Source organism: Neolamprologus brichardi, chromosome 16, assembly GCF_056152115.1.
Source record: "Neolamprologus brichardi isolate AB-2024 chromosome 16, ASM5615211v1, whole genome shotgun sequence".
Lineage (NCBI taxonomy): Eukaryota > Metazoa > Chordata > Actinopteri > Cichliformes > Cichlidae > Neolamprologus > Neolamprologus brichardi.
Window position 1 is genome coordinate 30,195,614 of NC_142119.1, and position 121,896 is coordinate 30,317,509.

At 40.3% G+C, this 121,896-nt stretch overlaps 12 protein-coding genes and 1 pseudogene across 14 annotated transcripts; 8 read left to right on the top strand and 5 right to left on the bottom strand.

The window, feature by feature from the left end:
* The first annotated feature begins 6,851 nt into the window (after positions 1-6,851).
* LOC148098297 (olfactory receptor 4B13-like) lies at positions 6,852-13,112 on the top strand. The gene is made up of 3 exons (XM_087852933.1): positions 6,852-7,796; positions 12,755-12,814; positions 13,026-13,112. The coding sequence occupies exons 1-3, from the start codon at positions 6,852-6,854 to the stop codon at positions 13,110-13,112; spliced, it is 1,092 nt and encodes a 363-aa protein (XP_087709059.1).
* Positions 13,113-14,212: 1,100 nt separating this feature from the next.
* On the top strand, positions 14,213-15,157 carry LOC148098298 (olfactory receptor 6C1-like). Its single transcript, XM_087853173.1, has one exon. The coding sequence runs from the start codon at positions 14,216-14,218 to the stop codon at positions 15,155-15,157; it is 942 nt and encodes a 313-aa protein (XP_087709299.1). The 5' UTR covers positions 14,213-14,215.
* A 1,561-nt stretch (positions 15,158-16,718) lies between these two features.
* LOC148098299 (olfactory receptor 5B21-like) lies at positions 16,719-17,654 on the top strand (annotated as a pseudogene).
* A 7,472-nt stretch (positions 17,655-25,126) lies between these two features.
* On the top strand, positions 25,127-31,039 carry LOC148098300 (olfactory receptor 4B13-like). Its single transcript, XM_087852934.1, has 3 exons — positions 25,127-26,071; positions 30,682-30,741; positions 30,953-31,039. The coding sequence occupies exons 1-3, from the start codon at positions 25,127-25,129 to the stop codon at positions 31,037-31,039; spliced, it is 1,092 nt and encodes a 363-aa protein (XP_087709060.1).
* A 1,084-nt stretch (positions 31,040-32,123) lies between these two features.
* LOC148098301 (olfactory receptor 4B13-like) lies at positions 32,124-33,068 on the top strand. The gene has a single exon (XM_087853188.1). The coding sequence runs from the start codon at positions 32,127-32,129 to the stop codon at positions 33,066-33,068; it is 942 nt and encodes a 313-aa protein (XP_087709314.1). The 5' UTR covers positions 32,124-32,126.
* Positions 33,069-35,369: 2,301 nt separating this feature from the next.
* On the top strand, positions 35,370-36,314 carry LOC148098302 (olfactory receptor 4B13-like). The gene has a single exon (XM_087830257.1). It carries the CDS (start codon positions 35,370-35,372, stop codon positions 36,312-36,314), a length of 945 nt encoding a protein of 314 aa, XP_087686383.1.
* An 8,806-nt stretch (positions 36,315-45,120) lies between these two features.
* LOC148098303 (olfactory receptor 4B13-like) lies at positions 45,121-48,485 on the top strand. The gene is made up of 2 exons (XM_087852935.1): positions 45,121-45,141; positions 47,532-48,485. The coding sequence occupies exons 1-2, from the start codon at positions 45,130-45,132 to the stop codon at positions 48,483-48,485; spliced, it is 966 nt and encodes a 321-aa protein (XP_087709061.1). The 5' UTR covers positions 45,121-45,129.
* Positions 48,486-57,994: 9,509 nt separating this feature from the next.
* Positions 57,995-58,930, top strand: LOC148098304 (olfactory receptor 4B13-like). Its single transcript, XM_087853153.1, has one exon. It carries the CDS (start codon positions 58,001-58,003, stop codon positions 58,928-58,930), a length of 930 nt encoding a protein of 309 aa, XP_087709279.1. The 5' UTR covers positions 57,995-58,000.
* A 1,668-nt stretch (positions 58,931-60,598) lies between these two features.
* Positions 60,599-65,313, bottom strand: LOC102793183 (GTPase IMAP family member 8-like). The gene is made up of 5 exons (XM_087853248.1): positions 65,181-65,313; positions 64,209-64,922; positions 61,581-62,921; positions 61,434-61,495; positions 60,599-60,790 (listed from the first exon to the last, which is right to left on the bottom strand). The coding sequence occupies exons 1-5, from the start codon at positions 65,218-65,220 to the stop codon at positions 60,599-60,601; spliced, it is 2,349 nt and encodes a 782-aa protein (XP_087709374.1). The 5' UTR covers positions 65,221-65,313.
* Positions 65,314-67,455: 2,142 nt separating this feature from the next.
* LOC102793480 (olfactory receptor 4B13-like) lies at positions 67,456-68,454 on the bottom strand. The gene has a single exon (XM_006799155.3). It carries the CDS (start codon positions 68,443-68,445, stop codon positions 67,456-67,458), a length of 990 nt encoding a protein of 329 aa, XP_006799218.3. The 5' UTR covers positions 68,446-68,454.
* An 11,861-nt stretch (positions 68,455-80,315) lies between these two features.
* Positions 80,316-107,114, bottom strand: agpat3 (1-acylglycerol-3-phosphate O-acyltransferase 3). Of its 3 annotated transcripts, none has more exons than XM_087829632.1 (10): positions 106,872-107,114; positions 88,581-88,638; positions 88,175-88,405; positions 87,350-87,519; positions 87,075-87,236; positions 85,472-85,625; positions 85,275-85,377; positions 84,152-84,227; positions 83,180-83,378; positions 80,316-82,886 (listed from the first exon to the last, which is right to left on the bottom strand). In XM_087829632.1, the coding sequence occupies exons 3-10, from the start codon at positions 88,350-88,352 to the stop codon at positions 82,795-82,797; spliced, it is 1,134 nt and encodes a 377-aa protein (XP_087685758.1). In that variant the 5' UTR covers positions 88,353-88,405; positions 88,581-88,638; positions 106,872-107,114; the 3' UTR covers positions 80,316-82,794. The 3 variants fall into 3 exon arrangements, with proteins under 3 accessions (XP_087685758.1, XP_087685759.1, XP_087685756.1); XM_087829633.1 differs by lacking the exon at positions 106,872-107,114 and adding an exon at positions 106,057-106,207; XM_087829630.1 differs by lacking the exon at positions 106,872-107,114 and adding an exon at positions 101,537-102,026.
* LOC148098305 (uncharacterized) lies at positions 97,859-99,413 on the bottom strand. The gene has a single exon (XM_087829975.1). The coding sequence runs from the start codon at positions 99,365-99,367 to the stop codon at positions 97,859-97,861; it is 1,509 nt and encodes a 502-aa protein (XP_087686101.1). The 5' UTR covers positions 99,368-99,413.
* A 2,225-nt stretch (positions 107,115-109,339) lies between the features above and the next one.
* On the bottom strand, positions 109,340-121,427 carry LOC102777194 (pyridoxal kinase-like). The gene is made up of 11 exons (XM_006799103.3): positions 121,179-121,427; positions 120,219-120,273; positions 113,566-113,670; positions 112,706-112,789; positions 112,594-112,628; positions 112,320-112,405; positions 112,121-112,166; positions 111,910-112,021; positions 111,651-111,787; positions 111,506-111,572; positions 109,340-111,260 (listed from the first exon to the last, which is right to left on the bottom strand). Exons 1-11 carry the CDS (start codon positions 121,257-121,259, stop codon positions 111,133-111,135), a joined length of 936 nt encoding a protein of 311 aa, XP_006799166.1. The 5' UTR covers positions 121,260-121,427; the 3' UTR covers positions 109,340-111,132.
* Positions 121,428-121,896: the final 469 nt, after the last annotated feature.

Here is a 121,896-nt window from a genome sequence, read left to right on the forward strand (position 1 = left end):
CATATTTACAGTTTTAGTAAGATGTAATAACTTTGATATGGACTCCTCCACCCCTCCTTTGTTTCTAGGTGTAATGCAATTAGAATAAAAGCAACAGTTCATTGAAAGATGTCTATATAGAAATATATAACACATAATTTGCACGCTGCTTAGTAACTAATGATGTGTACTGTATACGCTGTTGGCTTATATGTGTGATTTATCCTGAAATGACTGAAAATATTTTCTACTGCCATATAATTAAAGAGAAACAATTCTGATGTGTGGATTTTATTGTATTATTGTAGTAAGAGAAATTAAAATTTCAACACAAAGGGCACTATTGTGAGATATTACACAAAAATATTATTTTAGATTTTAGTTGATAAAATAATAAAAATTACAATTATGATGAAAAAAATCAAGAAGTCAAGTTCTTGCAATGGCCACTGATTCAAAAAGTATGTAAATCCTAAGAGATTGGTGCAAAAAAAAAATTGAGAAAAATTGAAAAATTGAGTTTCTATGGATAGTATAACATATCATAACATCTCTATTGGGAGTGAACTGTTTGACAACTTGTCTTTCTGGATACTGCAACTACTGCTACTACTAATATTAACAATAATAACTTTTCAGAACAAAGACTTACAAAGTGCGTAACATTCCCAATAAAAGCCGCATATAAAAAGGGACACACTTTCTAGCATACAGACATATCTTCAAAATAGGCCAAGATTAAAAACCAGATCCAATTTGCCAATTTTTATGTGTGGAACTTCTAACATGTTGCACCAAATTAATTGATTTTGCAATGCTAAGTTGTATCCATGCAATAGAGACATCAATATTTAGATTAAAATCTCCTACCAAAATGATCCTGTCAAATTTTACAAACAGAAAAAAGCAGGTTAGAGAATTCATTCAAAAAGAAGTTGCAGGATTTAAGAAAATGATATAGGAGTAAATTGAACACTGTTTAGGATACTCATGCATCTTAAAATGTGGCCTGAGGATCTTGAGACATTGGATAATTTATAATTGGGTGGACAAGTTCAGCAAGGGGTTCCTCTGGTTTGAGACAGGTGTTTGTGATACAGAAATTGTCCAATTTTTTCTGACATAATTATAAACAATAAATGATTTATTAAGAAAGAACTACTGTTAAATAAAGGTAATATGGCCACAGTGCTTAGATTATTGAGCTTAGGTGTACAAATGTGACCAATGTAAGATTTTTTCTGTCTTATAATCACTGGAATTGGTAACGATGAGGTAGTGGTAGTACAGTAGCTAGTGAAACTGTGAGGAAACAGTTGAAGTGGAGCGTGGGTAACATGATTTTTCAGGCATCATGCTGTAGAAGACTAGTTATAGGTACAGCCACTTGGACTAACAGGTGCTGTGACCCAGCAGCTGGAGGTGGTCAGCATCTGCGAGGCCTGACCACTGTTACCTGGTATCACTGACTGGGTGCCTGAACTGTTTGTGTGCTGCTGGTAACTTTTGGAACACTTTTATTTAAATATGTGTCAAATAATATGGCTTGAGGTGAGGTACAGACCTTCCAAGTCCTTCAGTATGCCTATATTAATAGTTTATTATTTAGCACAAATCAGCAAGTATCTGTGCAATGTACCCATACAGTTTATGATTGCAGCTGGCTAACAAAGCTACCTAGCCATTATCCATTTATTTCTGCCACTTATCCAGGACCTCTTTCTCAGGAGACTTAAGTTGTAATTCTCACAGGCAGAATTGCAGAATAGAAGATTGGAAAAATGTTTCCTGGTATGATGAGTCTCAGGATCAGAAGTTGGTGAAAACAACATGAAAGGCAAGCTCCATCCTTGAAAGAGTAGTTGTCAAACAGCTAACAGATCATCTGCAGAGGAATGGTTTATTTGAAGAGTTTCAGTCAGGTTTCAGAGCTCATCACAGCACAGAAACAGCTTTAGTGAAGGTTACAAATGATCTTCTTATGGCCTCTGACAGTGGACTCATCTCTGTGCTTGTCCTTCTTGACCTTAGTGCAGCATTCGATACTGTTGACCATAATATCCTCTTAGAGCGATTAGAACATGCTGTAGGTATTACAGGTACTGCACTGCAGTGGTTTGTATCATATCTATCTAATAGACTCCAATTTGTGCATGTAAATGGAGAGTCCTCTTCACACACTGAGGTTAATTATGGAGTTCCATAGGGTTCAGTGCTAGGACCAATTCTGTTTACATTATACATGCTTCCCTTAGGCAGCATCATTAGAAGACATAGCATACATTTTCACTGCTATGCAGATGACACCCAGCTCTATCTGTCCATGAAGCCAGATAACACACACCAATTAGTTAAACTGTAGGAATGTCTTAAAGACATAAAGACCTGGATGGCCACTAACTTTCTGCTTCTTAATTCAGATAAAACTGAGGTCATTGTACTCGGCGCTGAAAAGCTTAGAAATATGGTATCTAACCAGATTCTTACTCTGGATGGCATTACCTTGGCCTCCAGTAACACTGTGATGAACCTTGGAGTCATTTTTGACCAGGATATGTCCTTCAACGCACATATTAAACAAATATGTAAGACTGCGTTCTTCCATTTGCGCAACATCTCTAAAATTAGAAATATCCTGTCTCAGAGTGACGCTGAAAAACTAGTTCATGCATTTATTACTTCCAGGCTGGACTACTGCAATTCATTATTATCAGGATGTCCAAAAAACTCACTGAAAAGCCTTCAGCTAATCCAAAATGCTGCAGCAAGAGTACTGACAGGGACTAGAAAGAGAGAGCATATTTCTCCTGTTTTGGCTTCCCTTCATTGGCTTCCTGTTAAATCCAGAATTGAATTCAAAATCCTGCTCCTCACATACAAGGTCTTAAATAATCAGGCCCCATCTTATCTTAATGACCTTGTAGTACCATATCACCCTATTAGAGCACTTCGCTCCCGCTCTGCAGGCCTACTTGTTGTTCCTAGAGTATTTAAAAGTAGAATGGGAGGGAGAGCCTTCAGTTTTCAGGCCCCTCTTCTGTGGAACCAGCTTCCAGTTTGGATTCGGGAGAAAGACACTATCTCTACTTTTAAGATTAGGCTTAAAACTTTCCTTTTTGCTAAAGCATATAGTTAGGGCTGGACCAGGTGACCCTGAATCCTCCCTTAGTTATGCTGCAATAGATGTAGGCTGCCGGGGGATTCCCATGATGCATTGAGTTTTTCCTTTCCAGTCACCTTTCTCGCTCACTATGTATTAACAGACCTCTCTGTATTGAATCATATCTGTTATTAACCTCTGTCTCTCTTCCACAGCATGTCTTTTATCCTGTCTTCCTTCTCTCACCCCAACCGGTCGCAGCAGATGGCCGCCCCTCCCTGAGCCTGGTTCTGCCGGCGGTTTCTTCCTGTTAAAAGGGAGTTTTTCCTTCCCACTGTCGCCAAAGTGCTTGCTCATAGGGGGTCATATGATTGTTGGGTTTTTCTCTGTATCTATGAAGCGCCTTGAGGCGACTTTTGTTGTGATTTGGCGCTATATAAATAAAATTGAATTGAATTGAATTGAATTGCTTTGTATTAGCTTAGAGACTAGCGCCATTACACCACGATTACTCTAAGGGATTGTGTCCTACTCCCTACCTTTAAAGGGACTCCACTCTTCTATGTAGCGTCATATAAAATTAATTATTAATAACACTCTGTGGTTCTGTCATAAGGCTTGATGAAGTGGGCAGGATGGAGGATCTAAAATTCAGACTCTCAGACAAAAACTAAATTCAAAAAGCAGCTTCATTGCTGGAGGACCGCACCACGGAGTTTATCATCCCAAGAAACACAAGCTTCGAGTGGTCTTTGACTGTGGAGCATCGTACAAAGGCACCACCTTAAATGATCAGTTGTTACAAGGACCAAATCTTACCAGTACCCTTCTTGGGGTAATTATCCGATTTAGACAAGAAGTGGCCATCATGGCAGATGTGGAAGCAATGTTCCACCAAGTAAAGGTGCCTGATGAAGATTCTGACCTTCTTCGGTTCCTGTGGTGGACATCTGGTGACATTACTCAGAAAATGGTGGAGTACAAGATGGTGGTTCACATTTTCGGTGCAACTTCGGCACCAAGCTGCGCCGCTTTGCTCTGCGCAAATGTGCTAAGGACAACCGAGATCCAGCCGACAGTCAAGCGGTCGACACAGTGCTGCACAACTTCTATGTGGACGACTGTTTGAAGGCTGTGAGCTCAGAAGAGGAAGCCATACAGTTATACCACACTCTTAGAGCTGTATGTCAGAGGGGTGGATTCAGGCTCACAAAATGGATAAGCAATAGCAGAACAGTTATGTCTGCTATTCCAGAAGAAGAAAGGGCATCAGAGGTTAAAGATCTCGATCTGGATCAGGACACACTTCCCATTGAGAGAGCGCTGGGAGTCCATTGGTGTATTCAATCTGACAGCTTCAGGTTCAAGATTGTAATGCCGGACAAGGCACCCACTCGGAGGAACCTCCTGTCCACTGTGAGTTCTGTCTACAATCCACTGGGTATCTTGTCACCAGTCACGCTTCAAGCGAAGAAGATTCTGCAAGAGCTTTGCAGGAGAAAGATTGGCTGGGATGTTATCATACCTGCTGACCTAGCTCACCAGTGGCTCAAGTGGAAGACCCAGCTCCACCAGCTAGAGAACATAAGCGTTCCAAGATGTTTTAAACCTGTGGGCTTTGCTGTAAGCAAGACTCAAGTTGTGTGGTATAAAGATTCAGAGAGTCTTATGTCTAAACTGGTTAATAATTAAACTTGCTTGTCCTGATGTTGACACCTTTAGAAAAAACATCAGTGCAAATGTAACACTTATTGTTTATCTGTGTCATTGGCTTTTTATAATTTGGATTTACATATATCTTATTAAAACGTGTGCGAGGTCCAGAGAGGACAGGTTAAAGTTTATGCAGACCTGTGTGCCCCACCTGATCTCTTTGATGACTTTCCTGTTTTTTCTTGATCCAGTGTACATGATATCTGACTCTACACGTTTACCTCAAAGCCTCCAAAATTTCATCACTATTGAATTTCTCATCATCTCTCCAGTTATGAATCCTCTCATATATGGATTTAAACTCACCAAAATACGAAACAGGATATTGGGTTTATTTTACTTTAAAAGAACTTCAAAATTAAGAGTTTCTTGTTCACCAAATAAAAATAGAGCAAAATAAAATTTCAAAAATGTACATTATTCTCTTGTACATGACAGCAAATGAAGGCCTCATAACAATAACTATAAATGCACCAAGACAACCAAATCTCAGTAAAAAGCATTATTGTTTACTTAAATTTGACCAGACTATCAAAGATCTAAAGACAACTAACACATATTGGCATTGCATTTCCACTTCTGGTTTTAGGTTTAATCCAGGTCATCTTATTGTTTGAACTTAAGGTGTCATAATGCCATATCTCTAACACGTTCCATTAAGATGTAAATTGGTAAATTTATTGTCATTTACGGTAAATAGGTTTATGTTTCTCAAGTAACAGACTCATATTTATATCCTTTTTTAAAGCATAAAATGTTTGAGTCTCATGAGTGACGTGTTTACTGTGGCTCAAAGTTTAGCCAGTTTTTCGGGTGCCTCTGTAGTCTTGCTCATTGTACACTTATATCACAAAGCTAATTCAGAAAATATAACTGACATGATGTCTATATTTAACAGAATATCAGTTTCACAGTTTGCAAATTAATTTAAAGACAGGGGGAGAAAGAAGTGATTGCTTAGTAGGTTATAGATTCATGCTGCTTTAAAACTACCTTCTTTCCACAGAGCTGCTGTTAAAAAATAAAGGCCTGACAGTACTATATACACAGCAAGTGTGTTTTTGTTTATGAGTTGGCACCACAGATTGTACAAGGTTCAGGGATGTTAGCACAGAATTCTGGGCCCTATGTATAAACAGTCTCTATATATGTGACACAATGTGATGTGTGGAAGGAAGACAGGACTCAAACACAGGACTCGCAGGCTGGTGAAGGATGTGGATGATGTTTGTTGTGAAGCCAGGATGAACAGAACATGAGAAGATGGACTGATACCAATTGAATAAATGAATGAATGAGTGAGGGAGTGAGTGAATAAATAAATTAATGGTTGGCTGGCTGACTGAATGGACTGAACTGAAAACACACATGAGGAATGGACAGAATGACAAGACTGGAAACTGAGGGCTTAAATACACAGTGTGGAGTTGTGATATGATGTGATAACATTAGGTTGCTGCATTATAATGTGAATGTATAATATTGTTGTCAGGCCTCTGTGTAACTGTAGGAGAAAAATAGTTTGATAGAAACAGCATTAGAATAGAATAGAATAATCCTTTAATTGTCCCACAAGGGGAAATTTGGTTGTAACAGCAGCCAGAAAGACACATATAGAAACAAACAGGACACAGAACAGAAACATACACTCATCCCTGTTGGACAACATCTCCCACCCCATGCAGGAGACTGTGACAGCACTGAGCAGCTCCTTCAGTGGCAGGCTGTGGCACACACGGTGTGGGACGGAGAGATTTTGCAGGTCTTTCCTCCCCACTGCTGTCAGACTCCACAACAAAGACTCTAACTGATCAAACACACATATCCACACACATTGAGTGCAATACTCTTTTTCTGACAAAGTTGTATTTTTACTCGGTTGTATAAAGCATTTGCATTCTATTTCTATCCTATTGTATATTTTATTCTATTTATTGTACTGTATATAGTATTTTATTTTATTCTGCAATTAATGGGAGGTGAAGAGGGACAGCAGACATTAGTCAGGTACAGACGCAGCAGCTCAGTGCTCTGTTATGTTGTTATTTTAAAAAGGTAGATGTGCCCTCTGATCATGGATAATCAGTCTAATGAAAGAAGTTTTATTCTGTCAGGATTTAATGAGACAATGAATTTCACAGTACCCCTCTTCTTAGTTACTTTACTGTATTACTGTCTGATTTTGTTCTTCAATATTTCTCTTGTGCTGCTCATTGTCTTGGATAAAAGCCTGCATGAACCTATGTACATTTTACTGAGCAGCTTCTGCATTAATGCAATTTATGGGACCACAGGTTTCTACCCAAAATTCCTTTCAGATTTACTGTCGTCTTCTCACAGAATCTCCTATGAATGGTGCCTTTTACAAGCTTTTATCATGTATTCATTTGTGTGCTGTAATTTGTCTATTTTAGCTGTCATGGCCTTTGACAGGTATCTGGCTATATGTCGACCTCTGCACTACCACGTTTTCATGACTAAGAGGAGGCTTTCACAGTTGGTGTGTTTCTCCTGGCTGACACCTTTCTGTGTTTTTGCCATCAATGTCGTGCTTACAGCAAGACTCAAGTTATGTGGTATAAACATACAGAGAGTGTTATGTCTAAACTGGTTAATTGTTAAACTTGCTTGTCCTGAAGCTGACACTTTTTCAAATAACATCAGTGCATATGTGATACTTGGCGTTTATGTGTCTCATTGGCTTTTCATAATTTGGACTTACATATATCTTATTAAAACATGTGTGAGGTCCAGCGATAGCAGAGTAAAGTTTACGCAGACCTGTGTGCCCCATCTGACTTCTGTGATCACAAATTTGACTGTAATGACTTTTGATTCGATGTACTTGCGCTTTGGCTCAAGAGATTTACCCCAAAGCCTCCAAAACTTCATCACTCTTGAATTTGTCATCATCCGTCCAGTTATGAATCCTCTCATGTATGGATTTAAACTCACCAAAATACGAAACAGAATCTTGAGTTTAAGGGAAATGATTTCCATTAAGGTTAGATTTCCTTATTTAAAATAATTCAAAAATATTCAAAACAGATGCAGCAATATAAATACAACTCTTTCTGAAGGCACTGGATTCAGAAACATTTAGTCATGTTTGCCTTGTCTAAGGCAAACATATATTTGGACTAGACTAATTTTACTAAGAACGCACTGATGCATATGCTTATTGAGACTGATCTCTATATGATTTTAAGTGTTTATAGTTTAACATATGTAATGAATTTATGCAAACTAATGAAAGGTAACACATTATAACACAACCTGCCACAAAGGTGAAAGTACCCTGTATTTAAGTGCAATTTGAGGACATCAAGTCAGGCTTTTGCTAGAAACAATGAAACAAGTACACTGTAAGTAGCCTGTACTTTTCTGGGGTGCGGGTCTTGTTATGGAGTGACTAAGGTGCAGTACCCTGTACTTACTTGCATTTTGCAGGCAACAAGTCAGGTTTTTGCAATAAACAATAAAACAGGTGCACTGTAAAGATTGTGTTGAGAAGGTGGAAGAGTGACGTGTGAGCAGCAGTATGACTTCAGTATGGCTTCATGACAAGAAAGAGCACTTTAGATGCGATGTATAGTATGCATATGTATAGCATGTATAGAATAGATGTGTGTGAAGGAGCAGGAGATAGATATGACTGTGAAGATGCAAGGAGTAGCGGTAGTGATGGTTTCATTCTTTTTGAGGGAAGTCTTACATTTTAAGCGTTTTAATTGTTCAAAATGATTAAAATTATTACATTTTTAAAAGGAAACTATATTTACAATTAATAGTTCCTTGATGATCTGGTTTGACCTCTGATTTATCTTTGTACCAAACAGTTTGGAAATAGTATAATACAGCAGGTGAGATGAATGGATCATATCAGATTTTTATCCTTGTAGAAGCTTTATTTAGCTTATTAATTGTTTCTAAGGTATTTCATGGATTTTCGCCCTTTCGTACCTTTCTGATATTTTTAATTTGTACAATTCTTCAAGATCACTGAGGTCTGCAGACCACATGCTCCTACATTTCCTGAGGTCCAGATTAAGGCACAGAGGAGATCGGGCCTTTGCTGTGGCTGCCCCTAAACTGTGGAACAAAATGCCCTTTCACATCAGGATCACCCCTGATTGAGCAAATGTGACATTGTGGCGGACCACCAGGTGGCTCCACTCACACCCAAGTTGAAGGGAAGTGAGGGGTGGAGATTTTGGCGCTAACTTTATGTGATGTTCTGAGAGTCTGTTAATAAAGTTGGAGTGACTGAGACACTGAGACCTCTCCTGTCCTTATTACATACCTCCACATTGGATCACGTCGGGGTCACCAATGTGGAGGTATGTAATAAGGACAGGAGAGGTCTCAGTGTCTCAGTCACTCCAACTTTATTAACAGACTCTCAGAACATCACATAAAGTTAGCGCCAAAATCTCCACCCCTCACTTCCCTTCAACTTGGGTGTGAGTGGAGCCACCTAGTGGTCCGCCACAACATACATTTGCTCAATCCAGCACGAATGTTAAATGAAAACAACATCATGTTTTTGACTAAGAATTTCATTTTAAAAAGCATTCTGCATGATTTTTTAAGTACTGTTGTAAAATTCATCTATATACTATTCAGAAATCATCACAAATTGACATTTCATTTCTTTGCCTTGCTGTGTCTTGATGTTCAAGGTATATTAGCTGATATATGTGCAAGTTGATTAAACAGGTTTATTTCAAAGTGTTTTAGGTTTAAAATAAAAAAAAATTCTATGAAATATTCTTTTGTAAATGGCTGGTTAGTGCAGGCATCATTGTGTGTCTCAGTTTATGACAAAGATCAGTTAACAATGTTTTTTTTTTTTCAATAAACACGTTACATGTATAAATATAAGGATCAGTGTTATTAGGTTGTATTTTTTTAGTAGTATTTATTTAATTATATAGGGTTTTTTTATTTTGGAAAAATAGTAATAGTAATTGAACTGTTAACTACTTTTATTTGGCTTTTTTTTTGTTTTTACATTTATATGTAAAGGTCTCTCTGTACATTAATTAATGACACCATAATTCTGTACTTTTTGAAATCTGATCATATATCCCCATTGCTTGACATACTGTAATATTTACTATAAAAATTAAAGTTTTGTTAAGCATATCAAGCATAAAATTGTGCTGTTGTTGTTTTTTGAAGTTTTTCAATCCCATAGCATAAAATTAAAAAACCCAACAAAAAACAATGCAATAATAGTATTTTAACAGTAACTCCCTTCTCTTCTACTCCTTCCTCGCCTTATCCTTCCAACTAACCCTCAGCTCTCTCATATCTTCTTTCTAATAGCAGATCCTCTAAATTTAAAGTAAAATATATTCCTATAACACTTTTAAAACAATAGCTGTTGACTAAAGTGCTGTCATGTAATAATAATCAAATGACAAAAAAAAAACCACAGGACAAAATGACATAATTTAAGAAAGGAAAAATAAAAAGAGAAAACATGAATAAGAAATACCACAAAAAAAAGTAATCAAATCTGATTTAAAAGACAAAAAATAAAAGTGGGTTTTCAAATGGGTTTTAAAAATGTCTAATGTTGGGGTGATCCTGATGTGAAAGGGCATTTTGTTCCACAGTTTAGGAGCAGCCACAGCAAAGGCCCGATCTCCTCTGTGCCTTAATCTGGACCTCAGGAAATGTAGGAGCATGTGGTCTGCAGACCTCAGTGATCTTGAAGAATTGTACAAATTAAAAATATCAGAAAGGTACGAAAGGGCGAAAATCCATGAAATACCTTAGAAACAATTAATAAGCTAAAAAAAGCTTCTACAAGGATAAAGATCTGATATGATCCATTCATCTCACCTGCTGTATTATACTATTTCCAAATTGTTTGGTACAAAGATAAATCAGAGGTCAAACCAGATCATCAAGGAACTATTAATTGTAAATATAGTTTCATTTTAAAAGTGTAATAATTTTAATCATTTTGAACAATTAAAACGCTTAAAATGTAAGACTTCCCTCAAAAAGAATGAAACCATCACTACCGCTACTCCTTGCATCTTCACAGTCATATCTATCTCCTGCTCCTTCACACACGTATTCTATACATGCTATACATATGCATACTATACATCGCATCTAAAGTGCTCTTTCTTGTCATGAAGCCATACTGAAGTCATACTGCTGCTCACACGTCACTCTTCCACCTTCCCAACACAATCTTTACAGTGCACCTGTTTTATTGTTTATTGCAAAAACCTGACTTGTTGCCTGCAAAATGCAAGTAAGTACAGGGTACTGCACCTTAGTCACTCCATAACAATTTTTTTGGGTTTGTGGTGGCAGATTTCTTTTCTCGTGTATTAATCACATATTTAATCATATCACATTAGTTACAGTAATATCACTTTCTCACTTTATTATAGTAAGAGCACTCCTGTCACCAGGTGCATGTGGAATGTTAGCACAATGAGGCCATTGTAATGGGGGACGTTAAATATATAGAGGGACTCTATATCTAGAGTATCAGGGATGTAAATCCTTAGGTGACGGCCAAGTAGAACACTTGGCCATCCTTGGGAAGGACTCTTCTGTCCTTGGGTTTATTGTTTTTAGCACTTTGTACCGAAGCAAAGGCTGCAGAGGGGACCCCTGGCTGCAATGCCACTCTGTCTGTCTCTCTCATCATGGTCACCTAAATGCACAGTAATGGCAGGTTTTGTAATATGCACTGTTAGTTGATTATTTACCTGCCGCATTAACGGGAGAGGACGTGCAAACGTTACCGCTGCTGCTGGGTTGAGATTCACGAGTCCAGCGCGGAATTGAAAACACGACATTTATTTAAGGTCATCGCGTGTTTTGTGAACAAATGCTTTTGCATATTCGTTGTGTTTCCTCCCTTAAATGAAATATCTACTTTGCAAGTATTGCTAGTTTCCCTGTTGTCATCCGTTCTCGTAAAGTATAACCAAACTTTTGAGCGTTTGAGCCACTTAGGCGCGGTGTTTCCTGCCAGGTAAATGAGGCTCCGCAACGTGGTGACGTCATTCGGGGCGACTGGAATCAATAAGGGAATCGTTTGTTAAAATGGCAAACAATTCCAAGGAATTGAAACAGTGGGAACCGGTTCTCAACAAAAACAGGGTTTCGATACCCATCCCTAGATGTAAGCATCAGTTATTAATTAAAGCCAGAAGCAGTGACTGCAGCACTGCGTGGCAGGTTCTAATCCCTATAGCATGTTGTTTCACCAGTTTTCAAAGCAAAACTTTTCCTGTGATGTTTCTGGCTGATTTTAGGGTTTTGTTTTAGTACCAGGCTGATTCTGCCAGTTGGGTTTGGGTTGTTTTCTTTTTCTAAGAGAAAGACTGTTTTGTTTTGTTTTTTACACTCAGACATGTCTGGAACTGGGCCTAATATGTTTTGTTTTTTTTGTAACAGTGCACTTAAGAATAATCCTGCCAGGTATTATCCCTCTGGTGGTGATATTTTGTGTGCTGATGATTTAAAAGTAGGCTTAGGAATAAAAGCGCTATAAAATACTTTAATTGAGAGCAAATATAAGGTGGGCTTCTCTAGATTACAATGGGCTTCTGAGGAAATTCACCTAAAGGGGTGCTGACCATATTAGATGGTAAGACCTGTGTTTAAAAGGATTGTAACGATTCAATCCATTTCAAAAGCAAAAAGAATTGATTTTATTTTTGGAATGACGTAATATTGCTGTCAGTGGATACTTAAATTAGTGCGCGGTTTTCCACTATCAGCAATGATTGGTAAAAATTAAGTCAACTAAGAGTGACCTAGACAACTGTAGGATGCAGCTGAACAGCTGAGGCAGTGGGGAGGTGTAAACTGGACTATGAAGTGGCCGGGGCACTGTAATGAGAGGAGAGCACAGTCAACGGGATAGCAGATAATCAGTGATCCTCCACAGTTAAACTGAGTTGCCTTACTTGGTTTTAGGTGGAGGGGACAGGTGGGGCGGAAGGCCCGGATGCAGTCGAGGTGTGGGGAGGCAGGCAAGTGAGTGGCGGGCCAGATGGCAACGTCGTACCAGCAGCAGGTGGCCCAGGTCCAGGAAAGCGGGGATGAGTGCAAGAAAAACAAGTAAGTCTTCACACGGGTTCTGGACAAAGAAATCACACACCACTTGACTAACATGGGATAGCAGATACTCAGGCGATGAACGGTTGAGTGCGCAGGTCTTATATGCTGCCGGAATAATTGCCCACAGGTGGTCAGCCAGGGAGGAGCAACCGATCTCCGCCTAAAGGAGGAGGAGCCGCTGTTGGAGACCTGCAGGTACCCACCCAGACCATGACAATAACAGGTGCAGTGGCCAGAGTATTGCTGGAAAAAAATCATCCCAAGGGTGGAATCTCCAGACTGAGATTGAGACTGGGTGCTGATCAGAAGTCTTCAGAGACCCAGCGAGAAGTAGGAAATATTCATGGCATAGCAGACAGCCCAAGCAGTGGTTGAGGTCAAAGGTCGTGCGGTTTGGAGCCCTACTAGTCATCATGAGAAGATTCAGGAACCACAGCAATAATCATAAAGCTGTGTTGGAACGAGAGAGTGAGAGGTGAAAAGAGCGCCCTCCTCCAACAAGGGCGTGCCAAGCTCCAACTAAGCGAATGCAGAGCGAGTCTCTGTGCCACCCAAGAGGGATCAGCGAATGAATACAGATGACAACTGATTAATCAGTCAGGCAGTTACATATGTTAAACTATAAACACTTAGAGATCATAGAGACATCAGTCTCAATAAGCATATGCATCAGTGCGTTCTTCTGGTTTTTACACATTAAAATAAAAAAAGAGTGAAACTAAGCACATATCCTGCACATTTTTTTTAAGGTTACTGTTGAAAATTTCAGGGAGTAAGTCATTTTTTCTGCTTCTTTTAGGGTTAAACATTATACAGAGGCCAGGTTGTTAGTGTGAAATACATTCTCATTTACAAAATATTTAAATATTCTTATCTTTTACCATCTAAAAAGTAAAAGAAGACTCATTATAACACAACTATATTTTGTATTTTTGAAGGAAGGGAAAAGTATGTTGCTTATCAAACATATAATAACCTTAGTCACTGTGCTGATGTTTTACACTCAAAACAAGGGTCTTAATAGACAATCTATTCAAGCTCTATAGAGAGCAGTTACATAAGACACAAATAACTTTATTCTTAAAAGTAAATGTAATTTTTTTTTTAATTATTCAGCTCAACAAGTGAAAGCACCACTTACATCATGCTGACCACGTAATTGTGGCTGACACAAAGAGTATATAAACCTCTGGTGACATACTTTGTCAGTTAGACAGTACACAGACAGACTTCATTTCACCCTGACTTTAACTTGTAAAAATGTCATTAGCTCTCAGTTTGGAATGACACCTAGTAAGGTAAACTACAAATGTTATTATGGATAATGTTTCAGTAATTACTGTTTTTACTCTCTCAGGTTTACGTGATATTGCAAACTACAGGTTCACTCTCTTTGTTCTCACTTTACTGTGTTACTGTGTGATTTGGCTGGTAAATTTGACGATAATTGTCACAGTGATTGTGGATAAAAAACTTCATGAACCCATGTACATCTTCCTCTGCAATCTGTGTGTCAATGGACTCTATGGGACTGCTGCATTTTATCCCAAGTTTCTCTACGATCTTCTGTCCACCACTCATGTTATTTCTTATGCAGGATGCTTTTTGCAGGGTTTTGTATTGCACTCTTCAGTTGCTGCTGACTTCTCTCTCCTAGCTCTCATGGCCTATGACAGATACGTGGCTATATGCCGACCTCTTGTGTACCACTCTCTGATGACTAAACAAAGAGTTTGTATCTTTGTATTTTTTGCTTGGCTTACTCCCTTTTACCTTCTCTTCTTGAGCACGATAACAACAGTAGTGTTGAGGTTATGTGGCTCACACATACCAAGAATCTACTGTGTAAACTGGTTAATTAATAATCTAGCTTGCTCTGCTTCTGTAGCAAGAATTGTTATTCCTGCTTTTAATTACACCTTTTATATCGGCCATGCCGTTTTTATCTTCTGGTCTTATGTACATTTGATCAAAACATGTCAGTCATCCAAAGAAAACTGGAACAAATTCATGCAGACATGTGTACCACATTTATTCTCTTTAACCGTTGTTCTTCTGTCTTTTCTGTTTGATATGTTATACATGCGATTTGGCTCAAAGGAAATACCACAAAGTTTTGAGAATTTCATGGCAATGGAAATTCTCCTCATCCCACCAATTATTAATCCCCTCATGTATGGATTTAAATTGACACAAATAAGAAACAGAGTTTTGAATTTTATGCGTGGTAAAAGTTCAGCTTTGAGATTAAAGTCATGAGTGTTTCTGCAAAGAGGGGCAAAGAAATCTGTTGATATATGTACATATGTGATTTAAGCGAAATGTGATCTGTAGTGTAAATCAGTGGTCCCCAACCTTTTTTGCGCCACGGACCGGTTTATGCCCGACAATATTTTCACGGACCGGCCTTTAAGGTGTTGCGGATAAATACAACAAAATAAAACTAGTACCGGTACCAAAATAAAGAGGATTTATTCATAACACACGTGAAAAGACCCAGGGAATCCGAGTTAACGATAAAAACGATAACAAAATAACGCTGAAAACCGATAGAAACCCTGAAAACCATACGTTTCACACCTGAGCCTCAACTCTCGCGGCCCGGTACCAAACAACTCACGGACCGGTACCGGTCCGAGGCCCAGGGGGTTGGGGACCGCTGGTGTAAATGAATAGATACTATGATAGATACATATTTCCAGACTGTTTTCATTAATTGAAGTATAAGTAGAATTTCCTTTTGGTTTGTACATGTTGAAATTTAAAAAAGAAAACAACACACATTGAAATTAAACACATTTCTTGTACATTATTAGTTTCTGTCTTGTATGGCCAAAAAAGGTTTCACGTAGATACATCTTTTTCTGATGTTTAGCTTCTTTTTCTGGTTGACTACAATGTTTTTACTCACCTAGCTTTGTTACACTTAACTATAGTATCCTTGCGTCTAAAAATTTATTCTCAGGTAATTATCAAAATGCTACTAAAGCTCTGCCAGAGGTGGGAGTTGAAAAACTCTCTGACCTAGGCCTCTGCACACCTTTACTCTGAAAACAGTCTTTTGGGTTTTCTTTACATCCTAAATTAAGTGGCTGTCATCACACCAGGCTAAAAAAACACTGTTTATCAAAAAAGTAAATGTTATGTCCTCTTCCTTGTGAAGCAAATTGTAAAAAGGAGTAACCTGACCTGTGCCTAGGACAGGTCATCTTAAGGAGCACTGGTACTTAATCAATTAAAATTAATAATACTGTTTCAGCTGATAGCAATGAGTTCTGTTTGTACAAATGATACCATTTATTTGAAATGTCTCCACTCAATTTCATTTGCTTTTGAATAAAATTAAACAAATAAATGAAAAAATAAAAGCTGGATAGTCCCAAACGCAGAGCAAAAAAAATAAAAAAATAGCCAAGCATAAGTTGTGGGTCTTCAATGCAATTTAAAAACAAAAAAGTCATGCTATTTATAACATCAGCTGTACCCTATCGTTGCAAACTGTAATGGATCTTGCCTTCTGTTTACATTTTCCTTTAAGACACCCAAAACACATTTATTATTATTTATTTCTGTAAATTAAAAAGGTACTTTTATTATAGTCACTTACCAGAATATTGTTGATTTTCAGGGGATTTTTTTTAAATACATCAAGAGAGGTTGAATTCCCAGGTGTGTTTTGTTGTTAAACAAAAGGCAATAATTAAGAGGACGTGTAGAGCATTGACAGCAGACAATGATAGAGATGCAGATGCAGTAGCTCTGTCTTCTGTACACTCACATATACTCAAACACACATATTTAAATAATAAGGCATTTGAGTTCTCTGATCATGGATAATGTGTCTAATGTAGAAAGTTTCATTCTATTAGGATTTAATGACACAATGAATTTCAGAGTACCCCTCTTCATACTGCATACTTTACTGCATTATTGTGTGATTCTGTTTTTCAATATCTCTCTTGTGCTGCTTATTTTCTTGGATGAAAACCTCCATGAACCTATGTACATTTTTCTTAGTAGCTTTTGCATTAATGCACTTTATGGGTCCACAGGTTTCTACCCAAAATTCCTTTCAGACTTACTGTCATCTTTTCATCACATATGAAGGATGCATGCTACAAGCTTTTATCATGTACTCATTTGCCTCCTGTGATTTGTCCATTTTAGCTGTTATGACCTTTGACAGATATCTGGCTATATGTCGCCCTCTGCACTACCACTCTTTCATGACTAAGAGGAGGCTCTCTCAGCTGGTGTGTTTCTCCTGGCTAGCACCTTTCTGCATTTTCTCCATCAATATCCTGATAACATCAAGATTCAGTTATGTGGTATAAAGATTCAGAGAGTCTTATGTCTAAACTACTTAATTGTTAAACTTGCTTGTCCTGAAGTCAACACCTTTTAAAAAAATACTGGTCTATATGCAACACTTATTGTTTATATATTTCATGGCTTTTTCATAATTTGGACTTACACGCATCTTATTAAAACATGCATGAGGTCCAGTGAAGACAGGGTAAAGTTTATGCAGACATGTGTTCCCCATCTGACCTCTTTGATCATATTTCTCTTTGTAATGGTTTTTCAGTCGATATATGGGCGATTTGACTCCACAGATTCATCTCAAATCTTCCAAAATTTGATTGCTATTGAGTTTCTCACTATCCTTCCAGTTATGAATCCTCTCATATATGGATTCAAACTCACCAAAATACGAAACAGAATCCTGACCTCAGTTTATCTTAACAGAAAATAACAACACACCCATCCAATATACATTCTGCAAAAAAGAGCAATAAGGATAATAAATAAAGCTACTTCAAGAGAATCATCAAATCCACTTTTTATCAAATTAAATATTCTCAAATTTAAAGATTTGGTTGACCTCTGAAATGCGCAAACAATGTACAAAGCAGCGAATAAATCTTTGCCCCACAACATTCAGAACTTGTTCCAAATAAGACCAAATACTCATGACCTGAGAGAAATCCTTATGTTCAGTAAACATAAACAAACAGCAGTAAAATATCAGAGCATTACAGTCAGAGTTAGTGTGTGGAACACCTGTACAGATGAAATCAAGACAAGTACATCAATACAAAAATTCACACGATTATTCAAAAATAATAAATTGCATGAATATAGGAAATCTTCCTCTCAGTGACTGAGTTGTCTCATTGTGTCCTCATTTTTTTATAGATCAAGGCCTTAATACCCCAAGCTTAAGTGTTCATTAAGGTGTTTGTCAATAATAATAATAATAATAATGGATTGCATTTATATAGCGCTTTTCACATAGATATAAAATAAGCTCAGAGATTAAGCGGGTGTTATAGACAGGGTGATTAGTTTATGTAAAAATGTAGTTTGTTGTTGTTCTGGTTTACATGCTGAAAATGGTTTTATTTGTGTATGTTCAATGTGTTAGACTTGTACATAGTTAACCATATATGATCAAATAATGTTGAATCCTGGATATGGACTTGTAAGCAATGAAATTTGAAATAAGGGTGTAGGAACAAGAAAAGTGTAAACTTCATCCTACTCCTTTTCGAGCACACGCATTCTGTAGACATAGATATATATACATGAAAACTTGATGATTTTGAAGTTTGTTTTAGTTTTAGTTTTTTTCTGTTGTTATTAAATTATATCTATCTATCTATCTATCTACAGAAAATAACTAACATGAAATTTAGAGCTTCTTCAAAAATGAAAATGTAGGTTTTGCTTATTGTAAAGAATATATAGTGAGAGATATGAACATAGCTGAAAAGAGCACGCCTTACTGTGTGTTCTCTTCAGTTTTGTCAAAGACCAACTACAATGTATCATGTTATGTTATTTTTAAGTGAATAAATTTACTTATGTGGATATATTGATCAGATTTACTGTAAATTGCATTTTTATGGGTTTTTTTTTTAATTTTTTTAAATTTTTTTACATCGTTTTTAACTCAATACTTCCACAAAAGACTATACTTGCTTAAGTTTCATTTATATGCTTATAAAATGCTTAACTTTAGCCTGTTTGTTATTTCCAGGATTGGTTTTATTAAATTTTTTGTTTCATACTATTATGAGATGTTGTTTATCAGCAAGGAACTTTAGTAAGTTTAAAACTTACTCGATGTAACAATGGAAACCCAACACTTTGTGCATGAAATAGTCTAACTTACTGAATATATTTTCTGTAATTTTTAAAATTTTATTTTAGTTTGCTTTATTTACACAAGTATTGTTTCAGTTATTTTTATTTATCATTGTGTTTATCTGCAAAGCATTTCCATATTTACAATTTTAGTAAGATGTAATAACTTTGATATGGACTCCTCCACCCCTCCTTTGTTTCTAGGTGTAATGCAATTAGAATAAAAGCAACAGTTCATTGAAAGATGTCTATATAGAAATATATAACACATAATTTGCACGCTGCTTAGTAACTAATGATGTGTACTGTATACGCTGTTGGCTTATACGTGTGATTTATCCTGAAATGACTGAAAATATTTTCTACTGCCATATAATTAAAGAGCCACAATTCTTATGTGTGGATTTTATTGTATTATTGTAGTAAGAGAAATTTAAATTTCTTGTGAAATTTCTTGTGAGATATTACACAAAAATATTATTTTAGATTTTAGTTGATAAAATAATAAAAATTTAAATTATGATAAAAAAAAAATCGAGAAGTCAAGTTATTGCGATGGCCACTGATTCAAAAAAGTATGTAAATCCTAAGAGATTGGTGCAAAAAAAAAAAAGAGTTTCTATGGATAGTATAACATATCATAACATCTCTATTGGGAGTGAACTGTTTGACAACTTGTCTTTCTGGATACTGCAACTACTGCTACTACTAATATTAACAATAATAACTTTTCAGAACAAAGACTTACAAAGTGCGTAACATTCCCAATAAAAGCCGCATATAAAAAGGGACACACTTTCTAGCATACAGACATATCTTCAAAATAGGCCAAGATTTTTATGTGTGGAACTTCTAACATGTTGCACCAAATTAATGATTTTGCAATGCTATATCCATGCAATAGACACATCAATATTTAGATTAAAATCTCCTACCAAAATGATCCTGTCAAATTTTACAAACAGAAAAAAGCAGGTTAGAGAATTCCTTCAAAAAAAGTTGCAGGATTTAAGAAAATGATATAGGAGTAAATTGAACACTGTTTAGGATACTCATGCATCTTAAAATGTGGCCTGAGGATCTTGAGACATTGGATAATTTATAATTGTGTGGACAAGTTCAGCAAGCTGTTCCTCTGGTTTGAGACAGGTGTCGGTGATACAGAAATTGTCCAATTTTTTTCTGACATAATTATAAACAATAAATGATTTATTAAGAAAGAACTACTGTTAAATAAAGGTAATATGGCCACAGTGCTTAGATTATTGAGCTTAGGTGTACAAATGTGACAAATGTAAGATTTTTTCTGTCTTATAATCACTGGAATTGGTAACGATGAGGTAGTGGTAGTACAATTTAGCTAGTGAAACTGTGAGGAAACAGTTGAAGTGGAGCGTGGGTAACATGATTTTTCAGGCATCATGCTGTAGAAGACTAGTTATAGGTACAGCCACTCAGAGATGGGCAGTAACGCGTTACTTGTAACGCGTTACTGTAATCCGATTACTTTTTTCAAGTAACGAGTAAAGTAAGGGATTACTATTGCAAAAACGGTAATTAGATTACCGTTACTTTCCCGTAGGAACGCTGCGTTACTGCGTTACTAAAACCGTGATTTTCTTGCGAGAATGTCTCATGACAGTGACATAAGCGAGTGCTACGTGTGTGACAACAGCTGTGTGCAGATCAACAATGGATCATATATCGAGTGCGGGAGAGAGTATGAGCGTGCAGCGTTTAAAGCGTGGACGTACTGACCTTATTTTGAGTTTGATTCCGTAAAAAGTGACAAAAACATTAGTGTCCGTTGTGCGTGGGAAGAAAACTTCTTTCTACAGCGAAAAAAAACCCCCTAAACTTCCAAGCAAGCACCGAGTGCGCTACGACGTAATGGGAAACTCACAGAGAAACTGCCGTATCCTTCCACTGACCGCTGCGGCACACCTGCACCAGGATAACCCTCCGCCTACCCTACTCCTGCTTTACAGGTGAAAATAGAGCAAAAGGACCGCTAGTCTTTGACTTTATTTATTTTCTGCTGTGTTTTACTTGCATCTGAAAGAGTGAGTGTAAACACACACATGTATATATATGTATATGTATATATATATATATATATATATATATATATATATATGTGTGTGTGTGTGTGTGTGTGTGTGTGTATGTATGTATGTGCTGGAATGTGCAGAAAATAGGTTTAAATGTTAAACTAATTTCTTCCAGTCACAGAATGGTGCATATAATTAAAATTTTGCTTCATGCATAAAGTTAAAAGATTAAAACTAACAAAACAAGTTTTAAAAAGAGACTTTTCCATTTGATTACATTTTGTATGATGGATTATGTAGAAAAAGTAGAATTGGGCTGAAAGATCTATCACTTTATCACCTATTCAGGTTGTAAATCATGTTTTTAAAAAGTAACTAAGTAACTAAGTAACTAAGTAATTAATTACTTTTGAAAATAAGTAATCAGTAAAGTAACGGGATTACTTTTTTGGGGAAGTAATCAGTAATTAATTACTGATTACTTTTTTCAAGTAACTTGACCAACACTGCAGCCACTTGGACTAACAGGTGCTGTGACCCAGCAGCTGGAGGTGGTCAGCATCTGCGAGGCCTGACCACTGTTACCTGGTATCACTGACTGGGTGCCTGAACTGTTTGTGTGCTGCTGGTAACTTTTGGAACACTTTTATTTAAATATGTGTCAAATAATATGGCTTGAGGTGAGGTACAGACCTTCCAAGTCCTTCAGTGTGCCTATATTAATAGTTTATTATTTAGCACAAATCAGCAAGTATCTGTGCAATGTACCCATACAGTTTATGATTGCAGCTGGCTAACAAAGCTACCTAGCCATTATCCATTTATTTCTGCCACTTATCCAGGACCTCTTTCTCAGGAGACTTGGGTTGTAATTCTCACAGGCAGAATTGCAGAATAGAAGATTGGAAAAATGTTTCCTGGTATGATGAGTCTCAGGATCAGAAGTTTGTGAAAATAACATGAAAGGCAAGCTCCATCCTGCTTTGTATTAGCTTAGAGACTAGCGCCATTACACCACGATTACTCTTAGGGATTCTGTCCTACTCCCTACCTTTAAAGGGACTCCACTCTTCTATGTAGCGTCATATAAAATTTATTATTAATAACACTCTGTGGTTCTGTCATAAGGCTTGATGAAGTGGGCAGGATGGAGGATCTAAAATGCAGACTCTCAGACAAGAACTAAATTCAAAAAGCGGCTTCATTGCTGGAGGACCGCACCACGGAGTTTATCATCCCAAGAAACACAAGCTTCGAGTGGTCTTTGACTGTGGAGCATCGTACAAAGGCACCACCTTAAATGATCAGTTGTTACAAGGACCAAATCTTACCAGTACCCTTCTTGGGGTAATTATCCGATTTAGACAAGAAGTGGCCATCATGGCAGATGTGGAAGCAATGTTCCACCAAGTAAAGGTGCCTGATGAAGATTCTGACCTTCTTCGGTTCCTGTGGTGGACATCTGGTGACATTACTCAGAAAATGGTGGAGTACAAGATGGTGGTTCACATTTTCGGTGCAACTTCGGCACCAAGCTGCGCCGCTTTGCTCTGCGCAAATGTGCTGAGGACAACCGAGATCCAGCCAACAGTCAAGCAGTCGACACAGTGCTGCACAACTTCTATGTGGACGACTGTTTGAAGGCTGTGAGCTCAGAAGAGCAAGCCATACTGTCCAAAATGGATAAGCAATAGCAGAACATTTATGTCTGCTATTCCAGAAGAAGAAAGGGCATCAGAGGTTAAAGATCTCGATCTGGATCAGGACACACTTCCCATTGAGAGAGCGCTGGGAGTCCATTGGTGTATTCAATCTGACAGCTTCAGGTTCAAGATTGTAATGCCGGACAAGGCACCCACTCGGAGGAACCTCCTGTCCACTGTGAGTTCTGTCTACAATCCACTGGGTATCTTGTCATCAGTCACGCTTCAAGCGAAGAAGATTCTGCAAGAGCTTTGCAGGAGAAAGATTGGCTGGGATGTTATCATACCTGCTGACCTAGCTCACCAGTGGCTCAAGTGGAAGACCCAGCTCCACCAGCTAGAGAACATAAGCGTTCCAAGATGTTTTAAACCTGTGGGCTTTGCTGTAAGCAAGACTCAAGTTGTGTGGTATAAAGATTCAGAGAGTCTTATGTCTAAACTGGTTAATAATTAAACTTGCTTGTCCTGATGTTGACACCTTTAGAAAAAACATCAGTGCAAATGTAACACTTATTGTTTATCTGTGTCATTGGCTTTTTATAATTTGGATTTACATATATCTTATTAAAACGTGTGCGAGGTCCAGAGAGGACAGGTTAAAGTTTATGCAGACCTGTGTGCCCCACCTGATCTCTTTGATGACTTTCCTGTTTTTTCTTGATCCAGTGTACATGATATCTGACTCTACACGTTTACCTCAAAGCCTCCAAAATTTCATCACTATTGAATTTCTCATCATCTCTCCAGTTATGAATCCTCTCATATATGGATTTAAACTCACCAAAATACGAAACAGGATATTGGGTTTATTTTACTTTAAAAGAACTTCAAAATTAAGAGTTTCTTGTTCACCAAATAAAAATAGAGCAAAATAAAATTTCAAAAATGTACATTATTCTCTTGCACATGACAGCAAATGAAGGCCTCATAACAATAACTATAAATGCACCAAGACAACCAAATCTCAGTAAAAAGCATTATTGTTTACTTAAATTTGACCAGACTATCAAAGATCTAAAGACAACTAACACATATTTGCATTGCATTTCCACTTCTGGTTTTAGGTTTAATCCAGGTCATCTTATTGTTTGAACTTAAGGTGTCATAATGCCATATCTCTAACACGTTCCATTAAGATGTAAATTGGTAAATTTATTGTCATTTACGGTAAATAGATTTATGTTTCTCAAGTAACAGACTCATATTTATATCCTTTTTTAAAGCATAAAATGTTTGAGTCTCATGAGTGACGTGTTTACTGTGGCTCAAAGTTTAGCCAGTTTTTCGGGTGCCTCTGTAGTCTTGCTCATTGTACACTTATATCACAAAGCTAATTCAGAAAATATAACTGACATGATGTCTATATTTAACAGAATATCAGTTTCACAGTTTGCAAATTAATTTAAAGACAGGGGGAGAAAGAAGTGATTGCTTAGTAGGTTATAGATTCATGCTGCTTTAAAACTACCTTCTTTCCACAGAGCTGCTGTTAAAAAATAAAGGCCTGACAGTACTATATACAGACCAAGTGTGTTTTTGTTTATGAGTTGGCACCACAGATTGTACAAGGTTCAGGGATGTTAGCACAGAATTCTGGGCCCTATGTATAAACAGTCTCTATATATGTGACACAATGTGATGTGTGGAAGGAAGACAGGACTCAAACACAGGACTCGCAGGCTGGTGAAGGATGTGGATGATGTTTGTTGTGAAGCCAGGATGAACAGAACATGAGAAGATGGACTGATACCAATTGAATAAATGAATGAATGAATTGAAAAAATAGTTTGATAGAAACAGCATTAGAATAGAATAGAATAATCCTTTAATTGTCCCACAAGGGGAAATTTGGTTGTAACAGCAGCCAGAAAGACACATATAGAAACAAACAGGACACAGAACAGAAACATACACTCATCCCTGTTGGACAACATCTCCCACCCCATGCAGGAGACTGTGACAGCACTGAGCAGCTCCTTCAGTGGCAGGCTGTGGCACACACGGTGTGGGACGGAGAGATTTTGCAGGTCTTTCCTCCCCACTGCTGTCAGACTCCACAACAAAGACTCTAACTGATCAAACACACATATCCACACACACTGAGTGCAATACTCTTTTTCTGACAAAGTTGTATTTTTACTCAGTTGTATAAAGCATTTGCATTCTATTTCTATCCTATTGTATATTTTATTCTATTTATTGTACTGTATATAGTATTTTATTTTATTCTGCAATTAATGGGAGGTGAAGAGGGACAGCAGACATTAGTCAGGTACAGACGCAGCAGCTCAGTGCTCTGTTATGTTGTTATTTTAAAAAGTTAGATGTGCCCTCTGATCATGGATAATCAGTCTAATGAAAGAAGTTTTATTCTGTCAGGATTTAATGAGACAATGAATTTCACAGTACCCCTCTTCTCAGTTACTTTACTGTATTACTGTCTGATTTTGTTCTTCAATATTTCTCTTGTGCTGCTCATTGTCTTGGATAAAAGCCTGCATGAACCTATGTACATTTTACTGAGCAGCTTCTGCATTAATGCCATTTATGGAGCCACAGGTTTCTACCCAAAATTCCTTTCAGATTTACTGTCGTCTTCTCACAGAATCTCCTATGAAGGGTGCCTTTTACAAGCTTTTATCATGTACTCATTTGCCTGTTGTGATATGTCCCTTTTAGCTGTCATGGCCTTTGACAGGTATCTTGCTATATGTCGACCTCTGCACTACCACTCTTTCATGACTAAGAGGAGGCTTTCACAGTTGGTGTGTTTCTCCTGGCTGACACCTTTCTGTGTTTTTGCCATCAATATTGTGCTTACAGCAAGACTCAAGTTATGTGGTATAAACATACAGAGAGTGTTATGTCTAAACTGGTTAATTGTTAAACTTGCTTGTCCTGAAGCTGACACTTTTTCAAATAACATCAGTACATATGTGATACTTGGCGTTTATGTGTCTCAATGGCTTTTCATAATTTGGACTTACATATATCTTATTAAAACATGTGTGAGGTCCAGCGATGACAGAGTAAAGTTTATGCAGACCTGTGTGCCCCATCTGACTTCTGTGATCACAAATTTCACTGTAATGACTTTTGATTCGATGTACTTGCGCTTTGGCTCAAGAGATTTACCCCAAAGCCTCCAAAACTTCATCACTCTTGAATTTGTCATCATCCGTCCAGTTATGAATCCTCTCATGTATGGATTTCAACTCACCAAAATACGAAACAGAATCTTGAGTTTAAGGGAAATGATTTCCATTAAGGTTAGATTTCCTTAATTAAAATAATTCAAAAATATTCAAAACAGATGCAGCAATATAAATACAACTCTTTCTGAAGGCACCGGATTCAGAAACATTTAGTCATGTTTGCCTTGTCTAAGGCAAACATATATTTGGACTAGACTAATTTTACTAAGAACGCGCTGATGCATATGCTTATTGAGACTGATCTCTATATGATTTTAAGTGTTTATAGTTTAACATATGTAATGAATTTATGCAAACTAATGAAAGGTAACACATTATAACACAACCTGCCACAAAGGTGAAAGTACCCTGTATTTAAGTGCAATTTGAGGACATCAAGTCAGGCTTTTGCAAGAAACAATGAAACAAGTACACTGTAAGTAGCCTGTACTTTTCTGGGGTGCGGGTCTTGTTATGGAGTGACTAAGGTGCAGTACCCTGTACTTACTTGCATTTTGCAGGCAACAAGTCAGGTTTTTGCAATAAACAATAGAACAGGTGCAATGTAAAGATTGTGTTGAGAAGGTGGAAGAGTGACGTGTGAGCAGCAGTATGACTTCAGTATGGCTTCATGACAAGAAAGAGCACTTTAGATGCGATGTATAGTATGCATATGTATAGCATGTATAGAATAGATGTGTGTGAAGGAGCAGGAGATAGATATGACTGTGAAGATGCAAGAAGTAGTGGTAGTGATGGTTTCATTCTTTTTGAGGGAAGTCTTACATTTTAAGCGTTTTAATTGTTCAAAATGATTAAAATTATTACATTTTTAAAATGAAACTATATTTACAATTAATAGTTCCTTGATGATCTGGTTTGACCTCTGATTTATCTTTGTACCAAACAGTTTGGAAATAGTATAATACAGCAGGTGAGATGAATGGATCATATCAGATCTTTATCCTTGTAGAAGCTTTATTTAGCTTATTAATTGTTTCTAAGGTATTTCATGGATTTTCGCCCTTTCGTACCTTTCTGATATTTTTAATTTGTACAATTCTTCAAGTCTGCAGACCACATGCTCCTACATTTCCTGAGGTCCAGATTAAGGCACAGAGGAGATCGGGCCTTTGCTGTGGCTGCTCCTAAACTGTGGAACAAAATGCCCTTTCACATCAGGATCACCCCTGATTGAGCAAATGTGACATACATTTGCTCAATCCAGCACGAATGTTAAATGAAAACAACATCATGTTTTTGACTAAGAATTTCATTTTAAAAAGGATTCTGCATGATTTTTTAAGTACTGTTGTAAAATTCATCTATATACCATTCAGAAATCATCACAAATTGACATTTCATTTCTTTGCCTTGCTGTGTCTTGATGTTCAAGGTATATTAGCTAATATATGTGCAAGGTGAATAAACAGGTTTATTTCAAAGTGTTTTAGGTTTAAAGTAAACAAAATATTGTATGAAATATTCTGTTGTAAATGGCTGGTTAGTACAGGCATCACTGTGTGTTACATCTCAGTTTATGACAAAGATCAGTTAACAATGCTTAATGTTTTGTTTTTTTCAATAAACACGTTACATGTATAAATATAAGGATCAGTGTTATTAGGTTGTATTTTTTCAGTAGTATTTATTTATTTATATAGGGTTTTTTATTATTTTTGGAAAAATAGTAATAGTAATTGAACTGTTACCTACTTTTATTTGGCTTTTTTTTTTAAATTTAAATTTATATGTAAATGTCTCTCTGTACATTAATTAATGACACCATAATTCTGTACTTTTTGAAATCTGATCATATATCCCCATTGCTTGACATACTGTAATATTTACTATAAAAATTAAAGTTTTGTTTAGCATATCAAGCATAAAATTGTGCTGTTGTTGTTTTTTGAAGTTTTTCAATCCCATAGCATAAAATTAAAAAACCTCAACAAAAAACAATGCAATAATAGTATTTTAACAGTAACTCCCTTCTCTTCTACTCCTTCCTCGCCTTATCTATCCAACTAACCCTCAGCTCTATCATATCTTCTTTCTAATAGCAGATCCTCTAAATTTAAAGTAAAATATATTCCTATAACACTTTTAAAACAATAGCTGTTGACTAAAGTGCTGTCATGTAATAATAATCAAATGACAAAAAAACACAGGACAAAATTACATAATTTAAGAAAGGAAAAATAAAAAGAGAAAACATGAATAAGAAATACCAAAAAAAGTAATCAAATCTTCGGATTTAAAAGACAAAAAATAAAAGTGGGTTTTCAAATGGGTTTTAAAAATGTCTAATGTTGGGGTGATCCTGATGTGAAAGGGCATTTTGTTCCACAGTTTAGGAGCAGCCACAGCAAAGGCCCGATCTCCTCTGTGCCTTAATCTGGACCTCAGGAAATGTAGGAGCATGTGGTCTGCAGACCTCAGTGATCTTGAAGAATTGTACAAATTAAAAATATCAGAAAGGTACGAAAGGGCGATGATCCATGAAATACCTTAGAAACAATTAATAAGCTAAATAAAGCTTCTACAAGGATAAAGATCTGATATGATCCATTCATCTCACCTGCTGTATTATACTATTTCCAAATTGTTTGGTACAAAGATAAATCAGAGGTCAAACCAGATCATCAAGGAACTATTAATTGTAAATATAGTTTCATTTTAAAAGTGTAATAATTTTAATTATTTTGAACAATTAAAACGCTTAAAATGTAAGACTTCCCTCAAAAAGAATGAAACCATCACTACCGCTACTCCTTGCATCTTCACAGTCATATCTATCTCCTGCTCCTTCACACACGTATTCTATACATGCTATACATATGCATACTATACATCGCATCTAAAGTGCTCTTTCTTGTCATGAAGCCATACTGAAGTCATACTGCTGCTCACACATCACTCTTCCACCTTCCCAACACAGTCTTTACAGTGCACCTGTTTTATTGTTTATTGCAAAAACCTGACTTGTTGCCTGCAAAATGCAAGTAAGTACAGGGTACTGCACCTTAGTCACTCCATAACAATTTTTTTGGGTTTGTGGTGGCAGATTTCTTTTCTCGTGTATTAATCACATATTTAATCATATCACATTAGTTACAGTAATATCACTTTCTCACTTTATTATAGTAAGAGCACTCCTGTCACCAGGTGCATGTGGAATGTTAGCACAATGAGGCCATTGTAATGGGGGACGTTAAATATATAGAGGGACTCTATATCTAGAGTATCAGGGATGTAAATCCTTAGGTGACGGCCAAGTAGAACACTTGGCCATCCTTGGGAAGGACTCTTCTGTCCTTGGGTTTATTGTTTTTAGCACTTTGTACCGAAGCAAAGGCTGCAGAGGGGACCCCTGGCTGCAATGCCACTCTGTCTGTCTCTCTCATCATGGTCACCTAAATGCACAGTAATGGCAGGTTTTGTAATATGCACTGTTAGTTGATTATTTACCTGCCGCATTAACGGGAGAGGACGTGCAAACGTTACCGCTGCTGCTGGGTTGAGATTCACGAGTCCAGCGCGGAATTAAAAACACGACATTCATTTAAGGTCATCGCGTGTTTTGTGAACAAATGCTTTTGCATATTCGTAGTGTTTCCTCCCTTAAATGAAATATCTACTTTTCAAGTATTGCTAGTTTCCCTGTTGTCATCCGTTCTCGTAAAGTATAACCAAACTTTTGAGCGTTTGAGCCACTTAGGCGCGGTGTTTCCTGCCAGGTAAATGAAGCTCCGCAACGTGGTGACGTCATTCGGGGCGACTGGAATCGATAAGGGAATCGTTTGTTAAAATGGCAAACAATTCCAAGGAATTGAAACAGTGGGAACCGGTTCTCAACAAGAACAGGGTTTCGATACCCATCCCTAGATGTAAGCATCAGTTATTAATTAAAGCCAGAAGCAGTGACTGCAGCACTGCGTGGCAGGTTCTAATCCCTATAGCATGTTGTTTCACCTAAAAGCAAAACTTTTCCTGTGATGTTTCTGGCTGATTTTAGGGTTTTGTTTTAGTACCAGGCTGATTCTGCCAGTTAGGTTTGGGTTGTTTTCTTTTTCTAAGAGAAAGACAGTTTTGTTTTGTTTTTTACACTCAGACATGTCTGGAACTGGGCCTAATATGTTTTGTTTTTTTTGTAACAGTGCACTTAAGAATAATCCTGCCAGGTATTATCCCTCTGGTGGTGATATTTTGTGTGCTGATGATTTAAAAGCAGGCTTAGGAATAAAAGCGCTATAAAATACTTTAATTGAGAGCAAATATAAGGTGGGCTTCTCTAGATTACAATGGGCTTCTGAGGAAATTCACCTAAAGGGGTGCTGACCATATTAGATGGTAAGACCTGTGTTTAAAAGGATTGTAACGATTCAATCCATTTCAAAAGCAAAAAGAATTGATTTTATTTTTGGAATGACGTAATATTGCTGTCAGTGGATACTTAAATTAGTGCACGGTTTTCCACTATCAGCAATGATTGGTAAAAATTAAGTCAACTAAGAGTGACCTAGACAACTGTAGGATGCAGCTGAACAGCTGAGGCAGTGGGGAGGTGTAAACTGGACTATGAAGTGGCCGGGGCACTGTAATGAGAGGAGAGCACAGTCAACGGGATAGCAGATAATCAGTGATCCTCCACAGTTAAACTGAGTTGCCTTACTTGGTTTTAGGTGGAGGGGACAGGTGGGGCGGAAGGCCCGGATGCAGTCGAGGTGTGGGGAGGCAGGCAAGTGAGTGGCGGGCCAGATGGCAACGTCGTACCAGCAGCAGGTGGCCCAGGTCCAGGAAAGCGGGGATGAGTGCAAGAAAAACAAGTAAGTCTTCACACGGGTTCTGGACAAAGAAATCACACACCACTTGACTAACATGGGATAGCAGATACTCAGGCGATGAACGGTTGAGTGCGCAGGTCTTATATGCTGCCGGAATAATTGCCCACAGGTGGTCAGCCAGGGAGGAGCAACCGATCTCCGCCTAAAGGAGGAGGAGCCGCTGTTGGAGACCTGCAGGTACCAACCCAGACCATGACAATAACAGGTGCAGTGGCCAGAGTATTGCTGGAAAAAAATCATCCCAAGGGTGGAATCTCCAGACTGAGATTGAGACTGGGTGCTGATCAGAAGTCTTCAGAGACCCAGCAAGAAGTAGGAAATATTCATGGCATAGCAGACAGCCCAAGCAGTGGTTGAGGTCAAAGGTCGTGCGGTTTGGAGCCCTACTAGTCATCATGAGAAGATTCAGGAACCACAGCAATAATCATAAAGCTGTGTTGGAACGAGAGAGTGAGAGGTGAAAAGAGCGCCCTCCTCCAACAAGGGCGTGCCAAGCTCCAACTAAGCGAATGCAGAGCGAGTCTCTGTGCCACCCAAGAGGGATCAGCGAATGAATACAGATTGATTGAACTGATTAATCAGTCAGGCAGTTACATATGTTAAACTATAAACACTTAAAAATCATAGAGACATCAGTCTCAATAAGCATATGCATCAGTGCGTTCTTCTGGTTTTTACACATTAAAATAAAAAATCCTGCACATTTTTTTTAAGGTTACTGTTGAAAATTTCAGGGAGTAAGTCATTTTTTCTGCTTCTTTTAGGGTTAAACATTATACAGAGGCCAGGTTGTTAGTGTGAAATACATTCTCATTTACAAAATATTTAAATATTCTTATCTTTTACCATCTAAAAAGTAAAAGAAGACTCATTATAACACAACTATATTATGTATTTTTGAAGGAAGGGAAAAGTATGTTGCTTATCAAACATATAATAACCTTAGTCACTGTGCTGATGTTTTACACTCAAAACAAAGGTCTTAATAGACAATCTATTCAAGCTCTATAGACAGCAGTTACATAAGACACAAATAACTTTATTCTTAAAAGTAAATGTAATTTTTTTTTTTAATTATTCAGCTCAACAAGTGAAAGCACCACTTACATCATGCTGACCACGTAATTGTGGCTGACACAAAGAGTATATAAACCTCTGGTGACATACTTTGTCAGTTAGACAGTACACAGACAGACTTCATTTCACCCTGACTTTAACTTGTAAAAATGTCATTAGCTCTCAGTTTGGAATGACACCTAGTAAGGTAAACTACAAATGTTATTATGGGTAATGTTTCAGTAATTACTGTTTTTACTCTCTCAGGTTTACGTGATATTGCAAACTACAGGTTCACTCTCTTTGTTCTCACTTTACTGTGTTACTGTGTGATTTGGCTGGTAAATGTGACGATAATTGTCACAGTGATTGTGGATAAAAGTCTTCATGAACCCATGTACATCTTCCTCTGCAATCTGTGTGTCAATGGACTCTATGGGACAGCTGCATTTTATCCCAAGTTTCTCTACGATCTTCTGTCCACCACTCATGTTATTTCTTATGCAGGATGCCTTTTACAGGGTTTTGTATTGCACTCTTCAGTTGCTGCTGACTTCTCTCTTCTAGCTCTCATGGCCTATGACAGATATGTGGCTATATGCCGACCTCTTGTGTACCACTCTCTGATGACTAAACAAAAAATGTGTATTTTTGTATTTTTTGCTTGGCTTATTCCCTTTTACCTTCACTTCTTGAGCACGATAACAACAGTAGTGTTGAGGTTATGTGGCTCACACATACCAAGAATCTACTGTGTAAACTGGTTAATTAATAATCTAGCTTGCTCTGCCTCTGTAGCAAGAATTGTTATTCCTGCTTTTAATTACACCTTTTATATCGGCCATGCCGTTTTTATCTTCTGGTCTTATGTACATTTGATCAAAACATGTCAGTCATCCAAAGAAAACTGGAACAAATTCATGCAGACATGTGTACCACATTTATTCTCTTTAACCGTTGTTGTTCTGTCTTTTCTGTTTGATATGTTATACATGCGATTTGGCTCAAAGGAAATACCACAAAGTTTTGAGAATTTCATGGCAATGGAGATTCTCCTCATCCCACCAATTATTAATCCCCTCATGTATGGATTTAAATTGACACAAATAAGAAACAGAGTTTTGAATTTTATGCGTGGTAAAAGTTCAGCTTTGAGATTAAAGTCATGAGTGTTTCTGCAAAGAGGGGCAAAGAAATCTGTTGATATATGTACATATGTGATTTAAGCAAAATGTGATCTGTAGTGTAAATCAGTGGTCCCCAACCTTTTTTGCGCCACGGACCGGTTTATGCCCGACAATATTTTCACGGACCGGCCTTTAAGGTGTTGCGGATAAATACAACAAAATAAAACTAGTACCGGTACCAAAAAAAAGAGGATTTATTCATAACACACGTGAAAACGATAACAAAATAACGCTGAAAACCGATAGAAACCCTGAAAACCATACGTTTCACACCTGAGCCTCAACTCTCGCGGCCCGGTACCAAACAACTCACGGACCGGTACTGGTCCGAGGCCCAGGGGGTTGGGGACCGCTGGTGTAAATGAATAGATACTATGACAGATACATATTTCCAGAATGTTTTCATTAATTGAAATATAAGTAGAATTTCCTTTTGGTTTGTACATGTTGAAATTTAAAAAAGAAAACAACACACATTGAAATTAAACACATTTCTTGTACATTATTAGTTTCTGTCTTGTATGGCCAAAAAAGGTTTCTACTCACCTAGTTTTGTTACATTTAACTATAGTATCCTTGGGTCTAAAATTTTATTCTCAGGTAATTATCAAAATGCTACTAAAGCTCTGCCAGTTGAAAAACTCTCTGACCTAGGCCTCTGTACACCTTTACTTTGAAAACAGTCTTTTGGGTTTTCTTTACATCCTAAATTAAGTGGCTGTCATCACACCAGGCTAAAAAAAACACTGTTTATCAAAAAAGTAAATGGTTATGTCCTCTTCCTTGTGAAGCAAATTGTAAAAAGGAGTAACCTGACCTGTGCCTGGCACGACCTTAAGGAGCACTGGTACTTAATCAATTAAAATTAATAATACTGTTCCAGCTGACAGCAATGAGTTCTGTTTGTACAAATGATACCATTTATTTGAAATGTCTCCACTCAATTTCATTTGATTTTGAATAAAAATAAATAAATTAATAAATAAAGACTGGAACGTCCTAACCACAGAGCAAAAATCAACAAAAAGCAGCCAAGCATAACTTGTGGGTCTTCAAGGTAATTTAAAAATAAAAATGTCATGCTATTTATAACATCAGCTGTACCCTATCGTTGTAAACTATAATGGATCTTCCCTTCTGTTTACATTTTCCTTTAAGACACCTAAAAAGCATTTATTAAAACATTTTATAACTAATGGTGTTACTGTTGGTACGAGTCTAGAGTCATTTCTAAGAGTCAATGGAATTTGGACTGAGTAGCCACATAGCCACCAGTAGCTTTCCCTCACTCTCACATTCTCGTGTGACGGATTGTTATCATCCTCATCTAAACTACATACTGGTTGACTATTTTCATCCTCTTTCTCGGCTTGCTCTGTTTCAAACTGGAAAGGTTGAACAGAAGCCATTTCCAGTGCGCTGCTCACAACCGTGTGACGTCACTACCCAGAATGCATAGAGGAGTAAATAACAATGGCGGCCTACTGGTAAATCGGTTTTATATAAAATGTGCGTAAAAGGAAAACATTTGGCGTATTTTAATGCCACATATATGTTGTTGAAAGCACAGTGCATATTTTAGCGCAAACATGTGTTAATAGGGTTCCCTTTAAGGGTGTCCTACTCCCTACCTTTACAGGGACTTCATTCTTCTATGTCATATAAAATAATTTATTAATAACAGTCTGTGGTTCTCTCATAAGGCTGGATGAAGTGGGCAGGATGGAGGATCTAAAGTGCAGACTCTCATACGAAAAATAAATTAAAAAGCGGCTTCATTGCTGGACTTAAGAAATACAAAAAATAAACTGGAATGAACTGGAAATTAATCAAACAGTAAAACAGTGTTTTCCAAAACAGAAAGCGCTGGGTACAAGACCCAGGAAAATGAGAGAATACTTAATACTTATGGTTGAAGTAAAATGCAGCACTTTAAGCATTTCACATGGTGAAAAGCAACTGCGTATTATTCAATCTAACCAGTAAGTAAGCACACGTCTTACAGAGTAAGACACGTAATCACCATGGCACCATGAACAACTACAAAATTGAACTTAAATCCATCTTTGCTTGTCCTTTGGTCATTTTCTTTCTTGTTCCATAGACCAACAGAGGCTGAATTCCCAGGTGTGTGTTTTGTTGTTGAGCCTAAGGCAGTAATTAACAGGAGGTGTAGAGGAAGAGCAGATAATGTTAGGGATGTAGCTACAGCAACTTTTTCCTCTGTACACTCACAAGTTGTTACTTGTGGGTGTACATCAGAAAGTCTACATCAGAAAGTACATGATTTTTCTGAACATGGATAATGTGCATAATGTAAGAAGTTTCATTCTATTAGGATTTAATGAGACAATGAATTTCAGAGTACCCCTCTTCTCGGTGACTTTACTATATTACTGTGTGATTTTGTTTTTCAATGTCTCTCTTGTGCTGCTCATTGTCTTGGATGTAAACCTGCATGAACCTATGTACATTTTCCTGAGTAGCTTTTGCATTAATGCACTTTATGGGTCCACAGGTTTCTACCCAAAATTCCTTTCAGATTTACTGTCGTCTTCTCAGACAATTTCCCATGAAGGATGCCTTTTACAAGCTTTTATCATGTACTCATCTGTCTGCTGCAATTCATCCATTTTAGCTGTCATGGCCTTTGACAGGTATCTGGCTATATGTCGACCTCTGCACTACCACTCTTTCATGAGTAAGAGGAGGCTCTCTCAGCTGGTGTGTTTCTCCTGGCTGACACCTTTATGTATTTTTGCCATCAATGTTGTGCTTACAGCAAGACTCAAGTTATGTGGTACAAAGATTCAGAGAGTCTTATGTCTAAACTGGTTAATTGTTAAACTTGCTTGTCTTGAAGCTGACACCTTTTCAAACAACATCACAGCATATGCAACAGTTATCATTTATGTGTCTCATGGCTTTTTTATCATTTGGACTTACATGCATCTTATTAAAACATGCGCAAAGTCCAGAGAGGACAGGGCAAAGTTTATGCAGACCTGTGTGCCACATCTGACCTCTTTGATCACATTCCTGTCTGTAGTTGTTTTTCAGTTTGTGTACATGCGATTCGACTCCACAGATTTGCCTCAAAGCCTCCAAAATTTCATCGCTACTGAATTTGTGATCATCCCTCCAATTATGAATCCTCTCATATATGGATTCAAACTCACCAAAATACGAAACAGGATTTTGGGTTTAGTTTGTTTTAAAAGAAAATGAAACACCTTCAGAGTTAAGAGTTTTAAAAATAAAATCACAAAAATAAACTGATAAGAGCGGGCCTCGCAAAACCAGCTAACAATGCAACATCTTATAGAATTTTTTTACATGTTATATGTGTGAATACAATAGACTTTTGTTTTTTTACTTTTTGCTTTTTCAAATTCAAATATTTCACATTTGAAATGTTGGTGCATTTCTAGTTTGCTTGTTTAAATTTACTTGTTATGTATATTAAAAGCTTAGGCTTAGTGTGGTCAATTCTTTCAGTGTTAGCTTTTGTATTAATATAAACCTTGATAAAGGTTTTATCAAGAAGAGAGATGCAACACCATTTGACCTTTAGAACTGAAGAAGCTTTTCGGATGAGAGGTGAAACGTCTTCAAAAAACTTAAAGAAGTCCAGACGCTTTTCCTTCCAAGCTCCTTAGACTACAATGACCTGGATGACTGAGAACCTTTACAGACATTACTTACAAACCAGGGTTTATAGGGTAACACTAGGGTTTATCTATATATTCCCTTATTTTTAAAAAGTGTCTGTGTGTGTTTTATTGCTCTCATTTTATATAAAATGGTGATGTGGTGTATTAGACACAGAAAGGGTTCATGTTCATATTTGTTTACTGTAGGTAGTTTAAAAATAAACTATAAACTGAGATAATTGACAATTTAGTCAAAATTAATTGAACAGTAATGTTGTTGACTGAGATTCCGTGTCTTCAGAAAGAGTTATATTTGTATTGTTGCGTGTAGTTTAAACATTTTCCCCTTGAAAAACACCACCACTAATAATAATAGACCCAAGCTTTTAATTAGATAATAATAAAACTGGAGAAAGCAAACTTGAAATGAACCAAAAAATGGTATTTTAAAAAGTAAAAAAATAAAAAATAAAATGAATGAAAAATACAAAGCATATAGCATACATTAGGTAGGTGGTAAATTTACACATACAACATGCTAATAAAAAGCTATAAGATGCTGCATTTTAGTGTATCTTATGAGGCCTGCTCTTATCATTCGTGCAACAGAGTAATGTACATTTTTGACATTGAACCTTATTATTTTTTTCAAATTTGAAAAGAAAAAATCTATCCTCTTTAAGAATTTCCGCCTTACTATGGTGAAGGGGTTTGTGTGTCCCATTGATTTCAGGGGCTATGTGCCTGGCTGTGTTTTTGCCTGCTGGTAAGTTATCTCGAAGGAAATTGGTTCTGTTGGAAGGGCCAGGCAAAGAATGATTCAGATGAAACCTTATGAGAGGAAAATCAAAGGAACAGTTTACGAATTCCCAGGTGTTTGTTTTATTGTTGAGCCTAAAGCAGTAATTAACAGGAGATGTAGAGGGTGTGCAAACATTGTTAGGGATGTAGATCCAGCAGATGTGTGCTCTGTACACTCACATTTTTATTCAACTAAGAAGATAGATGTGTTCTCTGGTCAGGGATAATGTGTCTAATCTAAGCAGTTTCATTCTGTCAGGATTTAATGAAACAGTGAGATTATAATACCCCTCTTCTTATCCGTAAGGCCAGTAATGTTGTGGGGATGGAGCTGGACTCCCTCAAGGTGGTGTCGGAGAGGCGGATGTTGTCCAAGATAAAGACAATGTTGGATAACACCTCCCACCCACTCCATGACATGCTGGTCAGTCACAGGAGCTCGTTCAGTGAGAGACTGAGATTACCGAAAAGCACCACTGAACGACACAGGAAATCTTTCCTGCCTGTGGCCATCTCCCTGTACAACACAGGGTGCTCCACCTGGAGACTCTGTTGTCCTGCTGGGAGACTTCAATGCTCACGTGGGTAACGACAGCGAGACCTGGAGGGGCGTGATTGGGAGGAACGGCCTCCCTGATCTGAACCCGAGCGGTGCTTTGTTATTGGACTTCTGTGCTAATCACAGTTTGGCCATAACGAACACCTTGTTCGAACATAAGAGTGTCCATAAGTGCACGTGGCACCAGGACGCTCTAGGCCGTAGGTCGATGATCGATTTTGTAATCGTATCACCAGACTTGCGACCATATGTTCTGGACACTCGGGTAAAGAGAGGGGCTGAGCTGTCAACTGATCACCACCTGGTGGTGAGTTGGATCAGATGGCGGGGGAGGACGCTGGACAGACCTGGTGCACCTAAACGCGTAGTGAGGGTGTGCTGGGAACGTCTAGCAGGGGCCCCAGTCCGCGAGATCTTCAACGCACACCTCCGGCAGAGTTTCAACAGCATTCCGAGGGAGACTGGGGACATTGAGTCCAAATGGACCATGTTCAGCGTCTCCATTGCCGAAACTGCTGGTTGGTGCCTGCCGTGGTGGTAATACCCGAACCAAATGGTGGACACCAGAGGTGAAGGGAGCCACCAGGCTGAAGAAGGAGTCCTATCGGGCTTGGTTAGCCTGTGGGACTCCGGAGGCAGCCGACAGGTATCGACAGGCCAAGCGGAATGCGGCCTGGGCAGTGGCTGAAGCAAAAACTCGGGTGTGGGAGGAGTTCGGAGAGGCCATGGAAAAAGACTTTCGGACTGCCTCGAAGAGATTCTGGCAAACCGTCAGGCGTCTCAGGAGGGGAAAGCAGTGCTCTACCTGCACTGTGTATAGTGCTGGCGGAGCGCTGCTGACGTCGACTGAGAAAATTGTCAGGCGGTGGAAGGAATACTTCGAGGACCTCCTTAATCCCACTGACACGTCTTCCGAGGAGGAAGCAGAGTCTGGGGATGAGGGGAATGACCCACCAATTTCCGGGGGCGAGGTCACTGAGGCAGTTAAACAACTCCTTGGTGGCAGAGCCCCTGGTGTTGATGAGGTCCGCCCCAAGTTCCTGAAGGCTCTGAACGTTGTAGGGCTGTCCTGGTTGACACGCCTCTGCAATGTTGCGTGGAGATCAGGGGCAGTACCCGTGGACTGGCAGACCGGGGTGGTGGTCCCCATCTTTAAGAAGGGGGACCGGAGGGTGTGTTCCAACTACAGGGGGATCACACTCCTCAGCCTCCCTGGGAAAGTCTATGCCAGGGTGCTGGAAAGGAGAGTTTGTCCGCTAGTCGAACCTCGGATACAGGAGGAACAATGCGGTTTTCGTCCTGGTCACGGAACACTGGACCAGCTCTTTATCCTCTCGAGGATACTTGAGGGTGCATGGGAGTTTGCCCAACCAGTCTACATGTGTTTTGTGGACTTGGAGAAGGCATTCGACCGTGTCCCTCGGGGTGTCCTGTGGGAGGTGTTGCGGGAGTATGGGGTGTCTGGCCCATTGCTACGGGCCATTCGATCCCTATACATCCGTTGCAAGAGCTTGGTTCGCATTGCCGGCAATAAGTCGGACTCGTTCCCGGTGGGTGATGGGCTCCGCCAGGGCTGCCCTTTGTCCACGGTTCTGTTCATAATTTTTATGGACAGGATTTCTAGGCGCAGCCAAGTGGCGGAGGGCTTTCGCTTTGATGGCCTCTGAATCTCATCTCTGATCTTTGCGGATGATGTGGTTCTGTTAAATCATCAGGCGAGGGCCTCCAGCTCGCACTGGAACGGTTCGCAGCCGAATGTGAAGCAGCGTGAATGAGGATCAGCACCTCCAAATCTGAGGCCATGGTTCTCAGCCGGAAAAGGGTGGAGTGCCCACTCCGGGTCGGGGATGAGTTCCTGCCCCAAGTGGAGGAGTTCAAGTATCTCGGGGTCTTGTTCGCGAGTGATGGGAGAAGGGAGCCGGAGATCGACAGATGGATTGGGGCTGCAGCTGCAGTAATGCGGACGCTGCACCGGTCCGTCGTGGTGAAGAGGGAGCTGAGTGTAAAAGCGAAGCTCTCAATTTACCGGTCGATCTACGTCCCTACCCTCACCTATGGCCACGAGCTGTGGGTAGTGATGAAAGAACGAGAGCGCGGATACAAGCGGCAGAAATTAGCTTCCTCCGAAGGGTAGCTGGCCTCTCCCTTAGAGATAGGGTGAGAAGTTCGGCCATCCGGGAGGGGCTCAGAGTAGAGCCGCTGCTGCTCCACATCGAAAGGAGCCAGCTGAGGTGGTTCGGGCATCTGACAAGGATGCCCCCTGGGCACCTCCTGGGTGAGGTGTTCCAGGCATGTCCCACCGGGAGGAGGCCCCGCAGCAGACCCAGGACACGCTGGAGAGATTATATCTCTCGGCTGGCCTGGGAACGCCTTGGTGTTCCCCCGCATAAGCTGGAGGAGGTGCCTGGGGAGAGGGAGGTCTGGGCCTCTTTGCTTAGGCTGCTGCCCCCGTGACCCGGCCTCGGATAAAGCGGAGGAAGATGGATGGATGGATGGATAATAGAACCAAAGATAAATGGTAAATGGTAAATGGTAAATGGCCTGTATTTGTATAGCGCTTTTTACTAGTCCCGCCTAGGGACCCCAAAGCGCTTTACACACCCAGTCATCCACCCATTCACACACACATTCACACACTGGTGGAGGCAAGCTACAGTTGTAGCCACAGCTGCCCTGGGGCAGACTGACAGAAGCGAGGCTGCCATATCGCGCCATCGGCCCTTCTGGCCAACACCAGTAGGCGGTAGGTGAAGTGTCTTGCCCAAGGACACAACGACCGAGACTGTCCGAGCCGGGGCTCGAACCGGCAACCTTCCGATTACAAGGCGAACTCCCAACTCTTGAGCCACGATCGCCCCTTAAATAAAACAATATTTTCAATGAATTTTGGAATCCACACAGTGGGTGGCTGCTGCTTTAAAAGCTGCCTCCTTTTTTTTCAGATAGGGTGCTGTTGCAGAAGGATATAGACGTATAGCACGAAATCCTATAACCAAGTAGCCAGTATAGTATACAGGAACATCTGCACTGAGTATGGCCTGAAGGTCCAAAGGTTAAACATGAAGCCAGTAGGCAGAACAGTGTGTGGTAGGGGTGGGAGAGGTCACGTATGTGTTTGTTTGCTGTGGTCAGGCATCATTCCAGATGTGGGGAAGTGGAGTCCCAACAGTATTCTCTGCTGTCCCCACCACTATATTCAGGGATTGCCAGTCTAAAGCAAAGCGGGCTCTTGACCAATCAGAGATGCATGTGATCAAAATCATCTCTATACTCGTTCGAAAGAGAGTAATAGAGATGGGAAAGGGAAGGTGACCTTTTCTTAATTGGGGCAAAAGGCTCTCTTTTACAAGAGCTCCACTGTGCAGTGAACAGGACAGGTCTATCTGTACGCCCAGGAGTTTCGTGCTGCTGGCCATCTTCACTGTGGTGTTGTTGATAAGAAGTGATATGTGACTGTGCTTGCTCATGCTGATCTCCTTTTTTTATTCAGTATTTAGTGTTAAGGTGTTATTACAGTTCTGCAGTTGGTTCACCTGCTCACTTATTCATTGATGTCCTGGATGAGATTCACAATAAATGATTATTCTATTCTATCAGCATTCTTCACAATTTTGTTAGTGGGCCTCGCCTCAGACCCACTAACAAAAATGCTGGACTGGTACTTTTAAATGGACTGGTACTTAGTGACTTTCTACTCAATTTGAGCACTCAAAACACTTTGTACTCATCTCATTCACTCACTCGTACACACAGAGGTATGGAGGAGATCAAAACTCCAGACATCCAGAGGCCCTCAGAACACAAGAGACCAAGGAAGACCAACAGAGGGGCAGCTGCGCAACTATCCCAGAAAGAGCTGAGGAGAGCCCCAGATGAGGGGTCACTCAGCAGCAACAGAAGCCAGGGGGGGTTGCAGTGAGTGACTATCTTACGCGACACAGGCACCAGTGCACTTGCCTTTGACGAGAAGACTGCCAGTGGCACTGACGTTATCGTGAGAGGCATCGGAGTGACCTATGTGCCCTGTTCATACCTGGTCACACGCCCATCAGCAGGGAGAAGTGGTTGACTTCTCAGAGAAAAGGATGTGATGCCCTGCATGGAGGAGGCGGGTCATAATGCCAAGGAACTGGCTTGAGAGGTAGCTTAGCCTGCTCCTGAACCTGCAGCCCCAGCCTCTCCTCATGATGCGGAAGGCCCTTATGATTGCTCAGAAAGAGGACCCATCATTAACCAAATGTTTTGCCGCCGTGGATGAGAGTGATGGTCCGACAGGAGACAGGAAGCAGACATTTTTTGTGTGTGATGGGTTGCTGATGCGCAGGTAGACCCCAAAGCCTGGGGAAGACTGGAGTGTAGTCCAACAGATAGTGGTCCCTGCTAGTTTGCGTCAGCATGTGCTACAATTAGCCCATGATCATTCATGGAAGGGACATCTAGGGATTACACTTCTTCTGGCCGGCAATGAAGGCGGATGTGGTGCGGTATTGTAATACCTGTCACACGTGTCAGCTGGTGGGCAAACCAAACCAAAAAGTGCCCCCTGCCCCACTATGTCCAACACCTGCTGCTGGTGAGCCATTTGAACATGTTTTGGTGGATTGTGTTGATCCGTTGCCAAGAACGTGGGCAGGAAATCAGTTTTTATTGACTATAATGTGCTTATCCACACGGTTCACTGAAGCGATTCCTCTGCGGAGGATCACCATGGCAAACATTAATAATGCACTGATCAAATTTTTTACCACCTTTGGTCTCCTGAAAACAGTACAAACAGATTAGGGAACTAACTTCTTATTCCAAGCGTTTAAACTGACTTTAATCTCCCTTGGGATTTCTCATTCTGTGTCCAGTGCTTACCACCCAGAGTCGCAGGGTGCACTTGAGCGTTGGCACCAAACGCTTAAGGCAATGCTGAAAAAGTACTGCCATGACACGGGCAACAGTTGGGATGAGGGTGTCCCCTTCGTGCTGTTTGCGATACGCGATGCTAAGCAGGGCTCCTTGGGGTTTAGCCCAGCTACCCTTGTGTTTGGCTGCGATGTGCGAGGCCCATTGAAGGTGCTGAAAAAGGGTCTTCTCGGCGGGGGTGTTCCAAAAACTGACATGGCAGATTTTGTGAAGACGTGTAGGGATCGATGGCAGCATGCTACCTCACTAGCAAAAGAGGCCCTGTGTACATCCCAGGGAAGCATGAAGAAGTGGTATGACAGGAAGGCCGTGAAAAGACATTTTCAGCCTGGAGACAAAGTCCTCATGCTGCTACCGGTGCCCAGTTCTGCCCTTTCGGAACATTTTACGGGACACTATGTCATACTGAGGAAGGTGTCCAAGACAGATTATGTTATTAGCACCCCGGAATGCAGGTGGAAAACTTGCCTATGCCATATTAACATGTTGAAACCCTACCATGATAGGGAAACTCATGAGACTGTTGCCGACACAGCAACCCCCAGTTCTGTCCCTGCTGCCATGTTGAGCGTAGAGGCAAGGGCTGACGACGATCTGCGTATACTTACTGAGGGACAACAGTGTGGCCGATTGGTGAATTTGGCTTATTTAGCCGAGGCAACGACCCATTTGTCTCATCTTTCCCCTTGACAGTGCAGAGATGTGCTTGGCCTACTGAACTCTTACCCTTCTCTCTTTGGGGATGTGCCCTCACATACTAGTGTCTGTGAACATGATATTAATGTTGGCGACACAACCCCAATCAAACAGCATGCATATCGCTGCCCCATGGGAAAGCGTGAAGTGATGAAGAAGGAAGTCAGTTATTGAGTAGAGAATGGTTTGGCACGACCCAGCCACAGCCCTTGGAGTTCCCCGTGTTTGCTTACTCCCAAGTCTGATGGCACCCCTCGTTTCTACACCGACTACTGGAAGGTAAATGCAGTGAAAGTCTCTGATTCTTTTCCACTTCCTCGTATGGAGGATTGCATTGACGATATAGGTCCTGCCAAATACATATCCAAACTGGACCTTCTTGAGGGGTATTGGCAGGTGCCTTTGACACCCAGGGCCTCCGACATTTCCGCATTCGCCAGTACACGGTGATGGCATTTAGCATGAAAAACTTTTAGGGTCTCAGCTGGTGTGTTTTCTCCTACCTAACCTAACACTTTTCTCCATTTTCTCCATCGATGTTCTGCTAATTTGGTCATGATAGAAATTCTCATCATTCCTCCAGTTATGAATCCTCTCTATATATAATTCAGGATTCACACAGTGGCTGAGTGCTGCTTTAAAACGGTCTTCTTTTCTCAGAGGGTGCTGTTAAAGAAGAATAAAGGCCTATTAGTACTAAACACATAGACCATGTATTTTATGTAAATACAAAAAGAAATAGAAATAGAAAAAGAAATAGAACAGTATGTTTTCACCGTTCCCTACTTTTGTGGTCGGCACATATGGACCGCAAAAAAACAACACATTTATACATGTGTGGTCAAGTTAAGAAACTATTTTTTGTGGTTATTGTTTACTTTATAGCTTCATTTCAATACAATTCCATTCAGTTTTATTTTTATGGCACTAGTTCATAACTTAAGTTAACTCAAGGCAGTGTATGTTGCAAGATAATCACCCTATAATATTAGAGAGATACCCCCAATAATCAGGTGATCCCCTATGATCCCCTATGAGCCAGGCCTTCTGCTCAGCTGTTGGTCATTTGCATTCATTTCATGGTACAAAATTTGAATCCATATAATAATTCCTGTGAAATTTTAGCTTCTTATATCAAATAGTTCTCAACATCCTTTTTTAAAAGTGGTCCATCAGCGTGCTTTCTTGCCATTTTATTTTTATGTAAATCTTTGATTATTTATTTATTTCTTATTTTGTTTTTCTATATCCATACACCAACAAAGGCTGAATTCCCAAATGTTTGTTTTGTTGCTGTGTCAAAGTCTATAACAAATGGGAGGTGTAAACGGAGTGCAGACATTTGTCAGGTACAGATGCAGCAGCTTTGTGCTCTGTACGCTCACATGTTGTTACGCTAAAAAGGTACTTGTGCTCTCTGATCATGGATAATCAGTCTATAGAGATTGACAGACCACGTGACTTTCGCGCATTGCATGCCGGTAACTCGTGGCAAAACAATCCAAGTACCGCATCAAATGCAAGCATTTGCAGCACCGCAAAACGTTCATTCTCCGGTTCCAATACCTTCTTGCTTTATCTTTGCCCCCCAAAAAAGTTATGTACAAAACGAAGGAGAACAATGCCGGACCGTACAAAGACAGACTTGATGAAAAGGCAAAGAAAAGATACGAGGAAAAAAATCAAAGGAGTGAAAGGGTTATACCCTTACGAGCACACAGAGTGGACAAAATACGTTAGCGTGCTGCCCAACTTTCACCACGCTCATATTTATAATTATACGGTTCTTGGAGTGAGTGCATACACTCATGAAGTTCAGTAACTTCAGGTCACTGCAACAAGCCCAGGAACAGTTTACCGACGGATGGGTACAGGACCATGAAATTAGTGATGGGATTTCCGGCTCTTTTTAGAGATCTAGCTCTTTCGGCTCAGCTCACTAAAAAGAGCCGGCTCTTTCGGCTCCGAACCGGCTCTTCAGGTTGTTTTGGTGCTTTAATTATTTAATCATCAACAATAATATAAAATTATGCAGAAAAGGAATTACTAATGTAAAAAAAGTGGTTTTATTTATATATGTTTATATATGGCCCCTAGAGACAAAGCATGTACAAACTCTAAAGCATATACAAACTCCAAAAAGCACGTACAAACTCCAAAACACATTTCTAGCGTTTACTGAACTTCCAAAACAGAGCTACCCAGATCACTTAAATTACACAATTGAAAACATGTGTGTATTGTTTGTGTATTTATAGACAAGCACTCATATTTATTCAAATAATTTTAAAAAAAAAGTTCATTTACCTGTTACTACCACACACCAAATCCAGTTGTTGATACTTCCTGGCTTGTGTAGCCACTAGGTAACAAAAGCTCAACACTGCGCCCTAGAAACCTGGAGCACTTCTGTTGTCTTTTGTACGTGTTTTGGAGTTTGTACGTGCTTCTGAGTTTTTACGTGTTTTGGAGTTTGTACGTGCTTCTGAGTTTTTACGTGTTTTGGAGTTTGTACGTGCTTCTGAGATTTTACGTGTTTTGGAGTTTTTACGCGTTTTGGAGTTTGTACGTGCTTTGTCTCTTAGGTCCACCATAAATATACTTTATTTATTCACTCCACATAAAATGTAATAAATAAATCATATAATACAAAAAACAACTATTTACATTTTAAACTTTTAACTATTTAAATTTTCAGCTTTTTCCTTTTAAACAAATTTAATGTGAAATAACACAAAACACTGCAAACCACAACACAATTAAATATAAATTAAAATATTAAAACAAAAAGAAGATGCACATTCTCTGTCATATGGGCCTGCATGATTTCTGAATCCTTTATCATCTGCAACTGAAAATAGTGGATGATTACTATACCTTTCTAATGTGATGTTGTTGTCCCTCGCTCTCTTTCTTTCTGGCTCTGTTCCTGTGCTACTGCTAGTGTAACTAACGCCCCTCCCCCTCTGCCCAGCGCAAAGTACAGGCCGCGCATGCGGAGTTTAGCGGAAAAAAGGGCGAGAGAGAGGGTGAGAGAAAGAAAAAAAAAAAACCTCACGGCTCCCAATAAGGAGCCGGCTCGCATCGTTCACTTCAAAGAGTCGGCTCTAAGAGCCATTTCGTTCGCGAACGACCCATCACTGCATGAAATGCACCGTGTAGAACGAAAGACCATCGTACGTATCATAAGTTTACCAGTCTCACAAATCGTCTTCATAAATACACATTCGTTAACCGTTATTAATAGGACCTTTGAGCTCAACGGTAATTAATTAGTAGTGGAAATAATTTCTGGTTCGCATTACAGAAATGTAGCAGTGACAATAATATTGTATGCTGTAATCGTACTGGGCAATTAGTTATAGCATAGCGCCACAATTTCTATTCAGCGCCAGACTTGCTTGTAACCTATATCACCAATTATGTTATGAAAAATGACGTATTAACTACTACAAAACACTGACCTTTGTGGAAATGCTTGGAGCAGACTAACCTGTGAGCTGGAGTGTTCTGGGACGTTATATTTGGTCTTTGAATGGCTGCAATCCAGGCCATCTGTCGCCTCTTTTTACTGGCTCGAATAATTTCTCTTCAACGACGTAATCCGATAAAAAAAAACGATCTCTTTACCCGTCGGCTTCCCGTGGCTGTCATGCGACCGGCTATTGCAGTTAATAATACAACAGCTTCTTGACAGTTTTTTGTGTTTCTTTTTATCGCTGTGTAACTGATTTCAATTGAAAGCCTGCGTGCGCTAGTACCTCTTGCCACGAGTTCCCAGAATTCTTTGCGGTTTTACCCTTGAATGACGTCACATTTTCAATCTCTATTGAAAGAAGTTTCATTCTATTAGGATTTAATGAGACGATGGATTTTAGAGTACCCCTCTTCTCACTCACTTTACTTTATTATTGTGTGATTTTGTTTTTCAATATCTCTCTTGTGCTGCTCATTGTCTTGGATGAAAACCTGCATGAACCTATGTACATTTTCCTGAGCAGCTTTTGCATTAATGCAATTTATGGGTCCACAGGTTTCTACCCGAAATTCCTTTCAGATTTACTGTCGTCTTCTCACAGAATCTCATATGAAGGATGCTTGCTACAAGCTTTTATCATGTACTCATTTGCCTGTTGTGATATGTCCCTTTTAGCTGTCATGGCCTTTGACAGGTATCTGGCTATATGTCGACCTCTGCACTACCACTCTTTCATGACTAAGAGGAGGCTCTCTCAGTTGGTGTGTTTCTCCTGGCTAACACCTTTATGCATTTTTGCCATTAATATCCTGCTAACAACAAGACTCAAGTTATGTGGTATAAAGATTCAGAGAGTCTTATGTCTAAACTGGTTAATTATTAAACTTGCTTGTCCTGCAGACAAAACCTTTCCAAATAACATCATACCATATGCAATACTTGTCATTTATCTGTCTCATTGGCTTTTCATAATTTGGACTTACATGCATCTTATTAAAACATGTGCAAGGTCCAGAGATGACAGGTTAAAGTTTATGCAGACCTGTGTACCCCACCTGACCTCTTTGATCATATTTCTTATTGTAATGGCTATTGATCCAGTGTACATGGAATTTGGCTCCAGAGATTTGTCTCAAACCCTCCAAAATCTTTTTTCCATCAAATTTCTTATCATCCCTCCAGTTATGAACCCTCTCATTTATGGATTCAAAATCACCAAAATACGAAACAGGATTTTGGGTTTAGTTTGTTTTAAAAGACAACAAATCTCGTTAATGTTCATGTTTGTTATTCACAAATAAACCAGATGAACTCTGGAAAATGTGCATTACTGTCTTAGACCTGATAAAATGCTCCACTCTGACTTTATCTTGTGATATACAAGATAAAGTCAGAGTGGAGCATCTTACAGTTTATTTATTTCTACATGTATCAGTGAATATATGGAACAGAGACTTATTAAATTTCTATTAACTTCCAGTTCACTTGATCCAGTTTCGTTTTTATAAAGGCTTAGGTTTAGTTTGAGTGTTAGTTCCTTTGTTAATTTTTGTGTTATAATGATGTGTTTTGGTGTCTGTGAAGGGGAAAATGTGAAAAAATAGATGCATGATTACAAATGTTGACAACACAATCTCAGTAAATAACACTATTTCTCACAAATTTGACCAAACTGTTGAAAATTTGAAGACATTTTATGTATATTTTCATATTTAAGGGAAACTAAAATGTATTTTCACATCTAGTTTCAGTTTACTGTGACATGGATATATGTACACTTCACAAATAGTTTCTGAAGTTAAGGTTTCCTCTGTGTTTCAGGCAGTAAAGCTGAACCGAAGGTCACCATACAAAACATAAAAGATAAATAGTAAAAAGGATTTTAAAACTAAATAGAATTAGACAAGCAGTAAAGAGAATAAAATAACAACATTAGACAACAATTGGAGTCAATTTTTAAAGAGAGGAAGCGAGTTTAAAAAGATGGCTTTTAAATTTTGGATTGAAAGCTCTGTTCCTCATAGTGGTGAGTGCTGTATAGAGGAAAGAAGTAGAAAGTACAATATCAGTTTTAAAGTTCAAAAAATAATTTAGAGGTAGAGAGAATAAAACCTGACTGCTTTATACATTTGGAGTTTAAGCAATTTGAACACATCTTTAAAACTTTCTTCTCTCAAAAGAGGGTGCTGTTAAAGAAAAATATAGACCAGCAAGTAATAAATACACAGAAACTATGTTTTTTTGCCTTGACACCACAGACTGCCTAGCACAGAATTCTAGACTCATAAATAAGGAGTCTCTGTGACGCCCCACTCTCTCTCATGCATCTTTTTATATTACTTTTTTTTTTTTAACAAACAACTGTATACAATAATTTGTAGTGGTCTTTAAAGGAGCTAAAAATGGACCGTTTATATATAAAATTCAATAAAAATATATGATATGTCCATAAATCTGCACAGTTTTCATCTGTTATTTTTCAACATGTTATAGTGTACATTTATTTTTGGGTTAGAAGAGTTTCACTTTGAGTATCAAACTTAAGAGCGATTTATTTATTTATGTATTTATTTTAGTATTCAGAGAGTCTTATGTCTAAACTGGTTAATTGTTAAACTTGCTTGTCCTGAAGCTGACACCTTTTCAAACAACATCAGTTCATATGTAACATTTATCTTCTATGTGTCTCATGGCTTTTTCATAATGTGGACTTACACCCATCTTATTAAAACATGTGTGAGGTCCAGGGATGACAGGTTAAAGTTTATGCAGACCTGTGTGCCCCATCTGACCTCTTTGATCACATTTCTGTCTGTAATTGTTTTTCAGTATGTGTACCTGCGACTTGACTCCACAGATTTATTTCAAAGTCTTCAAAACTTCATTGCCATTGAATTTCTCATCATTCCTCCTGTTATGAATCCTCTTGTATATGGATTTAAGCTCGCCAAATTACGAAAAAGGATTTTTACTTTAGTTCATGATAAAACAAAATGACTTCAATCAAAGTTAAGAGTTTCTTATTTCAAAAGAAGAATGCCATTTAGAAATATATTATTGTATATATTTTGTTGTACATGACTTATAAGAGCAGGCCTCACACGCTCAAGTAACACTGCAGCATCTTAGCGTTTTTGGTTTCTTTGGTAACTGTGTTCCATATATCCACACATACAAAGTTTTATATTTTTATTTCTTTTTATTTCTTAATAATTATTTTTGAATATTTTTTAATTTTAACAATTTATTTTTAACTAATTGCAATTAGTTTGATGTGGATAAGTACACTTCTCTGTGTTCCTGGGTGTAATACAGTTATTGTAGTATTATAACACAGGAATTTCTACAGACAAACATTTTAAGGTTCAACAAAAAACAGCAGATTTACAAACCTTTTATCTCTTCAGATTTTTACAGCAAGCAAAAGACATAATTATTTCTTTCCTTTATAACTTCTGTATTAACATATATGCATATAACATAAAACTGGCATTGAAGATTTTCGCTGTGCATTTAAAACTTCATGACATTGTTACTGAATATAAATTCACTTTTAACATCATAAGAGACTCCGAGCTACATCGTGACCGATTCATTTCTGTGCTTCCTATCGTCACAAACATGAAACCATAAAATGTAAGTAGGATAAGGATTGATTTGAAAAGCTAAAATCTCAAAAAAGGCAACTTGCATGAATGACTGCTGTATGCTGTGTGAGCTTTTTATGTACTTCTGCAACCTTGCTCACACTGATATTAAAAAGCTGGTTTAGATAAATATAGAATACCTGACTATATATAACAGTTCACAAAATAGATATAGATAATAGAACCAAAGATAGAACAATATTTTCTATGAATTTGGAATCTACACAGTGGGTGGCTGCTGCTTTAAAAGCTGCCTCCCTTTTTTTCAGATAGGGTGCTGTTGCAGAAGGATATAGACGTATAGCACGAAATCCTATAACCAAGTAGCCAGTATAGTAGTGATGGCCAAATGAAGCTTTCTGAAGCACTGAAGCTTGTATTGAAAAACGGTTCATTACTCGAAGCTTTTCAACACAGTCCTCTCTGGTGACATCTGGTGGCCAACAATATGAAGAGCAGCTTGAATCCACAAAATAAAACCAACTGCTTCATTATGACTGCTCACTCTACAGAGTGGGATTCTGTCTGATATTGGGCCTTCGTTGTGTTGCTTTGAACGTGTATTTTTGGGGGGGTTAAAAAATGTGGTTTAGTTGTTTAATAAATAATCTTGACCAGTAAACTCTCCTTGTTCAAACATGCACCATGGTGTGGTCTTTCTTTGCTTGTGACTTCTTGATGTTGGTAAATACAATAATTGAAAAATACCACATTACATATAATATACATATAATAATGTACAACACATTATGGAGTATGCTTCTGCTGTGAGGTCCTGCCTCCATGCACTTGTGCAAGTGCTAGACGGGTATATTTATAAATAATATTATATTAGGGAAATTTTCCTAGACATATTTTTGACATGGGCGTAGAATTGATTGTGAACTGGAAAGGGAAAATGCTTATTAACTTGCAAATTAAAAACATGATGCATTTAAAGTAACCCTTTTTCATTTTTATTTAAGAAGAGAATTTGTTCTAGTGTGCGATGGCCGAACCTGTTCCTTTTCGTGGAGATAATTTCTCCTGCCTTAAGGAAAATCCCTTCACATGGCACAGAAGAGGCTGGAGTGCAGAGAAACTGGTAGAGATGCAGTTATACAGTCTATCTGGGCCCCACAAACTATCAGCTAAAGAGAATAAATAGATTAAATTGCTGCACATTTGGCAGACTAACATTTTCAGATTAATTAAACAATAAAATATATATTTTTATAACATTACATGTAAAGAGTGGAAGTGGAAGTTTTTCTAAAGTTATTTAATGATATTTATATTATGAAAGCAGATTTTTTGACATTTTAATTTTTTTCCCATTATAAGATAAAATAAACACACACAAAACAAAAGCAAACGGCCAGAACACAAAGCTCGAAAACCCACCCGATTGACCAAAATCAACTCAAAATACTCCCACACAACAGAACCTCCTCTATTCCTGGCTGGCTTCAAGTCTCTCAGTGGAATGATCAGTGGTTCGCTATCTGTCACCATCAAAACACCACAAATCCCGCGAATGATTCACTTCCTTATAAACCATTGAATCAGACACCGAAGCAGTTAGGCTCTAAATGAAGCTTCGGACGTCACTGATCACGTGACTTTGGCCAAACGAATCAAGCTTCGACACAGTGCTTCTGAAGCAGTGTGTTGATTTTTTTGACACACACACCGAAGCGTCAGCTTCAAGCGGGCCATCACTACAGTATAGTATACAGGAACATCTGCACTGAGTATGGCCTGAAGGTCCAAAGGTTAAACATGAAGCCAGCAGGCAGAACAGTGTGTGGTAGGGGTGGGAGTGGTCACGTATGTGTTTGTTTGCTGTGGTCAGGCATCATCCCAGATGTGGGGAAGTGGAGTCCCAACAGTATTCTCTGCTGTCCCCACCACTATATTCAGGGATTGCCAGTCTAAAGCAAAGCGGGCTCTTGACCAATCAGAGATGCATGTGGTCAAAATCATCTCTATACTCGTTCGAAAGAGAGTAGTAGAGATGGGAAAGGGAAGGTGACCTTTTCTTAATTGGGGCAAAAGGCTCTCTTTTACAAGAGCTCCACTGTGCAGTGAACAGGACAGGTCTATCTGTACGCCCAGGAGTTTCGTGCTGCTGGCCATCTTCACTGTGGTGTTGTTGATAAGAAGTGATATGTGACTGTGCTGGCTCATGCTGATCTCCTTTTTTTATTCAGTATTTAGTGTTAAGGTGTTATTACAGTTCTGCAGTTGGTTCACCTGCTCACTTATTCATTGATGTCATGGATGAGACTCACATTAAATGATTATTCTATTCTATTCTATTCTATCAGCATTGTCAAAGGAGCTTGCAAAGAAAAGCGTCTGGACTTCTTTAAGTTACTTGAAGACGTTTCACCTCTCATCCGAGAGGCTTCTTCAGTTCTAAGGTCAAATGGTGGAGAGTCCCAGATATAAGCCTGGTGGGAGTGTCCCCCCACAGAGGGACAAAGGACCCCCTGATGATCCTCTAATCGCCTGAGCCAAGGTGTGGAACTGGGTGTGGGTCCCAATCAGCCAGAGTTTCGGGTGAGTTCATTGTGAAACCTGGCCCCACCTTATCATGCGAATTCCTGAGGTCAGATGGCCCAGGGTGTGAGTGGGCCTTAAGGCGTCTGGGAAGGGATCTCAAAACTGGATTATAGATGGCAGAGAGTTGGTGTCGTAAACCACCGCCTCTGTTCAAAGATGGTCGCTCACAGTGGACATAGATGGCTTCTTTCACTCCTCTTTCAAACCATCTGTCCTCTCTGTCCAAAATGTGAACATTGGCATCCTCGAAAGAGTGTCCTTTATCCTTAAGATGCAGATGGACAGCTGAATCCTGTCCTGTGGAGGTGGCTCTTCTGTGTTGTGCCATGCGCTTGTGAAGTGGCTGTTTGGTCTCTCCAATGTAGAGGTCTGGGCATTCCTCGCTGCACTGTACAGCATACACCACATTGTTAAGTCTGTGTTTTGGCGTTTTGTCTTTCGGGTGAAACAGGACAAGATTCAGCTGTCCATCTGCATCTTAAGGATAAAGGACACTCTTTCGAGGATGCCAATGTTCACATTTTGGACAGAGAGGACAGATGGTTTGAAAGAGGAGTGAAAGAAGCCATCTATGTCCACTGTGAGCGACCATCTTTGAACAGAGGCGGTGGTTTACGACACCAACTCTCTGCCATCTATAATCCAGTTTTGAGATCCCTTCCCAGACGCCTTAAGGCCCACTCACACCCTGGGCCATCTGACCTCAGGAATTCGCATGATAAGGTGGGGCCAGGTTTCACAATGAACTCACCCGAAACTCTGGCTGATTGGGACCCACACCCAGTTCCACACCTTGGCTCAGGCGATTAGAGGATCATCAGGGGGTCCTTTGTCCCTCTGTGGGGGGACACTCCCACCAGGCTTATATCTGGGACTCTCCACCATTTGACCTTAGAACTGAAGAAGCCTCTCGGATGAGAGGTGAAACGTCTTCAAGTAACTTAAAGAAGTCCAGACGCTTTTCTTTGCAAGCTCCTTTGACTACGATGACCTGGATGACTGAGAACCTTCACAGACATATTCTATCAGCATTCTTCACAATTTTGTTAGTGGGCCTCGCCTCAGACCCACTAACAAAAATGCCAGACTGATACTTTTAAATGGACTGGTACTTACATAGAGACTTTCTACTCAATTTGAGCACTCAAAACACTTTGTACTCATCTCATTCACTCACTCGTACACACATAGAGTGTTTTTACCTTTTTAATATTACACAGTCTGATGGATGCATTGGGGGCAACTCGGGAGGAATCTGGAGGAATCTGGAGGAATCAGGGAACAATCCATCGATCTTCCAGTTGATAAACAATCCCCTTTAACAACTGAGCCCGAGAGCGACTGAGCAACAGTAGCTGCTAACCTCTGCTAACTAGTGTTGCTGAACTAGTATTTAGTCTAGTATTGAGCACTAAATGGCCTGAGGGGAGAAGGAAGCCAAGAGTGTACAACCTGGTCTTAGGGTACTCGCTGGTGTGGTTGCCTCAGCCTCTATGGATCTTGTACCTAGGGCTTGTTCCTGTGCTTCTATGATTAGTACCTTTGTGCTGTCTTTCAGTCTCGCTTTGTAGGATTTCTTGATACCAGTCACCTCTTCTATCTTCCAGTGGTACATACCATTCAGGGACCTTTGCTTCCATGATGATTCCTCTTCTTTTATCTCGGGTTTCTGCTGCCTGAAGTATTCACTAAGCACTCTATAGGTCGTGATCATTTTCCTGATGTACTCCTGGATCTTTGTTGTTTCATCCTGGATAGTGGTCCTGAAATTCTCTAATCCTTGGCCAACTTCCTTTCACTTAGTTTAGTCTCAGGGTTGGGGTGGACTGGGGGTGAAACCATTCATGCCTTGTTAGGAGCTTCAATGTTTTGGGGTCCGTGGCTTCTATCTCCTCCTTTGTCCCACTGATCATCCCAACAGGGTATTTGATGAGATGTTGATTGCCTGAATCTTGCATTCTTCCCATTCAGCTGTCTCCTCAGGACTTGGCTTACTTTCTGCAGATATTTGGTGTTTGCTGCCTCCCAGGGACTTGTTACTTTCCAGCTCTTTATTCTTGAGACTCTGCCTTGGATATCTGCCACTGTGATGGTTACTGGAGCCTGTTCAGGGAAGCTGGTGTGGTCTTCACTTCGATCTCTCTAGTATACCTCTTCAAACGGCAAGCCAAGGTTGTTAGTCTTTGCTTGGCAGTTTCCAAGTAGGGATTGGTACTGGTATCCAGTGCCATGATGGCACCGGTTGTGACATAAACGGTAGTAACCAGACCGAAAAGTAGAGCACATTTCGGTGCTTTATTTCAGTGCTTTTTTTCCTGAGACACTTCAGATTCTAGCCAATCATTTTACTTTTCCAAGGAAAGTAGGCGGGCCCAGGTACGTACGTTCTTTTAGAGCAGAGCTACAGATTAAAAATGCCCAAGGCAAAGCGGTCAAAAGTCTGGCTGTACTTCACAGCAAAAGATGCAAGTCAGCAGCCTGCAACAAGTACTTTAAGGTGATACTGTGATACCGTGCAAAGGAGGTAACACCTTGAATCTGACGACGAACCTGGTGACGTATAGTGTTTTGTTAAAAGCCGAGAAATGCGCCGTATTTGATAGCTTGCTGCGAGACCTCACACCGAGCACATCTACTGCGGGTATGGTGCCTCGGACCCGAGGTTAGCAACATTCCCCAAGAACCCGCAGAGGAGAGTCCTGGCCCCTAGCCCTGACAGTGTAGCAGAAATGATGACGGATGATGATGGCAGCAGCAGCTGTTCTTCTCTGCATGAGTAGCTTAATGTTGTTCGTGTTTAATTTACGTTGAGTAGGCTAACCACGTTATTAAATTAATGCATGTAAGGTGAACTAGCAACACCGTCGTAGTTACATGCAGCTGTCTTCTTGTTTGATGGCAGATACTCCCTTTACCCTGGCCAAAAAGGCTAAAATGACCAAAGAAAAAGTGGAAAACAGCTAAACATGAGAGGTTTTTGGACAAAGTTTGTGTTTTTTCCATTGTTTAAGACCTGCTTCCAGCCAAGAGTGATACCATATATGCCCTATAGCTGCAGAAAAGGCTAACATTGTTATCTTTTCACAAAAAACAGCTAAACATGCGAGGTTTTTGGACAAAGTTTGTGTTCTCCATTCTTTAAACACCGGTTCAAGCACCGTTTAAGCACCGGCACCGCTTCAAAGGTACTGATTTGGCACCGGTATCGGATAAAACCTAAACGATACCCATCCCTATTTCCAAGGCCTCAAGTATGATTTCCTTTCTTCATCACACCTTTTTGCAGCTCCGATGTTTGTCTCACTTCCCTCCATCTTGTCTTGGGTTCTAGTCTCCTTCTACGAGGAGGGTACTGCTCCTTGTAGCTGTTCATTTTGTAGCCAAGCACCTCACTGATCACTGCTGCCATAGTGTAGATCAGCTGGTTGGTTTCGATCAGATGGTTCTTCATATAGGCTTTGTAATCAGCCATAGAGGGTCCAGGTTTCCAGCTTAGCAATGATTATATCTGTCAAGTCACGTGTTCTTACAATAAACACCTCAAACACATCAGTTGGCCTTGGCACTTGATACCCAATCTCGGAGGGTCGAGATGATATCACCCCCCCTGACCTGACGACCTTGTTCCCCCCTGGCGTAGTTTAGTTTAGTTTAGTTGTGATAGCAGTTTTTTCTTCCAGATGTTGAAACACTGAGCTACCAGTTGTTTCGCCATTAGTCCAGATGGTATGTGTAGTGGAAGTGCAAAATAAATTGCAGGTGCGGATAATCACCACATCATAGGAGAGAAAGTAGCGTAAAACACAAGACAGGGCCTAAGTAAAATAGGAAGTTAGCAATAATAACTAAACTGAGAAACACAAAGTAAAAGTATAACCTATAAATAATAAACTGATCTAAACAGTAACTGGAACAATTAACTCAATACTTAAAATACTAATACAAGAAATACAAGATGAAAATGTAAACAAACAAACTAGGCATTAAACAAAGAATAGTTAATAATAACAGAAAAAAAATTATATACACTGAACCCAGGACCAGAACACCTTAACCACTGTACACTGCAAAAATCTAATTTATAAAATACTGCTGGGCAGACATCTAGAGTTAACATAATCTAATTTTTACAGCATTTTTTACATAATTCATAGTTAGAAAAAATATTACTTAACAAGTTAGCAATTCAAAAATTATTAAAGTGTTCTAATATCAAAAACACTCATCTGTGAAGGTTCTCAGTCATCCAGGTCATCGTAGAAGCTTCTTCAGTTCTAGGCTAGACCTTAAGAAGCTCTCGGATGAGAGGTGCAACGTCTTCAAGCAACTTAAAGAAGTCCAGAAGTTTTTCTTTCCAAGCTCCTTAGACAATCAAAAATACTCAATTACTGAAACTGAATGCAATTTTTTTTTATACGTACGGAAACAAGTTATTAGAGGACCGGTAATATGAGTTTGAATTCCCAGCTGTTGTGCTGTCATCATCAAAGCGTTTATTAATAGACGGTACTGAATGAAAGCGGAGTGAGAATACACAGCACAGTGTAGCTGCTCACGCTGCATTTTGAACACTTGAAAGATATAATCTGAAAATTTGAAATTGTGAGTATTGCTCTTTGATTATGGATAATGTTTCTGTTGTGAGAATGTTCACTCTCTCTGGATTTAATGAGACAATGAATATCAGACTTACCATCTTCTCACTCACATTAATGTATTACTGTATGATCATATTAATCAATGTGTCTCTGATTGTGATCATTGTCTTGGATGAAAACTTGCATGAACCTATGTACATTTTACTGAGCAGTTTTTGCATTAATGCAATTTATGGGACAACAGGTTTCTACCCAAAATTCCTGTTAGATCTGCTTTTGTCTTCTCAAGAAATCTCCTATGAAGGGTGCCTTTTACAAGCTTTTATCATGTACTCATTTGCTTGCTGTGATTTGTCCATTTTAGCTGTTATGGCCTTTGACAGGTATCTGGCTATATGTCGCCCTCTGCACTACCACTCTTTCATGACTAAGAGGAGGCTCTCTCAGCTGGTGTGTTTCTCCTGGCTAACACCTTTATGTATTTTTTCCATCAGTATTCTGCTAACATCAAGACTGACCTTATGCAGATCAAAAATTGAGAAGGTCTTCTGTGTGAACTGGGTAATTGTTAAACTTGCTTGCTCTGACACAGACACCCTTTTAAATAGTGTTGTTTCATATGCAACAATTATCATTTATGTTTCGCATGGGTTTTTCATAATGTGGACGTATATGCATCTTATTAAAACATCTGTAAGGTCCAAAGAGGACAGGGCGAAGTTTATGCAGACCTGTGTGCCCCATCTGACTTCTTTAATCACATTTTTGATTGTAATACTTTTTGATTTAATGTATATGCGATTTGGCTCTGCAGATTTACCCCAAAGCCTTCAAAACTTCATCGCTATTGAATTTCTCATCATCCCTCCAGTTATGAATCCACTCATTTATGGATTTAAACTTACCAAAATACGAAATAAAATTCTGAGTTTTGTTTACCATAAACAAAAATAACCACTTTAATAAAGTTTAATCACTCAATGTTTTTCTCATTCTCAACTTCATGTTTCAGTATTTTGTCAGGGATACATCCCTGAACCCCATCATTTATACAGGAAAATAGTGGGGATTTGCTTCAGCTCATTTTTCATTTTTATTGAAATTATTTGTTGTTATATGAAGTACAAGATGTTTTTCTGCTGCTGTATGCAAATCAAATTGAAAATAGACACACAAATACACATGTGGAATGTAAGAGAATTAAAAAACAATTGTCTTTAACTGAAGCTTTTTTGTGTCATAGCATAAATAGAAAGGAAAAGGGTTTGAGGAACTATTTTACTATTTTATTTTAAAATGTTCTTGGAAAAAACATTTTTTCCATCACTAGGATTTTTGTCAGGCATGTGTCAGAGATCAGGTTTCCTTATTAGAAGCACGAACCACCACATGATACCAAACACAACTTCATAAACACCTGAATGAGTTTCTAATATTATAATGTTATTATGATAACACCTCTGATTGTGTAAGTAACAAAAAGATAAGAACAAAAATAATAATGAAAAGATAATAGTCTAGATGGCATAAAAAAACCCTGTGTGGATCTTATTTACAAGATGTATGTATATTATACTTCTCTAGTTCTTTTTATTTTATTTTTTAACTTTTCTGTAACCTATTTTTTTGTTTTGTTTTGTTTCTGTCTTTTTAAGTAATTCATAGGTTTGATGGTCTGGTTTAAACATACCCTGAATTATCAGCCTCCCACATGCCAATCTGCCATCTGGAAACTCTTTGTTCTATTTGGATTCAACTTTCAACTCATATTTTTTGCAGAAATGTATTAAGAGACAATACAAACACACAAAAAAACATATTCCTCCATAAATTAAAACATAAATTTATGCTGCCTTTCTGTACTCTACATGGGCATCTTCACCTTTCTGCACTCCTTCCTAGTTGTACAGTAGAATATTATTACTGCTATAGTTAAATAATTATCTCTTATATTAGAAAAATAGTTTATTATTAGCTTATTATTATTATTACTGCTAATGGGAGACTTCATGTGACATTTCTTTGCATTTCACAAGACTACTGAAACTGAGACTTCAGATTCTTATCATACAACTGAATCAGTAAGACTAAGGAAAATTTCAGGCTTTTATCTTTAATAGTTTTTGAGATAGTCATATTAATTCAAACCTTGCTTTAGATTTCCATGTGTGAAAAAAACAAGTCAAAACTTTGGAACGTACAATTTTCAGGCACAGAGTTGGGTGAGCAGAAAATCTTCTAAAAGTCTGACAGTTTAAGATGCCAGAACATTTGTGCCATATCCTGTATAATATATGACTATTTTATTTTACCAGCTATTTCCATACAGAGGACATATGTTCAAATTACCAGTGATTCAAAGCCAAAATAAAGCACAAAAACTGTTGTGATGTGAGTATAATTTTGGTATCTGCATCTAGTTGCTGTTAACATTCAGCAGATAAAAGTGTACAGCTGACATTATTTCCAATGTGGCATTAAAAAAAAATCAAATATATGCACTTTGGGTTACTGAGTTTCAAGTACAGAACACAAAAGCAGTAGAAGCCAAGACCATATTTAGTCTGTACACTAAACATGGTCATATAATAGATCTCAGGTCTCTTGAATCAGGGATCTAATTTATTGGACCAATAAGCTGCCCAGGAGAGCCCCAGCTGCAGCCCAGCCAGCTGACCTGGCATTCATCCCTGTGCCCACCCTGGATGAGGCCACAAAGGCTCCAGCTGCTGCTCCGAGGGCTGCACCTCCAGCTCTGAGCCATGATGAAGTCAAGCCTGCTTCATGTCTGCTTGCTGGGTTTGCAGTTTCTTTCTGTTGGGGAAAAAAAGGGACTGTACAAGGCCATCGTTGAGTTATTTAATACACTGTGTCTTGTCTTCTAGTACAGTATGTTAGCATACTTGATTTTTGCAAGAATAAGTAAAGGACGTAGTAGCATTGGAGTAAAAACACTTAAATGGATTTGGGCAGTAGTTTGGGAAAATGGGAAAACAGCTAATCTAAAAAATCCTGATGACAGTGCATCTGCAAAACATTTTGAATCCATATAATATTCCTGAAACTTAAAATAACTTTTTCAGGTAAGTGATGTGAATTTAGTGAAATAAATTGTATTTGTGGAGTCAAATAGCTCAACCCAGCGTGAAATATTTACATAATTTACTTCTGGTTGATTGCCATTAAATTAGGGAGGCCCAGTGAATTAATCCTTATCGTAATTCGAATGAATTGTCATACATGTTCCACTCTGATGCTTCAAATGATGCACAAATAAATAAATCAAACTGATGTGTTATGGATATAAATGAGGCTGAGATGCATGAAAAACTTTAGGAATGCATTTTAGACAAGCTGTAAAGACTTTTGTGTTCACATAAAAGAAACTTAGTCTTATCTAGAGCGTTTTGTGCATTCATCATGGTCGGACTGGCCTCTCAACTCCATTTTTACTCGCCTTGTACTGGACATTGGCACCACTGTCCGGCACAGCCAGGCTCTTCTGCTCTGCTTCTGGAACCTAATGAGTGACATTTTGACATTGTTCTTACAGAGTATACTCATTATTGTGTAACCACACTCAGGATCACTTTCTCATACTCACAGTGGTTGATGACATGTCGATGATGATTTGAAGGTATTGCGAATGCCCATTTTGGTTTTCTGCTAAGTTCCTCCAGCAACTTTAGGTCTGTCACAGTTTTTCCCTGATCACCTTTATTAAAGTGCACGGTGTTCATCTTATTTGTCCCGTTAGTTTCCGTCTCTTTGTAGTGCCTCTGCATCCTACTGATCGTCACTTTCAACATTTTCTTTGCATCTTCATTTTCTTTTTTCAGCTGTTCAGTCATCTCTTTGAGCTTCATCACTTCTTGCCTGTGATCCATCAGCATTTGCTCCGTGTCTTTTTCTTTCTTTACACACAATTTCTTTAAGCCTGCAATTTCTTGCTCTTGCGCCTTCATCTTTTCCTCAAGCTTTTTTTTGTCCTCTTCACTCCTTTGCTTTGTAGACTTTATGAAATGTCTTTTCACTGCACACAGCTCTTTTATCACCCTGTCCTTTTCCATAATGTCCTTCTTGAGTTGAGTGTTTTCAGTGTTTAGAATGCTCATCTTTTCTTCATAATCTTTCTTTAACCACTCCTTCTCATCTTCTGTTGTCACCTTCAAAGCCTGAACCTGTCCATCTTTCTCTTTAGCTATCTTGATCATATCTTCTACTGTCCTTTCCCTCTCCTCCACTGTCTTTCTCAGGACATTATTCTCTGCTTTAACCTTCTTCAGTTGCCTCACAGTCTTTTTGGAGCTCTTTTCCAGCTTTTTGTTGCTTTCCTGGAGATTCATGAAACTCTGTACCAAGTATCTGGCATCGTTCTCCACCACCGTCTCCTCAATCTTCTCCAGTAGTGCTCTAACCTGGATGTCTCCGACCCTGTTTAAGTTATCAAAAACATGATATCTGTTTCCACATTTGTCCACAAGCTTCTGCAGTGCTGGCCATCTTTCAATGTGCTCCTCAATGGGAGTGACTCCCAGTTTGTCTCCCCAGGTGAACAACACAATACTTCGCATCCACACCCAGAGACCAAACAAGCTTAAGTGTTCCTCCACTCTAATTCTGTCGGTTTCAGTGAAGGTCTCATCGGCACGTACAACCACCAGGACAGCATGAGGAGTAGGAGCCCACGGGGATGCACTGCTAGTAATTAGATCCTGTACTTCCCATGGAGTGTCCTCGGAACAGTATCGTCCATGCCATCCTGGAGTGTCCACAACAGTTATTTGCAGTTTGCCAGCACCACTCTCCCTCTCAGTGACCTGTGATGTTGACTGTCCCACAGCAAAGACTTCACCACCAAGAAGATTGTTTCCAGCTGAGCTTTTCCCAGCCTGCTTCGGTCCCACCACCAGAATTCGAAGCGCTGAAATTGGGGGAAAGTCTCCTGTATTGCAGAAATGCAAGATTTAGGTAATAATGTTAGCTTTGCAAATGTATATTTCCATCTTGCAGTTGTTTCAGGTAAATGAGAATGATGAATTTTAGATGTTTCCACAATGCTGGTTTGAATGAGAAGTTTCCTTCATTAGAGATTTTACTACTGTTAGTACTTGGTAGAACCATAATAGCTGATTTTCAGCAGCTTCAGGTATTTAAAGAAAACCTTTGAATACCTGACTTATTTAGATATCATGACACTGTTAGCATAAAGTTGTGTATGAACACATCCAGCAATTAAACAGCAATTTTGTCATTCAAATGATCTAATTTAGTGTCATACATTTATATAAACATTTTGGCATTTTATGTATTTGCCCCAGGGCAGCTGTGGCTACAACTGTAGCTTGCCTCCACCAGTGTGTGAATGTGCGTGAATGGGTGGATGACTGGGTGTGTAAAGCGCTTTGGGGTCCCTAGGGGGGACTAGTAAAAGTGCTATACAATGATTCTTGATATTTGAAGCAGTATTTGCATTGTTCTTATTAAAAACAAACAAAAAGACAACCACAGAATCAAAGCATATTAATGGAAAGTTGACCAGAAGGGAAAAGCGTGGTAAGAAAAGTGCACAAGCAACACTGATGAATGCAGTCTTGAGAGGAGTCTCAACACGCAAAAAACAGCATTATTGCCGTGAATCATGAATCAGGATTAAAACATCCAAACTGAGAGAAAACAGGAGCAGGAAGAAACACACAGCTAGAGGGAGAAAGGGGGGAAAGAAAACTGAACATAATATAAATGACACAAAAGACTAACAAAATAAAACAGTAAGTACAACCACACTGAAACACCTGGAACCAGAGACGACAGCAAAAATGTTTTACTTGGGCTAAGGAGAAATTAGTCCAGGTAATTTATCACATTACAAACATTAATGTTTGTAGTATTATAAAAATGATTGTACCTGGTCTAATTTTCTGAGCTACATAAGTAATAACATCACAGTTCGTGGTGGATGGATGATTAGTCTGCTGAATGCAAATGTTGATATGTGTAAATAAATATCACTGAATCTCTGAGTGCTAATGATTGTATTTTTTTCCCACTAATGCTGTTATGCCTCACAATTGGTGAAGATGGCAGTTGGCCTGGGAGGGGGGTATAATTTTAATCATTTTGATTTATTTTTCTTTTTTCTACTTTTTTTTTATTTTCACAATTTGTTTTGGTTCAATTATTATTATGTCTTGGAAAAACAAATATGATAGGTGCATGAAGTGACGCTTACCCAGTAGAAATGTGAGGGTTCTTTTAACCATATGCACATTCATTTGCCTTAAAGTCGCCCTCTCCTCCACCTTTTTCCTTTGGCTCTCTGTTATCCTGGACAGTTCGTCATTTCTAGTCACATAACCAACTCCTCCTGCTTTTATATTTTCTTCAACCACTGCATCAATCTTCTCCAAAAGTTCCTTAACCTGAGTGGGATCTTCTCCCCAAGTGCTTGTATCTAAAAGGTGGTATCTATACATGCATTTGTCCAAAAGGCTTTTCAGAAACTTGTATTTTGCAATGTAACTCTCCACAGACATCCCTCTCAGCTGCTCATATCTCGTGAATATTACTATCGTGTTCCTCCACAGGGTGTCATTTAACTGCTCCAGAGGTCCCTCTACTGTCCATTCCCGACCTCTGTGCGAGCTGATCGGTATAACCATGAGGAAAGCATGAGGTCCCGGTGGACACATGGCCACGCAGGCTGCTGTGTTCATATTTACCAGGCCGGGGTCTTGGACAGAATAGTGAATCCATCTTTCAGGGGTACTGACCACAACCACTTTAAGTCTTTCATCAAGAATAGTTTGTCTCTTAACACACATCTTCACGTCTCTGCTGGTGTCAAACATCTGTCTGCCGAGGATAGTGTTTCCTGTCAAACTCTTCTCCAGCCAGTCGTGTCCCAAGAGCACAATCCTGAGCTCCTGGAGAATGTGTTTGTTCTCTGCCAGCAGAGAGGACAACATGTCACTGAATTACCACAACTCTGGCATGCAAGCAGCTGATGTGAGACAAAGCCCTCCCAGTGGTTTCACAACTTTCATCTGAGCTATGCAAAATGCTGAAATTCTCTTAACTGCAATGAATTATGTACAGAATAAGAAAATAGAACAAATTGGATTTAATATACTAAAATCAATCAGTCTTGCAAATGTTGTATGGACACATTTAAGACATATACAAGTATAAGTCAGGAACGTACCTTTATGGTGTCTGTGAGCCATTAAAACTTTGTCAGCCATCTTTTAAAATGTCACTTTAAAGATGATTCACTATAGTTAAAAACCCTGTTTTCCCAAAAGCAAAGTGAAGTGGAAAAACATCGTCCAGCCCAGTGTCAGCCTGAGCTTTAATGTTTGACTCAGCTCTCTGTCTGATGAAAGGTCAAAGTCCAGCCCATACCACTCTGCTAGTGGAAGATATCATCTAATTAGCTCACACAGGTAACATTTCTGTAACCGTATAATTACATCAAGGAGCCAAGGAAGCCAAGGCCTAAGTTCACTGAGTGTATTTGAGGATCTTTTCTGTGTTCTTACATAGTAGTTAAACATGCTGTCAGTCCTCCAAAAAAGGTCCAAACTACTGAGGGAGGAACTCTTTTAAGACATCTGTGTATGCAGAACCCCAAGGTCCTGTATACATAATATATTGCATGCAAAAGCCAATATGTGTGCAATTCCAGTAATCTAAAGTTTACTGAAGTATATTCTAGCATTTGATTGATTGCTGTGAGATAATCATTTCCGTAATTTAGCAAAATCAATACATTAAATAGATCGTTTAATTGTAATCTTGGTAAAGGGCAGTATTGTAGTGTTTCCTTGTATGTTTTTGGGTCAGTTCATTTTCATTGAGAAATCTGAAATCTAAAACTGTTAAAATGCATAAAACACCCTTGCTCCCTGATTAAACACCAGATAAACCTAGTTTTCTTACATGTGCGTTACTGATGATTGAGTGGATCAGCTCTTCTGACACAGCCGAACCCTGATATTCACATTAGATTAACAATGCTGTTAGGACCAGGGTGAATTGTTTTGGGGCCCTAGTTAAGATTAAGATTTTGTTCTAAACTAAGAAACGTGAATTTTGTCATCTACTTACATCTTCTGCTCTTTACTGCTTTCCATTTATGTATGCTGTATATTGCACTGAGTAGATTAGACAAGAGTACTTCACTTTTTCCCTCTCCCTCACCTTCTGAGACCTTAAGCCTTAGCCAATACTCTCTCTCTCTGTCTGGCTTACCTGGTCACTAGAAGGCCAAATGTTAGCTTAAAAAGCTGACTAGCAACCACGTCAGTAGCAGCTTGAAACTTAAAGCAGCATTGTTTGATAAAAGTAAAAGCGAAAATGTTCATTTTATCTAATTTGGCTTACTGAGATGTTTCATTGGTATGTGATGTGTCTGAGGCTGAGAGACCACAGAGCCTGAAAAACATGATTATTAGGCTGCAACAATATTTTTTAACATAAGCTACTAAACAACAGTTAGCTGTTGTAGTTCATGAGATTAGTGTTCAGAAAATGCATAGTTGACATGTGGACCCTCAATATACTTTTGGTTTTACTCTCAAGTTTTTGATAAAAATCAATGCTCCATATTCTGTTTTTTGGTAAACCAGAAAAACCCACGTGTTATCATAGTTTTGCATTTTTTATTTGTTTTTATTGTTTATGTTTTAAATATTTAATTTAAAGTGCACAACAACTCGATTATACAACCACCCAATGTAAGGTTTATGCAACAGATATAAGTGTACAATGTAACAATGTGCAGGTAACAATGTAGCTAAAATAGCTTTCACTTGAATAGCATTGTACTTCCTACCCCTCTACTGTAAACAGCAACACAAATTTACATCGTAATGAATGTGATGATTAGAGTCAGACACAACAACACCTTAAGTTCAAATAATAAGACAGATAGGATTAAAGAATTAAAGATGAAAAATAAATAAGGCTCATCTATCAGTCCACTGGCCTAGCTAGTTCATGGTTGCGAGGGATTGGATTCCATGCTGTATAATGGATGATTGATCAATATTCAATAATAACATAATTAATTTGTAAATGTGCAGAGAATTATGGATGCAAGTTTTTAAAATTCTGCAAAAGAAGATATGTAGCAACAAGAGATGATCTTTTAGCATGATTATAATCTATAAGAGCATGTCAATGCTTACTATTGCTCTGGGATGAGCCATAGGCTTTGCTGACTGAAACATGGAGGAAATATTAACCACAGACACTGTTTTATATATCTATTACCATTTATCTACAAAGTGCATAAATTAAAAAAGAAGTAAAAGGTAGAATATAAAAACTAAAAATACAAAACTTGATGTCACATTTCCTGAGAAAACAGAACATGGAACATTATCAATTGATCTTTGTCAAAAACAGTAAAACATAGTATGGCCTGTCCCTATAAGTCATCTACAACAGAATAGCTCACATAGTAAATTCTTTACTCAAAGGAAAATGCTGCATTTTACTCTTGTTTTTTTAAGTAAACTAAACTTGATGTAAGTTAGTTTCTTGTAAGATTTAAGTAAAGTCAGGATTCTGTTTTGTATTTTGGTGAGTTTGAATCCATATATGAGAGGGTTCATAAAAGGTGGAATGATGAGAATTTCAACTGTAATGAAGTTTTTGAGACTTTCAGAAAAACCTGTGTACTCAAATTGCACATATATCGACTGAAAACCAATCACAACTATAAATGTGATCAAAGAGGTCAGGTGGGGCAGGCAGGTCTGCATAAACTTTTCTCTGTCCTCTCTGGACCTCGCACATGTTTTAATGAGATGTGTGTAAGTCCACATTATAAAAAAGCCATGAGACACATAAATGATAACTGTTGCATATGCTGCGATGTGGTTTGTAAAGGTTTCAGCTTCAGGACAAGCAAGTTTAACAATTAACCAGTTTACACATAAGACTCTCTGAATGTTTATACCACATAACTTCAATCTTGATGTTAGCAGGACATTAATGGCAAAAATACATAAAGGAGTTAGCCAGGAGAAACACACCAGCTGAGAGAGCCTCCTCTTAGTCATGAAAGAGTGGTAGTGCAGAGGTCGACATATAGCCAGATACCTGTCAAAGGCCATGACAGCTAAAATGGACAAATCACAGCAGACAAATGAATATATGACAAAAGCTTGTAAAAGGCACCCTTCATATGAGATTGTTTGGGAAGACCTTAGTAAATCTGAAAGGAATTTTGGGTAGAAACCTGTGGTCCCATAAATTGTGTTAATGCAAAAGCTACTCAGGAAAATGTACATAGGTTCGTGCAGATTTTCATCCAAGAAAATAAGCAGCACAAGAGAGACATTGAAAAATAAAATCATGCAGTAATACAGTAAAGTGAATGTGAAGAGAGGCACTCTGAAATTCATCGTCTCATTAAATCCTGACAGAATGAAACTTCTTACATTAGACACATTATCCATGATCAGAGAACACAGTTACCGTCTTAGTGTAACAACATGTGAGTGTACAGAGCAAAGAGCTGCTGTATCTACATCCCTAACAATATCTGCTCTTCCTCTACGCCTCCTGTTAATTACTGCCTTTGGCTCAACAACAAAAAACACACACCTGGGAATTCAACCTCTGTTGCTTGGGGGGATACATGACTGGCTACTAGTGGAAGTTTTCCTTCTCTTTTGCCAGAAGCCGAAAATGTCCACAAATGACGAAAACCTGAGACGGTCGTGAACCTTTCAAGGAGTGCCCAGTTGACCAAAATTACTCCAAGGACGCAGCGAAGACCGCAAAAGACCCAAGAACAACATCCAAAGAACTGCAGGCCTCATTGCTTCAGTTAATGTCAGTAAGAAAGAGTTTGGCCAAAAATGTATTCCAAGATGAAAACCACTGCTGAGCAAAAGGAAAATGAAGGTTTGTCTCAGTTTTGCCAGAAAACATCTTGATGATCTCCAAGACTTTTAGAAAAATAACTCTGTGGACTGATGGGACAGAAGCTGAACTTTTTGGAGTGTGCGTGTCTGATAACATTCAGTGTAAAAGTCACACAGCATTTCAGAAAGACCATCACCAAAATATGGTGGTGGTGGTAGTGTGATGGTCTGGGGCTGTTTTGCTGCCTCAGGACCTAAATGAAGGTAAACTGAAAAATGAATTCTGCCGTCTACCAAAATATTCTGAAGGAGAATGTCTGGCCATCTGTTTGTGACCTTAAGCTGGAACACAGTTGGGTTCTGCAGCAAGACAATAATCCAAAACACACCAGCAACTTTACCTCCGAATGGCTTAAGATAAACTAAATGAAGAAATTTGAGTGGCCTACTTTAAGTCCTGACCTGAATCTGACTGAGATGCTTGACGCATCAATAAATGAGTTGATCTGAGAGGACCTACAAAGTTATTTGAGGGTTTATCTTTAAAAGTGACAAGTTAAATAATAAAAACAGTCGTATTTCTAATCTTGAGGTAGGTAGTTGATTAGTGTGATTAGTGCATGCAAATGTAGACATGTGTAGTGCAGAGTGCTTATTCTGTCCCTCCTGTTATTTCTAAGGCATGTTTTTTATAAGTTTGTTATATGGCGGGTCATAATCATTAGTTCTGTAATTAACTGTTGCAACGTGTCAGAAAATATGTTTATTCCTGATCTTGTCTGGGCAAAGCCTGCCATCTAGTGGGTTGACAGGGTAGCGCCATGTTAGAGCGCAAGCAGTGGTTTTCTCCCAGCGCTCGACAGGGAAGGTCCATTTCTCTGTGTCTCTGTAATTTCCTGCATCTGGCGCCCTTGAAAAGGCATAATCTGTTAGTGTGGCAAAACGGTTTATTGTTCTCACTTATTAGTACCTTGTTCAGCAAAGTAATGAGTTTCTTGTGTGTTTAGTGAGTTTGTTACATTACTAGCATAAGCTAGCTGTTAGCCCTTTCGTTAGCCTGCTAGCATGAAGCATACCAGCATGTGGTGTTAGCTGTATCTCTTGACATGTGTTGATACTGAGATTGTGTAGTGACTGTTTACACAAGTCAACAATATTTAATGTAATCTTTGTGTATTTGTATGGAGAGTGAATACACTGTATTCTGTTTCTGTTATTACAGTTTTACAAAAAGAAAAATAAGGATCAGTAAAGCTCTGAAGAATGCCACGCGGTCTCCTGAGTGTTTACTGAAGCCATTTAATGTTTAGCTCTCTGCATAAGCTGGATAGAGACGTTCAGCTGAGGGCAGAAGAGTAAAAAGACTGCCAGGATCCTGAGACACTCCACTCCAGCAACAGCAATCATGTCCAACCACGGAGACACCTCGCAGCTTTCACAGCTGGAAGTCAGGTCGGAATGCAGATCAGCAGCTTCACGCCGGTCAAACAGCTCAGCAGCAAGCCTTGCTGCAGCGCGAGCACGAGCTGAAGCCGAAGCTGCTCGAGCAAGAGCAGAATACGCCAAATAGACATGGAGGTCGAAAAGGCCCGGATGGAGGCAGCGCTAAATGCTCTGAAGCAGGAGGGAGAAGCAGAAGCAGCACTTGCAGCTGCAAGGGTCCTAGAGGCTGCAGTTCTGGACCAGGCAGAGTCTGTGAAGCCACCAGACATTCCTGCGGCTGTCAGTTGCACTCAGGAGTATGTAGATACCCACTTCCACAACAACACTAATATGGAAGGTGAGTCAAAACACAGTAGAGAGCAAAAATGTGACTTAGACAACACCCACACTACAGGGCCGGACATATCAGCAGCAGCTGTGCGTGGGTACCCCCCCAGTTGTCCACCCGTTTGGCAGCCCAAACTTCCACCTCCCCATTGGTCCAACCATGTTGGAGCAGCCACACCACAACGACAAGCAGATGTATCAGACCTCGCTGCCCTCCTCTCACGCCGTGACCTACTGACAGCAGGACTGACAGTGTTTAATAACAAGCCAGAGACTTATCTAGCATGGAGATCTATGTTTCACAATGCCACTGAAGATTTAAACCTAAAGTGCAGTGAAGAACTTGATCTGCTCACTAAGTGGCTTAGTGGGGAGTCTCTCCAGCATGCTCTGAGAATCAGGGCTGTCCATGTTAACAATCCAGAAACAGGTCTTCAGCGTTTATAGCAAAGGCTAGACAGGATTTATGGCTCAGCGGAAGTTATTGAAGCTTCTCTGTTCAAACGCCTAGAGAGCTTTCCCAGAGTTACTCCGAAAGACAATCACCTTCTTCAGGAACTTGCAGATCTCCTCCTGGAACTTGAAGCAGCAAAAGATGAAGGATATCTGCCAGGCCTCAGCTTTCTCGACACTCCAAGAGGCATAAACCCAATTGTGGAAAAACTCCCACATACCCTGCAAGAGCCATGGATCAAACAGGGGTCCAAGTATAAGAAATAACACAGAGTGCACTATCCGCCTTTCGCCTACTTTGTTCAGTTCGTGAATAGCAATGCTGAAATGAAAACTGACCCCAGCTTCATTTTACAAAATTACAGCACTGGGCACATGAAGATAGAAAGGCCACTGGTGAGACAATCACATTTTAGAGCCCCGCTAACAGCAAACAAAACACAGGTTGGCACACCCAGCAACAAATCTAACACTCACTCTCTTGATCCCGACAAACAGTGCCCAGTACACATGAAGCCCCATTCACTTGCAAAATGTAGAGGGTTTAGGATGAAAACACCGGATGAGCGGAAAAGTCTGCTCAAAGGGCTCTCGGTCTGTTACAAGTGTCTCTCATCAACAGAACACAGGGCCAAAGACTGTAAAGCTGATATTCGTTGTCTGGAGTGCAAAAGCAATACCCACATCTCTGCCATGCATGCCGGGCCACCCCCTTGGACAAGTGGGAGCTTTGATTCTACACCAGAGGGACACGGCGGGGAGCCAGACATCCCGAGCTCCACAGTGACCACATCTAACTGCACTGAGGTATGTGGACAGGGACAACAAGGACGGTCTTGTTCTAAAATTTGCATGGTGAAAGTATATCACAGCAGGGCCCCTCAAATGAAAACGAAAATGTATGCAATTTTAGACGACCAAAGTAATGTGTCACTGGCTCGTTCTCCCTTTTTTGACATGTTTAATGTACATGGTGAAGCCTTTCCATACACAATGAAAACATGCTCTGGCACAACGAACAAAACAGGCCGTAGAGCTCACGGCTTTGTCATTGAGGGTGTTGACGGAAAAGTGTCCATACCACTACCAACACTGACAGAGTGTAATCAGATTCCTGATAACAGGAGTGAGATACCCACCCCAGAAGCTGCAGCTGCTCATCATCAAGTAGCTCACATAGCCGCACAAATACCCCCTCTTGATCCAGAGGCAGATATTCTCCTCCTCTTAGGCCGTGATGTAATTCAGGCTCACAAGGTTCGACGCCAGGCAAATGGGCCCAATGAAGCACCTTACGCCCAAAAGCTTGATCTTGGATGGGTAATTGTTGGGGATGTTTGCCTCTCGGGAGCTCACAGACCCACAGTGAACTCCTACAAGACTAACATACTGGATAATGGCCGCCCCAGTTTTCTCTCTCCCTGTTGTAACAGAATCTACACAAAGGTGAAGATCACAGAAGAATGCCCCCTTTTTGAGAGCACACGGGTCAAAGATGAACTGGGCAAACACATCTTTCAACAAACTACTGATGATGACAAAATGGCACTCTCTGCAGAAGATAAGACGTTTCTGAACATTATGCACAAAGAGTTTGCTAAAGATGATGCAAATAACTGGGTCGCCCCCCTGCCCTTTCGTCATCCCTGACGTCCGTTACCCAACAACAGAGAGCAGGCTCTCACCCGCCTCATGTCCCTACAGAAGACATTAAAGAGAAAGACGGAGATGAAAGATCATTATGTGGAGTTTATGAAAAGGATCTTCGACAAAGGTCATGCAGAAAGGGCTCCCCCTCTCAAACCCCACCAAGAATGCTGGTATCTCCCACACTTTGGTGTTTACCACCCCCAAAAGCCAGCAAAAATCAGAATAGTCTTTGATTCAAGCGCCCAGTTCAAAAATCTGTCTCTGAATCAAGTGCTATGTAAAGGCCCAGATCTCAATAACAGCCTTGTGGGCGTGCTTCTCAGATTCCGAGGTGACCCACATGCTGTGATGGCCGACGTGGAGCAGATGTTTCAGAACTTCACGGTCAGAGAGGACCATCGTGATTATCTGCGTTTCCTGTGGTTCCGCGATCACGACCTGGATGGAGAAGTGGACGAATTTCACATGACAGTCCATGTTTTTGGGAATTGCCCGTCCCCCTCAGTTGCTATCTATGGACTCAAGAAAACTGCTGTGGAAGGAGAGAAAGAATATGGCAGTGATGTAAGGGAATTTATTGAGCGCCATTTTTATGTAGATGATGGGCTAAAGTCATTTCCCTCTGAGAACCAGGCGATCGACGTCCTTCACAGAACACAAAGGATGCTGGCTCAGTCTAACATCCGCCTTCACAAGATCTCATCCAACAGCCCTGTAGTCGTCAGTGCCTTCCCAAGTGAAGATCTAGCCACAGGTCCGCAGGAACTCCAACGTGGACAACACGCCCCACTCATGCAATGCAGCCTTGGGTTAGGCTGGGACCTGTCGACAGACCAATTGTCATTTCAAGTTGAAATCAATGACAGGCCTTTCACCAAACGTGGTGTATTGTCAGTCATCAACAGTTTGTATGACCCACTTGGCTTCGCTGTGCCAGTCAGCATCGAAGGCCGCTCCATTCTGAGAGAGATTTCTATGGACATTAGCGAATGGGATGCACCGCTGCCGAGGGAGAAACAGGACAAGTGGCAACAATGGAAAGATTCCCTAAAGCACTTACAACAGCTCAAGATCTCCCGCATGTATACATCCATCTCACTATCTGAATCTCAGAGAAAAGAAATGCATGTTTTTTGTGATGCATCCACAAAAGCTGTTGGAGCCGTCGCTTACCTGAAACTCACAGCAGGCAATGGGCTCAGTGAAGTTGGGTTTCTTCTTGGAAAGGCCAGGCTGGCTCCAAAACCAGACATCACAATTCCAAGACTGGAACTTTGTGCTGCTGTGCTGGCTGTAGAAGTGGCGGAAATGGTCCAGCAGGAGCTTCACACTACTATTGATGAGGTGAACTTCTACACCAACTCGAAGGTGGTCCTTGGATATATTTTCAATGAAAAAAGACGCTTTTATGTGTATTAGGGGTGCAACGATACTCGTATCGATATCGAACCGTTCGATACAGTGCTTTCGGTTCGGTACGCATATGTATCGAACGATACAACATTTTTAATTTATTTTATCAACTTTCCTTCTGACGATGCTGTCTGTGTTGAGCGCTCAGTGGATCTGCGCTCGACAGTGCAGCCTAGGCGGAGTAGTCGAACACAGACTCACTGAGCGCAGGGCAAGCTAGCTAGACAGAAGTTAAGCTCGTTGCAACATGGCAAATTGAACCTCCCCCACCCTCATTCAGATCTGGCGTTTGGAACTATTTTGGTTTTCATGTGACGTATGACCCTGAAGGTAAGCGTGTCATGGACAAAAGTAAAACAGTATGTTGGATGTGCCAGCAATGCTCAATTGGTGGGAACTAGTGTGTTAGCGCAGTTAGCTCGTTAATGTGTTGACGTCTTCCAGCCCCACTCATGAGGCGATCCGCGGTAGCTCGTTAACGGAGATTTGCCGTGTTGTGACCTTAACGTCATTTCAGATTAACGCTGACAGCACTAGTGGGAACACAACCAATATGACTGCACATTTACTCCGACATCATCCTAGTGCAAAGACAAGTGGAAGCAGACAAAAACAAGCACGCATGCTACAAACTTTACCCGAGTCATTTAGACAGCCGTTAGCACATGATTCTCCTTATGGGGACCTGATATGTTTAATATGCTGCTGAGAATATAGCCCAGAAGAAGCGTATAGTATAGCTTTTATTTTGGAAAGAGACATTTCTCCATAATAAACTCTCTTTTCCAAAGATGAGTGATTCCTCAATCAGATACAGGGCTCGCAAAATCGCTAGCCCGACGTCCTGGGGCTTTTTTCCAGTCGGGCTACCAAAATCTATCTCTGCCCTGCCCGTCAGCCTATCGTAGGAAGGAAAAATATATGTCAATGCTTTTGCATTCTTTCGGAAATGTAGCTGGGTAATTATGTCATTGGCATCGGCCACTGTCAATATGTGATATACTGAAATCGCGTTTGAATTTGCGCTTGTTTTTTGCTTTCACTTTGCAATCGCGTGAACTGTGTATAGAAAGCGACAGTACTGATTGGTGAGTGATGATAATTTGCGCACCAATTCCTCTGACATCGTCTTATCAATCGTTAGCTTACTATGCAAACATGACAAGTGAAATCTCCCGCAGCAAGCTTAAACATGTGAGAGGTTGATCGCGCAGAGAATCGCTGAGCGTTATGTTAGTGCGTGTGTAAAAGCAGCAGGATATATATTTTAGTTCTGCTGAGCCAAATAAGACAGGTCAGGGTGAAGAAGTGACAAAACGGAAAGGTTATGACAAATCAGACTATAAGGCAAAAAGAAAGTGCAGCTTTATGGTTTCATGGACAAAAGAATTTCTGTGGCTGCAATATGACGAGCTAAATAACCAGGGCTGCACATAAGTGGTCCGCAGGTGCGCATTCGCTGTCAAAATAAAAACCCGCACAAGATAAGAAGTTGCAACGCGTGTTTGCGTACATAAGATTTTAAGGAAGAGGACAGACATTTGTTTAGAACTCTTAAAGATGTCGAAGAAGCTCCTTTAAGCAATTACTGTGATGTTCCTCCACCTCCAAAGAAATGTCAGAAGGAGTCCGAACCACAAAAGAAGCACGTATTCTCGGAAAAGTGGTTGCAGGAGGTGAGCTGGCTTCAAACAAATGATGAACGCACAGAGATGTGGTGCAGAATGTGCCGTGAAAATTTAATAAATGACAAATTAATAAAAAGGCATGAACATTTTTTTTGTATCGAAAAAATATCGAACCGTGACACCAAAGTATCGAACCGAACCGAACCGTGAATTTTGTTGTATCGTTGCACCCCTAATGTGTATGTGCATAACCGTGTGGAGCGCATTAGGCATTCTACCCAGACCCACCAATGGCATTACGTACCCACACAGCTAAACCCAGCTGACCATGCCACACGAGCACTGCCCGCTGAGCATCTGTCTCACTCTACATGGCTTAGCGGACCTGCCTTCCTTACGAATTCAGGCCAACGACAAATACAGAAAGAACCTTTTGACCTTGTTTGCCCTGAAAATGACACCGAGCTGCGCCCAGATATCGTATCCTGTGCCACCTTTCTGTCAATAAAAGAGCTCGGGACCACAAGGTTCGAGAGATTCTCAAATTGGAGTCATCTGCTGAAAACTATTGCCAGACTGCTGCACATTGCCAAGTCCTTTAAAGGCGAAACAGAGAGTGCATGTCGTGGATGGCACAAGTGCAACAGCTATGCTACAGAAGAACAGCTTCAGCAGGCCAAGGTTACTATCATTCGTGCAGTTCAAAAAGAGGTGTATGCGGATGACATCAAGTGCTTGGAGCAGAGTGAGTCCATTCCCACACAAAGTCCACTTAGCAAGCTGATTCCTTACATAGACGCCGATGCAGTTCTTAGGGTCGGCGGCCGGCTGGCAAGAGCTCAACTGTCAACAGATGAGACACACCCCATGCTCATTCCCAGTAAACACCACGTAACCCAGCTCATAATCAGACACTTTCACGCACAAGTATGTCATCAGGGCAGACACTTCACCGAAGGTGCAATCAGAGCTGCAGGTTTTTGGATTGTGGGTGGGAAAAGAGCCGTCAGTAGTGTCATCTTCAACTGTGTCATATGCCGCAGATTAAGGGGCAAGCAACAAGAGCAGATCATGTCAGATCTACCAGAAGACAGAATGTGTACAGACCCTCCTTTCACGTGTGTGGGCCTAGATGTTTTTGGTCCGTGGCCTGTTACAGTCAGAAAGACACGAGGAGGTCAAGCAGAGGCCAAGAGATGGGCAGTGATCTTTACGTGTATGAGCACTCGTGCCATACATATCGAAGTGATAGAAGCAATGGACACTTCATCTTTCATTAATACTCTGCGCCGTTTCGTTGCCATGCAAGGTGCTGTTAAACTACTCAGATTCGACTGCGGCACAAACTTTGTGAGTGCTTGCAGAGAACTCCAAATCGACAAGAAGGGTTGTCATAATGACAAAATCAACATGTATCTTGGAGACAGAAGCTGTGAGTGGCAATTTAACCCTCCACATGCATCGCACATGGCTGGATCTTGGGAGCGCATGATTGGCGTCAGTTGGCGGATCCTTGACGTAATGCTGCTACAGCACGGAAATGCAAAGCTCACACATGAGGTGTTAGTGACATTCATGGCAGAGGTCACTGCAATTGTCAACTCAAGGCCACTTACCACAGTTTCTGCTGACTCAGAGCATCCTGAGATTCTCACTCCTGCCATGCTACTCACACAAAAGGTCGGTGCGCCCCCAGTACCACCAGGTCAGTTCCACGATCAGGACCTGTTTAGAGTGCAATGGAGACGTGTACAGTACCTAGCCAACGTCTTCTGGGGACGATGGAGGAGAGAGTACCTCAGCGGACTACAGGGTCGTCGCAAGTGGAGGGCATCAAAGCCCAATCTACAAATTGGAGATGTGGTCCTGCTCAAAGAGGGACAAGAAAACAGGATTGACTGGCCACTAGGGCTAGTCACAAAGACCTTCCCCAGTCAAGATGGCAGAGTAAGGAAGATCAAAGTCAAGATCATCTGCAGTGGCGAATGTAAAGTGTACCTGAGACCCATCAGTGAAGTCGTCTTACTGGTACCTAAGAGCTAAGCCTGAAAGACTCTTAATATCCTTTGTAATAGTGGGATTCAGCTTTAGTTGGTGTGACGTCCTGCAGACGTCAGGCGGGGAGTATTCTGTCCCTCCTGTTATTTCTAAGGTATGTTTTTTATAAGTTTGTTATATGGCGGGTCATAATTATTAGTTCTGTAATTAACTGTTGCAACCTGTCAGAAAATATGTTTATTCCTGATCTTGTCTGGGCAAAGCCTGCCATCTAGTGGGTTGACAGGGTAGCGCCATGTTAGAGTGCAAGCAGTGGTTTTCTCCCAGCGCTCGACAGGGAAGGTCCATTTCTCTGTGTCTCTGTAATTTCCTGCATCTGGCGCCCTTGAAAAGGCATAATCTGTTAGTGTGGCAAAACGGTTTATTGTTCTCACTTATTAGTACCTTGTTCAGCAAAGTAATGAGTTTCTTGTGTGTTTAGTGAATTTGTTACATTACTAGCATAAGCTAGCTGTTAGCCCTTTCGTTAGCCTGCTAGCATGAAGCATACCAGCATGTGGTGTTAGCTGTATCTCTTGACATGTGTTGATACTGAGATTGTGTAGTGACTGTTTACACAAGTCAACAATATTTAATGTAATCTTTGTGTATTTGTATGGAGAGTGAATACACTGTATTCTGTTTCTGTTATTACAGTTTTACAAAAAGAAAAATAAGGATCAGTAAAGCTCTGAAGAATGCCACGCGGTCTCCTGAGTGTTTACTGAAGCCATTTAATGTTTAGCTCTCTGCATAAGCTGGATAGAGACGTTCAGCTGAGGGCAGAAGAGTGCTAATGATTGCAAATTATTTCCTTTACACTAATTTCATTATGATTCTCTTGTCAGCTGGTGACAATGGCAGTTATGGTTCTTGGGGGTGTTCTAATTTTAATCCTTCTTATTTTTTCCTTTTTTCCTACATTTGGAATGATTTTCACATTTTGTTTTCGTCTGTCCTGTGGGTGGAGGAAAGTTCAATTATAATCTCTAGGGGGATAAAAAAAATGGTAGGTACATTCAATGATTCTTACCCAGTAGAAATGTGAGGGTTCTTTTGACCATTTGCACATTCATTCGGCTTAAAATCACCCTCTATTGCACAATATCCACAGTATTGTTTTCCTCCACAGGGTTCATTTAATTCCTCCAGAGGTCCCTCTACTTCCATTCCCGACCTCTATGTGAGCTGATCGGTATAACCATGAGGTCCTAGTGGGCACATGGTGTTTTCATATTTACCGGCCTGGAGTCTTGAACAGAATAGTGAACCCATCTTTCAGGGGGTACTGACCACAACCACTTTACCAAGTCCGTTATCAAGACTAGTTTGTTTCTTCACATCTCTACTGGTGTCAACCATCTTTCAGCCAAGGATGGTGTTCAGTCACTTCCTAAGAGGACAATCCTACGCTCCTGGAGACTGTTCTCTACCAGCACAGAGTTCAACATGTCATTCATGTTAACACGCATCTTCATGTCGCTGCTGGTGTCAAACATATTTTTTTTTATCAAATTTGTAAAATTGTAAAAACAATTTATTAGTCTTGCCTTCTCCGAGTTGTCTTCGGAATGTTTTAGGGGCTTTTGATAGAACAAGACAACTTTTAACAAAAGCAAAAATGACACTTTTTCAGTTTTGCTTCCTCAGAAACCCATTTTTATTAATTATTCAGATGCAGTTAATGCCACAGGTGTTGTATTGCCAGTCTGTAAGAGTCCCTGAGTCAGAATTAACTCGATTCAGTGACTGTGCAATATCGCACATCATGCAAAAAGTAACTGACTACAGTAAGAAACAATGATTAATTACAAATTGTGAAAAATGCTTTGTAAGCATCCACTGTGAGTACAGCGTTCCATCTGTGGTTTAATTAGAACTGAGGCATCGCTGATGCTATTTACAGCTCCAGAGTGTTGAGTGTGACCTTTGCAGATAATTTGGTAAACTGCACCCAGGACAGCTGGGTTTAAATCTTCATCTGCTGTAGCATTTTCTTCACAGTTTAGTAAGATAAACTTGTGGTGCATCTATACCTTTTCTAAAGCTGAGCATCTCATAGTCATCATTTACATTATGTACATATTTATACAGACTCGATATCCCGTCACATCTTGGACATCCGATTGTTAATGTGTCATTCAAAAGGTCTAAAGAGCAGCTAAATACATCTCTACAATATCTAAAGGTGAGCATGACATTCATCATTTGTGTTATATACATATGTTCAGTTTACACAGTCCTCACATTATGTCACACTTGTGTGACTTAATACTGCATGTCAAATGAAAATTGTGGATGTGTTATGATGAACTACGGTGGATGGATGCCTGTGTGAAAGTTCTTATGGAGAATTGATGGAAGGTGGAAATGGTTAAATCAGATCCCTGTGTTGACTCTAGTGGACCCCTTCCGTCGTCCATGGTGTCAAAACTGAGTTCCTTTCACCTGAAGTGCTGCATGCACAGAGAAACTCACACAAATCCAAATAAGTCAAAGGAGTAGGAGTTGCTTTGTGATTAAATCCTTTAATATTCTCAAGTGTTTAAAATTGAAGAAAACATAAAAACAGCTGTAGAAAACAAAACAAAAGCTGAGGCGAGAGGTTCCACTAACTGGATTATCTTTAAGATTTCAGAAAATCGTGCAGCTAATCTAGTGTTGTAAATTTTAACGTCACATTTGATCGTATTTAGGAATTAAGAAAATGGGGAGGGAAAAAAAGACATTTGTAATATTTCTTTACTGAATAATAATAAAAAAGCATCCAGTGTTAAACGTTTTTGCAAATACTGGTTTGCACTTCTCAGCAGCGTCTTCTGCTTAAGAACCTGATTCATACTAAATAAGAGGATTTGATGGGCTGAATTTCTATCTGGTTGTTGGTTTTGATTTGATGGAAAATAGAAGAGACAAGTGAGGATCCTAAAGCTTTTACAAATATTTAAAGTAATCTCAAAGTATCTGTGTAAAAATGTGGATTAATTAAAAACAGGTTTCCTCACAAGAGCTGACTACATCCATACCAACCTCCCAGCTCTACTAGTACATATGTTTATGTACTTAAAAACTTTCAGTCCTTCACTACCACAGCGGTTAGCGTCTATGTTTTCACACAAAAACATAAGCAGCACTAATTAAGGCTTGCATGAAATCTGTAGTTAACTAAAGAAAAAGGGAGGTATAGGACATTTAGCTGCTGAGACATTATGATTATTAAAAAAAAAAAAAAAAGATAGGATAAACACTACATGTGGCACGGGAAGGTAAGGAGAGCGCACAACATAAAAATACCCCCTCCCCATCTTTTTCTACCATTAGCTTTTATGTTGGACCTCGAAACATGGCTCAAAAACTGTACTGTAGCAGCCAACAGATAATCTGAGATATAACTACAAGCAGTCATGTTTGGGATGCTAAAATCCAGAACTGTATGTGCTTAAGCAGCTGTCTTTAACTGATGTACACAGGATGCCTTTAAAAAAAACGAAAACTGGACTTTAAGTTGTTTACTCCGTTTGGGGGATCAAACCAAACAAATGCATGCTGCTCCACCATGCATCACTGTGATGGGAGGGAGGGAGAGAGGGTGGAGAGGCAAGTGAGATGTTGGTGCTTGTTTTAAAGGGGTGGCGGATAAGCAATCCCTTGCCTGAGCAAGCCTGACTTAAGGCAAAGGTTAAAATGTCAATACTACAGTCTAAATATCAGGAGAGCAAATCAATATGCTTTCAGATGTGTGGCTACATGTTGGTGACCTTTTTTTGGATTCTGGCTCCACTGACAGGTGAGTCATGACTGGTAATCGGTGTGGGTGGCATGTTGAACCTTGCCAGTGTTTGGTTCAATTAACATCACATTTAGGAGGTCAATTGAAAATGAATGAGAACATGTATGCAAGCTAGTAAATGTAAAAAGAAAACAAAAACTGAAACGTGTCTGTGGGTTTGGGTTCTGAGGGGTACAAATGAGACCTGTAACAGATGGTAGGTATCCTTGATAAGGACAGTTTTCACATTCAGAGCCCTTGATGTAAGTTTGACACCAGCCTTTCCTAACCAAGATGTAAAAGGGGTCAGAACATCATGATCACAGCAGTAAGATGAAACAGTGATTTTACCACATGTACACCACTAAAAATGATGTGGAATTTTGATTCTCCGCCCATGCACGCCTGTTGCTATCCCAGTACAATAAAGGTGAACTGTATCGGATTGTTTGTGTCAAAATAATTACAAATTACAAGGGGTGGGGGGGGACTTTTTCACCTTCACTGTACTGGTATAGTTGTGCTCAAAGGCATATAAGAACCTTAAGTATGTGGCTGGCTATATACAGCTAAAAATGGTAAATTCTGCATGATTTTGGGTGAAGTTGACCCTGTTAAGGAAAACCAGGCTGGGCCTCAAGGCACCGATTCCCATTACAAGTCCCACTCAGTGAGAAAAGGGAGGGAGACGTCCTGTATGTTACACACTGCTGTTGTGGAAATGCGCCTCAGCTGGGATGGAGGTTAGAGATTAGAAATATGTATCGGCTCGTGTTCTGTGGACAAAAAAGAAACAGCGTGTCACCCACTACCCATTGGCTGATGACTGTGACAGGAAAACGAGGTAGGAAGTGGTAGTCCATGTGAGCTCAGACATGTCAGAAGCTTAATGTTGGGTGTTACTGAGATTTAATGGGATCTGGATTGAGGGGGAGGTGGTGGCTAACTGGATTTAGAAAGATGCAGGAGAATACAGTGCTGCATCTCCCCCTCGTTATAATCTGTGATACACCAGAGAACTTGGACCCCAGACCCTCTATACTCCCTCACCCTAGTGCCACTAGAAATGTTAGGTCTGGCTTCTATAATGTTTTCACAGCTGGGACTCCTCCCCAGCCTACCAACTGACTCGACAGTAGGAGGAGAATGGAGTTGGGATGGGGTGAGACACCGCAGGGTGGCCAACAGAAACGGCCATTCACAGGAGGGAGTGACACTTTAGTTTTGTTTCTTGGCCTCTTGGTTGCCGTAACTGGAACCTGTTTTCTTCACCTCAGTGACCCCTATGAGGCGGCGGATCGCTATAGAGGCTGTAGAGAGAACAAAGGAGAAGGGGGGGAAAGAACACAACAGGTCAGGAAAAAAAAACCTCACGAGCTTTAAATGAAACAAGCTACATCAGTTTTCATTCTGGGCAGGTGACTGGTTGAATTATACATCCATGACTGACCAACTTCAAAACAGTCAAATACCCAAAACCACAGGAGCTAAAGAACTTAGACTTTACTCTTTTTGCAAGTACAATTAGTGCCAAAAAAGTATACTATACTAATACTAACAGGACATGAGCGGCAAACTGTCTAAAAGGTAAGGTTTGACCTACCTACGATGAGGAAGAGTATAAAGCCAATAATGAGGAGAGGTGAGCCACTGACGACCACTCCGCAGGCAAAATTGATGAGTGGTGAAAGCAGCAGTGTTGCCCAAAACAGGAAGTTGAGCAGTGTCCACAGCCTGCGCGGTGGGATAATTGTGGGTCCCGGGAACTTGCCTTCCTTATTGTACATTTCCTGTAAAGCATCCTGGGAGTTGGGAAAGATAGTGGTTACCTTTGTGCTTAATTTGATTTGAAACGACAGGAACTGCTGATAAATTTGACATCTGATTAAAAATAAAATAAAGATCAGGATACGAATTCTAGGAGAAAATAAAAAAACAAATGGACCCTAGTCATGCTGTGGGGGGCAGTGTGTTGATATGGTACATAGTTCTAAGGGTCGTCAGCACCTTTATTTTCACATCTTGCATAAGAAACGTCTTTTTCAGGATATCAATACTATCAACAGGCAAAATTATGGGATAATGAATGGTTTTATGAGTGTAAACATGGCTTCAGTTATGTGGCCTTCAGAGTCACAAACTGTGTTTTTGACATACAAAGTAAGAGAGCAGTTTTTCACCACGACCTTCAAAACACCTACTGAGGTAATGTCTCTTGGAAGGATGGAATTTACCACACTTTAGTCTGAGACGAGCTCTCATGACCCAACACCTAATTAAGATACTTTAGTTCATCCTTTAATTTGTCACCTGCTCAGTATCCACAGGTTATGGTGTCTGAGTGTACCTCCTGTAGCTTAATGACGTTAACAAGTTCAAGAGTTGTTAATGTTTGGGGGGGGGGGGGGTTAGTTTGGACTTGTCAGTGAATTCTTTCAGCAACAATGGGAAGTGAAAGGAAAATTTCCATGACACTGGGTACTAACCCCTCCTTCTCCCACATCCCCAAAACAACAAAGCCGTTACCCAAATTAACAGTGATCTGGCATTTTAGGAGTCTTTAATGTGAGATTACCTTCTCCTGGTACAGCTTGTGTAACCAGTTGGCACACTCCTGCTCATCGTCTGGTATATCCTCCACAGAAAACCGCCTGGATGTAAAACAGCAAATAACCATTGGAAGCAGATACAGTTTACCTTCAGTGTCTCAATATTTGGAAACAGGCACATAATGAAAAAAGTTATGAATGAGACGATATCCTGCAGCTAGAGTCGACCACTTCAAAAAGACCTTGCTAATTTACGCAACATTTTGCGGAGGAATGGACAAAGCAAAAAGTATTAAATTGAACTGAAATAGAGAAGCAGGAGATAAAAATATGTAGAGTGCTGTGACCTTTATAGTCCATCAGGTTTCATTGGAAAGATTATTATTAATGGCACAAAAAATGTGTTTGTTTTCCAGTTTTGTTCCTTTTCCAGCTGTTAATTATTTTGCTCATGATTCTGGTTGATGGAATGACAGGCAGCTAATGTGTGTCTGAAGGCCACTACACATTCAGCACAACAAAAAGCAAACCACAATCATAGCCAGCCACACCAAAATAATCACTGTCGAGATAAATTCACATAAACAGCACTCAGGCACTTTTTAAACAACCCTATCAGGTTAATTAAAAAACGTAAACATATCTGCTGAGCAGTTTGCGCGCACACACACACACACACACACACACACACACACACACGGTCTGTAGTAGCAGCTTCTTGCCACCAGGTGCCTCCCTCTTCCCAAACACAATTCCCTTTGATACATGAACATTATCATACTAAGTGATTTCAGGTCACTAAAATAGTATTTTTACCCGTCTTCAGTCAACCTGACCTTGAAACTAAAAACAAAGTGTCCACCACCCTCCTGCTTTCAGCTTTATTTAAGTAAAATCACACTAGTGCTCCAATCTGTCTATAACAAGCTCCGAGCTCAGGGGAGCACCCTGGCCATTAAAGCTAATGTCCTGGAGTCTAGCCAGTCTCAGTGCCTCTTTGATTATTACAGGACAAGATGCAGTTGGGAGGAGGCCAAAATGCTTAAAACTCATTTATTCTAGTTTACTTGAAGAAACAGCTGAGAGTGCAGTGCCTTATTACAAAAAGTGATTGTTCAAAAGTAGAGAGCGGGCATCAGCGGTGCTTACCTTACAGACATATCAGCTTTGTACTTCTTGCCATTGACAATGCCCAGGAGGGTGGGAGTCTGGTTGTCTTTGAAATTCAGAGTCACATCATACACAGCAGTCACTGGTGAGAGAAAGAAGAGCAGGCTGTAAGCAAAATACAAAATAAAAGAAATGCTCTGAATATTGTTTTTGTGCGACTTGTGCGTGAATGCCACCTGTGCCCTTAAGACACTGCAGTGTGGTGGTGAATCCTTTGGTTCGGGGTAATAGGTGATATTTGAGTATGGGCAGGCCTTTACTTTCTGCAACCTGCATACTGATTTGGTGCTTTTTCTCTGTAAAGCGGGTGCCCTCGCAGTACAGCAGAAACTGTAGAGAGAAAGGAGGAAGAGTTGTGTTAACACACACACACACACACTTAACAAAATGAAAAAAAAAAATCTCCAGCTTAAGGTGACCTCTTTTATCCTGACCCATCCACTACCCTACTTCTGTTAGCTGAAGTACAAATCAAGGTCAACTCAATTTAACAGTACGCTAAAATACAGTCAACTCAGGATACCCGTTTGTGCCATCAACTTGTTGTGTCAGTCTGGGTTTTCTGAATCTGTCCATTAAAAACGTGCAGTTTTTGGCACAAGATAATCATCATAGCTAACAGCAAACTATAATCTTGAAGGTGCAGCTATGTTACTGCAGCCAGTATTACAGTAGATGCAGTTGAAAACATTAGATCTTTACAAGTTTATAGACTTGTCAATAGCATTCCTCCTTAATGAATGCAGGCGCAGATCTGACTGGAATTACTACATTGTGTAAGACAATTTTCTTTCAGCTGCAACCCTGACAGTGTTAAACAGTGTGAAGAGCCAGGTAAAAAACAAAGATAATTAATACTTATTGGCTGATTTGCAAATCTTATTTCACATCACCAAGCTGTAGCTATACAAAGCCATATCGAACAGCCAAAGTAATTTGAAGATGAAACAAGGAAGGCATTTGTTTCCTCAACTGTATCACTAATTCGTGGCCGTTAGGGAAGCCACAGAGTGGCTCTGCACAAGCAGGACCTTCTGCATTTACCAAAACCACCCAAACCATGGAAATACAGAAGAAAAAAACAAAAACAAAAACAAAAAAAAACGTGGAATTCCTTGCTAAACCCAAATCCTGCTTTTTACTCTAGGCCTAGGCTGTCACCAGGTAAAACATGATGGATGTAGAGAAAATGTACGTTTTATTTATTTATTTTAAAGACAAAAGAGGCATTTGTGGTCTGAAGCATAATGAATGTCTATTCAGTCTGTTCACGCACAGTGGATACTTGTGTTCATGATGTCTGACAGAAAAAAAACAAACATACAAACTCATGTTGAGGCCCTTCAAATAACGCTGCTGTACTCAGAACTATTCGTGTATCACTGCCAAGATAGATTCAGTAGAAAGAGAAACTGGGGCAAAGGGCAGAAACTACAGCATCAGATAGATTATAGATCATTCTCTTTAAAAGTCTAAAAATATTTTGTTATGTATGTTCCATCTTATCTTAGTTTGGCTGTGCAGTGATTACTCAATTTGCAGGTGACAGTTGATGGTACGACTAGTTTAACTTAAAAGAATTTACAACCTTGTCTGAACTGTTAGAATCACAACACCCATGTATCTTGAAATCAGCAACAATCCACTGCAACTCGAAGAGGATATTTCACAATCTTGATTGAGCAACTGGGTTGCAATTGAGACAAGTATTTGTCTGTAAGATGAACTTTTACACCTAAACCACAGTCCAGGCGACGGACAAACTGTGACTGTACCTACCCACATATATTCAGGATAGTCTTTGAGTCTGTCTAGGCCTTTGAAGACAGTGTTTCGGTCCTCTTCCCACTTTCTTTTGCAGAAAACAATTTCCAGAAAGTACCACGTCCAGCCAATTAGAGGGACCTTCAGGAGCTCATGTTTGGCTAGCACTTTTGAACTCTAAAGAAGGAGGAAAGACATTTTTATACAACTCTGACTTCTCTCTTAAGACAAAAGCAAATAATGTTGATAAATGTTAATCACTGTGCATCACTGTGTGGTGCTCAACTGACCCCTAAAACGCCATATCTTTCACACATGGTCCATCCACACAGAAAGTCAATCTCAAAGTTGTGGTTGAGGATGATGATGACATGCTCCTTGCCAAACTTGTCCACCGTAGCCTGATCGGTGTATAGGGTGCATTCTGTGCCCGACCACCACTCCAGCAGCATCACCAGCTCTGCACAGTGACGATGACGCAGCAGGAACATTAGAAAGTTAGAGGAGAAAATTCATCACTTGGAGCATTTTCAGTGTAAACAACACAATGTACTAAATGGAAGTATATTTGTGTTACATTATATTTATATTAATCCCTCAAAACAGTCTCTACCAACCCTGCAGACAATTATCAGCAAATCTTTGCGTGTTTAGGATTTGTTTAATTTTAGATAATTACTCTGGAGCAAATTTAATGTCTGTCATAGGGTTAATAAAAGCAGCTGAAGTCATTAACAGCACAAAGCTGACTTTAGTAAGCAGCTGACAGACAATTTTAATGAGTAACTGGTGAAAATTGTAGAGGCTGTAGCTGCTAAGGACTCATTTAATTTAGCTAAAAGGAGACTGAATATAAAGCCCTTCTACACAGAAAGTGTTTCAAACATTCAAGTGGAAAATGCAGCTGAAACCCTTTCTATGTAGACACAGCATAATATCCAACAGATGGCCCAAACACAGCTCATTGTATGTGACACTATTGCCAGATTTGTAATTATTTGCAATCTGTGAATTTCAGAATCAACACTTGACACCTTTTCTTGTTTACATATTTAAAAGACAATTAGCATTTCTACATAAACCTGCAGCAACACACGAGAATCATCTATACTCACGGCTCCAGAGGGAGTAGGAGAGCCGGCAGTTGATTCTGCGATAGAGCTGCCTGTTGATTGGCCAGAGGATGCAGGTGCACAGCTGAATGAAGTTTATAATGAGGCCGCTCACCACAAACACAAAGCCCATCAGCAACTGCAAGATGAACAGGCTCTTCAGGTAGGCCAGCAGAGCCATGGCTGAGGAGCCTGGAGGGCTGAGTGGGCTCCTCTCTATACACTACGACCAACCTGAAGAGGGAGCAGAAAAAGAAGGTGAGCACAGTGAGTGCAAAAGGAAAAAAGACATGCAGGGTACTAAATAAGGAACAGATCAGTGTAAACACAAGGTTATCAGGTGTTTGTGTCAGGTGATCCTCAGGCAAACATGCTTTAAGATGTTCAAAAGGGCAATAATGACTCTTACCACGGTGGAGTCCTTTTACAAGCCCCGTTTACACGGCCCTTCTGCCAGCACCACAGACCTGTGAACAACAGCAGAGGATAGGCTCAGGCAACAGTGATGGGAGTCGGGCTAGACTGCAGAGCCATTACAGCAGAATTTAATAAATGTATAGTGCCCGTTTCAAACAGGATGAATTATTTTAGCTAATAACATAAGGCGGCCAGAGACAGATATTGTTCTTCAGTGTGGGTGAAAGGCGAATCAAAAGGGGAAGGCTATGAAACCTGACTGACCAAGGTTTCATAGCCTTTACAGACAAGTTTCGACACTGGATGTAGCTTCAAAAATTGCATCTACGTGGATGTATGTATCACAGAGCTTGTGCAGTATGCCAATATGCATGTGAACCACTTTAGTAAAGTAACGTGTCACTATTCACATAATTGATGTCAAAGATGAGCTGATATCATCATCATGGATGAATTTTCAGCAACAGTCCCATGAGTACAAAGCTGCATAGCCCTCAAATTTCAAAATTTTAGACAGGAACCTTAAATGCAAAACAAATATTTCAACAGAGAACATCTTAAAAAATGTTTTAACCAAATAAAACTGAACTGACAGCTTCAAATCTCTTCTTCTATGGTGAATCAAATAAAAATGATAAAGTAGCGTTTTGAAGACATCATCAACCTTGAACATAATTTAAGTTTAGGAGCCAGAAGCCCACACAGAGGCCCGGGTTACTGAGTCCTGTCTGGGCTTGTGATTTTCTTGTAGCTTCTCCATTTTCCTCCAGTAGATGAAGTGGGAACATCTGATTGCCCTGAGGTTAGGGCACGATAGTTAGCTCTGAGCTGCTGTATGCAAGTCTTTATGAATACACATAACCAGTTGATGAAAATGAATTGAACTCAGTATTATTCACAGAAGATGTAAATACATTAATCTGTGTGCTACCAGATGTTGTTCTCTTACATAGCGCTTTTCTACTCTGAGCACTTAAAGCGCTTTACACAACTTGCCTCATTTACCTAGTCACACAAGCACTTTTGTGCTTTCTAACATTCACACAGTCACACTCACATATTTGGCATGCAGACTGGAGCAGGGATCAAACCACCAACCTTGCAATCCTCTACCTCCAGTGCCACCTCATATAAGGCAAGTTAAATTAAATATAAACATATAGAACCAAATAAAACTAACAAAACTTTTTAAAGATTCAATGGAAAATAATTGAATAAATAATTCCAGTGTATAACTGAAGTTAATCAGGAATCAAGTAGTGAACTTGAAGGAATTAATTCAGCAGAAGTAAAAGTAAAACTCTTCTCATTATGAAAACTAAAGTTGTTTTTTCACAAACATAACTATTTGTGCCAGCAACATCCACATGAGTATTCAGTTGCATAAACTAACATAACTGTGTCAGAAAACAAGCAAAAAGGGAAGCTGTGTACTGTCTGCCTGCATGCTGAACAAGGGACAAGCAAACACTGTGTGCTTGGTGAGCGTCCAAATGACAACAGGCTTCAACCACAGTCTTCAACATGTTATCCGAAACAACTTGTTTCTTGTTCCCATTAAATATACACAGCATGTGTAACCAGTAGAGATGGCACGATACCACTTTTTTATATCCGATACGGATATCATAAATTTGGATATCTGCCGATACCGATATGAATCCGATATAGTGTGTTTTTTAATCAATAAAACTGTTTATTTTTAATATCTTGCTGCATTTTGTATAAGTTCATACTCAAGTTTAAATAAACAACAACACTAAAGCTATTCTGTTATACCTGTATGTAAAAAATACACTGCACCCAAAATATTTCATAGTTCAGCAAAACTGATCAATCTAATAAACTTAAACCTACTCCATCCTCCCTATTCTGGTATTTTAAAGAGTACTTAGCAGAAATATTAAGCAACCTAACTAATAGGGTTGCAAACTCCCAGCAAAAAAATAAATAAATAAATAAATAAAAATAAAAATAGGGAACCACCCCCCACCCTCCACCTCATGATGCTTAATCGACTTAATCAACTTTAATTTGATGCAGTGTGGAAAAAAAATGCACAGAAATAAATTATTTTTCAAGAATAATTAAATAGATTCAACATCTTCAACTTAACAGTTACTATATACAGTAATGGACTTCTATTTATTTTACATAAGATTAAAACTTTGGGTGTAAGAGTCAGATTATTTATTAAAAGCTAGACGTTTTAAATGAGAATAAGAAAGAAAAGTATGTCTTTGTGCCCCCTTTTCCCTGTTAATGCCCTGTTGGCCCCCCTGGCTAAACTTTGCTAGATCTGCCCCTGCACAGTTACCAGCCGTCAGCTACGTAGAAAAGGATCCTGGTGTAGAAAGTAATATTAAATAAATTCTAACAACAGATTATCAAGCTTAATAGTGCTGCTGTTGTTCAGCCGCTGGTTTCCTCTTTCTGGTGCAAAGTGGGCCAAAAACAAAGAAGACAGATGGACTCCCGACAGAAAAGCCGATCAGCTGATCATTAAGCAGTTTCATGATTGAAGTAGCAGCAGGAGAGGGAGGGAGAGAGAAAGGCAGTCGCTCCATATATCGGTTGTTAAGCTTAACGTGGGAATGCTTTACAAACATTCAGAGATGAACTTACACACTTGCTTTACTTCTCTCTGGGATAACTTCCTCGGAGATGAAATGCTGGTTTGGTAGCGAGGCTCCAAATACACCGCTCCGACGTGCTTCGGTTATGAGCTGAGTTACGCCATATCACAAGTTTTGTGAGGTGCTTTTTTGATATTTAGTGGATCGGATTATATTTTTTTATTTCTCTCCGATATCCGATCCAGTAATTTACATCAGTATCGGACCAATACCGATACGTAATATCGGATCGGTCCATCTCTAGTAACCAGTACCCATCCTTCACAAATAACGTAGACTGAAGACAACGTGTGAATCAGTTAAGAGGGCTAACAAACTATATTCTAAATCGAGTACTTTATCAATTACAACAAATTATACAACTGTAATAAAAGAGGCAAAATTATGAAGTAACCCAATCTACTGCATTAGCCCTTTTCCAAGACTGCAACAGACTTCGTCAACGAACATCACAGTGAAGAGCAATCCAAACAGTTTTTCATACAACCATATTGCAGACACAAACCTAGATTACAGTATATAGGCAACAAGTCTTATCTGGTGCACTCACTCTCTCACACACTGCAACCATATATATCAATTTAGCAGTTTGGGTGTAAAGAAAATTTAATCTTAAATGCACACCTGCAGAAGTTTGGTTCAGTCCCGTCAGACCATCAACATAAACGTGTTTACAAATCTCTGGACATGAAATCACTCTAAACTTTTCCAAGCATGCACTAACTCTGCATTATGTTACAGATGTGACCTTTGGTCATGCATACAGCATGATAGGGAGGGTGAAGTTAAATACTGCATATTTGTCTTATTGCTGAGATGGGTTAAGAAACACTGTGGTTAATGAGGAAGTCCAGAATAAGTCGCCACGAAGCATTAATAGCAACTACACAAGTAGTCTATAATAGACTTACTGATAAACTGCAATTCAAGCTTTAAGTTTATACCTTACCTGTGACTGTCAGTCAAATTAAAAGCACGAAAGAGGAATTTTATACTATTATTTTTATTTCTCTGTTTTAACTTCTAATTTTATAATTGAACAAATGAAAGCACAGTGTTTTATGTAAAATAGTGAGTCCATGTTAAAAAAAAAAAAAAGGTTTACAAGCCAAATTAGTGAGACTTTTGTTAATGTTTTTACAGCTAAACGCCTTAACCTTTTCTTGGAAGATTTAACTTTGCACACTGATAGCAGCTGATTGTAATGTTTGGCCACAAGCTGCCGATGGAGAAGATCCCCAACTTTAATTTGCATTGGCAACCTGCAGCAACTATGAGTGTGTGTGCGCGTTAGCTCAGGCGAGTTACTTCTACACACATCGTGAACTTTGTCCCAGTTTTTACTCCACACACAGCAGATGTTCCCCGTGCAGCGCTGGAATCAAACTGAGTCACCTCAAACTCCAACTCTCGGCCATGATTCACAGGACAAACTCAATTTTACACACCAGCAATCAAAAGGCACACAGCACATATAAGAATTAACTGGCCAAAAAAAACGAAAAAAAGAAAAGGAAACTCCCTAACTTTTTCTCATAAGCAGATCTTTTTAAAGCTAAACATGTGAAACTGTATAATTTACACATTTACTTGAGAATTCACTTGCATACAGTTTTTATTTAACATTTTTATGGAGCCAATTAATTGGTTTTAACATTGGTAGCCACTAAGTGTTTTTCTATTGTGTTATTTTAATTTGGTTCCAGTTAAATGTTCAAAGATGGTTTAAGGGAGACTTTTTAAAACTGCATTAATATTATAAACTTGTATAGCCTTGATCATCACTAAAAATCTTACTTACCTTCTACAAATATGTTAAGGAGATGACTTGAAACATGCCAGTAAACAAGACATGTACTGTTGACACAGTAAATGGTTTCTACATTTTTTTTTTCCAAACATCTTTGTGCAGTGAAATTTCTTTTTCAAACAACACCATGATCATACAGTGTTCTGTGGTAAAAAACCTGGTCTTCTAAGGCTGTATTCAGTGAGAAATCTACAGATGACGTGCACCTCACTGGAAATGTAACTACAAGTTAGATCAACACAGCTCACTATTGTGAGCGGAACCACCAATTCATTCTGTACATTTCTAGCCATTTTTGCACTGCAGATTTACATTAATCAGTGCAAATGTCTCTATATACAGTATATAATCATAGCATCAATATAAGACCACAAAGGTCAGCATGATTCTTGGAGGGAGATTGCTAAAAGTACTGGAACGGATGTGAAACAATGTATAAAGAAATGGAAAGATTTGAGACAAATACATTTGAAAGAGAGAAAGTCACATTTATTTATTTATCTATCATAGCTAGCACTGGATATTAAACACCGAGACACCGCCACAAGGTAATTAACATCAGCCACATAGGTTACATCGTAGGTTCTATAAAGGCCTGAAGTCTAAATCAGGTATTACAGACAGGATGACTACGAGTCCTCTACAACATATATGTTCACTCCATTTGGACTTTTTTCTGTAGGCTACTGTAATGTATTGGTACTGCAATAAAACCATGGCAAGGCAACTCATTCTGTCAGGTGAACCGACCAAGTGCCTGATTGGATCAGTGTTCGATGTCAGCTATTTAGGTAAGTAGTTCAGTGTTAAGACTACTGCTTTAACTCTTTAAAGCCAGTCGGAGCCGGCACACTCCGTTTTGCATACCTATTTTTAAATCCCTGTAGAACTGGAACCACGTAAGCTAGCGCAATAATTTTTTTTTTTGCATATGAAACCGGAGGAGTTGTACTTGCATCTTATGCCATCAGCTTGTCCTAGGTCACGGTTTCCTTCCACATATAGCTTTGCAAAAATTGCATAAAAAGCACTTGCAGGAACAAAAACTTGAGGTTACTCTATTCCGTAACCCCCGTTCTCTGATAACATGAGTGAGGTGTCTCACTATGGGGAACGCTCTCTCAGCGTTGTCCTCAGAAGCCTCTATATCATTACTCCAGCCAGTATTGGCTGGCAGTCGTGACGCTTGCGTCAGGGAGGGGCCACCCTCTTCCCTATAAAAGGGTGTGACGCAGCGTCACCCGTCATTCAAGATAAGCTCACCTCTTCCTCGCTTCGTGCAAGGAGGGTGATCTGGTGAGACACCTCACTCATGTTATCAGAGAACGGGGGTTACGGAATAGAGTAACCTCAAGTTCTCTTTCAAACATTCGTTTCGGTGTCTCACTATGGGGATATGCAGACTCCCGTATTGCCAGATAAGCCCATCTGAACGACTGACTGCCAATTTAGGAGGTCTCGTGGGGACCCACACTTAACACAGTGTGGGCTAGAGACGGTGCAGTGACATCCAACCTGTAAAACCTTGCAAAGGTCAAAGGTGAAGCCCAGCTCGCAGCTGCACATATCTCTTCTATAGAGACACCCCTAAAAAGGGCCCAAGAGGTTGCCATCCCTCTGGTAGAATGAGCACGAAGTCCCTCCGGGGGGGGCAGACCCGTGCTGGAATAAGCCAATTGGATCGCCTCAACAATCCAGTGGGAAATGCGTTGTTTGCTAACGGGCTTGCCAAGATGTGGTTTAGCCCAGGAAACAAACAGCTGATCCGACCTCCTGAAAGCCTTCGTTCTCTCCATATAGGTACATAAAGCCCTAACTGGACAGAGAGCATGTAAGCGCTCCTGTTCAGGGGAGGAGAAAGGAGGAGGGCAAAAAGCTTCCAGCTCCAATGGGGTGCATTGGAGATAAGGATTTTTGGGCACAAAGGCCAGATTTGGCCTGAGTGTGACTCTAGAGTTATCCCGCGTGAATCGGGTGCACTCTTTGTGTATTGACAGCGCATGAATATCACTGACACGCTTCGCAGATGCGAGAGCCAGGAGCAATGCAGTCTTCAAAGACAGGATTTTTATTTCCACCTGGTTTAGTGGTTCAAATGGTGGCTGTGAAACTGCCCCCAGCACCAGGGATAAATCCCACGTGGGAACGAGAGGTTTAGACACCGGGTGGAGCCGTCGTGCCCCTTTCATGAAACGGCAGACTAGCGGGTGATGGCTCACCGGGCCATCCACGAAGCCCACATGGCAGGCTGAAATGGCTGCTAGATATACTTTAATTGTGGAAAAGGCCTTTCCTTTATCTAACAGTTCTTGGAGAAAGGAGAGAATTGTTGTCACAGAGCATTGAAAGGAGAGAGTGTGAGACTTTCCACACCATTCCTCAAATACCCTCCACTTGTTCTCATACAATGATCTTGTGGAGGGGGCTCTAGCACTCTGAATAGTGGCTATAACACCCTGGGGGAGTCCTGCCGTACTCAGATTCAACCTCTCACGGGCCAAGCCCACAGGGCAAGGCGCTCGGGGTGAGGGTGAAAAATCTCCCCCCTGGCTTGGGAGACTAGGTCTCGTCGGAGAGGGAGAGGCCAAGGTTCGCTCCACAAGAGGGGCACAATCTCCGCTAACCAGTGGGACCTCATCCACCTTGGGGCGATCAATATCATTGTTAGCCCTCTCTCTCTCACTCTGGTTAGAGTGGGAGAAATTAAGGCCAGCGGAGGGAACGCATAAAGCAGAGCATGTGGCCAGTTGTGAGCTAATGCGTCTACCCCTAGCGGAGCCTCCTGGTCCCTCAGGGAGAAATACAGTGGACACTGAGCGTTCTCCCTCGAGGCAAACAGATCGACCTGTGGCTGGCCAAAGCGGGTCCAGATTTGGGTCACCACATGTGGGTGCAGGGTCCAGTCCCCGTACTGCGGGTTTCCCCTGGACATTAAGTCTGCTCCCAAGTTCAGAGCTCCTGGAATGTGAGTAGCTCTCAGTGACAACAGATTGATGCTGCTCCACATGATCAGTCTGCGAGCCAGCATGTGCAAGGGACGGGAACGTAACCCGCCCTGTCTGTTGATGTATGCCACAACAGTGGTGTTGTCTGTTCTGATCAGAACATGGTGGTTTCTCAACAGGGGAAGGAAGTGTCTCAGTGCTAGAAATGCTGCTAGCAATTCTAGCCAATTTATGTGAGCACCCCTCTGTTGTGAGCCCCAGCTGCCGCTCACTGCTCTGCCCTCGTGAGTAGCACCCCAGCCCGTGAGACTCGCGTCCGTGGTCACCACCTTTCTGGCTGTGACAGCCCCCAGTGACACCCCCTGAGTGAGAAATGTGGGATTTCTCCAACAGTGGAGTGCTGCAGCGCAGTCTGCTGTCACTCTGATATAGCGGTAGGTATGGCGCTTTCGATTCAGTCTCAGTGATGCAACCCATCGCTGAAATTCCCTCATATGCAGTCTGCCTAGTGGAATGACTGCCAGTGAAGACGCCATTAATCCCAGCATCTGCAGGCATTTTCTGAATGGGAGATATCTTCCCAACTGAAAAATGCCGGCATGTGATAGCATTTTTTTTACTCTGTCCACAGAGAGACACGCTCTGTACGAGGCGGAGTTTAGAGCTATTCCTATGAAAGAGATGGCCTGAGCTGGCTGCAGGACACTCTTTTGGTAGTTTATGGTGAAACCCAGAGCCATCAGATGATCCACTGTCAACCTGGTGTGCTCTCTTCCCATTATTTCGGACTCTGATAGCAGCAGCCAATCGTCTATGTATGTTGCTATGCGGATGCCCCGCCTCTTCAGTGGGGCTATGGCTGCCTCTGTGCATTTCACAAATACCCGAGGGCTCAGTGAGAGACCAAACGGCAGGACCTGGTACTCGTACATTCTGCCCTGAAACGCAAAGCGCAGGAATTTTCTGTGAGGTGGGTAAATAGGGATGTGAAAGTATGCGTCCTTCAGGTCTATTGATGTAAACCAATCGCCTGGGCGCACTACATGCAGCAGAGTGGTGGTCGTCAACATCCTGAATTTGTATGACCTCAGATGCTGATTCAGAGCCCGTAGGTCCAGTATCGGACGCAGTCCCCCTCCCTTCTTGGGCACGAGAAAATACTTTGAGTAGAAGCCGCATTGGCTCTGCTCCTGGGGTATTTCTCGTACTGCTCCCTTTGATAGCAAGGTAGTTATTTCTTCTTGCAGGATCCTGGCTGATTCGCCTTTTGCAAGAGAGAAAATCACTTTGTGAAATCTGGGAGGGGTGGTTGCGAATTGCAAACGATAGCCCCGCTCTAATGTCCTCACAACCCATTCTGGCGCAGCGAGAGCTCGCCATCTCTCTATTCTTGCTGACAGCGGCCCCAAAGACAGGCACTCCACAGTAGACGGAGCTCTGGCTCCCTCTTGTGGCGGAAACTGGTCCTTCGGGCCAGACCCGACTGCGCATGCGCGGGTGGCCCGCGCTTGACCAGCGCTCATGGGGCCGGACACCACTGAGGGAATCAACCCCGGTGGTGTCTGGGTGCGTGGGGGCATTATGTTTTTCAACATGCTTTCTGTGTTTTTCACACATTTTTCCCGTGCCCTTGGCGACATGCCTGGATGCAACGGGTGAGTTTTTAATAAACAGTGTGTTTTGTGAGACAGACATGCTTGATTCAGCTGAACAGTGTCTCGCCGTCTCTTTGTTGAAATGCGCTCTGTGGGATCCAACTCGAGTCCCAGGCGCTGAAAGGTGGAGGCAGAACACACTTCTCCGAACGGGCTCCGGAACTGAGCCCTGGAGTGAACTTGGAGCCCGGGCTGGTCCGGCTCCGATCTCCCCGTGGGGGATGTTAGGCAGTCCGCTTCTTCTTGCGGTCCGACTGCTTGGCTGGTGGTGGGGCACCCTGAGCGGCAGCAGGCGGGACGTGTTTCCTGGGCCAGTGGGTCTTAGGGTTCTGCGATCCTAGGGGACCCTGGGCCGCGACCTGCGGGGCTGGGCGGCGAGGGATTTTAAACGTCGGCACGCCGGCTGGACGGCTGGTGACCTGAGCGAACGTGCGGCGACTGGGTGGAGGCGCAGCCTGGGTCTTCCTAGGGAGACACAGCTGCAGGGCCTCTCCCTCTTTCTTTTTCTCCTCGCACCGTCTTTGCATGGTGGCAACGGCGGTCCCGAAAAGCCCAGCGGGGTCGATGCTTTCGTCCAGAATGTCACGCTTTTCTCTGTCCGAAAGCCCCGACAAGTTCAGCCATCTTGCCCTCTCCTGTAGGACGATGATGCTGAGGGCTCTGCCCGCCGCTTGTACTGCTGCTCTAGTGAGGTGGAGACACTGGTCCGTAACTACGCCCAGCTCTTCCCACAGCTCGCTAGCATCCGGGTTCGCAGCAGCCTGGTCCTGGAGCTCCGCCGAGTAGGCTAGCAGGAGCGATGAGGCGTTCAATGCCCTCGCGGTGGTGGCAACTGATTTATACGCCTTGTCAGCCAGGGAGGACTGCAGGCGTTCGGCCTTGGAGGGCAGGGACGGACCAGATGACATGGAAAGTTTCTGGTTTGGGTGGAGATGAGAAGCCACCAGATTCTCCACTGTGGGAATTTGGTAGATGCCCTTCTCTTTCATTCCAGCGCAGTCAAACGCCGCCGCTCCCTGCACGGGGTTGGGTGACGAAAATGGCTTTGCCCAGCAGCGTGTGACCTCGTCCACGCATTCGGGGAAAAGCGGCAGTACCTGCTTAGTAGTGCGCTTTGCTACGGGGAGCCTTTTACCCTCGTATCGTGAGGTGGAGGTCTCCGTTGTCACCGCGGGCCATGGGATTGCCAGCTTTTCAGCTGCCCGTTTTGCAACGTCAAATAGCTCCATGCCGCGGGACTGTGTGCCGGGGTTATCACAATCGGCCCCTTGTGTCGCAGAATTTCGACCAGAGGGGGCAAAGAAAACGTCGTCATCCTCGTCCGAGACGAGATGTTCCGACGCTCCCTCAGAGGATTCGCTGAGTAGCTCGTCATTAGCCTCGAGAGAATCAAACATAGCTTCGCAGCTGACCTCGGCATCATCCACCAGCGGGAGGACGATATCCATCTCGTCGCCCCAGCTGGTGCCTGGTGTGGCGGACTCAGTGTGCTCCATCGGTGGGCCGACTGGAGACAGCATTGGGTCCTCCTTCGACAAGCTAGCCTGGCGGGCTAGCCTTCGGCGAAGGCTTTTGTGGGTGAAGCGAGCGCAGTGTTCGCATATACCCGGTGTGGAAATAGCTGCTTGGGCGTGTTGCAGCCCGAGGCACATCACACACGCGTCATGTGTATCTGAACCTGAGATTTTGCAACCGCAGGAGCAAATTCTGGGCAGCGGTTTGCGGTCTGCCATATTAAGGAAGCTTGGTGTAGCTAGCTTGGAATGGCTGGACGGCTAACGCTGAACTTTTTTTTTTTCTTTTCTTCTCTCGGTCGGGTAGCTATGGTGAGCTAGTATGACCTAGCTAGTGTGGTGGCTAGCGCTTGCGCTACTTGGCTTGGTGGCCGTGTGTAGCAAAGACAGATAGCTTGGTCAGCTAACTGTTGAGCTAGATGCGTGGTGGCAGCTAACACACTCTCCGACCTGGCTCTGTGGTGAAGAGCAGGTGACACGAAACGCGAGCCGTGCTAGCGCCCGGTGACCAAGGTGTTAGCTTGCTCGTGTGGACAGTTAAGCTAGCACTCACGTTCACAGTCAGGAGAGATGAGGATTCTAAGAAGCGAGAAGAGGAAATTGAATGACGGGTGACGCTGCGTCACACCCTTTTATAGGGAAGAGGGTGGCCCCTCCCTGACGCAAGCGTCACGACTGCCAGCCAATACTGGCTGGAGTAATGATATAGAGGCTTCTGAGGACAACGCTGAGAGAGCGTTCCCCATAGTGAGACACCGAAACGAATGTTTGAAAGAGAACATAATATTCCAGAACACGCTTTGCCAATCTGATCAGCTGTTCATAACACTTCCCACATTGAAATAGACGTCAGCGCGAATGATCACATGTCCGCCATTACCTGCCCGAAACCGGAAGTGATGTCATTTTCGTTGAATATGTTGTTTTTTACTTGTAGGCCTTAAAAGCCTATACTGGTGTTTTTATAAGTCATGTTTGACTTTATGCTTTTCTGAATAGTTTCTGGGATGCTTAGAACTCAAATTGCACTGCTGGAAATAGTTTATTTTGTTCCACATGCTGTTTTCTTTGCAAATTTGCATCACAGGATTGTTTTTTGTTTTTTCTGTAGTATATAAATTGGTGCCAATTTCTGACAATTGGTGTATCTCAAAAATTAAACTATGAAGACACTCAAAATAAATTTCCTGTTGTTGTAAACTATTTTTTGCAACTTTTTTGTATTTAAAGTTTTGAGGGACAACCCTCTTAAATTTCTCCAAGTAGAAATATATGTAAAAAAAAACCAAACAAAAAAAAACCTAAAACGATTTTCAATTTTTTTGTGGTTTATTGCACTTTTTTGCAATTTATGTAGTTACTATGGACTTAATGCATAAATATTATTAAAATTTGGGCTACAACTGTTGTATTGATGTATAGCAACTTGAAATGCTCCCAAAAATGGCTCCACAGCATGTAAAAATATAAAGTAAGCTCTGGCGGACTTGGTTCTATGGTAGGTCTTAAAGGGTTAATGCTCACATTCACCCTTTCCCTCAATAAGATGAGAATCTCAACAATACTGAGCTTAAAACACCAACATAGATTTAAGTCAAACAAAATGATTTTGTGCAAAAACCAAACATACTAACATAGAAATACTCTGGAAATTGAAGTTGGTCTGTCATACAAGACATCCAGAAAAACAGAGGAAAAAACAGCTGGTGGATGTCCAGCTCCTTGAAGGTGATGGGCCCACCTGTAAGCCCACACAACCTGGAGGAAAGATTAGTACTGCTGACTGTGTTAAAGCTGCTTAAGGCTGGACAGCTGCTGCTGCTCTACATTACCTGAATATAACTTCTATACCAGCAAATACCAGCTGCTTGCTATAAGTCTTTAAAATGAAAAATGTACATTTAGAGACACTAGTTAAATTATGGAAAAGTTAAACCACATCTTGGCAGGAACTGCTCCTCTATCATAGCATTTTAATTATAAAAACTTACTTTGGCTTGCAAACGTCTGCGCTCCACTTACAGCAGGGAACAGCCGAATGATGCCTAGGCTGGACTTCAACAGCTACTAGTCTCTAGCAAACACCTGGGTTTTTCCTGGCACTAAATTTGCCTTTGGTGGGTGAAGTAACCACAAGTGATCTGACCTGACAGACGTCTGTGCACTGCCTGTTATTTTTTGGCTATCTGATAAACATTCTAAGCTTAAGGGAAAAAAGCCCCACATTTGCTAACAATATTTCTTTAGTGGAAGGCCAAAACCTTTTTGGCGGTCACAAAAATATACCTAAAAATGGTAGGATGCATATTAAGTTGTACCATTGCAGCATATTAACGTCTTAATATGCTGAGAAAACAGGACACAACACTTGTCTCACATTCAACTTACCAGTAGACATAGTAGGCCATTGCCATGAACACCATCGCCCCACAGATCCCAGTGAAGATCATGACAGCACTCTGGTTCAGCATTTTGGCTTCTGGTATTCCACCAGTTCACAGCCAGAAAAAATATATACTAAAAACAAAACAAAGAAAAGGCCTGCAGATAGCAGAGGATAGTCACAAGCTGCCCTGCTTTGTCGCCATAATAATCCCACAGAAGGGAAGAGGGAGATTATGATGATGACAGCGAGAACACAGTCAGATCCCAAGAAACTGTAGGAGGAACTACCTAATCAGCACAAGAGTTTACCAGGGACCAATGAACTCGCCCATGAACTCAAGAGTTATTAAAAAGCATAAATCTTCATTTAAATCAGCCTAAAGTAAACACCTCAATGAATTGTTATCAGATTCGGCTAAATAATATCAGAAGGAAGTCTAGGAAGACAGACAGCTCACTTCAGAAAGGAAGGAGTCACACGTACTGTTTGCAGTGTCTTACAAGCATTCCCATCCTCTAATCCAGTGTATCAGATTAGTGCTGATTAGCAGGCTATGGGTACCCTGGATATGTCACATTCAATTAACATTAACAAAGAGGAGGCCTAGCCTCTGCCCAACCATAGTGAAGTAAAGAGAATAGCATTGTTACGCTAAAGTAACCAATCATAATTTACTGTATTGTGATTCACCTTGCCATAAGCTGCCTGTTACTAACATCTTGCATCATGAAAGTGATGGGTTAAAAAAAATGATCAGCAATATCCTTGAAAAATCTCTTCATGTGATATCTAGTCGTGTTTTCTTATTGGTTTTTTACTGGCTAAAGATGGACCCTTCAGAGGATGGCTATATGTGTTACCACAATTTGTCAACGAGTCTGATTTACCTTACTTAACAGACGTCTATGAATTTTCTGGTATTTTTTGGTCATTTTGTTAAAACAAATCAATATATATTTAAGCTTGATTAACTGAAATTCCACTAAATAAAACTAGTCAACTAGTTAAGTATATTTATTACAGCCCTAGTGGGTATTCTTTGATGGAAGCACAAAATTCTTTGATGGGATCTGTAACAAATGACCACAAAGCCTGAATCAGAGTTCAGATTATTGGCATGCCTTGGGGGTACAGGTCCCCCCCCAAACAAATGCACATAATCACCTATTGCTTATGTTGTTTCAAACAGTGAAACATCAGCAATAACTTATTGCTGTAACAACCAATCTCAGGCTATTGAATCGGTTAACAGTAACAAGTTGGTAGTGACAACAGACAGTTTTCAAAGATGGATGCAGTTAACATCGCGACATGCTTAGTAGCTAAAAACCTATTGATCACAAGTCATGTGAAAATAATGATATCATGGACAATCCTTCTTTCTGAGACTTAGCATGAAACACCTCTGTAAACTGCATTCATATAAAATAAAACATTCAGTCAATTCTGTCTACACAATGGCAAGTCTGCCCACCTGTCAAAGCTGGTTGCCCATTCATTTCATATGCAACTCTAACCTGAATATAGAGATAGTATATGCCATGTGGGCATCCTCTTTCCTTGACAGTACCTTGGGTAAGGAAAGGATTTACTACAGATCTCCATTACTCACCCACACAAAGATAGCACACAGGGCTAGCGGGCAAGCTACCAAAGGCTTCGGATACTTGCACACAGTTAATGGTAATGTGGTCCGGACAAACTAGCAGACAGAGGCATAAATAAACTGTCAAGTGATAGCTGAAGCGAGTAGGTTGACGTTACAGTACAGTTCTAGGGTCTTACCACCGGGTGTTAAAGCCAAATACCAACGGAGATAAAAATACATGTTGATAGCTGGACAATGAAGGTCATTCATATTTCAAAGCATGAAGAGTTCTAAATCCCTGCACAGCACTACTGAGTGTGTTTTAAAGCCACAACACTTACTACACCAGAGACAAATGTAATTCTTGGCAGCTAAAAGAACACTTAAAGTGCATTTCGTTTCTTTAATTATGATCATGCATGCACAGGAAAGAGCATATGCTGGAATAATGATAAAAAATAATACAGCAAGGAAGATTTAAAGGTGAACTCAACCTGCTGTATTTGCCAAAAATGTGGCTCCAAATGTGAACCTGCCGGCTGAGCTCATGATCATATTAGCATATTTATACTGGTTTGTTTATGTGTGAAAAAAAGAAATAAAAAAGAAAAACTATGATCTTACTAACGTGTATTGGCTGTGTAGCCATCTGGGACCATTTAAAACTATGAAAATAAAGCAATCTCACCTTTGCATGGTGTCAGTATTACAATAATCACAGCAAGCATTATGGAAATCTAGTCAACCATTTTATGCAAAGCTTCTAGATAAGGGTTTATCACTGAGGTTAGGTGAAAAGCTGGCTGATGTAAAGAGCCTTGGATCATTTAAACATTAGGTCCTTCAACGCAAGACCGTTTAAAGGTGGGAATATTATGCTGCTACTCCCTTCACTGTTCTGTATAAGACTACAAAGGTTAACAAAAAGAGGATCAACTAGTAAGAGCAGGGAGAGTTATGTGAAATTCTTAGACAGTTTGAGTATGAATGCACTAGGCTGAATCTGAATGCAGGTAATGAATGCTACAAAAGTTTTGACATTGTTCACCCCGATGACACTGCTTAGATAAAGTCTTAACACATGTCTCAAAGTCCAATAGGACAATACTATGCTTGATTACTAGATAAAGGAGATCAATAGGTTACGACTTGTAAACGAGCAAGTCACGGCACTTTGGACCAACAGCTGGTTCAATTATTAATAGCATATATACGTCAACGATGCCTTTAGGTATAGGGCTGTGCGATATGACCAAAATCTAATATCCCGATATAAGACATCTATCGTCCGATAACGATAACGATTGTGCTCGCTAGCACAAAGTCCGATCTGATGTCCAACAGCTCTGATGTGGAGATATCGTACTGGGTTTTTTTGAGCATTGACTATAGCAGTGGGCAGAGCTATATTTTACCTAGCTACCCCAGCCTTCTTTTATTGACTTACTGTCGTTATCTTTGGTAGGATTCATGAATTTCTCCCTTTTGTTTCTTTGTACCATCATCTTAAATCCTAGGAACTAGTGTTTTTACCCTTTTTTAAAATCCACCTTTTCCCCTACTGAAATCAAATCGAGTCTGGCATTTACCTCCTGCACTATCTAAACAAAAAGCACCATTGCCTCCATTAAAAAGGAAGAAAATCCATTACATTTTAGTGCAGAACTAGTGATTCTTTTAAAATTTCTATAACACGACACTGGTGCTCGTAGAAGATACACTTTTACTGCATTGTCAGCGTGTTTGGGATCATTGGTCATGCTGACAAATTGAATTGTGGATTATCAAATGCTTTCCATGTGATACTGCATGGTGGATCAAAGACCTGATGGGACTTCTCTGCATTCATAACGCCATCTATTTTGGCAAGATTTCCAACACAACTGGCTGACATGGAGCCCTAAACCACGACAGAGCCTCCGCCGTGTTTTACACATGTCTACAGACACTTATTGTTGCATCTCTCTCATTAACTCCTCTTTACATATTGACAACACCCTTTCCCTAAAATCGTTTCAGGATAAAGCTTCAATGAAAAGTAGATGGCTCAGCTCATGTCCCTGTTTTGTTTGTCTCTTTTTTTATTTTTAAGGACATGACCTTCAGACCTATTCATCTGCTGTCTTTTTTTTTTATTTTTTATCCTGACACATCTTCTGTAAACGTCTTTATGAATGTTTCCAGTTAATTGCCGTTTTGGAATCCACTTGTTGGTGTGAAAGTTCTAGGTCCATGTAAGCCTGTCAAACAATTATTTTTGACACTTTTTGTAGAATCAACTAAACAAGTGTAACTTGTTCTAGTAACAAAGTGCCTAAAGATACTACTTAAAATTGTTATACAAAACAACTTAGTAGAATAAACAACACTGATTCTTCCCCAGCCTTAGGTTCCTTTTTTTTAAATTCGTAAATGATTTGTGTCAGTGTTAAGGGACTTAAAGCAAAAACAAAAAATATAATTCCTCTGAAAATCATCAGGTACAAGGACTGGACTGAGAATGAGTGGGGGGGAGCAGTCAATGTCCAAAGAAAAACTTGAAGACCTGGAGCACTATTGCTCTTTAAAAACATAAATGGCAGCTCAAGACTTATACAGGATTCATTGACCTTGTAAAATTACTAAATAATGAATAGCAGCAGTGATCCAGTCTACATATCCCCCTCTCAAGGTCAATTAAAGGGATGCATAAACACCAACAAGTGGCCCTATATGGCAGTGTGAAGCAGTGCGTGCACGCTTTACCATTCAATATTTAATATAAAAAAGTGAAGCTTTATTAACAGACTTCCCTTTTTCCCTTCTGGTTTTACTCTTAGTAGTATGAGACTAAGCTGTCTCTTGCACAAACAGTCACATTATCAACACTGGTTTAATTTAAAAAAAAGAAAGAAAATTCCCCGTTCTGGTATAAAAATGCTGGGAGTTACTTGCCTGTCACGCACTGCTCGTCCAGCTGGTTAAAAGTGAGGTTCAAGAATAAAGTTAGCACGGGTTAAAACAGCCGCAGACTTCAATGAACTTTAGTAACCTCAAGAGTCGTACGAGATCTGTACGCAGGTCAACTCGGAGCCAGCTGGCGCATACGACGTAAAGCGTGACAGAGCGGGGGTGCAGTACAGCAACATTTAACTACGAAAAATGAACCCAGTCATAGTTTACCATGAACTCTAGCGTATCATACCTTAGTGTCAAAGTGTTGCAGCCCTACCTACTGTATCTGAATGCAAATGCTTAAGACGTCTGTATGCACCAAATGGGGCATGCCTGGGCTGATAGATGCTCAGAGACCAACTAGCCAGCAGGTCCCTTCAATCCCACCACTGACACGGGTTATCTTTTGTCACACATGGCTCGGCTGCGGCCGTTAAGCTAACTGCTCTGTGAAGTCAAAGTTGCAGGCACACACACACAATTCCCTCAGAAGAAGACATTAAAGAAAAAGCCACCCCAACCGTCTTAGCTACTGCCAATAGAGATAGTAAATGTGTGAACACTGGTTCGACTAAATGAGCCAAGCAGCCCAGGGAAGACAGGTGCTAACGGTACAAGCTAGCATGCTATATAAGCAACATCCACACAGCGAGGCTTAAAAATGTTTTCTGGCGACAGGATGGCGTCTATTAGATTGACTCTTTAGCTGCTAATCACTGCCAACTTTTCCCCCATCCTTTGTTAATAGGTACCCGTTATTATCTTAAGCTAGTTAGCCAATTCCCGTTAGCAGCCAATGTCAGTGTCAGCCTTACCTGAAGATTATTCGCTGGGGACTCGGTGGGTTTAGTTACACTTTTTCGCCGCTTTGTGGCCTTCTGGGGGCGTAAAATGAGCCTGTCAACAAACGTTGCCCTACTCCGTCGGTTTCCAGAGACGCAATAAAAATGACCCGAGGCAATAGGATTTGCAGGAGCTCTATTGTTTGTCGGTTAAAGCCCCACATTTCCTCCAAACCCATCTGAAGGTGGCCTGTCCTACATCCGGTCCAGCCCCTCATTCATTTTCACAGAGATGCACAAAAATACATAAAAACATGCACAGACGTACAGCAGCGCACTCCCGCCGCTGCTGCAAGTTTAATTACAGGTAAGAGCAGATAAAGGCCTATAATGTCTGTTTTTATTGATTTTTCTGCTACCATTTGCAAAGATATGTTTACTCCATACAGCGCAGCAGACTAGTGCAGCGATTTCTTGTCCAATCAAATTTAGGTTTTTACCCCCTTAAATTCTCTGTTTCAGGAAGAAAATCTGAATCTTCAGTTTAAAAAAAAAAAGATATCATACTGTAACATCAAAAATAAAAGAAAGTCACTGTTTTTAAACTAGTTGGATTTTTTTTAACATGACTACTATTACTAACTGCCTACATTATTACATATTAGCCATATACTCTCAGTACATTTTAGTCGACTTTACAATTTTGCCCCATATCTAGCTTTTCTACGCCTTCTTTTATCTAAAATTCTACCATTTTCTTGGCCTTGCATGCAAAATACTACATGAAGCTTCTATTTCAGCAATTTTATTCACGTACAGATTACCGCTTTGCAGTGTCATGTCACTGTTTTTTTCATTTCCTCAGCAAGTGTGCATGCTCGATTAACTTTAAGCCTCTTTAGCCCTCTGCTGGTGCATACCCATACCTGCAGCTACTCCGCACTTCTGTGGGAATCTAAACCTTCGGTCTCACAGTCATATCTGGAATAGTCAATATTATTTTCTTATTTTTAATTTTTCAGATTAATTTCAGTGTAAGTGTGCTCATAGCTGTTAAGTATTTTACAGTCATAGCTTCAGCATTAGTTTTAACTGTGGGGTCTTTGTCAGGACAAGCTTAATAAACACATGCACCAGAGTCCTTGTTGCATTGATAAAATGAATCAAATTCATCTACAAGCTGCCTTCTGTTGCATTTATGCCAGCTTCCCAAATATGGTTATCACAGCTTATTTTAGCCAGCTTTAGTCTGTACTTTCTCATTTCTCTAGTGTATACTGGCCCCGAATAAGAACTCGTTTTCTTTGTTGCTGTGATCAGGTTACAGACATGTTGGCCTGTCTGGTTATCTGGGCTAATGCTGGCTATTCATACTGTGGATTAGTGACAAAACACAGCCCTGTCACCCAGCCCTAATCACACAATATAGTAAGCACCTGCCAAGACGTGCTGACGTCTTTGTCTTTGTTCTTCCTTTCATATTCCCTTATTTCTTTTCATATTAAAATGTGTTCTCATTGGAGCACATGGATAAGATCCAGTTCAACTGTGGTACCTGATTTAAGCTGGTGAGCAATTACCTCTCCACAATGGCTCCAGTATCCTCCCTTACTTAGACTTAACAGAGAAAAACTACACTCACTGGCCACTTCATCGGGTACGTCTGTTTAATTGGTCATTAACATTAATAAGAAATCAGCCATTCAAATGGCACCTGCTTAATGCATTTAGCCATGTTGAAATGATCAAGACGACCTGCTGAAGTTCAAACTCGGCATCAGAAGGGGGAAGAAAGGTATTTTAAGTGATTTTGAGCATAGCACAGTTGTTGGTTCCGGATGGGCTGGTCTAAGTGTTTCAGAATACACCGATCTGCTGAGATTTACCGAAACAACCATCTCCAGAGTTCACAGAGAATGGTCTGAAAAATGAGTGGTTGTTCCCTGAGCTATAATACAAAGCTTTGTTAATAAGGAGAATGGCCAGACTGCTTCGAGCTGATAGGAAGGCAACAGTAAGTCAAATAACTACTCACTACAACAAAGTAATGTAGAACATGTCAAACTTTAAAGGAGAAGGGATACAGCAGCAGAAGACCACACCTCTCCTGTCAGCCAGTTCACACGGGCTCATTAAAACTGGACGAGACTAGAAAAAAAGTTGCCTGTTATGACAAGTCTTGATTTTCAACATTCAGATGGTCAAAATTTGTCAAAAACAAGATGAAAACACAGATCCTGGCTTCTATCAACTGCTTAGTCTGAAGGTGGTGGTGTACTTCAGCATCGTTTAAACACCACAGCCTACCTGAGTGTTGTTGCTGAGCATGTCCAGTCCTTTTTGACCATCTTCTGGCTGCATGTTACAAATCAAATAATTTCAAACTGGTTTCTTGAACACGACATGGAGCTCACTTTACAGTAACCAGATCTCAGTTCTCTTAGAACACTTATCTTGAAACCCAACAGACAAAAAAATAAATGAACACAAATGAGGCACAATTTCAATAAAAAGATTATTATTATTTTAATTGTTTATGTATTGCTCTATAACAGAGCAGCAGCTCAAGGTTTGGCACTTGACTTTCTAACATTATGTGCGAGAATCAGATATAAGCACACAAAAACATTCACAACCACTGTTTTGCTTTCCTAACCTTGTTAAGGCTACAGTATAACGTGGTCTCTCGTAGACACTCCTCTAGAGATATGACAACAGTCATAAAAGAAAACAGTGACCGTTAGTAAATATATTAAAGATCATCTGTGAAAATACCTCAATTTGAGATGCTTAAGACATGACTCTACCATGTTACACACCTGCAAGAAAGCATTGCGTAATTTAAAAAAAAGGACGTGACAAACGTCATTTTTAGGAAAATTGATTAAACGAACATTATTGACATCAGCTATTACGATTATCGTTAAAGTCGCAAGTTTTCTAAAATAGCAGAGTTGGAATAAAATGAGAACAAGACTACAACCTACTGAAACACATTTCAGCACTAATCCACTCGATCTATAAGGTGGCAACACTTGTCTTGAGCACATTGCATGCATTCTTAACAGTTAAAAATAATTTTATAGTGGATTAACCCAGCGTGTTTTAATGTTATCACAGATAGTCTACTGATGTTCTAGTCTCAAAAACAAGTAGACGAACGGCCATGCATGTAACACTGGTTTTGTGTGTTTTCTGTTCAGCTTAATAAATTATTTTCACTATTTTGAAATGATTCTTTAATATAAACACGAGCCCCTTTCAGACATGCACGTCTTTCGATTAATCTGCTGCAATCGCTTCATGGCTAAACACAAATCTGTATCCCATTATCCATTCCATTTCTATAGCTTCCTGCATTTTGCCTATTTTAATATTGGTTGTTGTCACTTGTTGCACTTTTTACTTATATGAAGAAATTTGGGGTGAGGGCAAAGCTATTAAAACAGACTTTTTCTTCTCAATATTTCCAGTTGATCGAAGAAAGTCATTGGGTTTCTCTGTATAATTCTGAGGGTCTAATCAGTACAATACAGAGTGCTTTGCAGCAGTTACCTTTACAAATCGCTTTGAACTTGGCATAGTTATGAATGTTTGCAGTCACATTAATGGACAGGTCTGTTAGACCAGAACTGTGCAAGCCTCTCGTGCATCTCAGTGGGTCTCTCAACTCACCAGAGGACGACATAAAAAGCAGCCATTTTAATCAACCATTTTAAATTTGCAATGAGATTAAAACATTCCCACACGATGCATTTTTGCTATGCCAGAAGAGAGATCTTATTCATGTCTAAGAGGGGCAGCGTGAAGCCTTCTCACCTGACCCACAAATATCGTGTTTGTAGCGTAGCTGTGTCTGTCACAGTCCCGAGTATGTCTGAATTCAATTGTTAGTGACATTAACTTAAAATTAACCCATGCCAGAATGCCACAATGCAATCAGCCGGGAGGCTGATGAAGCCAGTAATGTTTCGCATCCCATGTCTGAAAAGGGTTCAAAACTGGCTGATGTGTTGTTTTTGTTCTGAATCAAGGGCAGATGTTGCCTTCGTTAGCCACAGAACAGACACTTATGGCAGTTATTTCAGTGTCTGTGAGCAGAGCACAAACAGAAATCCTGCTAAACGCTCACGAACAAATTAAAAACAGTAGTAAGCCCCCCCCCCCCCCCCCAAAGTGATTCTGTAAGGCAGAGACACGTGACAGTCTTTGATGTGAAAATCCTATGTTTGTCTGGCGGACTGCCCAGATTTCTACCAGCTTAAAGTGAAAAGTTCAGAGAACATTACAGTCTTCACTGTGAAGACTTTTGTAAAATCTTGGCTTCCACTACAAGGGCAGGATTCTCGATGTCTGCTTTGCTCTGAACCATCCTCAGCTCCAGTTGTGCAGGGGTAGGCCTTTTCCCGGGGCCCGCCATTTCTGAAAACGAGAGAGACGTTTAAGGGAAACAAACAAACAAACAGGTTTTTGCCCTGTGGTGAACTAAACAACCAAGAACTCAAAGGATAGGTTATACACAGTCACAAAGCTATTTGTTTCAAAATATAAAAAGCTTTTACTAAATTAAACAACACAAGCAAAAAGTGCCCCAGTAAACAACTTGAAGACAAAGTCAAAAAACCCGATGACACACTGAAGTCACTGGATACACGCACAAACCCTACCATTGGCATAAGTAATGGTCCTCTTAATGACATGGTGCATGACAGAAACAGTCTTCTCACAGGCAGTCTGTTAAAAAGGAAGATTAGTTTAGCTATGATTCATATATTATCTGCATTTGACTGAAAACACTTGTGTGTTGCTGACCTTCAGGTCCTTGGGGTGTTGATGAGTCCAGGCTAACATCATGGCAGCAAAAAGGTCTCCTGTTCCCACAAATACAGCATCGACTTTGGGGATGTCCATGCAGATTTTCTGATCTGTGTTGGTCCCATCTGGTTTCTCTGCAGTGATGAGGACAAACAGAGCCGTTATCCTAATTTTATAGGTTACTCTGTTGATCCTACACGAGGACTGCATCCCCACAGTTTATAGCCATTTTGACAAAGTCAGCCTGATACTTTACTTATTTTTTGGCTTCCAAGAGCCACCAGGAACTGGTCCCCTTGTTTCGATGGAAGGTCTGTACTAGTGAGGACCACGGTCTCTGGACCCATTTTATGAAGCAGGTCCATCACCTGCAGAACAGATAAAAATCCCATTTTCTCAAACTTTGTCATTTGTGATGCCACAAATTAAATCTAAACACAGCCATACAAAATGTTTCTGATATTCACCTCAATAGCATCTTCCTCAGTGTTAATCTTCCTCCCAGTTAAGAGCCTATGAAAAAAAATGTCACAAAAAAGCAACAATGTTTGCCATTTTGCATTTTTTTACAGCGTATTTTTAAGCTTCTGTAAAAAAAAAAAAAAAAAAAAAAAAGATCATTATTCTTTTATTCTTCGATGTAAAAACTGTTTAAAATGCACTCACTCTGCTTCAAATTGGTTGGGAGTCAGGATGTCAGCCAAAGGCACTACTTTGTTCTTGTAGACTGGCAGCAGGTTCTCTGGAACATACTGAAGCAACAACAACAACAAAATACATAAATCTGATTTCCCAACCTGTTTACGAGTAACAAATGGAAATTGTTATAAAGTCCAAAATGACTAAACAAATCCTACACTGTAATTCAAGAGTGCACAAAAAGAACACGACACTGTTCGTTAAACTGTCAGCAGCTGGATGTGTGTGGATAACTGCTTACCATAGCACCCTGGTCTCCCATAACAGGATCACAAACTGGAAAGAAGAAATTTAAAAAATGAGGCTTAAAAAAAGTTCACTTTTTAAAATGGAAAATCCAATCTGACACTCACCGTACACCAAGCTGGAATTGGCCTTCTTCAGCTCCTTAATAATATCAACCACTGTCTCCAGGAAGGAGATGTCCCTGCTGTATCCTTTGGGAAGAAATTTTGGGTTAACCGGAACTGCAGCATTGCCACACACATGCAAATTGGACCTCAGACAACAACCACTGGTCATAAGGTAAAAATGTGTTGTTGGTGACACCTGCTGTGTAACTGAACTGTAAGCTGATCTAAAGTCCCAGTAATGAAGGCCAAAGACCTGCATCACCTGGAGAATAGAAAAAAAAAATCACATTTTCTGAAGCTTTGTTAATCCTGATGCCAAAAATTAAATACAAGTGCAGCAAAATGTGAAAGTGAATCCAAATTTTTCCTGATATTCACCTCAACAGAATCTACCTCTTTCTGGTGCCAGGCACTAGAGAAAACTCACAACCGGGTTGGCAAGAGATTGCTGGAGGTTGCTAGTGCAAAATTGGTCACAAAAAGGTATGTGCTGTTGCACCAAAAAGGTACTTTGATTGCTTTGATCGCTAGTAGACTGCTGTAGTTGCTAATAGCTTGCTTGGATGTCACTACTTGTCTGTAGTTTTCACTATGACTGAGTGTAAATGGGATGTATTTGCAGACAAGACAGCATTTTTCCATGGAAACAGTGGGTGACCATGGCAATCTTCTAGCAACCAAAGCGATCACAAGGAGGCTCCTGGTACAGCACCCTCTCTGACCCCTCAGTGATAAAGCCTACCTCCGTCAGGTGTGCTATAACCTAATGTCCCACCCAGCCTTATCAGATCAATGCCGCCCACAATAAACTTAAGATTTTTGTATGAATAATACTGAAAGGAGACACTCCTTAAACTCACCTGTGAGGATGTAGTCATAATGGTTCACATTGTTGAGCTTAATACCCTCATAGAGCACATTCAGTTCTTCTGCTGTCAGTACTTGCCCCTTCCAGTGGCCGTAGCCTGGGCAGAGATAAAAATAAATAAATAAATAAAACTGATGAAATTTTTCCATTGCTAAATCTGATCTGATTTGGTTAACTCTCTTATTTCAAGGATGTTTTGTGTCAAAGTCTAAAACCATGATTTTAGACCTTTTGAGGATAAATGAGGAAGGAGGACACACATTTGCACTACTTAACCTAACAGAAGGGCTCATATATTGCATTAGCCCTACTGTGTATAAATCAACTTAGCAGACATTGCCATCCTTTCTCTGTTTTTCCATCGACCTAATTCCCTCTGCTGAGGTCCCTCTCCCCTTTGTACTTAGCAGGGCCTCCGCAGCTACTGAATGGAAAGCTTGTATCCTGGCTGCCAGCTCGCCTTTCTTTGTCCCTCTTTCACCATTAAACTAGAATAAACCCTAAAAAGCTGTTCTGACTACAAATGACTGCACACAAAATGGAGACACAAACACTCCTGTATACCAGAGGAAAAAATATAAGAGCTCACACAGAGCCCAAACTTGAACACGAGCCAGCGAGTTAGCCTACTGCAGAGAGGACTTAACAGAAAGCTCACAGCAAAGCAGCAGCTTGTGCTGTGGTTGGGGGCGCTTCCACTGAAAGTGGAACATTTCAGAATTTTAATCTTTGAACATACTGGAAATAAGATGAAGGGTCACATTCAGAGTATAATCGAATGTTCAAAACTCATCAGCTTCCCATTTGTATTGGTTCAAGTGATTTCTGTGTAGGCCTCCTGCTCCTGCAGAGAAAAGCGCATTCTTTGCATACTTCAACACATGAACCCCCAACTAATAATCCCATCATCTCAGCAGGTGTGTTGATTAGGGGGGAGAAATGCCAACAAACTAAATGTGGGGCAAAGGTTATATCTGTATGGGGTAATTTACTAATGCTGAGGTGTAAACTGAAACATTGAGAAATTTCAACAACAAAAAAACCCAAAAAAATAAAAGTCATGTAGGTTACAGGTTTTGCAACTACTCTGGCTTGTTGCGATAGGATGCAACTGTCATCATAGACTCATGTATCATGTAACACGTCTAATATCTGTCCAAACTGTCTTCCGTCTCCTCCTGAGCCACATGATTCATGTGGAGAGTCACATGTGCCCTGTTTAACTTGCTTTATCCCTCCTCGTTTTCCCTTCATGCATAATTGAAAATTAACTTGCATAACCTCTCTGAGCATCGGCTTCCACCACTTGTGTTACAAGTAGCTGGTTTCCTGCCATTTCCCAGCATTTGCTTTTCTTTGTGATAGCTTTCATTGTAATCTGCTGAAGTCTGCACCGCTTGTGACTTTATGGCTACTCCTGGTTCAGTGCATCTTAGGCAGCAAAAAATTGTGACAGGTTTTGTTGCTTTCTTAACAGCTAAGTGTTTGTCCTGCAGTGCTGACTTAAAAAAAAATGTAACTCTAGCCTTGAGCCCACTAGTGTAACTGCCATATTTTTTTTTCTTAATGACATTTTCACTGTCTAATTGTGTGACTATTGCACAATATACTTGTGAGAACATGCATGTATTCACAAACAGATTTTTTTTAAAAGGTAAATGAAAAGACAGTGGTTGGAAAAAAAACAAACCCACACCAGTTGCTTGAGAATCACTCGCTTGAAGTAATCTCCAAGATCAGTAGCGATTGCAAGCAAGTAAACATTGACTTGGGATGCCTGTGGCTCAGGAGTAAAAGTGGGTCATCCACTAATTGGAGGGTTAAAGGTTTGATCATTGGCTGCTTCAGTCTGCATGCCAAAGTGTCCTTGGGCAAGATACCGAACCCCAAGTTGGTCTGATGCATCCACCAGAGTGCCAGTGTTTCACAAAAAACACTTAAGTGTATGAGTCAGCCATGTCATATAAAGTGCTTTGAGTGCTCCGGCAGAAAAGTGCTCAATAAGAATCAGTCCATTTACTTTCCATTGCTGAGATTTCTACCATAGCAGCAGGGATTCTCACATTTTTGCTTTGGGGTCAAACAAGTAAAAATCATTATAATCTGTCAATCAAAAATATATATTTTTTTCCAAATTGATTTTTTTATTTCATCCAGCTGCTTAGAAGAGTCTTTGAAGACTCCACAGATACTATTTGAACAACAATACATCCTGATCTTTAGACAGTATCTCGAGATACAAAATATAAAGAAATTAGGGGTAAGGAAAATGAGAAGTGTGTATTAAAATGTACAAACATCCATGGAAATACAATATAGAAGGCAAAAAACAGAGTCTGTACAATTCTAACGAGCTTGAAAATCAGTCAATCACAGTTTGAACGCTCTTAGGCAACTTTTTTGTAATTTAAGTAGTCTTCAGGAATAGTCTTCCAAGCGTCTTGAAGGACATTCAAAGCTCTTCTTTGGATGTTTACTGCCTTTTGTTCTGAATTTTCATTCATCACACCATAAGACTCATTGCCACTGATCTTCAGTCTAGTTATTGGGTAATTTGGCAATTTGACAGCGACCATTCCATTGAGACCATTTCTGACGAGGCTTCGGTGAAGAGTACACGGATCAACTGAAGGTCCAGATGAATCTCTCGGGTCCTGTGTCAGGTTTTTGCTGGGGTTTTTATTTTGGTTTTTTTTTTTTAAGGCCACGGCTTTCAGATACTGTTCAGCTTTTTTGTTTTTCCAAGACCTGCAAGTTCTCCGATTTTTAAGGACATACTTTTCCTGTTGAAAAAGAGTTTTTCCTTCCCACTGTCACCAAGTGCTTGCTCATACGGGGTTGTCTGATTGTTGGTGTTACAATATAAAGTGACTTGATGAGACGAATTAGCGCTAAATAAAAACAAAAATAATTTGATTAATATGTTCATCTCTTTATCTGTTTATTAAGTGGCTGAACAGACAAAACGGTCTGAAAATGGTCAGGTACAAGGAATGAACATAAGTGAAAAACAGCCAGTGCCCTTTGAAAAACTTTTTAAAAAATCTTAAGAAACTTTAAAGAACTGCTGCTCAAAACCTATTTGTCAAAAAATGACAAGAAAGTCTGGCTCCTTCAAAGCAAAATATTAAAAAAAAAAAAAAAAAGAGTGTGTGCCTCAAGACATTTCCACAGTACTGCAAATGATATTAGCAGAACATATTTCTGATTTAATATATAAGGGATACAGACTGGGGCTACCAGATATTAAGCCAATACAATGATTAGCTTTCTGGGAGAGTCCTGGTAGAAGTGAGGCCTGTGGGCAGTTATTTTGAACCTGCTCTCTAACTGAACAGTGGGAGAGACAGAAGACATTTTAAAGGTTTTCTGTTTTTGTCCCAAAATAAGGTTGAAAAGTTTCACCTGTGCACACTGTAAGTTGCACAACATTATAGCTTCACAAACGGCTTGTTGTTGAGTGCGAACTAGACTGAGAAGCACCATGTTTATTTACATGATGGATACAGTAATCCAAGGAAAACAATAAGTAAAAGATATGCCAGCCGTTAAAATTGCTGTGAATCTCTACAGTCTGCATTCACCAACATGTTCCCTGTTAGGACTGTCAATCAAGCCTCTTTGGCGAGAGGAGTGAAGCAACCGTCGTCTTTGCCTTTGTGAAATTCTCCCACAGACGTCTATTCAGGACTCAGAGTGCTGTGTCTCTCCTTTGTAATGCCTGCTGTGCTAACCAGCCGCAGTGATTCCTTTAAGCTCTTAGCTGTTACTTTGGGGATCCTTTTAGCGCATTGAACAGTGTCCATTTGGTCTCTGGACTGGAGATATCTGTATGATAATCAACATCGATATGGTCATCTTTACAATGATCTTCTAGATAATGCTAAACAGTCTGCAGGTACTTTAATTCCTTTCTATCCTAAATCTATTTCTGCCATCTAAATATAACATCTTTAAAGTTTGTATAGCGATACCCTGTGTCCACTGTCTGGACTGCGTGGACATAAAATTCCTCTCCTACAGTAATTTAACCAGAATACAAATAGTTGACAGCCAGTTGAATCGAGTCCCCTAAAGTTGTGGTCACTGACAAAGAGTTATTCAGACTGCTGACAACATGCTGACAATTTATCTGCATTTATAAATGTTACAGCAATTATTTGCAGCCCTTCAACAATCTCTCTGAGAGTGACTGCAGTCACTCCAAGTCAGACTTCAACTGTTTGCAGAAAGGTTGCCTCCCGTCAGGAAACCTGTGCAATTCCCTTGTGATCGGATGTGGCTTTGCAACAAGCTCAAGCTCTGGGCAACCACTTAGTCACCCAAAGTTACAATCGGTTACATAATGTATAAAAATTCATTACAATCAAGGGGCAGACACAGATTTTACTTTTGCAGATGCAAGAAGTGTTCGTTTTATCAGCAAATGTTGGTTTTGTTTTAGTTAATCTTTAGACTAAAACATCGATTAGGTTTGGTAATTTATCTAAATTCTTTTAGTTTAGTTTCTTAGTCACCTAAAAAGTATAAACTTGCAGTATCCTAAATCTAATACCACATGTCAGCACTTCTCTTCCTCCTAAGCGTTGACATTTTGTGGCACTTGATGACGAACAGGAAGCATGAAGGTTACCGTATTTTTCGGACCATAAGGCGCACTGTCGATGAATGGGTCTTTTTTCATACATAAGGCGCAAAAAGCAAAACAAAACAGTCAGATAAGTCAAACTTTACTCAACTCATTCTTCTCTTTATGTTATGCTAACATAGCTGTGTCGCTAGCAATCACGTTGCATAATATAGTATACCAGCTAGTTCAACTTCAGTAACCCTACAAATGTCACTGCTGTTTAGTTTTCCGTCTTGATTTAAGTTGGAAGTGATAGCCGAGCTGTACGTTTTAATTTTTCCAGAAATCTCTCAGTCAGAACATGCTATATCATGTTTAGGTGGAAACTAGCGAGCTAACTTCCTGCTAACTTCTAACTCCGTTGAATTTAATAAATTCTGTTTTCATGAATGCCTGGATGTTAAACTCAATTGTTACACCTGGTAAAGCAGCAATGCTGATCATTTTATTAAAGATTAAATAATTTAGACAGTTTTAATTCTCAGTGATGCCGCAGTATTTGTTTGAATTTGGGACCTGAAGCTGACAGAGCTTTGGACCCAGATTACTCCACGAGGCTCCTGACTATGGTAGCCGTAATGCTCCGACAATCCATCAAGCGGTGTAGCTTCATAGCTTACCAAAGTCGTACTAAAACATTTTTTGACAGATTTTTGAGCGCCGTGTACCACAAAATTTGTTCTAGATCAGTAAGCACAACCAGAATTCATACATAAGGCACACTGGATTATAAGGCACACTGTCAATTTTTGAAAAAAAATTAAAGGATTTTAAGTGCGCCATTTAGTGTGGTAAATACGGTAGTTGAACCCCCCCCCCCTTGCAATGCTGTTTGTCGGGAGCAGATCAAATTGTGGATGTCCTTGTATATGAGCCCATAGTATGGGCTCAAATTGTGGTCATAAATATTTTGTACTTGTAAATCAGGATCTGTATGTGTAAAAAGAATTTGTGTGTGTGTAAAAAAGATTTGTGTGTGGACTTGGCCAAAAAAAATATGTGCTTTTGTTCTCATGCCTTAGTTTTTATTTATACATCTTGTTTTTGTAAGGAAAAAAAAGCTTGCTGGCTAAAACTACTGGTGAACGAAATTAAAACTGGATGCAAGGAAGTTGCTGTTCTATTTTCACTCGTGTGACTGAGCCATTCACTTGTTTGGAATTAGGAGTTAGCTTTGCGAAGATAGGTGCGTTGGATGGTTTTTCAGTTGAGATGATTTAATGGAAGTTTACTCGCCAAATGTTATCTAAGGATAGTGGTGCATGAGATGAGCCCTGTTGTTTGTAGTATTCCCAGAGATTTAATAAAATATTGATATTTGTGTCTCTGTGCCAATACAATATCTACCAACAGAATACTCACAACAATCTTGTGTCAATTTTTACCCCAACCTTACACAATATACAGGTAAAGTCATCAAATCATACAGCGCCGTCACATGGATATGCTCAGAGTTTGGATTTATCTGCTTTTTCACAGCTGAGTAACCTGAGAGCTGAAGAAGGCGATTCCTAGAAAAACATTAACTTCTCTAGTTCTCCCCCTCTAAAAGTGGCTGATGGTCACAGTGATCTTTCACTGAGTCGCATATAGCAATACTAACAAGCCAAAGTACACAGGCAGAGATAACTCCCCTGTACAGCTAGCAAAATAGTCTTCTTTTAATCTTTTGACCAACCAAAAGAAGTTGCATGTATCCTTAAATGCCCCTAAAATGTGCTTAAATCCATCTACTCTGTTAAACTTAAGCCATTTATTTTAACCAACTATGGCAAACTGGATGCAAGCGACCTAACTGGATGAGAACGGACGATTGTTTTTCCGCCCTTACAAAATCTTTCAATAAATGATTTCCATATCCGATCCATGTAATATAGCAGCAGTGACAAATGTTAATGGTCCAACCAACCAGCATAAAAAGGCTGAGTTGTTACACAAGTAGAAAAAGGAGTCAATCGACTTTATGATAATGAATGAAAAGCACTTTGCTGCTCCATTAAAATCACTCAGCCAACCTGTGTGATTGGAGAACTGCACCGAGTTGATGGAGTCCACTTCAAAGCCCAGCACCTGGGAAGAGAGACATGAAGCAGCTGTTAAAACAGAGAACAATGGGCTCCGTATTGCACTCTGTCTAAATGAATCACACTGCGCTGCGGGAACAGCACGCTGAAGGTGAACCACTGTGAGAACTAGTCAACATTCAGAGTTTCAAAGTTTCAGCCCCCCCTTTCTGACAGCTTCAACAGTTTTTCCATTTCACAAAACCGCATGTTTGACGAGAACTTTTGCATAATTTAGTTTCTAAATAGCTCCTTCTGTGGACTGTCGACTCCAGTTATCAAACTTGTTTGATAAGAAGAACAATAAAGTGGATTATAATGAAAGATGATATCACGCAACCACAATTTAATAAGTTACCAGGGAATTCTGATCATTTTTAATGATGCACCATTGTAAGTGGCAAACACAGACATTAACCAGTGAACGTGAAGAAGGAGATTATCTGTTTCTTCTGATCAGTTTTGTTAAGAAAGACTTTGATTTCAAATAATTCCTATGTATTCATTTTTCTATTAAATAACAACAATTTATTTATTTTCAAACATCAATGAAAATTGGGACGCTATAATGTGATGTAATCACTGACAATGAGTGGTATATTAGTAACAATGAGAATCATGCTGGAATATTTCAGCTCCAGTTAAACTAATATTAAACAGCATTTGTTGTTGTATTTTTAGGTTTACATTCGTTTAGTGGGATTAAAGGGTGGAAATGGGAAAAGGGCCTTTGATGTTTCTCAGAAAATGTTACAAAATCTCATAAATCAGGAAGTGTCGCTGTGGACCTGTGCTAGATTTTCTACGTTTTCGTTACAAGTTAGATGCTGTTTCCCTCCCAGTCTCTCTCTCTTTGGACTACAGAGGGTTGTTTGAAACTACCACCTGAACGTTAGATCCGGTTCTTCTTACCTGCAGCGGGAATGTTGCCGACTTGTTCCCAACGTATCCCCTGACAACGTGACTCTGAATGGACAACACGCGACACTCCATTATAGTCGACCTGCGTTTAAAAAAAACACCTGACTGATTCACTTTACCCTAAAGCAGTATTAAAGATCAGGGCAGACTGAAGCAAGCAGAAACTTAGCATGTGGGGAATAAGTCCAGCTTTGAAGGACAGCAGCTGTGCTGCCGAGTCACATTTACGGCTTTTTTTCTTCAGGCAGCTAGGAGGACTCCTAAGTGGAGCGTTCACGGACTCATCAGGAATGTGGGAAAACTGGGTTGCAAACACAAAGGGGGTTCCCGTTGTTGATTGAAGTTTATCAGTGATTATTTTTTTGTATGTGATATAGGAAAACATCTTTTCCACAAAATAAACGATTGACATAGATATATTTTAAGACAGCTGAAACAGCCACATACAGGCAAAACAATAAATGTATTTCACAATCTCCAGAGAACATTAATTATTTTAATATATACTGCTGGTTGAAAGCCTACTTAAATTTTGTTCAAAACTTTCAAGAATACAAAAAGAGCCCAGAAAAATCTTGTTTAACATATGTAACATATATGTTAAACACATGGTTGAGTAGGGCATATATGAGAAAAATGAATAGCTAGTGCTTTTTGCTGTAACCAGACACTGTAAATATATAGACATTATTCTGTCACCTGTTAAGTG

Coding starts and splice junctions, on each gene's coding strand:
- LOC148098298 (XM_087853173.1), top strand. CDS start 14,216: ATGGATAATGTTTCAGTAATTACTGTTTTTACTCTCTCAGGTTTACGT.
- LOC148098297 (XM_087852933.1), top strand. CDS start 6,852: ATGTGCCCTCTGATCATGGATAATCAGTCTAATGAAAGAAGTTTTATT. Junction 7,797..12,754: donor GGGAAATGATTTCCATTAAG/GTTAGATTTCCT, acceptor ACTTGGTTTTAG/GTGGAGGGGACAGGTGGGGC. Junction 12,815..13,025: donor AGGTGTGGGGAGGCAGGCAA/GTGAGTGGCGGG, acceptor AATTGCCCACAG/GTGGTCAGCCAGGGAGGAGC.
- agpat3 (XM_087829632.1), bottom strand. CDS start 88,352: ATGGCTCTGCTGGCCTACCTGAAGAGCCTGTTCATCTTGCAGTTGCTG. Junction 87,237..87,349: donor AAAGATATGGCGTTTTAGGG/GTCAGTTGAGCA, acceptor CTCCTTCTTTAG/AGTTCAAAAGTGCTAGCCAA. Junction 82,887..83,179: donor TATACTCTTCCTCATCGTAG/GTAGGTCAAACC, acceptor TTCTCTCTACAG/CCTCTATAGCGATCCGCCGC.
- LOC102777194 (XM_006799103.3), bottom strand. CDS start 121,259: ATGGAGTGTCGCGTGTTGTCCATTCAGAGTCACGTTGTCAGGGGATAC. Junction 120,274..121,178: donor CGGCAACATTCCCGCTGCAG/GTAAGAAGAACC, acceptor CTCTCTTCCCAG/GTGCTGGGCTTTGAAGTGGA. Junction 113,671..120,218: donor GCAGTTCTCCAATCACACAG/GTTGGCTGAGTG, acceptor ATCTCTGCCCAG/GCTACGGCCACTGGAAGGGG.
- LOC148098305 (XM_087829975.1), bottom strand. CDS start 99,367: ATGGCAGACCGCAAACCGCTGCCCAGAATTTGCTCCTGCGGTTGCAAA.
- LOC148098301 (XM_087853188.1), top strand. CDS start 32,127: ATGGGTAATGTTTCAGTAATTACTGTTTTTACTCTCTCAGGTTTACGT.
- LOC148098304 (XM_087853153.1), top strand. CDS start 58,001: ATGGATAATGTTTCTGTTGTGAGAATGTTCACTCTCTCTGGATTTAAT.
- LOC102793183 (XM_087853248.1), bottom strand. CDS start 65,220: ATGGCTGACAAAGTTTTAATGGCTCACAGACACCATAAAG. Junction 64,923..65,180: donor GGCTCACAGACACCATAAAG/GTACGTTCCTGA, acceptor CTCTGCTGGCAG/AGAACAAACACATTCTCCAG. Junction 60,791..61,433: donor GTGCCAATGTCCAGTACAAG/GCGAGTAAAAAT, acceptor TTTCCCCAACAG/AAAGAAACTGCAAACCCAGC.
- LOC148098302 (XM_087830257.1), top strand. CDS start 35,370: ATGATTTTTCTGAACATGGATAATGTGCATAATGTAAGAAGTTTCATT.
- LOC148098300 (XM_087852934.1), top strand. CDS start 25,127: ATGTGCCCTCTGATCATGGATAATCAGTCTAATGAAAGAAGTTTTATT. Junction 26,072..30,681: donor GGGAAATGATTTCCATTAAG/GTTAGATTTCCT, acceptor ACTTGGTTTTAG/GTGGAGGGGACAGGTGGGGC. Junction 30,742..30,952: donor AGGTGTGGGGAGGCAGGCAA/GTGAGTGGCGGG, acceptor AATTGCCCACAG/GTGGTCAGCCAGGGAGGAGC.
- LOC102793480 (XM_006799155.3), bottom strand. CDS start 68,445: ATGGATAATGTGTCTAATGTAAGAAGTTTCATTCTGTCAGGATTTAAT.